The 141,940-nt window shown below is 48.2% G+C and overlaps 2 protein-coding genes, 1 long non-coding RNA gene and 1 other non-coding gene across 6 annotated transcripts; 2 read left to right on the top strand and 2 right to left on the bottom strand.

Moving 5' to 3' along the window:
* Positions 1-12,392: 12,392 nt before the first annotated feature.
* On the bottom strand, positions 12,393-27,042 carry LOC113906965. Its single transcript, XR_003515049.1, has 3 exons — positions 26,930-27,042; positions 16,059-16,290; positions 12,393-14,040 (listed from the first exon to the last, which is right to left on the bottom strand). It is a non-coding gene; the product is annotated as an uncharacterized LOC113906965 (long non-coding RNA).
* A 122-nt stretch (positions 27,043-27,164) lies between these two features.
* Positions 27,165-44,584, top strand: DDX59 (DEAD-box helicase 59). 3 transcript variants are annotated; one of them, XM_027565810.1, is made up of 8 exons: positions 27,165-27,293; positions 28,357-29,174; positions 30,323-30,490; positions 34,338-34,427; positions 38,688-38,939; positions 39,849-40,001; positions 40,537-40,665; positions 44,084-44,584. In XM_027565810.1, the coding sequence occupies exons 2-8, from the start codon at positions 28,368-28,370 to the stop codon at positions 44,345-44,347; spliced, it is 1,863 nt and encodes a 620-aa protein (XP_027421611.1). In that variant the 5' UTR covers positions 27,165-27,293; positions 28,357-28,367; the 3' UTR covers positions 44,348-44,584. The 3 variants fall into 3 exon arrangements, with proteins under 3 accessions (XP_027421611.1, XP_027421612.1, XP_027421613.1); XM_027565811.1 differs by lacking the exon at positions 27,165-27,293 and adding an exon at positions 27,545-27,676; XM_027565812.1 differs by lacking the exon at positions 27,165-27,293 and adding an exon at positions 27,670-27,740.
* A 15,373-nt stretch (positions 44,585-59,957) lies between these two features.
* Positions 59,958-109,609, top strand: KIF14 (kinesin family member 14). The gene is made up of 30 exons (XM_027565809.1): positions 59,958-60,038; positions 66,109-67,294; positions 71,532-71,786; positions 72,311-72,398; positions 74,063-74,161; positions 78,257-78,309; positions 79,389-79,419; positions 79,841-79,948; positions 81,079-81,195; positions 82,044-82,159; positions 83,768-83,940; positions 84,664-84,811; positions 85,062-85,125; positions 86,462-86,646; positions 88,683-88,785; positions 90,349-90,509; positions 90,760-90,907; positions 91,538-91,690; positions 93,037-93,163; positions 94,838-94,931; positions 95,446-95,578; positions 96,734-96,834; positions 98,715-98,809; positions 101,940-102,164; positions 102,335-102,516; positions 104,290-104,448; positions 105,117-105,239; positions 106,152-106,226; positions 107,219-107,357; positions 107,703-109,609. Exons 2-30 carry the CDS (start codon positions 66,219-66,221, stop codon positions 108,092-108,094), a joined length of 4,923 nt encoding a protein of 1,640 aa, XP_027421610.1. The 5' UTR covers positions 59,958-60,038; positions 66,109-66,218; the 3' UTR covers positions 108,095-109,609.
* On the bottom strand, positions 106,916-107,022 carry LOC113907111. The gene has a single exon (XR_003515099.1). It is a non-coding gene; the product is annotated as a U6 spliceosomal RNA (small nuclear RNA).
* Positions 109,610-141,940: the final 32,331 nt, after the last annotated feature.

The raw sequence follows: 141,940 nt of genomic DNA, 5'->3' as shown, positions 1-141,940 counted from the left end.
ATACACAGTCAAATATATACTCGAGGGGCTATCTCTTATCATACTTCCTGCAGCTCCAGATGTTCACAGGACTAGATGCCACTTGAAGACTCCCAGCCCTTGCGTCCCGACCTACTTTTTTAAAAAACATTTTTGATGTGGATCATTTTTAATGGCTTAGTCAGTAAAAGAATCCACCTGCCAATGTAGGAGGCATGGATTTGATCCCTGGGTTGGGAAGATCCCCTGGAGAAGGAAACGGCAACCCACTCCAGCATTCTTGCCTGGGAAATCCTGTGGACAGAGGAGCCTGGCGGGCTACAGTTCATGGGGTCATAAGAGTCGGACACGACTTAGTGACCGTCACCACCACCACACTGAATTTGTTACAACACTGCTTCTGTTTAATGTTTTTTGATTTTTTGGCCGTGATGCATACGGGATCTTAGCTCCCCAACCAGGTATCGAACGCACACCTCCTGCACTGGCAGATGGAGTCTAAACCACGGGACCGCCAAGGACGTCCCCCAACTTACTTTTTTCATTAGACAGTTTATCATAGATTTTTCTGCAAGTTAGTAGATCTATAATAATGTTAATTTCTTCATACATAATTATTTCTCATATGCATTATTTTACATAGAAGAGAAAAAGTTATACCAGAGTATGTTCCATATAGTCTAGAATATGTTCAGTTTGCTCAGTCTTTCCATCTTATTTATTTACATCCTCTCCTCTTCTCCTCCCCTCTTCCCTGATCCTTCTGCCCACCCGTTTCTCCTCCAGGGAATTTGTGCAAATAAGATGATACATATTTTTCTGGGTTTTTCTCCAGATTCATATAACCATACTAAGATAGGTAGATTGAAAATCATTATTTGCTTTACAAAAATGAGATTGTTGTATACTCTGCTCTCACATCTTAGTTTTCTCATGCAATAATGTCTCATCCAAATTCCTTTATGCTGACTAGCAGAATGCAAATTCATTTTTCTTCATGGCTGCATAATATTCCACAGTGTAGATGAATGTAATATATGTAGCCATCACTCTCTCAGTTGACATGCACTTTGTTTCAAATCTTTTTCACTGTAAATGATGCTGCAATGAACATCATTGTACATATGCCCTGGATACTTTTAAAAACTGAAGTACAGTTGACTTACAATGTTGTGTTAGTTTCCAATGTACAGCACAGAGTGTGTAAATATGTATATATATATATATATATATTCTTTTTCAGATTTATGTTGGGGACTTTTGCTTTTAGGAAATAGATTCCCAGAAGGATTGCAGGGTTGAAGATGTGTGTAGTTTCCATTTTAAGAGCTATTACCAGATACCTTTCCAAAAGACTTTACATTTCCACCAGAAATAGTTTTCCCCAGTCCCAACCAGAAATAGGTGTTATTATACCTTTTAACATTTGACAGTCTAATGACTAGAACGTGTTAGTTCTTTTAATCAGTATTTCCCTGACCACTAGAAAGCCTGAGCGTCTTTGCACGCGTTTTTGGCTTCTTGTATTTGCTCTTTGACGAGGGAACATAACCTGCCCGCTGGGGGGTTGTGTGTGTGGTGTGGGGTTTCCTCCACAGCTTGTTACAGCTCTTTTCGTATTACGGACATTGGCCCTTTCCCTGTCAGAAGCACAGTGAGTGTGTTCTCTGCTCCATTGTTTATTTGTAGATTTGTATGTGGCACAGCCTGCCATTCAAATGTTTCCGATCTCTGTACTGCTGGAAATGTCTTTTTGAAAACCAACATCTGGATTTCCTATCTTAGCTGAGAAGGCCTCTCACTCTAAGCCCACATATTGTAACCTAACTATTCTCATGGAATTTTTGTTGTTTTACAACTTTACACGCCATGGCGTAGAGTATGATGGTATTCTTTCCAGATGGAGAACCAGTCCCGCCGGCATCATATGGCAACAAACACTTCTTTCCCTCCAAGTGGAAATGCCAGCTCTGCTCACGTCAAGTGCACCCGTGCCTCGGGCACTGTTCCTGGGCTCAGATGTGTTCTGCTGGCCTGACTGGTCCCAGACCAGAGCCGCAGCGACCGGACTGCAGTGGTCTTCTGGCTGCGTTCTGACGCTGGGGGAGGCAAGCTCTCCATCACTAGCTCTCATCTTTACATGCTTTCCACGTTCTGGAGCTGTATTCTTCCCTGTGAGCTCTAAGATATTTTGATCCTACATCCACCCCCGCTTAAAACAACAACCACAAATCTTGGCGAGAATTCTAACTGGAATTGCACTGAATTTCTGTCTTAATTTTGAGAGATTTGTCGTTTTTAACATGTCTTCCCACTCAAGGGCGTGATAAATTGTTCCGTTTTGTTCAGATGGTGAGCCAAGCCCTTCAATAAGGTTTTACTCTTCTTCATATAGGTCCTTTGCCTTGAAAAATATAGCTCCATGTCGCCAATAACAAATGGCATCTATTTCTCTCATTTTTAGTGGCCTTTGAAATACTGAAAAATATTAGAAGTGATTCTTTTTTATTGAAAATTTAATTGAGATAATGATAGCTTAGCACGCAAATCTTAAAGCGATAATACACAGAGATCCCATAGACTTTTACTCAGTTTCCTCAATGGCTGCTGCTGCTGCTGCTAAGTCGCTTCAGTCATGTCCGACTCTGTGCGACCCCATAGATGGCAGCCCACCAGGCTCCGCTGTCCCTGGGATTTTCCAGGCAAGAACACTGGAGTACGGAAAACTGTAGCACAGTATCAAAAGCAGGGCATTGACATTGTACGACATAGACGTCCCCAGTTGTCCTTGTATTTGTGTTTAGTTCTATACAATGTTATTACATGAGTAAATCCATGTATCCACCATCATGGTCAAGACTGGGGGGGGAGATACTGAGTAATTCATCACCACAAGGAACGTTCATTTTGTTCTTTTGCAACCTTCCCCACCCATCTCTCTCATTCTTAAGCCCTGGCAAGAGCGGAACTACAATTTTGTCATTTCAAAGTGATATATAAATGGAATTATATAGTTTGTAATATTTGGGGATTGATTTTTTTGCCCTCAGCATAATTCCCTGGAGATCAATCCAAGTTGCTTCGCACGTATCAACAGCTGATTCATTTTCGTGGCTGAGCGGTATTCCACAGCACGCACACACCAGTTTGTTCAGTCACTCACCTGTTGAAGGGCATCTGGGCTACTTACAGGTTTTGGCTGTCTGGGATAAGGTTGCTATGGACATTCATACTTAGACTTTTGTGTTTTTGTTTTGCTGCGATCGATGCTCCAGAATGCAATTGCTGGGTTGTATGGTAATTGCATGTTTAATTTTATAAGACACTGCCAGCCTGTTTTCCAAAGTGGCTGTACCTCTTACATTCCCACCAGCAGTGCAGGAGTGGCCCAGCTTCTCTGCATCCCCATCAGCATCTGCTGTCGTCACCGATACTTACTTTCACAGAGACGTTGGGTGTGCAGTGAAATGTCATCACAGCTTTAATCTGCATTTCCCTGAGGACTAATGACATTGAACACCTTTTCATGTGCTTGTTTGATACAAATATATCCTCTTTAGTAAAATGCTTGTTCATGTCTGCTCATTTTCTAATTGGTTTGTTTCATTTTTTTTTTTAACTGTTGAGTTCAAGAGGATCTTTATACACTCTAGCTGCTAGTCCTTTGTTAGATATGTGGTTTTAAAATAGTTTCCCCTGGCCGATAGTTTATCTTTTCATCCTCTTCACATGGGCTTTGGAGAGTAAAAGTCGTTAAATTTTGTTGTAATCCGGTTATTCAGTTTTCCTTTTATGACTTATACCACACTTTAGTTGTAATGGGCTTTGGAGAGTAAAAGTCTTTAAATTTTGTTGCAATCTGGTTATTCAGTTTTCCTTTTATGATTTTACCACATTTTAGTTGTCATACATCCTGCCTAGCCCTAAGTCGCAAGGATTTTTTTTTCTGTTTTCTTCCAAAATGTTTCATAATTTTACACTTTACGTTTATGCCTGATGCCCGCTTATAGTAATTTTTGTGTAAGATGTGAATTTAGGTCCCATTATTTTTTTTATACTTGTCCACTTGTCCTAGCAGCATTCACTGAAAAGACTATTCTTCCTCCGTGGACCTGCCTTTGCATTTTTGTCAAGCCTACGTGGGCATATGTGTATGGGCCTGTTTCTGGGTTCTCCATTCTAACTCACCCAGCTACGTATATTTCCCTCTACAAGTCCCACAGTCTCTTGGTCACTGTTGCTAGATTACAGGCCTTCCCATCAGGCAGGGTAATTCCTCCCCTTTTATTCTTCTTTGTCAATATTGTTTAGCTATCCTAGAACCTGTTCCATATAAATTTTAGAATAAGCTTGTCTATGTCTACCTGACCTGCCTCTTGAGAAATCTGTATGCAGGTCAGGAAGCAACAGTTAGAACTGGACATGGAACAACAGACTGGTTCCAAATAGGAAAAGGAGTACGTCAAGGCTGTATATTGTCACCTTGCTTATTTAACTTCTATGCAGAGTACATCATGAGAAATGCTGGGCTGGAAGAAGCACAAGCTGGAATCAAGATTGCCGGGAGAAATATCAATAACCTCAGATATGCAGATGACACCACCCTTATGGCAGAAAGTGAAGAGGAACTAAAAAGCCTCTTGATGAAAGTGAAAGAGGAGAGTGAAAAAGTTGGCTTAAAGCTCAACATCAGAAAACTAAGATCATGGCAACCAGTCCCATCACTTCATGGGAAATAGATGGGGAGACAGTGGAAACAGTGTCAGACTTTATTTTTGGGGGCTCCAAAATCACTGCAGATGGTGACTGCAGCCATGAAATTAAAAGACGCTTACTCCTTGGAAGGAAAGTTATGCCCAACCTAGATAGCATATTCAAAAGCAGAGACATTACTTTGTCAACAAAGGTCTGGCTAGTCAAGGCTATGGTTTTTCCTGTGGTCATGTATGGATGTGAGAGTTGGACTGTGAAGAAGGCTGAGTGCCGAAGAACTGATGCTTTTGAACTGTGGTGTTGGAGAAGACTCTTGAGAGTCCCTTGGACTGCAAGGAGATCCAACCAGTCCATTCTGAAGGAGATCAGTCCTGGGATTTCTTTGGAAGGAATGATGCTAAAGCTGAAACTCCAGTACTTTGGCCACCTCATGCGAAGAGTTGACTCACTGGAAAAGACTCTGATGCTGGGAGGGATTGGGGGCAAGAGGAGAAGGGGATGACAGAGGATGAGATGGCTGGATGGCATCATTGACTCAATGGGCGTGAGTCTCAGTGAACTCTGGGAGTTGGTGATGGACAGGGAGGCCTGACGTGCTGCGATTCATGAGGTCTCAAAGAGTCGGACACGACTGAGCGACTGAACTGAACTGAACTGAACTGATGTCTGACAAAATTGCTGGATTTTAATAGGAACTGCATTGAAGCTATAGATGAATTGGGGAGAATTGATGTCTTTACTGTTGGATCCTCCAGCCCATGAACACAGGATGTCACACATTTGTTTAGGTCTTTGATTTATTTCATCAACATTTTATAATTTTCAGTGTAGAGATCATGAACACATTTTGTTAAATATATTCCTAGGTATTCCATTTTCCTTGCGGTGATTGTAAATGGTATTTCACTTTGAATTTCTTTTCCACGTGTTTATTGTTAGTATATAAAGATACCCAGGGTTCCATGTGTTGGTCTTGCTTCTTATGACTCTGCTGAAATTAGTTCTAGGGTTTGTTTGTTGTAGTGTCCTTGGGATTTTCTATGTAGACAATCACATTGTTGCAAGTGGTGTGTGTACTCACTCACGTCTGACTCTTTGCGACCCCATGGACTGTAGCCCACCAGGCTCCCTGTCCTTGGGATTCTCCAGGCAAGAATACTGGAGTGGGTGCCATTTTCTCCTCCAGGGGATCTTCCTGATCCAGGGATCAAATCTGAGGCTCCTGCACTGGCAGGCAGATTCCTCACCACTGAGTCACTGGGGAAGCCCTATCTGCAAACAGGGATAATTTTATTTCTTATTTTCTAGATGGTATGCTTTGATTTTATTCTTGCCATAGAGCAGCGATTAGACTTTCCAGCACTACGTTAAATAATGATATAATAATAAGTGGACATCCTTGTCTGGTTCCCAGTCTTGAGGAAAAAGCATTTGGTCTTTGACCATCGGTATCATTGCAGCGGTAGGCGTTTGCAGAGTCTTTGTGAAGTTGAGGTCATTCCTATCTTGATGAGATTTTTTTTTTTTTGTCTTTTTGTTTGTTTCTTTGTTTTTTAATCATGAATGGGTGTTGGATGTTGTCAAATGCCTCTTATTTGTTAATTGATAATTATGATTATATGATTTTTCTTCTCTAGTCTGTTGCTGTGCTGATTACATTGTGGATTTTCAAATGCTGAACCAGTCTTGCAGACCCAGAGTAAATCCCACTTGGTCATGGTGGATCATTTTTTAAAATACTATGCTGCAAGCAATTTGCGGATATTTTGTTGGGATTTTTGTATCCAAGTTCATGAGAGATATTTGCGGTTTTCGCTTGTTTTACTGTCTTTGTCTGACTTCATATTAAAGTAATACTGGCTTCATAACACATGAGTTAGGAAGTATTCCTTCTGCTTCTATCTTCTGGAAAAGACCGTGGTATTAATTCCTTTTAAATGTTTGATGAAACTCCCAGAGAAGCTATCTGAGACTGATGATTTCTTTTAGGGGACTTTTAAATCAGAAATTCATTTTTTAATGGCTATAGAATGATTTAGGGGCTTGCAGGTGGCTCTAGTGGTAAAGAGCCGCCTGCCGGTGCAGGAGGCGTGAAAGAAGTAGGTTCAGTCCCTGGGTCAGGAAGATCCCCTGGAGAAGGAAACAACAGCCGACTCCAGTATTCTTGCCTGGAGAATCCCGAGGACAGAGGAGCCCGGTGGGCTACCGTCTACGGGGTCGCACAGAGTTGAACACAACTGAAGCGACTCAGCACATGCACACGTAGAATGACTTAGGTGGTCTGTTTCATCTTGATTGAATTTTGGTAACTGGAGATTTTAAAGAAATGGATCCATTTCTCTTAAGCTGTCAGCCTTATGACCATAAAGCCGCTCCCCGGCCCGGCCCTGCCCCCAGTGAAGAAGGGCTCACAGAGGCCTTCGGTCCCACCCCTCCTGCCGACTGAGGGGCCCTGGCAGGCGGAGTCAGAATTCATCTGGAGCTGGAAGTGGAGGGAATGTGACAGACACTAAGCTGCCACCTTCCCCTTGCATAAATGTGAAACTGATGGTTTTTTTCACATTCATCCAGATATTCTTTCATGCCAGATGGATAGTGTGCAAATAAGGTCTCCATGAGTCATCCACATATAAAAACATACTTGGAACTCAAACCCCAAGGAACGTGCTATCGACTTCGTAGAGAGGCCCAGCCAACCGGACAACTTGTGTTCAGGCTCCCCGAGGCCGAGGTTTCTACGCAGACAGCGATCATGAGAAACGTCGGACCTGGCACAGAATCGGCACAAGCGGCAGAATGTATGGTTTTTAGAACAGAATGGTTATTTGATCTCTGTGCAAACCTCAGCATATTTCTCTCTCTCTCTCTCTCTTTTTTTATCCTCTAGAAAGCTATAATTTGACTTTAAGAGCAGTAGTTAGGAGCAAAATGCTAATCAAGTCAGAAACTGGTGCATTACAGCCTCTCACGAGTGAAGCATTGTGTGGAGGGAAAACGGCTCCGTCTTGAAGACTCGAAGCACTCTGTCCATCCCAGGCCTCCTCTTGCTGGCCCGGGGGTCTCCCCAGGTGGCTCCCCTTCTTGGCCATGACCAGTCTGCCTCTTCTTCCAGAAATCTTTTTTTTTCTGAGATTACCCTCAAAGGGCCTTACTCCTGCCATTTTTGAAGGCAGACACAAGTCTTTTCATTTTAAAGGTTTCAGTGGTCTGTGTTATTGAGAAACAGGGAACCAAAAGTAAACAAATGTTGGGAAAGTTACAAAACTTTAAGAACTTGCCCAAATTTATCTTAAACATGTGTCCCTAGGCTGCAGTGAGACGCAGCTGAGGCTGGGTGGCCTCTCGCAGCGCCTTTCTCTGGCCGTCATGTAGAACGCCATCAGCACTAGCCTTGGGGGCTCCCCCTTCTGTTTCTGCGCCTTTCTCTGGCTGTCATGTAGAACGTCATCAGCACTAGCCTTGGGGGCTCCCCCTCCTGCTTCTGTCACCCTAGTCCCCCGGCTACAGCTCCGGGAGACTTCCTTTCCTGCCCCCACCCCAAGCCTCTCCTCTTTGCTATCAGGCTCTGATATCCTGATGATCTTATTGGAGCAGAATTTGGGCCCCCCTAGTAATTCACCCAAATGCCCACATGCATTTGAAGCGGGTCATTTATATCCCCAGAGAAGTTCTGTGTCTGTAACCTTCATGCAGGACCCATCACTTTAGCTTATTCCCTAACAAGTATCACAGACGGAGGGAATTAGGAAGTGTCCTTAGTTTTCAGTAACAATCAGGCTCACGTGTGAAGTCACAGCTCCAAATCCAACTGGGGCAGTGTCAGTTGGAGAAGAGGCGCAAAGCAAATTCAGAGGATTACTAAAGGTCTGGAAAATAAGAGTATAATAAAAGAGGCAGCAGAGTTCCTCAACATGGGCACTGGTGACCGTGGGGGTGATTCATTGTAGGGGGCTGTGCATGTGTGTGTGCGTGCACGCACCATCTGTGCGTTGCAACAGCACCCCGGGCCTCTACCCCCTGGATGCCAGTTGCATTTGCCCTCCAGCTGTGACAACCAAAAAAATCTGCAGACTTTGCCCAATGTCCCATCACCCGGTTGAGAATGACTAGATGAGAGGGGTTAAGATAGTCCCCTCGGGGGAAGAGACCAATTAGTCTCTCTGGGATTAACATGTGCATACAGGAGAGATAAACAAGGACCTGGTATATAGCACAAGGAACTATATTCAATACCCTGTGATAATCAATAATGGAGAAGAATCTGAAAAAGACTCGATATATGTGTATATATACAATTGGATATATTGAGTCACTGTGCTGCACACTTGAAGCCAACACAAGCTGTAAATTAACTATATGCTGTGCTCAGTCACTCAGTCGTGCCCAACTCTTTGCGATCTCATGGACTGTAGCCCGCCAGGCTCCTCTGTCCATGGCATTTTCCAGGCAAGACTACTGGAGTAGGTTGCCATGCCCTCCTCCAGAGGATCTTCCCAACCCAGGGATCAAACCCAGGTCTCCTGCATTGCAGGCCAATCCTTTACCATCTGAGTCACATACTTCCATTTAAAAAATGGATTTAGGGCCTTCCCTGGAGGTCCAGTGGTTAAGACATCGCCTTCCAATTAAGGGGCTGCGGGTCTGATCCCTGGTGGGGGAGCTGAGATCCCCTATGCCTTGTGGCCAAAAAAAACCAAAACATTAAACAGAAGCGATATTGTAACAAATTCAATAAAGACTTTAAAAATAGCTCACATCAAAATATATACAAAAATTTTTTTTTAATCATTAAAAAGAGATATGTAGCCCAAAGCAGAGCATTTAATTGTAGGGTCCAAATACATGAAGGACCCTCACACTGATGACTGTCAATAGCTTTCCCTTTCCACTGAGGACAGTGGAATTTCAACCCGAAGGATTTGGATAAAATGTGGTTGATTAATTTCTTGTGAGGCGGGTTATGTACCTCCATGGGTTACTAACGAGGAATGGAGTTCCGCCCCGTCTGTGAGAGGAGGCAAGCCCCGTGTTTCTACAGTAACTCTGTCGTGGTCGTGCATGAGCAGAGAAGCTGGGACAGAGAACTTTCAGCTCCCCTCCGCTGTCGTCCTGGCACCCGGCTCAAGTCAGGCGCCACTCAGGGCTCGTGTGCACCCACCAGTACCACCCCGTCGATCAAACGGGACTTTGCCAGGCAGACACCGTGAAGACTGTTCTGTGTTATTTTGATATCACTTAGAAACAACACAGGAATCCAAAAAATTGCCCTTCAGTGTTCTCTTTTGAAGATCTGTCTTCAAGGACTTGGGAGAGGTTTATCAGTTTGAAGTTCCACTGGGTATTATCTTACTCTGAATTATTTATTCACTCTAAGTGGTAAGAAGAACTATTGTTGGTGCTTTTTAAGAACCACAGGATGAGGACAAGGAGTCTGTGTAAAAGGACTCTGACTTCTTAGAAAAGAAGCTGTTAGAAAGAGGAAGGGATGGCGTGATGCCTTTTAAAACTTATTTATATTCCCACCTCATTCCAGAAAGATTTAAGGCTGAATTCTTGATAATGACCTAATTTTTAAGCTCTCAAATCTGCAGTAATCCAGATCGTCACACAGCAATGTGTGACAAAGAATTCTTCCAGCCTGTGATCAGACCGGGGCTTCAAATTCTGGCAGTACAGTAGAGAACAATGGTGCCTTGTCTGTTCTGCTATATGATAGTAGCTCATTCATTTAATTATATGAACTAGTCAGATATTTTACTTGGCTTTTAATTATCTTATTTAATTATTTAACTGTTTATTGTGTAATTTTCCATTCAGGAGACTCAGGAATAATTTCAAATGTATTGGTTAGGATTTTTTTCTATTGCACATTACAGAAAACCCACTACGAGCCGGTATAAGGAGAAGAACAAGACAGGGATGGGAAAGAGGATTTGCCAGGTTTCTTGGCTAAGAAGCCCCAGTGTACGGCAGACACCAAATGTGGCTGGATCCTGGGCTAAAGAAATAAATTCTTTTATTGTCATGCTCCATGTGCCAAGATGGCAGGACAATGAAAGGAACCTGCTTTCCCAGCACCCGGGATGAGTCAGGCACCAGTCCTGATCCAGGGCCTGCTGTCCAGGGACGACGGGGCTCTGAGAGGCTCCACGGGTCACGAGCCACCCCTGGACTCAAGACCGGAGCCGCCCCGGCCCCCAACCACACAGACAGGAAGACTAGATTCAAAAACAAACAAACAGAACTGACTGCAGGTGCCTCGAAGGGCGTCAGGCCGCAGGAACACGCGTCCTCCACACCCGGGGCGTGCATTTGAGTGTTTCAGTGAAACTTGGGGTTGAGGCCGGTTGCGCTGGGGTGTACACTCCGGTTCCTACACACCTGGTGTGCAGCTCCTTGGATTCAAGCTTTGTTCAGCCGTCATTGTGGAGTCACAGTGACCACCAATGTCAACCACCAGGCTAGTTGTTCTGAAAAGTCCAGTCACGCCTGCGAGGGCCTCTGTGTGCTGAACTAAGAGTATCCCTTCACAGGAGGACTTTGGTTTTTGTTTTGTTTTCATTTTGATTTTTAAATTTTTATTTATTCTTAAAATTTTTATTTTATATTGGATCATATGACATTACAGTGTAAGACAAATATCATATGATATTGCTGATACGTGTGGAATCTAAAAAAAGTGATGCAGAAAAACTGATCTACAAAACAGACTCACAGACTTAAAGAACGAGCTTCAGGACTTGGTTTTGTAACATCATGGAAACCTTCACCGGCACAGAGGAGCTGATGGAGACGTGAGGTCTCGGGGCAGCCCCAGCCCCGCCCCGGGCAGACTCCCCCCGAGTCGGACACCGAGGGCTCACGGCTGGAGGACCCGTGCCCCCGTTGCTGAATGGTCCAGATGCGGCCTGAGGCCCTGTCTGAGCTCACAAACGTCCTGAGACCATCACCTACCAGGGACCCGGCCGGGGCTGAGACGCCTCCTTCTCGGCACAGACGGGGCCCCTTCTGTTCTCGCTGCTCTGACTGAACTGTGCTGGGCGCTCACCATGGGCACTGAACCCTGGAGTCAGGACTGGCTCCGTCCCGTGTGTCTCCAACCCTGTGCCCTTCCTGGGCCGGGCCGCTGGGCCTGGGGACAATACCAGGACACACTGTCGCTGTGCTCTGGGGTCACACAGCTTCCGTTCAGAGCTGTCGCAGCAGAGATGCCCAGGCCCACCCTGCCGCCCCTCATTCCAGAGCAGGGCAGGTTTGACCCCCTGGGTCCCCGGACACTATCTCTCCCAGCCCCCTGCTGGCAGGGGCGGCCACGTGGCAATGTTCCAGCCCATGAGATGTCAGTAGAAGTGATGTGTATAGTTTCACCATATGTGACCGTGGGTTAGATACTCTTCACTAATAATATACATATATTTTTAAACACCTATACTTATTATTTATTATATTTATATGGATAAGCATGTATTATCATTATTTCCTTTACCCTGAGGAAGACAAAACTTGAGAGTGATTTTATTTTTTTTTAAAGCCCTTTTTATTTTGTATTGGGTCATAGCTGATTAACAATGTTGCAATAGCTTCAGCTGAACAGTGAAGGCATTCAGCTGTACGTATACAAGTACCCATTCTCCCCCAGACTCCCCTCCCATCCAGGCTGCCACATAACACTGAGTTCCCTGTGCTGTACACTAGGTCCTTATTGGTTATCCACTTTAAATATGGCAGTGTGTACATGCTCATCCCAAACTCCCTAACTATCCCTTCCCCCCAGCAAGCTTAAGTTCATCCTTAAGAGAGTGGTTTCAGAACCATTTTTAAATATATTAGCATATGCTCTCACTCTCTAACCACTGAAATCACATTTTTGCTCAACAAGGCACCACAGCATCTCGGGAAAAGCCCCAACTACTCGCCTTGCCTGCCCCCAGCTGCTGATATGGTCTGACCGGAGGGCTGTCCCCTCAGCTCCCCCGGACCCCAGGTAGGAGTCAGGTCCTCTGGAGGGTGAGAACACTGTCCTGGGAGACACCACGGGGAAACTTCATACCCACGTGCCCAGCGTGGGATGCGTCAGAGATTTCCAGCTACTGGACGCGCTCCCACAGAGAGGGAGCGGATGGTCACCTACCGGGGATGCTGGCGAAGGGCCTTTCTCCTTCCTTCCCTCTCCACTTAGACTTCAACTTTCACCTTAATTTGAGAAGTGACCCCAGGGCACAAGGCGCTGGCCACCAGGAGGCTGCCTTCAAACGGCTTCGCTGTTTGGTTTGAAATGTTTGGTCTTTTGAATTTGTGTTCATTCCTATTGAGACAAACAGAAAAAAAAAAAAAAAAAAATTCTAAGGACAAAACAAAACCCCAGAACCTCAGCATCTTCACCAGGCCGGCTCCATCCCCCTCCCCTATCGAGTCTTCTGCTATCTGCTCTGAAGAGCCTAGAGGGAGAAGACCAGGGAGCTCAGGACACTCCTGAGATCAGTGATACTTGATTTCTGAGTTTTCTCTCTCCTTTTGTTTTGGTATTATTGCCCCCTTTCCAGGGACTTTTAAAAAATCATCTTCAAGCTTTAAATGCCTCACTGATACCCGCTCTTGGGAAACAAGCTCATAGTCCCAGCCATCTGAGAATCAGTGATTGATGAGGTTTAAAGGGTGTTAACTCTGGGCAAGAAGGTTTAAATAAAAGGTGCAGCTCTTTAATTACATGATTTATGCAAAAAAAAAAAAAGTCAGAGAGAATGGGTGGGGCTTGTGAGCCTGTTTTTGCCTGTAGAAGAGAGTCTTCTTGGCAGTTCTTGAATTTTTTTTAAGACCAGTTTGTTTAAGTCAAGAGTCAAGAAAGGGTCACACTTTACATTTAATTTATTCGCCTCTTCTAGAGCATGGCTTCCTCCTCTGTTTCTGTCGATCTCACTTTCTTTCCCCCGAAATGTATTTGTCATTTTTTCCCTGTAAGTTTTTCCACAGTCTGAATTTTGGTAATTGTACACCACCGGCTGGGGCTGTTTAAAAGCCTCCTCCTCTGTCTCTTATATCTTCTGGAAATGATACATCCAGAGGCTCAGTCCTTTAGGCTCCTTTATCCGGCACGGACACCGTGTCAGTCAGTGGTCTCCTGTACTTCCGCTGGGAAGCACGGAACAGACGACTCTGCGACACTGGGATTGTTCAGTGGCTTCGGGCCCTGCCAGGCTGACTCATGTGTGAGGAAGTGCTGTCCGTGTCTTCACCTGATGCCTTTTGCAGCGACTGATGATCTTCGCTCACATCCACGACTTCACTGGAGGCTGCAGCCCTGTGATGCTCTGAGGCTGCAGGGCCCCTTCACTCTCAGCTGGGCTGTCTCTGCAAAGAGAAACCAGCCCGTCAACGAGTGGTTCCCCTCAGGGACAGTTTGTACAGGAAATACAAAGAGTGTTCAATTCTTTCTTTTTATTTATCATTGACAGAATGATGAGTTGGTTCCTAAAAGGAAAGTATGCCTATTTCTCTCTGCTCACAATACTTCTGAGGCCAGATGTATGGGATTTTCTGTCTTATTATGCAATTCTGACCGTAACCGCCCAGAGTTAGTGCAGACTGGTTAGGGGCTCAGTCCCAGAAGACGGTGCCCAACCTGAGGTGCTAGCTGCAAATCCCAGCTGCCTGTACATCTGAGGAGCCAGCTATAAATTGGGGACCCTACAACCCTTTCCTCAGCTTGATCATTTGCTCTCAGAACTCGGGACCACTTACTATCACCCCTTTATTATGAGGGGCTTCCCAGGCAGTGCAGTGCTAAAGACTTCACCTAACAATGCAGGAGACTCAGGTTTGATCCCTGGATCAGGACAATCCCCTGGAGAAGGAAATGGCAACCCACTGCAATATTCTTGCCTGGAGAATCCTGTGGACAGAGGAGCTTGGAGAGCTACAGTGAATAGGGTCACAGTTGGACACGACTGAGCGCGAGAGTTGTTTGTCATAAAGGACACAACTTGGGAAAAGCCGACAGGAAGAAGGCGCCCAGGCCAGGCATGGGGGCGGGGCTCAGGCGCCCTCAGAAACCTGCTGTGGGGGGCTTTACGGAGGCTTCCTTCCTTGGGCACAACTGATTAAATCACCGCCTGTTGGTGATGAAGTCCAGCTCCAGCCCCTCGCCCCTCCCCTTAGGTCAGTGGCTGGGGCTGAGAGCTCTGACCCTCTCATTCCATCCAAGGCTGGTTTCCCTGACAACCAGCCCATTCAGTCCCACCCTTAGGGTCTTTTCTAAGTCATTGCATTGACATAAACTCAGATGTGGCTGAAAGAGGCTAGTTATAAACAAGCAGAGATACCTTGTTTTACCCTAATACTCCAGAAACTCCAAGTGTTTTAGGAGCTCTGTGCCTAGAAGCTGGGGCAGGGACCAAATACCCATTTCTAACTATGTCATAGCATCCTCCGTGGTTGACCCACGAGTCTTTCTTCTTTTCTTTTTTGTCATCATGAGACCTATCTACATAAAAGATAAACACAAGAGAGGCTAAGTAAGATTATTTATCATACTCAGTTTTCATTTTTTTACATCATAAAAGGGGATTGAGTCTACATCCTAGGTAGGACACATTTCAGCTACTACTGCGTCTTAGCCATCTCTGGGTGCTCTAACAAAATCCACAGACTGTTGTTCTGCAAACAGAAATTCAGATCTCATGGTTCTGGAGGCCGGCAAGCCTAAGACCGTCACAGGGCTGCATTCCGGTGTCTGGGGAGGTCTCGTTCCTGGATCACAGATGGTGCCTCCTCACCGTGTCCTCACAGGCTGGAAGGGGTGAGGCAGTTCTGTGGGCTCTCTTAGATGAGAGCTCTAATCCCACCCACGAGGGCTCCCCTCATGATCCCAGCGCCTCCCCAGAGTCTTACCTCCTAGTATTGTCATGTTGAGTGTTAAGACTTCAACAGATGAATTTGGGGAGGACACAAACATTCAGATGCCAGCATATGGTAACTTTTTTAAAGTAATAGAAAGATAAACTAAATACTGATTTTTCACTAACAAGATGAAAACTGTAATTAAAGAGATTATAGACATACAAACTGATACTTGCCTATTTATAAAAAGCAAGTGAGCTAAGATGCATCGGCCATATTCATACTACAATTTTATTTGACTTAGGAAATGTATTAGTAGCATCTTCACAGTTCTCAAAATTCAATCCTAATCCACAAATATCTGTAATGCTTTTTTTGGGAATAATCCCATAAATCCACATTGATCTAAATCTAGTGCCTTCCAGAGAAACAGGTTGGCCAGACTTGTGGTGCCATCTTTCGTAAGACCCACTTTCGCAAAAAGCACAGACACTGGAGAAGGGAAAGGCAACCTACTCCAGTATTCCTACCTGGGAAATTCCATGGACAGAGGATCCTGGCAGGCTGCAGGCCACCGGGTCGCAAAGAGTCGGACACGACTGAGGGACTGAACAACAGCAACTCTCAGCGCAGGGACAAGAGCGTGAAGGCGGAGGATATCAGGGGCCAGGAGCCCCCCTTGGTGGTTTTCTTCCCCAGAGAGGATCTGCAAACGGCTCCTGTGAGCAGCTCTCTCTACTGAGGCCCGACGACCACCTGCAACTGGAAAACAGATTCCTATGCTTTAGGCAGTACCTTGGTAGATGATTAAACCCTTGCAAATCATTCAAATGTTTTTGGACTGCAAAGGTATTGGTGACATGAAGGGAAAACTCCAGGGTCTTTGCCCTCAAGGAATCTGAGCAGAGCAGGTGAGGCAGATGGGACACAGGCGGGCAATCTTAGCAAAGGGCTCTGATAAATCCTGTGTCATTTGCTCCTCCGATGTAACTATTACCTAGCAGTCCTGAGTGGAAACGTGTGACATGTGTTGGCTCTGATGGCATCTCCCCCATGCCCTGTCCTCTGGTCCTGGCTTAAGCCAAGTCTCCAGGGCCCACACACGGCTACAGTCTGGGCTCTCCACACGTGTCTGGGCTGTCCTGTCGCGAACACTTCTGACCCCGGGTTCGAGCCCAGCCGTGGTCTGCCTGCATCGCCATATAAAGTGAAGTGAAAGTGAAGGTGAAGTCGCTCAGTCGTGTCCGACTCTTTGCGACCCCGTGGACTGTAGCCCACCAGGCTCCTCCGTCCATGGGATTTTCCAGGCAAGAGTACTGGAGTGGGTTGTCATTTCCTTCGCCATATAAGGGCCTTCCCTTCTCCACCTCAGAATTCAGGGCGGGGGTCGCCACTGACCAATTAATACTGCAAAGATGTAGACGTTTACGAAAGTGGCCACTGAAAACCAGCACTGGTTTCTAAGTTTTTTTCCCACTTTTTTTTTAAACTCCTGACCCGGGACTGAAATGAAATTACCCCTTGGTAGAAAATTGAAGGCTGCCACCCACATTCCCCATTTCCAGGAGCCTCTGCAGAACTCCTGCTGTTTTTCACAACATTGACTTCAAGGATACAAATTCAAACATGAGCAAAAACCTTAGACTTGAAGTTTTTTGCAAAATTTCATGCAAATATATCTTTGTGCTTCACATAATAATACTATTTTATAATGCTTTAGTAATTATATTTTATAATGCTTTCAGCTTTTGGAATTGCCTTTCAATGAACTGTATCAGATTTTGTGATGTGTGTCCCCGTGCCACCAGTATTAATGTAGTCATTTCTAATTTCATGGTTTCTAAGAAGAAAATCTGATATTATTACTTCTTCATGGATTTTTCTGTTTAAGCAATGTAACCTTTCGACTAAGTATATCTCTTTTAAGCAAGTATGACTCCACAGTTATTTTCCTTAAGCCCAGTGATACTGACTGATTCACCCACCTGCCAAAAAGAATTAATCAACATATTAACTTATGCTACAATAAAGAGAAAATCTCCAATTCTTCAAAATACTTTTATATAATCTTTCAGACTATTTATAATCTATTTTAACGCAGTCATTTTAATTCCCACAGTATATTATTATACTGTCAAATTTAAATTTAAGATTTTTTTTTTTTTGGCAAAACACATTCACTGTTGCTTGTATTTATCACTGTGAAGGGACTACCCCAAAGGCTAGCTGGTCATGGAGTGAGGGAAGGATTCACCCCAAAGGCTAGCTGGTCATGGAGTGAGGGAAGGATTCACCCCAAAGGCTAGCTGGTCATGGAGTGAGGGAAGGATTCACCCCAAAGGCTAGCTGGTCATGGAGTGAGGGAAGGATTCACCCCAAAGGCTAGCTGGTCATGGAGTGAGGGAAGGATTCACCCCAAATGCTAGCTGGTCATGGAGTGAGGGGAGGATGTGCTGAAGTGGATTAAAGTCTTAAACCCAATTTGTGAAAGCACACTGAATGCATTACCATCCACACTAAGATCTTAAAGCTCGAGGTTCTCGGAGCAGCAAACAATGAAAAGTCAAAAATGGAAAGGCGTTCAGCCGGAATGAATCACCACACAACATGAAAAAAGTAAGAACACCCACCAGGTTTCATTATTTGATGGATAAAAAGAAAAACCATCCTCTCCAGTAGAGGACAATGAGATGCGGGAAATGGTCTGGGAGAAAGGAGCAGTTTCCTCTGCAGTTACTGGTCTTAAACCCATGAACTTCTCTCCTTAATTCTAAGAAGTTACCTCGCAGTGACAAGCCATTTAAACTAATAACTTCCCTTTTTCTGACAACTAGAAACACTTGCTCACTGTAGAAGACACAGATGAGCAAAAAGATAAAAAGCAAAAAAGCTCAGCATCCAGGGAGAGCCGCTAGCTCACTTTAAAAACCCTTCTGGAGATTCACATACCATACGACGCACCCATTTTAAGTGTATAATTAAGTATTTTAAGATATATGCACTCAGCTGTACATCACCATCGCCACAGTCTAATGTTAGAACATTCCATTACCCCAGAAAGAAACCACTAGCAGTCACTTCCCATTTCTTCCCACCACACATCCCCCGCTCCTCGGTCCTGGGCAACCACTGACCAGCTTCCTGTCTCTGAGCATTTGCTTAGTCCAGACCTCTCAGATAAGCGGAGTCATAATCTGGGGACTTCTCTGATTGACGTCTTTCACTTAGCTCAGTGTTTCCCAGGCTCTTCCAAATTGTAGCCCGTATCAGTACTTAGTTTTTTTATTGCTGAATAATATTCCACTGTAAGGATAGGCCACATTTTATTTGTCCATTTATAACGGACACTGGTCTCCGTGTTCTGTTGGAAATACTGCTCCTCTGAATATTTCGGTGCAAGTTTTTGTTTGAACACCTGTTGTGGAGTCTCTTGGTATCCAGGAGTGGGGTTTCTGGGTTACGCGGTAACTCTGTGCTTAACATTTTGAGGAACCGCCAGATTATTTTCCAGAATGGCGTGCACCACTTTACATTCCCACCGGCAATCTGTGAAGGTTCCAGTTTCTCTATAGTGAAAGTGAAGTCGCTCAGTCGTGTCCGACTCTTTGCGACCCCATGGACTGTAGCCTACCAGGCTCCTCCATCCATGGGATTTTCCAGGCAAGAGTACTGGAGTGGGTTGCCATTTCCTTCGCCAGGGGATCTTCCTGACCCAGGGATCGAACCCGGGTCTCCGCTTTACCGTCTGAGCCACCAGGGAAGCCCAATAAATACTGGAGTGGGTAGCCTTTCCCCTCTCCAGGGGATCTTCCCAACCCAGGGATCGAACCCAGGTCTCCCGCATCGAAAGCAGATTCTTTACCACCTGAGCAACAAGAACACTTACTATTTTTTAAATACACTTTTGGCCGCATTGTGTGGCACGTGGGATCTTAGGTCCTCCACCAGGGGTCAAACCTGCGATCCCTGCATTGGGAGTGCGGAGCTTTAGCCACAGGCCCCAGGGTCACGTCGATTTAATTCTCAGACCACCCAGAGGACTCAGAAGGGCAGAGAAAAATTTTCTTTATCCGTGACAACAGCTCAGTATCAGTCTGATTCTTCTAACCATCTAGTGGCATCTTCATAAGTTCAAGTTTTAGGATGAAATTTTAGATTTGCAATACAGACCTAGTTTTAAGTAGACACCTCCTCATTTGGTGTCCCAGAAACTTCACTGCCAAGAATTATGTAGTTCTGTGACTATACTTGTGCCAGGAGTTTGGGCAGAAGAAATAATATAGATCAATGAGACCATCAACTCTATGATGTGTTCAAGATTGGTAGGAAAATGGTTCTAAAATTATTAACAATAAAATATTTATCATGCTGTTGTGCATATTAAATTAATCTCTATAGAAGCTTTAATCTTTCTGCCCTTTTCTGTGGTTAGAATAAAGCAACTTGGGTGTCGACCATGGCTCCTTTCTTCCACCCTCCAAGTCTCATCAACGAAAAAGAGCTAGCAACTCTACTTTCTATGCATTTCTATTTTTTTGGCCATGCCCTGCAGCATGCAGAATCTTAGTTCCCCAGCCAGGAATTGGCCCCTGTGTTGGGAGCTTGGAGTCTTAACCACTGGGCCACCAGGGCAGCCCCTCTATACACCATGATCCCATCCACTGTTCTGTGCCCCCGTGGCCACTGCCTGAGTTCAGGCCACCGTCTTCTCCAGTCTGAATTACTGCCTTGCTTTCTCCCTCAGTTTCATCCCTCCCAATCTTCTCTCCACATTACAGCAGGAGTGGGAAATAAACTGCTGCTGTATGGTTGTCAAGTGCCACGGAGACTTGGGGTCACTTGTTACTGCAGCATAACTTGGCCTAAGTAGATGACACCTAACTTCTTTCAGCTCCTTGGATGTGCCATACTCTGACTTTGGGCCTCTCCCTTCCTTCCCCTGTTTGGGCTGACCCAACTTCTCCTGGCCTTCAGGTCTCAGTTTAGAGGTCATTTTCTCTGCAAGGCCTTCTCTTTCTCCCGACTGGTTTGTGTGTCCATCTTACACACTCCTCGGACAGTCTGTACTTCCCCCATCACAGCACAGAATCGTCCCCCTCGTCTACTTCGAGACAGACACTACAACTTCCTCATTCACCATCAGATGCCCAGGCTGGCTATGTGGTAGATGCCATAAATCCGTGTGAGTGAATCAATCTTTAGAACTTGAAAACTTTGTCACACTACTTCTCAGGGGAAGTCACTGAAGGCAGAAAGTAGTTCAGTCCAAGCTGTGGTCTGACTCATCACGATGACACAAGCAAAGAAAAATATCCATGGCTGCCAAATGCTTCCCTGTCTTCACCTTGATGTAAGTTCTACGGGTTTTCCAAGCCTCCCACATTAAGAGAGTGAGGAGTAGTTATAAACAACAGGAGTGAGACTGAAGCTCCTTGGCAGGAGAGAATGATAGGCACTCTTACTCTGGTACGTGTCTCAACAGTGCACAAGAATGCCGTACGGGTCAGCTCAGAGTCTTGAAGCATTTCCGGTTCTCAGACAAGCTCTGGGCATGGCTGTGCAGGGTGTGCGCATTCCACAACTCCGGTCTAACCGAGTCACCCTGGATATTTTCCTGCCCCTCCCTGCCATAAAGCATAATGCGTAACAGTCCTGCGTGCGTCATGCCCTCTGATTCCCTCGTGAACTACCACAGGTAAGGCTTTCCACAGCCCCACAATTAAAAGACCACCCCAGAGCCATGCTGGTGCCGACTCAGAAAGAGGAGTCTCAGTTTAGGTTGATTAGACTGTGCTCTGGTGACACCAGAGAAGAAATCTGAATCTGAGCTCTATCGAAGAGTGTGCGGTGGGGGAGAGCCACATGTGAGACCTGAGTGGTCCTGAGATGAAGAACTTCATGTTGAAATACTGCACTTCCTCTACCATGCCGACTCACATGCAGAAATGGTTTAACTCACCAGGCTGCACATTAAGAATGAAGCATGTAAAGACTGACTTGTTTTTAGAAAAGAAAAAACAAGACTGACTCCTTTTCCAAAAGTCATGGTAAGGACAGGCATGTCTACGGCAAGGGTCCAAGCTTCTGTGAGGAAACTGATGAGAGTTGGGCAGAGCTACGTAACACATATTAGCTTCAACTACTTCTGAGGTTTCCAAGGGACTACAGTGCTGAGAATGCTTGAAATGATGGTTAGAGCCAGGTCCCATGGTTGGAAGTGAAAGGGGCATGGTTTTAGACTCAATGTAAAGATCAGGTAGTGCAAATGGTAAAGTACCTGCCTGCCAGTGCAAGAGATGCGGGTTCGATTCCTGGGTCGGGAAGATCCCCTGGAGGAGGGCATGACAACCCACTCCAGTGTTCTTACCTGGAGAATCCCATGGAATGAGGAGCCTGGTGGGCTGTAGTCCATGGGGTCGCAAAGAGTCAGACACAACTGAGAGACAAAACAGCAGCTGAGAATTAAACATGATAATGTTTGTAAAGCGCTTTGCATAAGGCTGGCTTTAGAGTCTAATCAAATGGCAAGTATAATCAAGCAGAGATTGCCAACGAAGAACTGGACTTTCTTGTGAGGGAAGGAGTTCACTGCCTCTGAAAGTCCTTTAGAGTCAATTGGCCGTGTGCTGTGGAAGAGTTCCTCCTGCCTGGGCATGGAGAGTGGCAGGGACCAAGACTGGACTCCGGGGAACGCATCCAGATCTAAGACTCTAGGACACAGCAATGCTGAAATTGCTTTGCACATACTGATTCTAAAGTAAAACGGCTCCCAAATACACAAAACTAAAACTGCTGGAACTATAGGGAGAAATGGACAAATTCATCATTGATGAGTGACTGATCTACTTTATTATGTGTTAGTGGATGAGAGGCATACTGATAAGGTAAATCTCAACATGAGGTTAGTAAAAATCTAGAACATCTGAACTACCAAGCTTGATTTGCTTGATATACATCACTGCACCTATCTACCTATTGGTGAGATCAGGACTCTTCTTTGGCTTAGAATAGTTCTAGAAACTGACCATGGACTACCTAATAGAGCACGTCTCAAGGTTCCTTGACTCCATCCATAGTGTAACAAATATATGCATAAAACACATAACTACATTTTCAATTAAAAAGTCTTTAAATAACTGACAGTTTAAAGAAGAAATAATATTGCATACTAAAAAAAACCAGAACTGAGTAAAAACACTGTGTATCAAAACTTGTGGGATGCAGAAAAAGTAGTAATTTGAGGAAAACTTATAACCTTAGATGCTTATATTAGAAAACCAGAAAGATTAAAGATGAATATACTAAACTCATTTAACTGAAAAACAGAATAATCTGAAGACAGTAGTAAGAGAGAGAAATTACATATATCAATGAAACAGAAAACAAATTTGCAACATGTATTAACAAGGTCAAAAGTTGATTCTTGAAAAGCATATAATGAAACAAACTTTCTAGTGAGATCTAGTAGGAAAAAAAATGAAAGATATAGTATCAATAAAAAAGAGACATAATATTATATATAAAACATTTTAAAAAGATAAAATGAAAAACTTTTTAAAAGTAAAAATTAAACAGTTGAAAAGAACATTAAAAAAAATATATTTTTCTGGAGTTGAGCTGTAGGAGTTGCTTGTACATTTTTGAGATTAGTTGTTTGTCAGTTGCTTCATTTGCTATTATTTTCTCCCATTCTGAAGGCTGCCTTTTCACCTTGCTAATAGTTACCCAATCAAAAAATGGGCCAAAGAACTAAATAGACATTTCTCCAAAGAAGACATACAGATGGCTAACAAACACATGAAAAGATGCTCAACACCACTCATTATCAGAGAAATGCAAATCAAAACCACTATGAGGTACCATTTCACGCCAGTCAGAATGGCTGCGATCCAAAAGTCTACAAGCAATAAATGCTGGAGAGGGTGTGGAGAAAAGGGAACTCTCTTACACTGTTGGTGGGAATACAAACTAGTACAGCCACTATGGAGAACAGTGTGGAGATTCCTTAAAAAACTGGAAATAGAACTGCCTTATGATCCAGCAATCCCACTGCTGGGCATACACACTGAGGAAACCAGAAGGGAAAGAGACACGTGTACCCCAATGTTCATCGAAGCACTGTTTATAATAGCCAGGACATGGAAGCAACCTAGATGCCCATCAGCAGATGAATGGATAAGAAAGCAGTGGTACATATACACAATGGAGTATTACTCAGTCATTAAAAAGAATACATTTGAATCCGTTCTAATGAGATGGATGAAACTGGAACCTATTATAAGAGTCAAGTAAGCCAGAAAGAAAAACACCAATACAGTATACTAACGCATATATATGGAATTTAGAAAGATGGTAACAATAACCCTGTGTACGAGACAGCAAAAGAGACACTGATGTATAGAACAGTTATGGACTCTATGGGAGAGGGAGAGGGTGGGGAGATTTGGGAGAATGGCATTGAAACATGTATAATATCATGTATGAAACAAGTCGCCAGTCCAGGTTCGATGCACGATACTGGATGCTTGGGGCTGGTGCACTGGGACGACCCAGAGGGAGGGTATGGGGAGGGAGGAGGGAAGAGGGTTCAGGATGGGGAACACAGGTATACCTGTGGCGGATTCATTTCGATATTTGGCAAAACTAATACAATATTGTAAAGTTTAAAAATAAAATAAAATTTAAAAAAATATATAACAGAAAAACTGACTCAAGAATTCCTAAGAAATGTTGAAAACATCTGTGATTATTAAAAACAATAAACTAAAGGTAAAAATCTTTTACTCATACAAAGAAACTCCACACCAGACAGTTTTATAGGGAGTTTCGCCAAACTTTGCGGAGACAGGTTATCTCAGAACTGTATACATTATTCCAGAGAAAAAAGAAGGGAAAAAAGGAAATATTCCCCAACTTATTCTTTGGTGCCTGTAAAACCAGGGATAGTGTAAGAAAGAAAAATTATAAATCAATCTCACTCATAAACATAAACATCCTAAATAAGATATCAGCTAAAAGATACTATGTGTATTATGGCCAAATTAGGTTTATTACAAAAACCCAAAGGTATTTAACATTGGAAAAACCTATATTCTTAATACTGACAGATAAGGGGGGGCAGTGTTTTTGCTGACTTCAACAGATTAAGAGAGAAAACAAAGCATGTGATAAAATCTAATACTCACTCATGAGTACATTTTTAGCAAATTCAGAATGAAAGAGAACTTTCTTAACTTGGTAAAGGGTATTTGAAAAAGCCTGAAAAATACATGATTCCTAACAGGGCAACATGTAAACTAAGGTATTTTTAAATCAGGAACTAGACAAGAATGTCTGCTATCATCACAAACATTCAACTCTGTACTGGAGACTGTAGCCACCGTGATAAGGTAAGAGAAAGAAAAGCAGATGAAACACAAAGCCGTCGTCACTTAACATGGGACCCTCTACCTCCTGCACAGCACAGGGAGCTCTGCTCAGTGTCATGGGCAGCCTGGACGGGGCGGGGCTTGAGGGAGAATGGGTATGTGCACACACACAGCTGCGTTCCTGCGCCTCTGCCTAAAACCATCAGTGTTAACGTTGTATTGGGCTATACTCCAATACAAAATAAAAGCTTAAAAAAATGTGACCCTCTAAATAGAAAACTCTGTTTAACTTATATGCAGAGTACATCATGTGAAATGCAGGGATGAATCACAAGCTGGAATCAAGATTGTCAGAAGAAACACCAACAACCTCAGATATACAGGTAATACCACTTTAATGGTAGAAAGTGAAGAGGAACTAAAGAGCCTCTTGATGAAGGTGAAAGAGGAGAGTGAAAAAGCTGGCTTAAAACTCAACATTCAGAAAAATAAGATCATGGCATCCGGTCCCATCACTTCATGGCAAATAGACGGGGAAAATGCGGAAAACAGTGTCAGACTGCATTTCCTTGGGCTCCAAAATCAATGTGGATGGTGACTGCAGTCACAAAATTTAAAGACACTTGCTTCTTGGAAGAATAGCTATGACAAACCTAGACAGTATAGTAAAAAGCAGAGACATCAGTTTGCCAACCAAGATCCATCTAGTCAAAGCTATGGTTTTTCCAGTAGTCATGTATGGATGTGAGAATTGGACCATAAGGAAAGCTGAGCACCAAAGAATTGATGCTTTTGAACCGTGGTGTTGGAGAAGACTCTTGAGAGCCCCTTGGACAGTAAGGAGATCAAACCATCTCAGTCCTAAAGGAAATCAACCATGAATGTTCACTGGAAGGACTAATGCTGATGCTGAAGCTGATGCGAAGGGCCAACTCTTTGGGAAAGACCCTGATGCTGGGAAAGACTGAGGGCAGGAAAAGGGGGTGACAGAGGATAAGGTGGTTGGATGGCATCACCAACTCCATGGACATGAGTTGAGCAAACTCTGGGAGATAGTGAAGGGCAGGAAAGCCTAGCATGCTACAGTCCATGGGGTCACAAAGAGTCAGACTTAGCTACTGAACAACATGACCATGGGAACACATTACCAATGCTTCCCTTAGGACTATGGAAGAGACCCATGGGAGTGAGGGGCCCTTACACGCAAATTTCATTAGTTTCATGGTCAGTCTGCCTCCAGTAACAAAATAGTGAAGACAAGTGAAGTGTCCACAGAAAAATGCATAAACAGGACAAACTACTTCACAGGGTCAACATTACAGCAGCGAAAATAAATGATCTGCTTCCTTACACTTAACAACTTGCAAGAATCAGAGAAACGTTCCATGATAAAAGCAAATCCCACAAGACTACGTGTTATCTTTATTAAGCTCAAAAAGAGAAAAATGAAAACAGAGCGTTTGGGAACGCCTCCAACCATGATAAACCGACTAAGAATGGCGGAGACCAAGTTCAGGGCAGTGGTGGTCGAGCGAAGAAGCAGGGGTAGGATTCGGGAGGTACAGGCTTAAGTACTTAGTACGGATAACCTCACGGAGTAACGGACTTCTGTTTCGTTGGTGTGCTTTCAGACTTAGTGTGATTTCACTGCATCGGGTATCAGCTCGCAAGAGCTCAAATCCTGGAGTTCTGCGCCCTCCTCCCTGCCCCCTACCTTTGCCCTTAATTTAATGCCAGCGTCTCGGGGACCAGCTGCAGAGAAGTGCGACCCCCGGGGACCAACCCAGCACCGGACAGCGCGCCTGTCCTCGGTGTCGGGGGCGGAGGCGTGTGTGGAAAGGCCCAGCGTATCCACACGCAGACTAAAGCTGCTCCGTTAATTCCCGTTATTCGCCGGCTGGAATCAGATCGCAGCTCTGGGCCCGCCGGGCGCCGCCCTCCCCGGCACCCTCCCACCCCGCCTCCCAGAGTGCGGGCTCCCCGTCCCCGCCCCACTCCTGGCGCCCGGACTCTTTCCCTCCCGCCCCGCCCACCTGATGACGCTAATTCTTCCACGATGCCCGAGCCTGCCCTTCTCCTCGGAACTTGCCCGTTCCAGAGAGGCTCAGGGACGTACCGCCGGCCGGCAAACTGCCGGCCCCGCCCCTCCCCGGCCGCTCCCAGCCGGGCCCCGCCCCTCCCGGCCGCCTCTCCCAGCTGGGCCCCGCCCCCCGCGTTGGCCCCGCCCCCCCGCGCGCCGCGGCGCCTCCCAAAACCCGGAGACGTAGATCCCGCCCTCCACGCCGTCCCCACGCAGCAGGGTGGCCGCACGCTGCGGGCTCGTCGGCCGGAAGCCCGGCCCAGTGCCTCAAGGGGAACCTCCCCGAGCCGGAGCTGACACGGCCGCAGTCCATGCGGGTGAGCGTGGCCCCGGCCCCGCGGCTTCGGCCTGCCTCCCGTCATACTCCTTTTGTGCGGACCGCGGGCGTCGGGTCGCGGCGGCGGGCTGCGCCTTGCGCGATCCCGTTCCCCCTGCGCCGCCGTCCCTACCCCAACCCCGCGTGCGGCCGGCGCCGTGACGTCACGCGCCTTTGCGTGCGTGGCCGCTGGGGGCCGACGTCGGAGGAGGAGAGCGGCGACGTCGGTGGGGGGGAGGAGAGGGGCGCGGACCTGGGCCGCGGTTTAGCGGCCGCGCACGCGCCGCATCGGTTCCGCCTGCAGGACGGCAGTTCCGAGCTCTCCCCGCTCGCGTGAAGCCGCGCCTTCCTCACCCGCCCCCTCGACCTTTTCGGAGACTTGAGGTTGTGACTAGACCGTCACTTGCTTTTCTGTTGGAATTTTTCCGGAAAAATGGAACCTGGCAATGTATCCTAAGAATTTTTTTTTCTTTTGAAAATTGTTTCTCAGCATATTTAACAGCCCCCAAATTAGGTTAAATGCCTGTTCCCAATTTCTGTCATTTTGTAAAACCCAGTTTCTGTTGTAAATAGGAAAAGCTGTGGTTGGGAGCAGTCCCTCGGCCCCCAAGTGCTGAGTCCCCGCTGAGACCTGAGCTTGTAGCACAGGTCACAACAGAAGGACGTGCGTGTGCCCTTGGGGCGACCCTGGGACCTGGTAACCTCTGGGCACGTGTTACTGTTGATGCTTGCACTTTGTTGTAAAGAGTCCAGTTGCGAAGTAGCCCTCTTCTTGTATTTTCTGTGTGGGCGTGTAACAGAAAGGTCTACCCCAGAATTTCTGTGATGTCTGGTTATGTCAGAGTGCAAGGCAGTCCACAGACAGGTCAGTGGTGCGAATCCGTGTGCAGCGTGCAGCCAGGACTGTCTTCACCAGGGGGACTTGGAGGGTGGGAGGGAAGCCTGAGGTCAGCACTGTCTTTTCTGTTCTTTGGAGGCATAGCCCAGGGACGTGATGACTTTAGGGTACTTTATCCGTGACTTTAATGAGGGTAAAATAAATCAGGGTATAATTTCCTCTGCAGAGTATTGAAGGATGTTCGTTCCAAGATCCCTGAAAATCAAGCGGAACGCTAACGATGACAGTGGAAATTGTGTAGCCAAGAAAGTCAAAGCCGAGGCAGAAGACCGGGGGCTGGATGCAGGTGGGGACAGTCTTGCAGATGCCTCGGGCACCGAAGGGGCTGCCGCAGCGGCCCACCAAGGGGCCCAGCCGCACCCTCTCCCCGGGCCTACTGGCCCGGTGTCTGAAGGGACTCTGCCTGACTCCGAGCCAGGGACACAGGCTGGCGATCTCCCCGAAGAGCCGGTGAAGTCCTTCTCCAAAACCCAGCGGCAGGCCGAGCCCGGGGAGCCCATATGCGTGGTGTGCGGGCGGTACGGCGAGTACGTGTGCGACGAGACGGATGAAGACGTGTGCAGCCTGGAGTGTAAAGCCAAGCACCTGCTGCAGGTGAGGGGCGTGGAGGCAGCGTCCGAGCCGAGCCGCCCCCAGAAAGCGGGCTCCGAGCCGGCAGCGCCGGGCCCTGCCCCCTACGTCTACACCGAGCATGCCTTCGTCTCGCACCTTCGGGAGGACCAGATTGAGAACCTCAGGCGGCAGCTGGGGATCACGGTCCGAGGCCGAGGCGTCCCCAGGCCCATCGTTGACTTTGAGCACTGCGGCTTCCCCGAGGCCCTAAACCGCAACCTCAAGGCCTCCGGTTACGAGGTGCCCACCCCCATCCAGATGCAGATGATTCCGGTGGGCCTTCTGGGCAGAGACGTGCTGGCCAGCGCGGACACCGGCTCTGGAAAAACGGCCGCCTTCCTGCTTCCAGTCATCCTGCGAGCTCTGTCTCAGGTGAGTTAGAGCTCACCTGTGTGAGCTCAAACAGGCGAGGGGTTTATCCAGCGTCAGCCTCAAGCTTGTTAAAAAACTGGAACTGGAACTGAATACCTGGGTCGTTAGTAACTGGGACTCAACTGTATTATGTTGAACCAATGTCTTCACTGAAGGTCTGAAAAAAAAAAAAATCACTTCCAAAATGGTTTCCTCTTAATGAATTTTCTATTTAAGGAGCTTTCATGCTTTCGCTTTGGGGGGAAAGTCCTGCTGACCAGATGGGCTGTGATTTTGGTGTCAGTCTAGAGTCCTTTGAGTTTGTGTCTTGAAATACCTAATACTAAAGTCACAAGTCTATTGTGGAGTTTCAGCATGTATCCTTAAGGGTGATCTCTGTTTCATCTTAAAAATGATAGCACCTTGCCTTTCTTGCTCATTTATAAGCATTCCCACACATAATGAGACTAAAAGACATTCTGAGTGATTATTCACCAAGTACTGGTGAGTTTGTGAGGTTTGAAGTATGGCAAGAGGGAAAGGAGTGAGAAATAACAGGTGAAGGAAGAAGAGAGGGAATTTCAGAAAACTAAACTGTAGTAGAAGATCATGTGAGAAAAAATAAAAGGAAGGACTAGATGGTCAAGATATAGATGAAAATCAACCCAGAACTTTGGGTTGGCCAAAAAGTTTGAGTTTTCCTGTAATCTTATGGAAAAACACAGATGAATTTTTTGGCCAACCCGATAGAATATTTGTACACTATGAGGTTTTTGGACAGAGACAGAAGTGAATCTACAAGGCACTAAGGGGAAACCGGCGGGCGATGCCGGGCCTGACCTGGCTCTTCATGGAGACCAGCGGGCCTCTTCCTTGGAGGAGGATGGCCCGAGATCACACAGTCCTGCTGATGGGAGCCAAGTGTCCAGGTTGCCGCCTTGGTTTTCGCGGGCGCCTCCCGCTGGTCCCCGTTTTGATGTTTCTTTGTGCACCCGTGTTCGTGGGAGATGGGTGTAGTTTCTGAGGGTTTTGGAGGAGCACTCTGCAGGGAGCAGGAGGCGGTTGGGCTGGTGGGATCTGTTTCCGAGGGGAGGTGCTCCTGGGATTGCCTCGCAGACTGGAGTCCGCAGCAGCGGCAGCTCATCGCGGGTGTGTTTCCATCTTTGCAGAGCAAATCGCCGTCGGGGCTGGTCCTCACGCCCACGCGGGAGCTGGCCATCCAGATCGAGCGGCAGGCCAAGGAGCTGATGAGTGGCCTGCCCTGCCTGAGGACCGCGCTCCTGGTGGGAGGCCTGCCCGCGCCCCCCCAGCGGCACCGCCTGCGCCAGCGCATTCAGGTGGGCCCGCTGGACAGGGCGCCTTTGCAGAGGACCGAAACAGTGCAGGAACCAAGGCTTTTCTCCCCAGGAGGAGCTTTAGAGTGTGGCTTTAGGTAGCCTTGAAACTCCTGTTCTGTGAGCCTTAATTTTCAGGTTGGGCTGTGTGTGACAAAGGACAGGAGCACAGTTGACCGCTGTCCGATGGTCTCACATCCGTTTATGTCCTTCAGTCCCTGAACTTGCTCTTGGATGTGGGTGGGCGTATCCCCTCTCTCCCAGCTGCGAAGATGCATCTCTGGAAGGTGGGCTTCGTCTCACGATCGTGGCTGGTGCATATCAGAGAGTGAATCCTACGAACAAGGACATCATGCTTCATAATCACAGTCCGGTGACAGACTCGGGAGATTCCCGCCTCCTGGCTGGAATGCATCGGGCGTGAATGTTGCTGTCAGTGCCTGAACCCCCCCCCCCCCCCCCCCGCCCCAGGTCTCGGTGTCCCACCGGCTTCTTTTCATCAGGTTCAGCCGTGTTGCCCGTAGCTGTCGTGCCTCTCTCAGCACCTTCAGTTTGGAAACTACCATTCTTTTTTTCTTCTGATCTTGACATTTTTAAGGATTACAAGGCTTTTGAAGAACAGCCTTCAACTGCTGAGATTGGTGTTTTGTGTCTTTGATGGGAACATCACGGGAGAGGTGCTGTGTTCTTCTCATTACATCCTTTTACGTGGCACACAGCTTCAGTTTGTCCTTTTCACCCATGCTTTCGTCTGTCAAGTCACAGTAAAGTTTGTACCTTTCATATTGAGTAAGTGCTTTAGGAGGAGTACTTTCAGTTGGTAAATTTTTTAAGCTTCACCAGACTCCCCGGTTATTTATTTTTTTACGTGGACTGATGGTTCCTTTTTATTTATAGGATTATTACTGGGGTGGCTCATGGAGGCACCTTCAGGTCGGTTTCTGTGTCCTTTGATCATATCCCTATCCTTGTTTGAGTCCTTTCTTTCTTTTCTGTCTGAAAAGCGTGGTGTGCACTGAGCTCATCCTTTCTTTGCCTCTGCCCTGAACTCCTCATGGAGCCCTGGCTCCTTTGTGTAGAGAGCGGTGTTCGGAAACTGAGACCTGGGCTCTCCTTGGGCTCCTTGCTCTTGAGCCGTCACTGCTCGGGAACCTCGAGACCATGAGTTCCTGTTAATAGTTACAGTTCTCGTTCGTCACCAGGTTCCTTTTATGCTCTGTGTTTCCATGTTTATCGCTCTCACCATGAGAAACCTGCTGCCCTTATCCATAACGTGTTATCCCTCTGCCTGGCCCCGCTGTGTGTCCCCAGCGCCCCCTCCCCCGAGCAGGGCCTTCCTCCCTGGGCGCTGCACAGCCTCTCCGCCGACTCCATCCGGCCTCCTCCTCCCGCCCACACCGTGTCAGGCCTCGTGGACATGCACCCTCTGGAAGGAAAACTAACAACTGTCTGTCTGCTCAGTAAAGCTCTTTCAAGAGGAAGGACGAGGCGAAGACCTACTCAGATAAACAAAACTGGGAGGGTATTGCCAGGGGACCGTCTGCAGGAACTTGCAGAGGAAGCCATCCTGCAGATAAAGAAGATTCCAGAGAGGAAGGTGGGGGCAGAAGGAAGCTGGTGCAGAGGCGGCAGTGGGCGTGTGGGCAAAGTAAATGGACAGGCTGATGATCAGTGACCAGGAGCAAGTGTGGTGTCTGGAAACCAGGGTGGACACTGTCCAGCAGTAGGTGTAGTGCAGGTGAGATGGGGTCGCGGTCAAAGCATCGCCCTCCACACCTCGAGAACAAGCTGAAAGTGTCCATTAACTTTATGTTAAGACGCTTACTCCTTGGAAGAAAAGTTAAGACCAACCTAGATAGCATATTCAAAAGCAGAGACATTACTTTGCCAACAAAGGTTCGTCCAGTCAAGGCTATGGTTTTTCCAGTAGTCATGTATGGATGTGAGGGTTGGACCATAAAGAAAGCTGAGCGCCGAAGAATTGATGCTTTTGAACTGTGGTGTTGGAGAAGACTCTTGAGAGTCCCTTGGACTGCAAGGAGATCCAACCAGTCCATTCTGAAGGAGATCAGCCCTGGGTGTTCTTTGAAAGGACTGATGCTGAAGCTGAAACTCCAGTACTTTGGCCACCTCATGCGAAGAGTTGACTCATTGGAAAAGACTCTGATGCTGGGAGGGATTGGGGACAGGAGGAGAAGGGGACGACAGAGGATGAGATGGCTGGATGGTATTACCAAGTCAATGGACAAGAGTTTGAGTGAACTCCAGGAGTTGGTGATGGACAGGGAGGCCTGGCGTGCTGCGATTCATGGGTGTCGCAGAGTCGGACACGACTAAGTGACTGAACTGAAATAAACTGAACTGATAGATGTACTGGCATTCCAGGGGCAGCACTCAAAGAGCGAAAAAAAGTTCATAACTTCCAAATCATCAGAGGGGAAGATGGAAGAAAAGGAGTGAAGTCACGTCAACATAATTAAAACCAGCTTGATATTTGTGGGTGTGTGAAGGACACACAAGCCAAGCTAAGCTCTGTGCGCTAGGGTTCCAGGCCTTTTATCACGCACAGCAGGGTTAGCACTGGGCGGTGTGGACCGGAAAAGTGGGTGCAGCTGAGTGTGTGGGCTTATTTGCAAGTCCACCAGGGTCACCCCGGCCCTCCTCGTTTAATCGTTACTGTGGCTGTTCGTGTTTGCGTCTTAGGATGGATGGGAGGACAGACTCAGGCCGTGATTGTGTGCCCGAGCCACCATGCCTGCCCAAGTTTGGCTGAGGAGCCCCTGCTTCCTTTATGTTTATGTGTAGCCTTTGTTTGCGTATTTGGCTGTGCTGGGCATTAGTTGTGACATGCGGCTCTTGAGTCACAGCATGTGGACCCTTAGTTCACCATGTGGGGTCTGGCTTCCTGACGACAGATTGAACTTGGGTTCCCTGCACTTGGGATCATGGAGTCTTAGCCACCAGACCATCAGGGAATTCCAGAAAGCCCCTACGTGGACCACAACTTCAGCTAATATCGTACTACACTGCTAAGAGCCTTGATGGAGAAGGCAATGGCACCCCACTCCAGTACTCTTGCTTGGAAAATCCCATGGACGGAGGAGCCCGGCAGGCTGCAGTCCATCGCTAAGAGTTGGACATGACTGAGCGACTTCCCTTTCACTTTTCACTTTCAGGCATTGGAGAAGGAAATGGCAACCCACTCCAGTGTTCTTGCCTGGAGAATCCCAGGGACGGGGGAGCCTGGTGGGCTTCCGTCTGTGGGGTTGCACAGACTCGGACACGACTGAAGCGACTTAGCAGCAGCAGCAGCAAGAGCGTTGAGCGACCTTGAATTCACTATCCACAGCCTGGTAATTTGGAAGTGAAGTGGCAGGCCCAGAGAGGGCAAGGAGGGTGCCCTTGTTCATGGAGCCAGATCAGGGTCAGCGTGTCTGAGATCGCCCCCAGTCTGGCCCCTGCCACACCTTGGCCTCAGCCACGGGTTCTCCCCTCTGCCGTCACCTCCCTGCCCCCCAGCCTCACCACCACGACGCCCTCCCCTCTCCCTGGTCGTCCCTGCGTGCTCATGCCCGCTACTCCCGTGGGCGTCAGCTTAATGTCTGAGCTGGGGCCGGTACGTCCCTCCGCGTGCAGCCTGTCCTGGTCACGTGAGCACGTGTGTGTGCTGTCTCTCCCTTTGTGTTGCGGCTCTGGTGAGAGCAGGGGCGAAGTCTGACTCACTCATCGTTGAGTTCTGAGGACTCGCACAGGGTCTGGCATGCCTCAGCCACTCTCCAGTGCAGAATGAAGGAGTAAATGAATGAACGGATGTCAGCCGACTCTAATTTGCCTTTTTTCTTTTATTCAGGTTATCATAGCAACTCCTGGGCGACTTCTGGATATAATAAAGCAGAGATCTGTAGAACTCGGCAGTATAAAAATTGTTGTAGTGGATGAAGTAAGTGGTGGTGTTTAAAAACATAATTTTATAGAAGTTATGAAAAGCACATTATAGTTATGTAATTGTATTGTGTATTCAACCAATTTCTCCCCCAAAGGAAAACAATTCAGGGATTTTTTTGTTTTTTTTTAAATTGGCGGTAGTGGTTCTTAAGCTAGTTCTCGTGTCGGTTCGGTTCAGTCACTCGGTCGTGTCTGACTCTCTTTGACCCCGTGGACTGCAGCACGCCAGGCTTCCGTGTCTACCACCAACTCCCGGAGTTCTTGCGTAGACTGCAGCTAAGCTGAAATTAAACCACAGCTGTCTTTTCTTAATTGGGCTTGCTCATAAACTGATGAGATCTACTGTATTCTCAGTGATAAGTTTTTAAAACATGCTGTCTGTCATTTATCTGCAAAAAAAGAATTGGTGCAAGTCACGATTAGCAGGAATTTTGGAAGTAGTTAATGATGTTTAGTAGGAGGAGCTTTTTAAATTTTTTCTACGTGATCAGAAAATGTGGGGTGCTGGGTGCTGACCCATGACAGCAGCCTGCCTGCCTCCGTGGCCCCACTAATTAGCACAGCAGACGTGGGTTTGGAGCCCGTGTCCCCGGTCCGCCCCCAGCTCCTCAGCACTGTGGGGCCCTGCGTCACGCGCCTCAGGTTTTACATCTATAAAACAGGGCCTGCCAGTGCCCGTCTCCCTAGAGTGTCCCCTGAGACACGCGTGGCGTCTAGGGAATGCCCAGCACACAGGGACAGTCGGTCACCCTTGGCAACGAGTTAAGGCTCGCTGAGTGGGTGGGTGAGCGTTTCGCCCGGGCACTCTCAGGAGTGAAGTCAGATTGTCTGGGAGTGAGGGCGTCCATGCAGGTGACGCCAAGGATGGCTCCCAGAAGATGAGGCCAGGTTTGGTCTTGATTCGGGGACGCCACGTCCACCTCTTCCTCGATCTGCGCCCCCCACTTATCTGGACCCGAGTTCTGTCTCCCCCAGGGGCTCTGCCGCGTTTAGAGTAGCCTTGTGTTCATCGTGAGCGGTTCTAATATTCGAAGCACCTTAAATGTAGGTAGTGCTTTTAATTCTAAGAGCTTTTAAAAGTACGTTTTCCCACACTTCGCACTCCGTTAACACCCCTTCAGGGTATGTAGGAAATAGACTCGTAAGTGGAAACTGAGGTGTGGAAAGAATAAGATTTTACCAAGTTCTGGTTGATAATGGTTTCCAAAAAATGCAGTGTAGATGGGAACCGGTCATGAATATCGTGTATGTGTGTGTGTGTGTGTAAATGAAACAGAACTTTCATATAACAATGCTTAGCCTTGCAACATAAGATTTTCCTATTCCTTTATTTTTTATTCTGTTATATTTTAATGGCTTTGAAAAAGTACTATTCATGGTCCATTCTACAGTTTGAAAAGCAACTGTATTCTGTGAGTAATCCATGTGTTAAATGCGTTAAAGACAAGTTGGAAATAGGAAAAACACCCATATTCCCCTTGAGATAACCAAATATAACCATGGAGATTTTATTTCTTTTTCATTTCCTCCTGGCCTTGGGAATTCAGACTTTATTCTGTAGACATGGGGAAACTTTAAAGGATCCTAAGCCTACGTGTATTATAATCAAGCTCATGTTGTCAACGTGCAGAATAGCCTTTAAGCAAGAAGGCTGGTTCCCAGGCGTTGGGGGTTGTTGAGGCCGGGTGGTGGCTGTAGTGGGGGGAGGAGATGGGAGGTAAGGGAGGTGGTGGGGTGTCAGGTCAGGGGTGATGGGTGTTATTTTCTTACACTTTGTTTACCAGATTTTCTGCAGTGCACTTGTTAGTATTTAAAAAATAATAATAATGGTAATAATTGCATCTTACAGAGTCAGATGAAGACTAATGATTGGCTGTAGAATTTGGCACCCGGGGAGTGATTGATGACCCAGAGGAGCTGGTGAGGGGGAGGGAGGTGAGCGCTGGACTGGACAGCGGTGGGAGGGGAGGAGGCAAGGAAAGGTGACGGGGCTGGGCAGCCCCTCCAGGGAGCTTAGGGAGGTGAGCGCTGGACTGGACAGCGGTGGGAGGGGAGGAGGCAGAGGAAAGGTGACGGGGCTGGGCAACCCCTGCAGGGAGCTCAGGGAGGTGAGCGCTGGACTGGACAGCGGTGGGAGGGGAGGAGGCAGAGGAAAGGTGACGGGGCTGGGCAGCCCCTCCAGGGAGCTTAGGGAGGTGAGCGCTGGACTGGACAGCGGTGGGAGGGGAGGAGGCAGAGGAAAGGTGACGGGGCTGGGCAACCCCTCCAGGGAGCTCAGGCCAGAAGAGAAATGGAAGGGATCTATTTCTTGTGGTCGTAATTTTTTCTGCACCAGGAGAAGCAAGGCAGATGCTGAGATGCGTGGGGCTCCGCGGGGTCGCTGAGGAGCGGGGGGATGTTTACACACGCCCTGCGGGTGCGTTTTCTCCTCTCACAGTTAATAGAACCGAGAAGGACCATGCTGGTGCTTTACACGGGCTTCCCAGGAGGCGCAGGTAAAGAGTCTGCCTGCCAGTGCAGGAGACGCAAGAGACCTGAGTTCGATCCGTGGGTCGGGAAGATCCCCTGCAGTAGGAAATGGCAGCCCACTCCATATTCTTGCCTGGGAGATCCCATGGACAGAGGAGTCTGCCGGGCTGCAGTCCGTAGGGTCACAAAAGAGTCGGACATGACTGAGTGCACACACACACGCTATATACTTTAACTCATTGATTCTCATCACATTTCTTGGAGGTCGTTACTGCTATAATTTCACCTGTAAGAGGAAAAACTGAAGCTTAAAGCTGTTAATTAACTTGCTTGAGGTCATGCAGAGCCAGGATCAAACCCAGACCATCATGATTACTTAAGATTTTTTAAATGTTACAGAGTGAGAGAGATTAAAACAGGTCATCAAACTTCAGTCTAACTGACAGCACATTAGTGGACACCAAAATGATTAAATATCTTATTTTCCAAAATTATAGACACCAAGGTTATATTTGAAAATCAAGGTAGCTTTAATCTTTTGTTATTTTAAAATTAAAAACCTAAACATTTTTTTTCTATTTTTTCAGCAGTACATTCATTGTTATTGAAAAACCAGCAGCAAAAAAAAAAGAAAAACCAGCAATGCAAAGGTTTATACAGAAGTGAAAGCCTCCAAATTACATGTTTTAATTTATTTAAAATCATGCTTTATTATAAATACATGTTCGTGGTAAAAAAAAAAAAAGTCAAACTTTGCAAAAAAAAAAAAAAAAGCCATAAAATGAATTAAATTGTATCTCTAACCCCTGCTTAGGCTTCCCTGATAGCTCAGTTGGTAAAGAATCTACCTGCAATGCAGGAGACCCTGGTTTGATTCTTGGGTCAGGAAGATCCGCTGGAGAAGGGATAGGCTACCCACTCCAGTATTCTTGGGCTTTCCTTGTGGCTCAGCTGGTAAAGAATTTGCCTGCAATGTGGGAGACCTGGGTTCAATCTCCAAGTTGGGAAGATGCCCTGGAGAAGGGAAAGGCCACCCACTGCAGTATTCAGGCCTGGAGAATTCCATAGACTGTATTCCATGGGGTCACAAAGAGTCGGACACAACTGAGTGACTTTCACTTTCACACCCCAGCTCATAAATCTTCTCCCCAGAGTTAGCAGTTAAGTGTCCCGAGTATATATACAAATGGGCTCATGGTATACAGTGTTCTGTCTGTATTTCCCTTCTTTCCTTCTAGCAGTGACTCATTACCATTTAATAAAGAGCTCCCGGTCATTTTTCATGGTAGCATAGCATTGTATTGTGTGGATTTACCATAATTTATTTAACAAATCCTCTACCGATGTACATCTAAAGTCTGTGCCTTTTTTGGCCACTGTTAATGACACCATGATAAAATCTTGCTGGGATTTCTCTGGGAGTCGAGTGGTTGGGAGTCTGCCTCCCACTGTGGGGTCGCAGCTCCCATCCCAGGTCAGGGAGATAAGATCCCACCCGCTGAGGGAGCTGAGCCCGCGTGTCTCAACTAGAGAACCCAAGGGTCACAATTAAAACGTGACGCAGCCAAAAATAAGCAAATTTTGGAAATCTTTGTATATCACTGTAAACAGTTATACAAGCTTGAAATAAACGTGTGTTTTCCCCAGTTAATCCCATGTCTTTTGACGTCGTGGTGTATTTTTCCGTGTAGAGAGCATTTAACGTTTTAGGTTCTTAACTGTGTCCGTTTTCCTCCAGGGTGCTCTGGGTTCCGTGTAAGACTGACTTGCAGTGGTCTCATTCCAGGCTGACACCATGTTGAAGATGGGCTTTCAGCAGCAAGTGCTTGACGTTCTGGAGCAGCTGCCTCACGACTGTCAGACCGTCCTGGCGTCGGCCACGATCCCGGCCAGTGTAGAGCAGCTCGCCTGCCAGCTCCTGCGAGACCCCGTGGCGATCACCGCCGGAGAGAGGAACCTGCCCTGCCCCAGCGTGCGCCAGATCGTCCTGTGGGTGGAAGAGCCAGCCAAAAAGAAAAAACTGTTTGAAATCTTGAACGTGAGTGGGAGAGCGGTCAGCCCCGCGTTGTGCGCGGTGTTGGCACCCTCCACGGCTCTGGAGACGGTGCTGTTTGGACGTGGCTCTGGGGGAACCTGCTCTGGGAATTTCATCATAAACTGCTTTGCTTCCTTCAGAATTCTGTGGGGTTCAGATACATTTTTGTGAAAACATGCAGTGTAGACACAAGGTTGGTTTTCTTTTCTGTTTTATAGAACAGTATTTAAAGATCAAGGTCATTGCAGTGCTTCCCTGGCAGTCCAGGGCTTAGGACTCGTCACTCCCAATGCGGGGGACCTGAGTTCAGGCCCTGCCTGGGGACGTAGGATCCACGTGCCACACTGAGTGGCTAAAAAAAAACTAAGACAAGTGCTTTTTTGGCTGTTCTTGTTCTGTCTTTGAGAAATAGAAATTTTTGACAGTAACTAGCTTAAGGGAGAAGGAAATGGCAGCCCGCTCCAGTGTTCTTGCCTGGAGAATCCCAGGGACAGGGGAACCTGGTGGGCTGCCGTCTGTGGGGTCGCACAGAGTCGGACACGACTGAAGCGACTTAGCAGCAGCAGCAGCAGCTTAAGGGAGTGGTGTGTACTAGCCTAGTTACCTAAAGATACAGTGTTAAATATGGTTTGTACTGACTTCTGAACAGTATTGGAAACTTTAAATTGCACTTTAAGTTGTAAAACTATTTTCGTAGTATTAATGCGGTGATGGAGAAATCTGAAGGACATACACTGTTCGGCTTCTGTTTGTGCATATTTTAAAGAAAGCAGTCATTTGAACAGAATGTCCTTTTCCCTCCCTGACAGTGTTGATAAACCAGTGGATAACCAGCTCACACGAGTGCTTTCAGAAAAGCATCCCGTTGTAAATTATAGGAATAACCTTCAATATGTGCTGTTACTATTTTAGGATAAGAAACTCTTTAAGCCTCCAGTGTTAGTTTTTGTGGACTGCAAGCTGGGAGCAGATCTGTTGAGCGAGGCCGTGCAGAAAATCACGGGTCTGAAGAGCACCTCTGTACACTCGGATAAGACTCAGATGGAAAGGAAGAACATACTGAAGGTGACACCCAGCATTCTGCTTTGTTCTCTTGCCCCTAAATCTGCTTTGCCTCATTTTCAAGAGGTACCATAGTATCAGCTGTTTTTTTATTTTTATTTACTTACTAAAATTTTTTTCCAGCTGTTTTTAAAGCTGATCCTTTTTTTTAATGACTCTGAGAATTTCAGGCAAGCAGTGGTGTGATGTTAGTTGTCCCTCTTGCTAAGGCTTCTGTGTTTTGGGAGCAGTAAACCTGTTCGCTTGGAATTGTCCCCTAAACAGATTAATCATTCAGAATCGGCCGTCTGTGAAATCAGGTCACTTTGGACTGGGGCAGAGAGTGGTTCACTTTTGGAAAAGGTTTGCCTGAATCAATTAATAGAAAAGGTTTGGGGTCGGAAGGGACGGAGGCTGCCTGTATCACCTATGTGTTCCAAGAGCTTTACACCCTGCAGAGGTGGTGCAGCCACAGTACTGAAGAAGGTGTTGCGGAGAGAACGGGCCTGAATGACAGAAAACCACTCACGATAATGAGTTTTGTTGCTGTTTTGGAAAGGGGCTGCTCGAAGGAGACTATGATGTTGTGGTGAGCACAGGGGTCCTGGGAAGAGGCCTGGACTTGGTCGGCGTCAAGCTGGTCGTCAATTTCGACATGCCCTCCAGCATGGACGAGTACGTGCATCAGGTAAAAGGTTTACTCAGCACCACCGTTTTGCTCATGAATTTTGTTTTTTTAAAAAAGAAGTTTATTTTTGGCTGTGCTGGGTCTTCGTTGCTGTTCGGGCTTCTTGCATATTGTGGGGAGCGGGGACCTCTCCCTAGCTGTGGTGAGTTGGGGCTCCTCTCTAGTAGTGGGGAGCGGGGACCTCTCCCTAGCTGTGGTGAGCGGGGGCTCCTCTCTAGTCGTGGGGAGTGGGGACTGCTCCCTAGTTGCAGCATGCAGCCTCCTCGTTGCAGTGGCTTGTCTCGTTGCGGAGCCCAGGCTCAGAGCACAGGCTCAGTAGTTGGGGTGCAGGGGCTTAGCTGCTCCGTGGTGCATAGAATCTTCTCGGAGCAGGGATCGAACCCGTGTCTCCTGCAGTGGCAGCAGATTCTTTACCACCAAATCACCAGGGAAGACCCTACTCGTGCATTTTCTTATGCAAGGTATTGTCGATATAGTCGTGAGTTTTTTTTTAAGCAGAACATAAAACTGCATATATTTTTGCTTCTAAAATATATGTATTTAAGGACTTCCCTGGTGGTCTAGTAGTTAAGACTCCATGCTTCCACTGCAGGGGACTCCGGTCTGATCCCTGCCTGGTGTGGGGAACCAAGATCCCACCTGCTTTACCGTGCGGCCAAAGGGTAAAACGATAAATGTATATAAACTAAGTATGTTTTTTCAGAAGAACTATGTGGATGCCTGGAATGCATTAAAATTTAGCTGGGGGCTCCCCTGGTGGCTCAGTGGTTAAGAACCTGCCTGCCAGTGCAGGAGACATGGGCTTGGTCCCTGGTGTGGGGAGGTCCCACCCACCTCGGAGCAGCCAAGCCCATGCACCACAGCTATTGAGCCTGTGCCCTGGAGCCCGGGAGCTGCAGCTGCTGAGCCCTGGTGCCCTAGAGGGGCACCAACAGGAGAAACCAGTGCAGCTAGAGTAGCCCCTGCTCGCCACAACTAGAGAAAAGCCGGTGCAGCAGTGAAATAAATAAATAAAAATTTAAAAAAATTAGCTGGAAAAAACAGCCCGCGATGTTTGTTAGAAAAATTTAAGTGGTTGGCTTTTGGTTTAGTTTTTTCTTTGTGTTTTTTGTTTTCTTCAGTGAGCGTGTTAAATGGCCTTTATAAGGAGAAAAAGAGGGCTTTATTTAAAAGGTTGTTTTAAGTTGCTACATCTGGCCAAAACAAAGTTGATCTGTTGGAGTGTCTGTGTTTCAGGAATCGTGTCTTCCGTCGCCTCTCCATGTCCCTGTTTGCTCTAGACCTTCCCCTCTCGGGGTCTGTCCCCTCCCTTTGCTCTAGAGATAAGCGCCTCTCCTCTTTCCGGCAGGAACAGAGCCTCTCTCAGCGCTGTGTTATCTCCCTGGCCGCTGCCTCCTTCCTTCCCAGCGTCACTTGCAGCCTCTTGGAGTGAAGTCTTTCGCTGCTGTTCTTAGAACCACCTCTGAGTGTCGCATTTGCGGGGCTCACCCACTGAAACGCCCGTAGCGCCTTTACTGCGCCGCTGCTTTATTCCCCCAAGACTTGATCATCTGGCCATCTGCCCGCCCTCCCTCCCTGTTTTGTCCACACCGCCTCATTTCCCTGTGCCTCAGAGACTTGGTTATTCCACAGGGCTGACTGTTCAAGTGCCTGAAGCTCATGTTCTTCCAGACTTTCAGTTTGATAATTTTGTGGATGGAAATCTGTCTGGAATGTTAAAATACTCAAGAAGCCTCTTAAACAAGTGTGCTGGTTGTAACTACGTACTCATCTCTCCCTCGTCCAGGTCAGCCCCATGGCTGGCAGTTACTGTGGGCACCGCTGTGATGCTGTGTGTGTGTGTGTGTGTGCGTGCGTGCGCGTTTTCAGGCTCTTCTCCCTCGTAGGTTATCACACGATGTTGAGTAGCGGTCCCTGTGCTGTGCTGTGCGTCCTTGTTTTCCTGTTTTATGGGCATTAGTGTGTATCTGTTAATCCCAATCTGCTAATTTATCCCTCATCCCACTCCCCTTCCCCTTTAGTAACCACACGCTCGTTTTCTGTTAGTCTCTTTCTGTTTTGGACTTAAATTCATTTGTATCTTTTTTTTAGGTTCCACACATGAGTGACATCACACGGTGTTTGTCTTCCTCTGACTCTCCTCACTTAGTGTGATCATTTCTAGTTGGGTCCATGTTGTTACAGATGGCATTGTTTGATTCTCTTTTGTGGCTGAGGAGTATTCCATGGGGCTTCCCTGGTGGCTCAGTGGTAAAGAATCCAGCTGCCAATGCAAGAGATGTGGGTTCAATCCCTGGATCGGGAAGATCCCCTGGAGGAGGGCATGGCAACCCACTCCAGTATTCTTGCCTGGAGAATCCCGTGGACAGAGGTGCCTGGCAGGCTGCAGTCCACGGGGCTGCAAAGAGTCAGACACGACTTGAGCGGCTGAACAGCAACATGTGCGTGAGCCACGTCTGCGCCAGGCCTCCTCCCTTTGTTAGTGAATGAATCTCTGACGTCTTGCCTTCTCACGGCTCACCCAAGGTGCCTTCACCAAGTGTTAGTATGTACTGAGTGCTTAGCCGAGGGCAGGCACTGTTCTGAGCACTTTAAAGGCTTTTCTTGTTGAATCTGGCTCGTTCTGTTTTTGTGGTTGCGTGGGAGTGTATTACATGGATGTCCTGTCATTTGTTTAACAAATCCCTCGCTGCTGGATGACCAGATGTTTCCAGCGCGGTGGTGGTAAACACCCAGGCACTCAGCTGCCGGGGCCTCTCCTGCAAATACATCTGTAAGAGAAATTCCTAGTGGGAGGAACAATCGATTCATTTAAATAATCTGAATATACTTCATTTTCAATTAAGGAGCAGAAATTGACCAGGATTGTGTCTTTCTCTCCCTTTTGAAGAGTTTCTCAGTATATTTGGAGACATGTCAGTTTTCTTCCTTATCATAGGTCTCCACAAATTTGTGTGTGTTTAGTTCTGTCAGAAAGAGAAATAACTTCACGCAAAAGTGGATTTGCTTCAACCTCAGACCTCAAGGCATCTAAGTGCCCTGAAGAAGGTAGTCCTTTCACCCCTAATTGTAGTAGCTTTCGAAAAGTTTTTACCATAACTCATTCGCAGTAAGAAGCATCTTTGTGTCCTTACTCCTGCATGTACATACAAACACACACACACACACACACGCGCGTGACCGAAACACAGGTTTCACAGACAGTACTCTTACTGGTTTTGTTTTCTCTTTGGACTGTGCTAATGGCAGCCCCCTAAATTGATGTCACAGGTATATTGGGAGGACCAACTCAGCAGATGCCATCTGGACAAATACTCATCGTAGTGAAGCCTCTTTAAATACTACTGTTCAATTTCTTTCAAGAGACGTGAGGATTTCGTGTGAGCATTTTGAAAATGTCCTTTGCATTTCATTTCAGATTGGAAGAGTGGGGCGGTTAGGTCAACATGGAACAGCGATCACTTTCATCAATAACAACTCGAAAAGACTCTTCTGGGACATTGCAAAACGTGTGAAACCCACAGGGTCCCTTCTCCCCCCACAACTGTTAAATTCCCCTTACCTTCACGACCAGAAGAGAAAGGAACAGCAAAAAGACAGACAGACACAGGACAATCTGGTTACGGGGGCCAATCTTATGGACATTATTAGAAAGCACGATAGAAGTAATGCTCAGAAGTGACTTGTTATGCCACCTTGAATCATTTTTATTGTGTATCGTCAGTGAAACTTCTGTACACTGTTACTGTGTGGGTTGATAAATGTGACATGGACATGAAACAAAAAATTAACACGATGTAAAAAGTTTTAATAATTAAGTTTATACAGTCATATTGTATTTATTTACCTTTTTAATTTTCCTAAATTAAAAACATCAGAAAGTGAATTGCTAAATAAAATTTTTTTCTCTCTGGGAAAAGTCCTTTTTTTTTTTCCAATCAATATTGCTCCTAGCTATCGTCAGAAGCAGAAACCTGCATGGCCTGACTCAGATGGTGATTCTTCTGTTTCGTATCCCTTGTGTGCATGCGTGTTGGCACCTGGATTATTGTTGAATCAGTGAATGTTAGGGAAAAGTAGATGACAAAACAATGGAAAAACTGGTCCGCACTCCTTAAAAGAAACGTAAGATATCTGTTTTCTCTCTCCGTTTTCCTTTCGGCTGGGTAAACAAACTCTCCTTTAACGTGGGCTGCTTAGCAAATGGGCTTCCCGGGTGGTGCTAGTGGTAAAGAACCCGCCTGCCGGTGCAGGAGACAGAGGAGACGTGGGTTTGATCCCTGGGTTGGAAAGATCCCCTGGAGAAGGAAACGGCAACCCACTCCAGTATTCTTGGCTGGAGAATCCGTGGATAGAGGTCTGCAGTCCACGGCGTCACAAGTAGGACACGACCGAAGGGACTTGGAAGGCGTGCGTGCTGATTGAAATAACGAGTTACGTGAATGCTACTTTGCAACGTTTAGTTTTATGTTGATACTGTTTTCCTAGTTTAGTTGGCTTATTTAAAAATTTAAAAATGTATCCGTGTACTCCACACACACTCCCTGAGCTCACACTCTGTTCTGGATGCGTGTTCAGTGCTCAGGACACAGTGGCATTGTCCCTGCCCTCCGTGTGCAGGCTGCATCATAAACCAGCCTTAGAGTCTGGGTAATTGAGGGAAGCCAGGGCGTGGCGGCCCTCCTCCGGGGTTGAGCTCTTCCACCTCTTGGTGGCACCCTCTTAAACATGAGGCCTCCAGGGTTGGCCCGTCTAGGGCCAGGCGTTCAAATCCCTCAGCTGATGATTTTAAACTCCAGGAGGAAGGATGGAGTTTTGCTCTGATCCATCAGCACTTCGTTGCTTTGAGAACCGTTATATCTGCATAGTTGGGTCAGTTACACGGTGTGTTACGAAAAGGCTGGCGTTTAGGCTTTGTATCCTCTGCATCCTCTTGGGCGTGAGAGTGATGAGTAGAAAGCCTAGTGTCTGTCGTCTCCACCCAAGGCGAGCAGTGGGGTCACAGTCTCCCCAGAGTGTGCCAGCCCTCAGGACACCCCCTCGCCCCGGCCCTCTGTGTCTGCCCACCTAAGGAAGCAGGCACGGCCCGTCTCCAGGCTCCGTGCAGAGGGGCAGTGAACACGAGTGCACTCCTAGGAGGCCACGTACGCGCTTCATTGATGATCGCAAAAGGAAGGGCAGCTTTTCACGAGGCTCAGACTTGTTGGCAGATGGAAGCAGTGTGGTCAGAAAAGCAAGGCAGCTTTGCAAACCTTGTCTGCAGGAGGCCCGCTGGGCCACACCACCACCTCACTCGGCAGCCTAGCGTGTGGGTGCGTGGCTTCTGCCCCCACCGCGGGTCCCCCGACCTTGTGTCTCTGTCAACGCCTCTGTTAAGCTTCGTGCATCCACTCGCCCTGTCCACTCTCTCAGGTTCAGCTTCCATATCGCGTGGGGCACGTGGAACTCCTTTTTTGAAGGCGGCAGGTGGAGGATACAGCGGAGAGGAGGAGCCCTGACTCACAGGCTGGCCTGTGCAGAGCTGGGGGTAGGGGGCTGAGGAGGGGGCGGAGGGAGGCCCTGGCCGCCTCCCGCCCCCCCCGCCCCCCCCCGGCACCACCTCTGATCCTCCTTCAGTTCCTCCCGATTCCCTGAATCTCAGCCTCTCACTCCTTGAGATATCACCTTACCCCCTCCTCGCACCTTCCTCCCTCCTGTTGGGGGCAGGCGGCTGCGAGGCAGTCCTTCCAGACCATTGTTTTCAATGGTCCCAGGGGTGCTTGTAATTTTTCCTAATTTAAGATGTTATTTTTCTTAAAAGGCTACCATCTCTCATTTCATGGAAGAAAGAAGATGAACTATAGAAGAAGGAAGGGCATACACTCTGAATGAGAGCCAGCGCCCCCAAGAAGGGGCGGATGGCAACCTTATACCGCAGAGCCGTGTGATCAAACTTTAAGTCATAGATGTTTGTGACAAATTATTGTACAGCTTGAAATGTTAATGAGCTGGGATAACTGGTCATATGTGGTCTCAGATGTTTGTTTTGCCCTTCTGCTAATTGTGATCTGTGACCGGGATACCAAATTCACTTCTCAATTGCTTTGTTGCCATATGGGAAGCAAACACCTCTTGTGTTTAGACACCTTAATGAAATCTAAGTGTCTTTTAGACTCTGCAGTATGCGGTGCTGTTTTTCATAAGACACTTTCAATGCCATTCTATTCATATTTCTAATACCAAGAATATTTTTAAATCAAAACTTTTTTCTAGTAATAGACCACATTTTTAAAATCAGAATTTCTTTCCCCCAAAAACCCAAGCTTGTATGTGTGTGTGTGGTTTTCATAACATCTTTATGAAGAACATCACCACATACTTGAACTATGACTCACACTGATGAATTTCATAAATCTAACTGGGCTCCATGAACTGTCGTATTTTCCAATCACACAGTACAGTTCTCTGTCGGCAGGCTGAATATTATCCAGGCTGTGCCCTTCTGTGTAATTAATACCAACAGTCCTTATTGCCTTGCTGTATTTTCTGCTCCCCACGAACAGCACAAAAGTGGCTCCATAATCTGGGTAGGTGTGAAACCGGAGGCAGCCGGACATTCGAGGTGACTGCTGGCGGCTGCAGGTAAGCTGACTCCGCAGAGACGGGCCTCTTCTCTTCTCTCCCAGAGTGACCCCAGAGGCTCTGGGGGCCCCGCCAGCGACAGTCGCGGAAGCACAGTCTCTCGTTCTGCTGTGGGTGTGGGGACCTGTTTTATAACAGCACATGTGCTGTTTGTTATTGGACAGAATTACTAATAGTCAGGATCAGGCGGATGTTTACGTCTTGAGTGTTGACAGTCGTTTATAAAATGTTCGCAAACAATGATTTTAAGCGGAATGTAGCTTTCTGAAAAATTTGCATATCCTTCTTTTTCATACTTCGTCTTAGAAAGATGAAAACTTGGCAAAGCCTTTTGCAAATATTTTTTCCATTAGAGAAAATGAATTACTAACTCTGATCTTGAGCTTTACTCAGCTGTGAGATGAGAAGTTTTGCTTTAAATTTCCCTGAGGTCTTACCAAACCTATGTGTTCTGTGTTTCCTGCTTTTATATCGCCCCTTGCCTGGAATATACTTCAGAATCCTATAGGGCGGGGGAGTCTGGAGGAAACTCGGTTGGCCAGGAGTCGATCATTACTGAAGCCTGGTGCTGGGGACATGAAGTCCACTGTGGTTTGGTGTGTATTTCATGAGTTTGAAATGCTGTATTCTACAGTAAAACTATGTGAATGCATAAACCCTCCAGTCCTGCCCTTGGATTTCTGCGGTAGCTGCCTTTGTTGTTCAGTCGCCAGTTGTGTCCGACTCTTGGGGACAGATGTGTGTCGTAGTTATAGATCTGTGGTTCTCCACTGAGTCTTGGCTCACATTTGACTTGTCTAGAGCCAAACTGGGGCTTCCCAGGTGGTGCTCATGGTAAAGAACCCACCTGCCAACGCAAAGATTCGGGTTTGATCCCTGGGTGGGAAGATCCCCTGGAGGAGGAAGTAGCAGTGCACTCCGCATGTTTGCCTAGAGAATCCCATGGACAGAGGAGCCTATGGGCTACAGGCCGTGGGGTCACACAGAGTCGGACACAACTGAAGCAGTTTAGCACACACAGGGCCAAACTGACAACCTTTCTTATGAAATCCTCTTTCCAATTTGCCTGTCGCCTGTGGTGTGGCTGCTTCCTGTGCTCCAGGTCCAGGGAGAGTCATCCAGACAGAACAGACCTGTGGCTGCCTAGGGGAGTTTGGGATTAGCTGCTGCAAACTAACCTATATATAGAGAGAGTGGATAAACAAGGTCCTCCTGCACAGCACAGGGAACTATATTCAACGCCCAGTGATAAAGCATAATGGAAAAAAGTGCATACGTGTGTATTGTGTACATGTGCAAAAGACTGTACACGTGCATAATTGAGGCACTTTGCAGCACAGCAGTAATTAATACGTCATTGTAAATCAACTATACTTCAATTTTTAAAAAGTCAGGGAGTCGCCATCAGCTCCTTTCTCTCTCTAGTCTCTGAATCAGCTCGGTCACCAAGTCCTTCTATTTTTTCATTCGAAATGTCTACATTCACGTGCTGCCTGGAAGCCAGGGGAAGCCATCACCTCAAGTCTAATTCTCCTAGCTGCTTCTGAACCGGATGAGCTCATTCTAGGAACCCTGTCTCTCTGGAGCTGTGCAGTCGGGAGCAGGAGGAGGTTTTCAGAGGATAACTGCATGACTTCCCTGACACTTCCTTGTACAGGAACTCACAGCTCTCTGCTGACGGCAGACCTGAGGCTTGTCTGGCATCCCTTCTCCAACTGAGTCCATGGGACAGCGGTCACCGCACTGCCCCCAGCCCCGACCAGGACCGCACTGCCCACCGCTGCTATGAGAGGAGACGTGCCTTGTTGCATCCAGGGACACGGCTCAGCCCCCCAAACGGCAGCCAGCCGTCAGGAACGCGTGTGTCGTGGGTGGTGCTCTCACCGCCCGGCACAGCTAGAGGAGAGCCAAGAATCTGCTAACGGAAGGACAGTTTGACATTTTGTTTGTTTTCTGTTTTAATGCCTGGTGATATTTACTTTGGGATCATAGAGGATGGTAAATGGTTGGAATTGGGAAATAACGACAAAGTGATTCTGAAACCAGGCAGCATCTTAGAGTTGACAAAGCTGCTGCCACGTGAGTTAGGCAACGGGGTACATTTAATTAAATGTGGTGCTTTGGGAAGGAAATTACGATGTCAGGGTTTTTAAGACGTTTCCCACAGAGTAGTTTATGACTTTTACAAATGAAAAAATATAAAAGATGCAGAAAATTCCTAACTGAAAATAACGTTTTACATATATGCATGACAGAGGATGAGACGGCTGGATGGCAAAACCGACTCAGACATGAGTTTGGGTAAACTCCGTGAGCTGGTGATGGAAAGGGAGGCCTGGCGTGCTGCGATTCATGGGGTCGCAAAGAGTCGGACAGGACTGAGCGACTGAACTGAACTGAACTGATGTTTAAAAAAAGAGGAAGTATGTTTGGAAGAATAGTAATAAGGCAAACATGCAGCCTATAAGGAGAGAGCTGCAAGATTTCAACTGCACGCCCTTTTAAAACTGCACAACACGGGAGCGGAATCCGACAAGCGCATGTACACGTGTAACTGATGGGCTTTGCTGCGTGGCGGAAAGTGACAGCACTGTGATCAACTACACTCCCCAAATAAAACATTTGAAAAAGAAAAACAAACTACTAGATACAAAATAAAAAGTTTGTTAATACAAGGAAGTAATGTTATAGCATATGGAATATAGCCAATATTTTATAATAGCTTTACATAGAGCATAATCTGTAAAATACTGAATCGCTATGTTGTACACTTGAAACTAACATAATGCTGTAGATTATATCGAATTAAAAAAATAGTGTTCAAAAAATAAAATAATACAGACTTCATATTTATTTATGGATAAATGATGACTAAATTTCCTTGTAATTCTGTTAGATTTGGGGGTGGAGGGGGAGTGTGGAGTAAGTGTGTTTGTAAGGTTGGGGGGCGCCAGGAGCCCGTAAGGCGGAGCCCAGGACACAGGCATCAGCCCAGGGCCCCAGACCCGCAGGGATCAAAGCTGCACTGACGGATGGCCGGTGGTGGGGGTGAGGGAGGCCCTTCCGGAGAGCAGGGGTGGGGATCAGAGAAAGGGAAGCCCCCTCACTGCCTGTCTTATTTCTCAGGGAAGACCTCTCCCCTCCTAGAAGGGGAAGCAGAAAGGAGACTTTCGCAGGGCAGAGGGCTACAGCAGGAATGGAAGCCTGGCGTTGAGAGAACGCTGGTCTGTCCGTGTGGACTCCACCTCCCCTCCCTGCACCTCCAGGGAGCAGGGTGGGGGGCAGGCAGGAGCACCGCCCTCAGCTGCTCCCACCACCCTGCGGGCAGACCCTTGCCATCCTGACGACCCCACCCTGGCACACAGACAGTGCTCTGAGCCCATTGTGCCCTCGGGGAGGAAGGTGAGGAAGGAATATCAGGTGCCATGTTCCAGGAGAGGGCCAGATTACTAAAGACGCCGCCAGCTCAGGGAAACGACAGAAACCAGGCTAATGAAATTCAGTCTCAACGCTGGAAGGTCAGGTGTTGGGGCAGAATCCTTAATACGTTTAAATGGAGCTTTAACAGGGAGACCGCTGAGCTTGGTGAGGAAGGAACCCGGGGGCAAGATCATAACGTCATCCAGAGTCTAGCTGCCCACAGGGCTTCCCTCCAGGCCAGAGGGGTCCTGGGTCCTCGAGTACAGTCGCCTCTCACGTCTCATTGAGAATCCGGGGTACAATGCTGGGCTTGCAGCTACTCAGAAACGGAGTCTTATGTCACAGAGCAACAGAAGAGATAAGCGGGGCGGTTGGCCCGCAGCTCTGAACCTGGTGTAGTGTTTCTCAAAGGCATTCCACCCTCTTCCCCAGCTGGGCACAGAGAGAATCTGTCCCCTTTGGCTCATGTGTCGCGAGTTTCGAAGACGGGTCCCCGCGATTGCTCCCACTGGTTCCCTCCCTCTTTTGCTGACTCGGTTCTTCTTTTGCAACAGAGTTCCTAAATTAATTGCAGGGAGAAAGCCAGGGATTTGAACCGAGAAAAAGCATATGGAATGAATTTTGAAATTAGTATTGACTGAGCAGAGTCAGGTACATATGAGCTGCGAGCAGGCTACAACTTCGTGAAATCAGAAACAGCCTCAAACTACAGACCTGTCATCAGCAGGACCAATTAAAGCCCAGACACACGAGACGAGAGGCCACGGAGTGTGTGGCCAGAGATCGGAGCTGCAGGACTGTGCCCCCTTCGTCCAGCTAGAATGCCGTTATCCCACGACTGATTCTGAAGCCACGTCATAAGGTCCTGCTCTCTTATCTCTACGTGCAGTGAGAGGGAGGCTGCCTCTACCCTGTCCAATACGGTGGCTCTCGGGCACTGAGGATGCGGCCGGCCCTGTAAGTGCAGGATACACACTGGGATGTCTGAGAGCCCAGAATCTCTCACTAATCATTTTGATATTGTCTGTCAGTGGATCAATGGGTAAAGAAGCCCACCGCGTATACATGTACATACACAATGGAATACTACTCAGCCAGGAGAAGAACCAAGTTCCGCCACGTGCAGCACAGACGGACTTGTAAGGCGCTGAGTTAGGAAAAGACAAATGCCGCGTGGGGTCACGTGCACGGAGAGTCTGAACAGTACAACCGACTAGCGCATGTAACAAAAAGAGACAGACCCACAGATACAGGGAACAAACCAATGGTTAGCCGTAGAGGGGGGGAGGGGGCGGGACATCGTAGGGGCCCTAGAGGGAGGGAGGGGGCGGGACATAATAGGGGTGGGGGGTAAGAGGTCAGACTACTCTGCATAAAATAAATAAGCTCCGAGGCTGTGTTACACACAGGGGGTGTAACCAATGTTTTATAGGAGTTATAAATGGAGTGTGGTCTTTCAAAAGTGTGATCACTGTGGCACACTGTATGTGCAATTACGTTGTTCACAATTATATAACATTGTAACTCGGCGATACCTCAATTAAAAATTTTAGGTTAATTATGTATTGAAATGGCATTTCTGATATGTTGGGTTAAATAAAATATATTATTAAAAAGAATTACCCTTTTCTTTTCCTTTTCTTCCTATGGCTGCTCTGAGATTTAAATTTCTTTGGGCCATGCCCTGTCGCATGGGGAGTCTTAGTGCCCCGACCAGGGGTCGAAGGCAGGACCTCTGTATTAGCAGCAGAGAGTCTTAGCCTTTGGACAGCAGGCCCGTCTCTGCTTTACGGTTCGCAGTTCTCATTATACTGCACAGGCTGCTTTCAGCATTCACACAGGGGGACAGATTTCTAGGCCCGCAGACTTCATTCCCCTTGTTAAACTCAGGAGACGGAGCAAACCGATCAGTCAGAAGTCTGTTTTCGCTTTCTTTTCTCAGGAAGATAAAGTCAGACTGCTCAGGCCTGATATTGTTGTCCTCTGGAGTGGACATTTGGGGCCAGTGAATGGTGGTGATTTAATTAATAATATTGGAGACACGCAGCTGGGAGAAATAAAGGACAGTGGAGAAGACTAGTTCTTTGGGCATTGTTTCATATCATTTCATATGAATTAAACCCATAAAGTGCACACAAACCCATCACGGCGTGGGCAAACACTGTCATCACAGAGAACAGAGAACTCCACCCTTATTCATCCCCGAGTCGCCAGAACTGAGAAACATTAATCCAAATGGAACACTACACTCTCTGTTGCATCCAGACCGTTGGATCTGAAAAAGAAACGCACAACTCTTTCTGATGCCGGATTTCTTTTTTTCCTGCCCTGAGTGACTCAGAGAACAGACTGTGGTCTAAGAGAAAAAAAAAAATTAAGCCTTCTGCAAACAAGCAAAGGCCTCTGGACGGGTGTGGAATCATTCATGAAGCTGCACGGCTGGTGAGCACGCCCTTCTCCCACTGCAAGGCTGTGATGGATAATTCTTGCTGTCCAGGTGGCCTCTTATTTGGCAGCTGCCCTCTGAAAGCCACAAGTGAGGCAAGCAGTCACTTGGCACAATCTTTTTTATGCTGTTTTTTAAGTGAGAAGACTGATTAATGTGAACAGACTAACTTTGTATCAGTTAAGACAGTTCTGTATCCTCAATTTACCAGTGAATGCTGGTAAATTACAATTTACCAGTAAATGCTATGTAAATATAAACTACTTGGGGCTTAAGATGGAGAGCTGAATATTTATACAATTCAACATTCTTACCGAGACCATGTTTTTAAACTTGTTGAAAGTTAAGTGACACCCAACTCATTCCCCACTTTAGAAAAACAGCTCCACTTCTCCTTGGAAGCGTCAGCAGCGTTTTTAACAAGATGTCAGAAGTGACCTTGGGCCGTGTTGGCAAACCACCGTGGGGAGAAGACACCTGAGTGAAGGTCAAGCTCAGTCTTTTTTAAAAAAAACAGAAGCGTTCTTCGTGAGTCCTTCCCAGAGCTCCCTTTATGTAGAAATAGGTTACCCGGTAGGCTTTGGGTTGCCGAGGGATCTAAATCTTACTAATCTTCTCTGGAATGAAACCAGCAAACCATTCAAAGAGAAAAGAGTGTCTGGAACATTGACTAATCCCTGAGTCCTTTTCTTTTTCTATTAAAAAAAGGATTACTTGCTTAATGTAATTGTTTCTTTTTAAAATTCCTGGCAGTGTTGCTAAACGTATTTCGCTGATGTCGCTGAGTTATAATAAAGATTTCATCAGCCACATACAAACGCAAGCCTGTGATGTGCCTGCTTCTAAGACTCTCGGTCTAACGTGTATCAGAATTTAGAGAGAAAATACAAAATACTACAGATTTAAAACCACCCTTGAAAGTGAAATCGTTCAGTCGTGTGCGACTCTTCGCGACCCCGTGGACTGTAACCTGCCAGGCTCCTCCATCCATGGGATTCAAACCACCCTTACGTTTAACTCCTGTGCTTATCACAGTGTCACAGAAATGTGAGACCCAGAAAGAATCTTTGTAAAAACAGCAGTTCAGGGCAGCCCTGCAGGGCACCAGGGAGGAAGCCCCATTCTCTGAGTTCTGAACTTGGCTCTGTGACTTAAACAGGCCAATACTACCAGGCAGATGATCTGACTGCCTGGAAACTCAGTCTTCTCATATGCAAAACAGCAGTAATATGATCATCACACCACCCGTATAGGGTTGTGGAGATTAAATGAGATAACGGGCACACCTTAAATAAAGAAGGGATTTAGGAATTGCTGGCTTATTGGATAATTTAGAGACTTCCCTGGTGGCTCAGATGGTAAAGAATCTCTCTGCAACACAGGAGACCTGGGTTCAATCCCTGGGTTGGGAAGGTTCCCTGGAGAAGGGGACGGCTACCCACTCCAGTACTCTTGCCTGGAGAATTCCATGGACAGAGGAACCTGGAGGGCCACAGTCCATGGGGTCGCAGAGAGTCTGACATGACTGAGCAACTTTCAATCTCACTGGATAACTTAATCCAGAAATTGGTTTCAGAGGTGAGGGAACTATACAGGGAGACCGGCCTCGGGTCCCTCCACGGGGCGGTGATGGAGCTCAGCTCTGATCACTTTTCCTCCACGGCTATTCTGGGCTTTAAAACTAATTCCCATAGTCCTGTTGCACTTTTTCCTTTTTTTTTTTTATCACGGAGACTAAAATGCAACCAAATACAAACATCTGTAGATGTTGTTTTTTTCTCTTTTTTGTACAGCCAGATAACATACCCTTATTTTAATAATTTAAAAATCATGAATTTGGATAAATTGCAATAGATTTGTGTGCTATGACCATAAGAGGAGAGTGAAAAAGTTAATCAGTTTTCTTTATCTTAACATGATAGAAGTCTTGGAATGTGCTCGCTTTACTTCTGAACACTTTCTACATGTTTTCTTTTGCTTTGTCTCCCTCTGGTGGATTAAAGAAGTTCAGTTCAGTCTCTCAGCCACGTCCGACTGCGACCCCATGGACTGCAGCACGCCAGGCCTCCCTGTCCATCACCAACTCCAGGAGTTCACTCAGACTCACATCCATCGAGTCAGTGATGCCATCCAACCATCTCATCCTCTGTCGTCCCCTTCTCCTCCTGCCCCCAATCCCTCTCAGCATCAGGGTCTTTTCCAATGAGTCGGTTCTTCACATCTGGCCAAAGTACTAGAGTTTCAGCTTCAGCATCAGTCCTTCCAATGAATATTCAGGACTAATCTCCTTTAGGATGGATTAGTTGGATTTTCTTGCAGTCCAGGGGACTCTCAAGAGTCTTCTCCAACACCACAGTTCAAAAGCATCAATTCTTTGGCGCTCAGCTTTCTTTATAGTCCTTCTCTCACATCCACACATGACTACTGGAAAAACCATAGCTTTAACTATGACCTTTGTTGGCAAAGTAATGTCTCTGATTTTTAATATGCTATCTAGGTTGGTTGTAGCTTTTCTTCCAAGGAGTAAGCGTCTTTTAATTTCATGGCTGCAGTCACAATCTGCAGTGATTTTGGAGCCCAAGAAAGTAAAGTCAGCCACTCTTTCCACTGTTTCCCCATCTATTTGGCATGAAGTGATGGGACCAGATGCTATGATCTTAGTTTTCTGAATGTCAAGTTTTAAGCCAACTTTTTCACTCTCCTCTTTCACTTTCATCAAGAGACTCTTTAGTTCTTCGCTTTCTGCCATAAGGGTGGTGTCATGTACATATCTGAGGTTATTGATATTTCTCCCAGCAATCTTGATTCCAGCCTGTGCTTCTTCCAGCCCAGCGTTTCTCATAATGTTCTCTGCATATAAGTTAAATAAGTAGGGTGACAATATACAGCCTTGACATACTCCTTTCCTATTTGGAACCAGTTTGTTGTTACATGTCCAGTTCTAACTGTTGCTTCTTGACCTGCATACAGATTTCTCAGGAGGCAGATCAAATCATCTGGTACTGCCATCTTTTTAAGAATTTTTTAAGAATTTTCCAGTCTGTTGTGATCCACGCTATCAAAGGCTTTGGCGTCGTCAATAAAGCAAAACGCATCAATTAAGATTTACAGTCATGTGCCGTCTGTTTCTAATAATTTCTCTTACATTGTCTGGTTTGGGTTTTCCAGTTATTATTGACATCTCTTCCTTTTACAGGCTAAGAAGCCAAGGGATAGAGAGGTAAAGTGATCCGAGTGGCAAGCAGATTGTATGACTTTAGATTCCTGGAGGAGCTATTATTTTAATGAGTCAAATCTGAAGACAGGTTTGAACTACAGGGCGTTTTAACCAGCAGCTGTGTCATAGTGAGGAAATATTCCGTCTGCCTGAACCGGGGGGAGGGGCAGTGCTCTGAGACCACATGTATGGATGTTGGAGGAGATGACGTGTCCCCAGAGTCTAGGCTAGAGGCCCCAGGGCTTGAGATGAAGTGCAGTGCCTGAGGGCTGCTCACCCTTGAACCTGTTGTGGTCACATCTGCATTTTCTAGACTCCTTTTTATTTTTAGTTCAATATTATTTTTTTTAAATGAAGTATAGTTGATTTACAATACCATGTTAGTTTCAGGCGTATAGATTCCTTTTCTTGTCTTCCATCAAAAAGCATAGAAGATCTGAAGTTCTAAAAAATGTTAATCATATCAGAGCAGAATGGAGATTAGTTCTGCTTCCCCTTGAAGATGGTTTTTCATTGCTCTCTCCTGATTTTTAATAGGGTCCAGAGAGTCCAGCACAAAAGAACGAGCTATTTCATCTTGCGGTTATTTCTAGGGATTAAGTCATAATCCTTAACCTTCGTAAAGTAAAATGTGTCATCATTGTAGCAGACGGCCTGTGCATGCATGATTGCAGCTCGTCAGCACTGGCCAGGGCTTTGCAGCATTTTGGAGAATGTTTTTAGGTGATGCAATTTAGTAGCTTACATTTGTAGAGCATAATCCTGTACCCAGCTCCGCACTAAGCACTTTGCATGCATAATCTAATTTAATCCTCACATGACTCTCTAAGGTAGGTGGCATTTGCATCTGCAATTCCCAGATGCAGAAGCGGAGGTCCCCCAAAGTGACTTTCCCTGCTGGTGAGCTGTGGGCAGGATCTGAAGAGAGGAGCACCTTCTCAGTGTAATAACTAAAAGACCGAAATCCCTCTTGCGTAACCTGGAGCCGGCTCACAGGGGGCCCTTAATTCTGTTGAGGATTGTTCCCATAGTTGGAATTAAATCAGGAGCTTCATGCAGAGCAAGAAGGAGAAGAGGGAAGTGTGTCCAGGAAGCGTGTCCTGTGAAGGGGCTCTGTGCCAGGCACGGGGGCCCAGGGCGACACAGACAAAGTCCTGCTCCATCCTGTGCTCACAGTCTGGGGCGGAAGCAGGTCCTTAGGCCATGCACTGTCTGCTAGTAATTTGTAATTGTAATTGTAATGACTTTAATTGTTGTAATAGAATTTATTATCTTTCCGCCTTATTTTTAACCATTTGATGCATGCTCTCATGGTAACCCATGGAGAGTTTTTCTGTTTGGGGCCCACAAACTATTTGGTTTCTACTGAAACATTTTCTAAGAATAAATTTTTGTAGTTCAGTAACTAGGGAAAAGAATATGAATCTCTTTATGTTTCCTTCTATAAATGATCATATTGCTTTCTAGAGGGGTCTGGTATTTACTCAGCAAGTATTTATTAAGCTTCTTTTACATGTCAGACCTTACACTAAGCAGTAGGGATAGAAGTGAGTGGGTGTACACACAAAGATAATTCAGATAAAAATAAACTGTAAAACCCAGCCATTAAATGCAACTGTAAAAAAAAAAGTTTAGGTATAAGTGTAAAAAAAAAAGTTTTAAAATTTCAGTACCAGTGATTTTTGCATCAGAATTAAAAGTGCACATTTCTAGCAACAGAAATTGGTAAGCTGCTTGAGAGGAGGGTCCACAACCACTCACTTCTACCCTTACTGCTTAGTCTAAGGTCTGACTGTAAAAGAAGCTTAATAAATACTTGTTGAGTAAATAGTGAAAGAGGAGAGTGAAAAAGTTGGCTTAAAGCTCAACATTCAGAAAACTAAGATCATGGGATCAGATCTGGTCACTTCATGGCAAATAGATGCGGAAACAGTGGAAACAGTGGCTGACTTTATTTTTCGGGGCTCCAAAATCACTGCAGCTGGCGATTGCAGCCATGAAATTAAAAGACGCTTACTCCTTGGAAGGAAAGTTGTGACCAACCTAGACAGCATATTCAAAAGCAGAGACATTACATAGTCAACAAAGGTCCGTCTAGTCAAGGCTATGGTTTTTCCTGTGGTCATGTATGGATGTGAGAGTTGGACTGTGAAGAAAGCTGAGTGCCGAAGAATTGATGCTTTTGAACTGTGGTGTTGGAGAAGACTCTTGAGAGTCCCTTGGACTGCAAGGAGATCCAACCAGTCCATCCTAAAGGAAATCAGTCCTGGGTGTTCATTGGAAGGACTGATGCTGAAGCTGAAACTCCAATACTTTGGCCACCTGATGTGAAGGGCTAATTCACTGGAAAAGACCCTGATGCTGGGAAAGTTTGAGGGCAGGAGGAGAAGGGGATGACAGAGGATGAGATGGTTGGATGGCATCACCAACTCAATGGACATGAGTTTGAGAAAGCTCCAGGAGTTGGAGATGGACAGGGAGGCCTGGCATGTTGTGGTTCATGGGTCATAAAGAGTCAGACATGACTGAGCGACTGAACTGAACTATTTCTACTTATAAACTTCTCTTACTTGTAATATTGAAAGGTATCTTTATATCTTGTCATATTTAATGTGTTTTTCTAGCTTACTACATTTTATTTTCATTGTTTTGAACTATATATGAGTTTAGAATTTTTATGTATGTGTTTGTCAGTCTTCTCCTTTGCTGTATCTTCCTTTGCTCTCTAAACTTGATTACTTTCCCATTGACCTGATAAATACTACATTCTTTTTTTCTGATGGTTGCTCTATAACTTAATGTCAATAAATTTTAGAATGATTTTTAGAGAGAGTTTTAGAATGAGCATTTTATTATACATTCAGTTTTTCTATACATTCAGAGTCCATTCTAATTTCTCTTTCTATCCCACTTAATCTAATTTCTTTATCTGCACTTTTCGTTATTTAAAAAAGTTACTTAAAAATATCTTTTCGACTAGAGTTCGTCTCGTTCACCTGGTTAGTTTTCAGCAAGTATACTTATTTTTTCCTGCTTCAAAACCTTATTAGGATATTTCTAGAAACTGAGTTATATTTCACGAGGTGGGCTTGTAATTCTAGTTGCACCGCCAGCTAGTTGTCTAATTTTTCACAAGTTTAACTGTAAACCTCAGCCCATCCTTGGTAAACTGGGGGATCATGTTAATATTCACCTGGTAAGGGATTCAGGATTAAATGAAAAACTTCCATCTAAGACATTCAGCGCACTTCCCATCACTAGGCTTTGCACAGGAAATCCTAGAAAACCGTGAGTGGCTCTGGCTACCGTGGGGGCAAGCAGTTATTTCTGCACAGAGAAGTCCTGGGGAGACGCGGACGGACGGTGCTCATTTTGCTCCGGGGCTGGACAAGCGCGTCAACGTCCGGGTCCTCCGCCAAGCCCCTCGAGCGCACCTCCGCTCCCTCTCGAGCGCGCCCCCGCCGCCCGCGTCCCTGCTCCAGGACCGCAGCGCCCCGCGCGGCGCGCGCAGCCCGGGGCGGGCGGGGCCGTTGCCTAGGAGATGCGCGCGCGTTTCCTGGAAGACGTGCGTGCGCGGCGCCCGGCAGCCAATCGGAGGGCGGGGCGCGCATTCAAACCCGGAGCGGCTGCGAAGGCGTGAGCCGCGCGAGGAGGCCGGGAGCCTGCGAGGTGGGGACTGCGGTCTGGGGGCGGCGCGTCGGTGCGGGCGAGGGTGGGGTGGGTGGACAGCTCGGGAGTCCGGGAGGGCCGAGGGTCCCCGGGGACGGGTGCGAGGGTCCCCAAGTGGGGCGGGCCGGGGTTCTCCCGGGAGGGCCGGGGGCGGGATCGGGCCGCGCCCTCCCCGCCGCGGACTCCTCGGAGGGCGTCTTCGGGGCGCCGGGCCGCCGGGAGGCGGGGTGGCCTCTCAGAACCCACTCCGGGGTCTGGGCACCCCTTCCCTCCAGTGTCCCGGGGCACACCCCCGCCCCTCCTCAGACCCAGAGCTGTCCTGCTCCTTGTAATACCAGCCGGTTTTCAGCTGCGGGTCAAGTCCTCAGTCTCTTCTTGCTTCTGTATTTACTTCCGCATCAGGAAATCATTAACTAAAAGATTGCCTGCTTTTAGTTAGAAGGTGATGGGAGATGCTTCGATCCTGGCATGATTGTTAATGATTTAGAACTTGCACAGGTTACTTAAAAATGAACCTCTGTTGTTTTGTACCTCCAGAGTCATGATCTCTGGGGTTGAATTTAAAAATACGATGGTTAGTTGCTGTATTAGCAGGAAGAGTCTATGTGGGACCAGCAGAGAGCTGCAGCTCCGGGCGAGCTTCAGGTGGGGACCAGCCCAGGAGAGGGGCAGCTGGTCCCGCCTCCCAGATTGTGTGGGCTCAGGGAGACCACGCAGCCAGTCTCCTGAATGTTTTGTTTCATTGAAGAGTTATACCTGTGCTATATTGTAGCCTGTTATGTGTGCAATAGTATTATGTCTAAAGAACAATGTATATACCTTCATTTAGAATACTTGGTTGGTAAAAATGGTAACCATCATCAGAACGTTCAGGGAGTCCTCCTACTAACATCAAAGACCTCTGGCCACAGATCACCTTGACCAGTAGCATCTAATGGAAACGTTTAAAGTGTTGTGAGAATTTCCAGAGTGCGACACAGACCTGAAGTGAGCAGATGCTCGCTTGGGAAAATGGCACTGACTTGTTGACACACGGTTGCTACAGACATCCACTTTGTAAAAAAAAATGCAGAAGGGGCAACAAAGTGAAGCCCCTAAGCCAGATGAGTCCTGCCTGTGGAGAGGAGAGAATTCAATGACAGTCCATCGGAGGAGAGGGACAGCCTGGGTGGTGATGACCTCCTAGTGGCTGAACTGCTAGTTTTTCATTGACTGGGCTGTTGCTAGGTGAGGACGAAACCTTTCTTCCTCTTTGCCGTGGGATGTGAAGTAGCTTCTTCCTGTAGAGTCTGTGAATATAGCAAGGGATAAAACATGAGAGCTCCTGTTCAGATACCCTCCACCCCTGCCCCTCGCTCTGTTTTAAATGAGGGTTCCTTTATTTGCCTTCACAATGGAATAGTTTCATCATATGTCATTTTGCAAGTTAGAATCAGACATGCAAATTTAAAGACTTATTTACATCAGTATAACCAGTTGGTTGCAGCGTTGACGGGAAGCCAGACCTCTTCGCTGTCTCTGTTGTTCTCTTTTCTTCTCAACATGACTGTTGCTGCTGCTGCTGCTAAGTCGCTTCAGTCGTGTCCGACTCTTGTGCGACCCCGTAGACGGCAGCCCACCAGGCTCCGCTGTCCCTGGGATTCTCCAGGCAAGAACACTGGAGTGGGTTGCCATTTCCTTCTCCAATGGATGTAAGTGAAAAATGAAAGTGAAGTTGTTCAGTTGTGTCCGACTCTTAGAGACCCCATGGACTGCAGCCCACCAGGCTTCTCCGTCCATGGGATTTTCCAGGCAAGAGTACTGGAGTGGGGTTGCCATTGTCTTCTCCTTAACTACTGGATAGATATTGTTGACATATATTTGCTTACATACCTGTCAACTGTGTTGTCTAACTGCTAGAGGGCAGGCTGAATACTTAACTGATCTTGCACAAGTTTTCTCAGCACAAGCAATTACTTTACAGTGCTTGTGTTTCTTGGCTCTGGTACTTACTTGGGTATGCTCTGCCTTGTGACACTCTCAAACTCATTGCCCTGAGGCATTCTTGCATGTCATGTGCGTTCAGCACATGCAGAAATGCTTCACTCCAGTCTTTAACTTTGGTGCTGGGGTGTCTGTTAGTCCCCCTCGCTGCTCCCCAAACTGGGGGGCACTTAAAAAAAATCCCTGCTGACATGTTCTCTTTTCTAGCATTTATCATTTTAACCATTTTAAATGTACATCCTTAAATATATGGTCATCACTGCCATCCACCCCATAACTCTTGTTATCTGGTTTATCTGAAATTCTACATCTATTAAATAATAACTCTCCATTCTCCCTTCCCTAGCCACCACCATTATACTTTCTGCTGATGATTTTAAGTACTATAAGTACTTGATATAAGTGGTATCATATATTATTTGTCTTTTTGGGACTGGCTTATTTCACTTAATATAATGTCCTCAAGGTTCACCAATATTGTAGCACATTGCAGAATTTGTTTCCTTTTTAAGGCTGAATAATTTTCCATTGTATGAATATACCACGTTTTGGTAAGCCATTCATTTGTCAGTGGATATTCGAGTTGCTTCCCCATTTTCTCTATTATGAATAATGCTGCTGTGAACATGGGTATGCCAGTATCTCTTCATTTGAGGCCCTGCTCTCAGTCCTTTTTGGTGTATACCCAGAAGTGGAATTGCTAGATCATATGCTAATTTGGTGGCACTAGTAAAGAACCTGCCTGCCAGTGCAGGAGACATAAGACAGGTGGGCTCGATCCTTGGGTTGGGAAGATCCCCTGGAAGATGGCGTGGCAACCCAGTCTAGTATTCTTGCCTGGACAATTCCACAGACAGCGGAGTCTGGTGGACTACAGTCCCTGGGGTCGCAAAGAGTCGGACACAACTGAAGTGACTTAGTATATGCTAATTTTAATTTTTTGAGGCCATCCATACTGTTTTTCACAGTAATCCAAGTCTATGCCCCAACCAGTAATGCTGAAGAAGCTTAAGTTGAACGGTTCTATGAAGACCTCCAAGACTTTTTAGAACTAACACCCAAAAAAGATGTCCTTTTCATTATAGGGGAATGGAATGCAAAAGTAGGAAGTCAAGAAACACCTGGAGTAACAGGCAAATTTGGCCTGTGAATACGGAATGAAGCAGGGCAAAGACTAGTAGAGTTTTGCCAAGAAAATGCACTGGTCATAACAAACACCCTCTTCCAACAACACAAGAGAAGACTCTATACATGGACATCACCAGATGGTCAACACCGAAATCAGATTGATTATATTCTTTGCAGCCAAAGATGGAGAAGCTCTATACAGTCAGCAAAAACAAGACCAGGAGCTGACTGTGGCTCAGACCATGAACTCCTTATTGCCAAATTCAGACTGAAATTGAAGAAAGTAGGGAAAACCACTAGACCATTCAGGTATGACCTAAATCAAATCCCTTATGATTATACAGTGGAAGTGAGAAATAGATTTAAGGGCCTAGATCTGATAGATAGAGTGCCTGATGAACTATGGAATGAGGTTCATGACATTGTACAGGAGACAAGGATCAAGACCATCCCCATGGAAAAGAAATGCAAAAAAGCAAAATGGCTGTCTGGGGAGGCCTTACAAATAGCTGTGAAAAGAAGAGAAGCGAAAAGCAAAGGAGAAAAGGAAAGATATAAGCATCTGAATGCAGAGTTCCAAAGAATAGCAAGAAGAGATAAGAAAGCCTTCTTCAGCGATCAATGCAAAGAAATAGAGGAAAACAACAGAATGGGAAAGACTAGAGATCTCTTCAAGAAAATTAGAGATACCAAGGGAACATTTCATGCAAAAATGGGCTCGATAAAGGACAGAAATGGTATGGACCTAACAGAAGCAGAAGATATTAAGAAGAGATGGCAAGAATACACAGAAGAACTGTACAAAAAAGATCTTCACGACCCAGATAATCACGATGATGTGATCACCCACCTAGAGCCAGACATCCTGGAATGTGAAGTCAAGCGGGCCTTAGAAAGCATCACTACGAACAAAGCTAGTGGAGGTGATGGAATTCCAGTTGAGCTATTTCAAATCTTGAAAGATGATGCTGTGAAAGTGCTGCACTCAATATGCCAGCAAATTTGGAAAACTCAGCAGTGGCCACAGGACTGGAAAATGTCAGTTTTCATTCCCATCCCAAAGAAAGGCAATACCAAAGAATGCTCAAACTACCACACAATTGCACTCATCTCACACGCTAGTAAAGTAATGCTCAAAATTCTCCAAGCCAGGCTTCAACAGTACATGAACCGTGAACTTCCTGATGTTCAAGCTGGTTTTAGAAAAGGCAGAGGAACCAGAGACCAAATTGCCAACATCCGCTGGATCATAGAAAAAGCAAGAGAGTTCCAGAAAAACATCTATTTCTGCTTTATTGACTATACCAAAGCCTTTGTGTGGATCACAATAAACTGTGGAAAATTCTGAAAGAGATGGGAATACCAGACCACCTGACCTGCCTCTTGAGAAATCTGTATGCAGGTCAGGAAGCAACAGTTAGAACTGGACATGAAACAACAGACTGGTTCCAAATAGGAAAAGGAGTACGTCAAGGCTGTATATTGTCACCCTGTTTATTTAACTTCTATGCAGAGTACATCATGAGAAATGCTGGGCTGGAAGATGCACAAGCTGGAATCAAGGTTGCTGGGAGAAATATCAATAACCTCAGATATGCAGATGACACCACCCTTATGGCAGAAAGTGAAGAGGAACTAAAAAGCTTCTTGATGAAGGTGAAAGGGGAGAGTGGAAAAGTTGGCTTAAAACTCAGCATTCAGAAAACAAAGATCATGGCATCCGGTCCCATCACTTCATGGGAAATAGATGGGGAAACAGTGGAAACAGTGTCAGACTTTATTTTTCTGGGCTCCAAAATCACTACAGATGGTGATTGCAGCCATGAAATTAAAAGACGCTTACTCCTTGGAAGAGAAGTTATGACCAACCTAGATAGCATATTCAAAAGCAGAGACATTACTTTGCCAACAAAGGTTCGTCTAGTCAAGGCTATGGTTTTTCCTGTGGTCGTGTATGGATGTGAGAGTTGGACTGTGAAGAAAGCTGAGTGCCAAAGAATTGATGCCTTTGAACTGTGGTGTTGGAGAAGACTCTTGAGAGTCCCTTGGACTGCAAGGAGATCCAACCAGTCCATTCTGAAGGAGATCAGCCCAGGGATTTCTTTGGAAGGAATGATGCTAAAGCTGAAACTCCAGTACTTTGGCCACCTCATGGGAAGAGTTGACTCATTGGAAAAGACTGATGCTGGGAGGGATTGTGGGCAGGAGGAGAAGGGGACGACAGAGGATGAGATGGCTGGATGGCATCACTGACTCGATGGACGTGAGTCTGAGTGAACTCCGGGAGTTGGTGATGGACAGGGAGGCCTGGCGTGCTGCGATTCATGGGGTCGCAAAGAGTCGGACACGACTGAGCGACTGAACTGAACTGATACTCTTTTTCATAGCGGTTGTACCATTTTACATTCCCAGCAACAGTTAACAAGCCTACCGATTTCTTCACGTCCTTGTGCATACTTGTTGTCTGCTTTCTTTTTTTTGGATAGTTTCCATCCTAATGGGTATGATGTGGTATCTCATTATAGTTTTGACTTGCTTTTCCCTAATGACCCATGATGTTGAGCATCATCTTATGTGCTTAACTACTCTTATATCTTCTTTGACATGTGCTTTTTACATCTTTTTAAGTCACCTCGCACATTTGACCTGATACAGTCTTTATCTGTACATTTCTTTCTAGACGAAGGAAATGAAAATAGAGTTTTGTCTTTGAAATTCATAGTATCCACCAGAGGGCCTGACACCTCATGGGATCTTGGCACGTATTTGTTGAGCAATGACTGTACAATCTTTGAGGTCAGAGATTTGTCTGAAGCTGCTTGGGAACCATATCTCAGTGGAGATCATGACCTAATGTATGCCCCTGAGAAGTCACTTTCCCATGGAAGGTCCTCGTGTTTTTAAAGCCTGTTTGTAATCTGTGCAGTCTAAATTTTATTTATTTATTTTATTTTACCAGATAATTTTGGAAACTGTTGCATAAGAAATGGCCGGAAGTCAAATGAATGTCTAAAGAAGAGCTTAACATTTCTTCAGCAACATTCTTTTTAAAAATAACTTTCTGCCACCATGTCAGCCTCCACTGCACACAGCAGAAATGACAGCGATCTCCTTGGCGTTCCTTCCTCCACGAAGACGTCATCCCTGAGTGTCATCCCCCAGGGCAGCAAGCTGAAGCTGCATCCGAGGTCGGACTCGTCAGAGTGTGAAAATGACGATCCGTTACTGAGATCTACAAGTAAAGTCAGAGACATCAACAGCACTTACGTTATTTCTGCCTGTAAGAAAACAGGAGACACACCCCTCCTTCCTAACCCTGTGGGCAGGCTGACACTTCAGAGGAGAGCGACCAGGAGCAAGGAACCCTCTTTGCTTGGTTGTGAGTCGGGAGACGCTGGTGCGAGAACGGCAGGAACATGCCTTGCGTTACAGCGTCGGACTAAGACAGGTTGCGTGGAAAAGTGGAAAGGAACGCAGAATGTGGGCGGCAGAACAGAAAACAGTCAGCCTTCACCAGAAACTGGTATAAATGTACAAACTGTAAACAGTGATAAAAACTTGCCTTCAGTACCTTTAACTCCAGACCCAAAAGACCTTGAAATGAAGGCTGATGGAAAATGCGCAGTGACGCGTTCTGCCCTCAGTGGGGCAGGTGAGAACGTTGCCCTTGAGTCCCTGCGTGAGCGAACGCCCGCCAGTTCCCAGAGTCAGACTGAAGCGGTTCGCGTAGGGTGCGTGGCAGTTAGGCCCACTGAGAGCAGGTTAGAGATCAAAGTGTCAGGAGCAAGGGCCTCGCATCCCAGGGGTGCTGAGAAGGAAGCCGTGAAACTTCCACATAGATTTGAAAGCTTAGAGAAAAGGACACCCTCCAAGTGTATTTCAGAGCCCAGGTCGACACCCAGGCGTGGCGTCCTGCAGCCTCGGAGCCCCGCTGCCTTCGTTCTGAGAAGCAGGAGGCCCACCCTGCAAGTTAAACAGACTCCCCAGAGCTCTCTTCTCGCAAGTCAAAGGGAAAGGTCGTGTGAAAATACATTCCTTCTCAAGGAAGAAACTGCACTTCAGAAAACCTCTGCAGAAACAGAGCCCCTGAAGGTGGAGAGCAGCCAAGTGACCGTGGCGGTCAGGGTCAGGCCTTTCAGCAACCGGTAGGTGACCCAAGTTTTATCCGAGGCCAACCTGCTGAGCTTGTTGGTACGTCTTCATGCCGGCTGGCACTGCCTTTTTATAGACGGAACTTCCCGGTTCAGTGGTAGTATGTGGTTATTTTCGATGATTGGCTATAAAACAAAAAAATCGGAACCACCATATTTTGCAAATGTAAGTTTCTCCAGATATATCTGTGTTTTAAAAGTCTGACTAACTTCTATCTCTAAGGCAGTCTGCTTTCAAATCTGTCATATATAGTGGTGTCTTCTACCTTTCCCTTAAAAAGAGCAACAGCTGGTCACTCATTCCCCAAACAGGTCCTTCCAAAACCCTTTCCAGGGTGGTGGCCATTGCCTTATTGTCTGTGACACGTCACGGTTGTACACACACTGATCTGTGAGGTTTGACTTTGATGGCAAAAAAATCTCTCCCCATGAGTGCCTGTGGGAGAGAAAAAGACGGGCTCTCCTGGTGTGACTGTAGCATCTGATTATCTTTAAATGCTTTGAGGACAACTGTGAAGACTTCACAGAGTCGGTAGTTTTTTTTTAACTCTGTTGTGGACCTAAGTGTGTTGGAGGAGGGTGTGCTGACCCTGCGGCTTCCCAGGTGGCTCAGCAGTAAAGAATCCACCTGCCAACGCAGGACACACAGAAGCAGCAGTTTCGACCCTAGATCAGCAAGGGCCCCCTGGAGGGGGGCAAGGCAACCCACTCCAGTATTCTTGCCTGAAGAATCCCATGGATGGAGGGGCCTGGCAGGCTGCAGCGAAGAGTCCAGTGTGACTGAGCCGACGCTTCACACATGCGTGGTGACTGCAGTGTGGGCAGTCAACTGAATGGCCTGCGGTTAAGGCAGGTTCCATAGGGCTGGGAGCCTTTTAGTGAGAATGTGGGGTAGTGATAAGGGACGAGAACTCAGGGAGAGCCTCAGGACTGCTCAGGGCAGAGAAGCAGCGGGACAGCCCGCATGGCTGGCGGCCCTAGAGGGACAGAGCGTGGACCCCAGAGCAGCCTGCAGCAGGGCCACTGGGAGGGCGAGAAGGGTGGATTCCACAGTGAATTCTCATCTAAGCAGCTGCTGCTGCTGCTGCTAAGTTGCTTCAGATCAGATCAGATCAGTCGCTCAGTCGTGTCCGACTCTTTGCGACCCCATGAATCACAGCACGCCAGGCCTCCCTGTCCTTCACCAACTCTCAGAGTTCACTCAGACTCACATCCATCGAGTCAGTGACGCCATCCAGCCATCTCATCCTCTGTCGTCCCCTTCTCCTCCTGCCCCTAATCCCTCCCAGCATCAGAGTCTTTTCCAATGAGTCAACTCTTCACATGAGGTGGCCAAAGTACTGGAGTTTCAGCTTTAGCATCAGTCCTTCCAAAGAAATCCCAGGACTGATCTCCTTCAGAATGGACTGGTTGGATCTCCTTGCAGTCCAAGGGACTCTCAAGAGTCTTCTCCAACACCACAGTTCAAAAGCATCAGTTCTTCAGCGCTCAGCCTTCTTCACAGTCCAACTCTCACATCCATACATGACCACTGGAAAAACCATAGGCTTGACTAGATGGACCTTTGTTGGCAAAGTAATGTCTCTGCTTTAGAATATGCTATCTAGGTTGGTCATAACTTTCCTTCCAAGGAGTAAGCGTCTTTTAATTTCATGGCTGCAGTCACCATCTGTAGTGATTTTGGAGCCCAGAAAAATAAAGTCTGACACTGTTTCCACTGTTTCCCCATCTATTTCCCATGAAGTGGTGGGACCGGATGCCATGATCTTTGTTTTCTGAATGTTGATCTTTAAGCCAACTTTTTCACTCTCCACTTTCACTTTCATCAAGAGGCTCTTGAGTTCCTCTTCACTTTCTGCCATAAGGGTGGTGTCATCTGCATATCTGAGGTTATTGATATTTCTCCCAGCAATCTTGATTCCAGTTTGTGTTTCTTCCAGTCCAGCGTTTCTCATGATGTACTCTGCATATAAGTTAAATAAACAGGGTGACAATATACAGCCTTGACGTACTCCTTTTCCTATTTGGAACCAGTCTATTGTTCCATGTCCAGTTCTAACTGTTGCTTCCTGACCTGCATACAGATTTCTCAAGAGGCAGATCAGGTGGTCTGGTATTCCCATCTCTTTCAGAATTTTCCACAGTTTATTGTGATCCACACTGTCAAAGGCTTTGGTGTAGTCAATAAAGCAGAAACAGATGTTTTTCTGGCACTCTCTTGCTTTTTCCATGATCCACCGGATGTTGGCAATTTGGTCTCTGGTTCCTCTGCCTTTTCTAAAACCAGCTTGAACATCAGGAAGTTCACGGTTCATGTACTGCTGAAGCCTGGCTTGGAGGATTTTGAGCATTACTTTACTGGCGTGTGAGATGAGTGCAATTGTGTGGTAGTTTGAGCATTCTTTGGCATTGCCTTTCTTTGGGATGGGAATGAAAACTGACCTTTTCCAGTCCTGTGGCCACTGCTGAGTTTTCCAAATTTGCTGGCATATTGAGTGCAGCACTTTCACAGCATCATCTTTCAGGATTTGGAATAGTTCAACTGGAATTCCATCACCTCCACTAGCTTTGTTCGTAGTGATGCTTTCTAAGGCCCGCTTGACTTCACATTCCAGGATGTCTGGCTCTAGATGAGTGAACACACCATCATGATTATCTGGGTCATGAAGATCTTTTTTGTACAGTTCTTCTGTGTATTCTTGCCATCTCTTCTTAATATCTTCTGCTTCTGTTAGGTCCATACCATTTCTGTCCTTTATTGAGCCCATCTTTGCATGAAATATTCCCTTGGTATCTCTAATTTTCTTGAAGAGATCTCTAGTCTTTCCCATTCTGTTGTTTTCCTCTATTTCTTTGCATTGATCGCTGAAGAAGGCTTTCTTATCTCTTCTTGCTATTCTTTGGAACTCTGCATTCAGATGTTTATATCTTTCCTTTTCTCCTTTGCTTTTCGCTTCTCTTCTTTTCACAGCTATTTGTAAGGCCTCCCCAGACAGCCATTTTGCTTTTTTGCATTTCTTTTCCATGGGGATGGTCTTGATCCTTGTCTCCTGTACAATGTCAAGAACCTCATTCCATAGTTCATCAGGCACTCTATCTATCAGATCTAGGCCCTTAAATCTATTTCTCACTTCCACTGTATAATCATAAGGGATTTGATTTAGGTCATACCTGAATGGTCTAGTGGTTTTCCCTACTTTCTTCAATTTCAGTCTGAATTTGGCAATAAGGAGTTCATGGTCTGAGCCACAGTCAGCTCCTGGTCTTGTTTTTGCTGACTGTATAGAGCTTCTCCATCTTTGGCTGCAAAGAATATAATCAATCTGATTTCAGTTGTGTCCAACTCTGTGCGACCCCATAGACGGCAGCCCACCAGGCTCCCCTGTCCCTGGGATTCTCCAGGCAAGAACACTGGAGTGGGTTGCCATTTCCTTCTCCAGTGCATGAAAGTGAAAAGTGAAAGTGAAGTCGCTCAGTTGTGCCCGACTCTTCGAGACCCCATGGACTGTAGCCCACCAGGCTCCTCCGTCTGTGGGATTTTCCAGGCAAGAGTATTGGAGTGGGTTGCCATTGCCTTCTCCGCATCTAAGCAGAGTTGGGGGCAAAAAGAATTGTGTGGCCAGACAAGAACTTGTGTTTTTCTGCAGCGGTAGGTCAAAAAAATTTCCTCCTGAGTCTGAGATAGAAGTGGGGTGGATGCGAAGCGTCAGAGTTTTAAGGGAGATGATTTAAAGCAGGAAGGACCTTTGGAGTCACAGAAATGTACCTTGTGCTTCCATTCAGACTTGTATCTGACGGAGTCTGTGGAAACTGTGCTTTTGTTTCTTGGCAGCTTTGTATAGATTCGTACCTCCAGAAATTCTTTATAATGTTTTCGAATACATTTCCAGTTAGAACTATAGGTACAGGTAGATTTCAGCGGACAGGATGAGAAAAGGGAAAACTTAAGAGGAAAAGGAAGATGATGGAAAATCCTATACAAGTAGGGGAATTTTCCAGACAAGAAACCTGGAATTCCGTTTTTCCTTTGAGCAGTGGCATTGGAGCTGCCGAAATAGGTTTTGGAAACCCGCTATTATGATGTGTGCGCTCTGCACGTTCCACATAAAACTAAAGAGCCGTCTTGCCCTGGAGGAACCTTCTGCTGTAGTCTGAAGTCCTTATTATTCTCTGGAAATAATACTCAGAATGATTGCAAGGACGATATTTGTCTCTGTGCTTCTTTTGAAAGGGAGAAGAGAGAAGGAGCACATCAGGCGGTCTTCCTGGACGGGGAGGAAATCGCTGTGGAGCACCCTGGCACGCGACAGGTGTACAGCTTTGCCTACGATCTTTCCTTTTGGTCCGTGGACGAGCGCCACCCGCGCTTCGCGAGCCAGATGGCCGTGTACCAGGCGCTGGCGGCCCCGCTGCTGGGCCAGGCCTTCCAAGGCTTCAACACCTGTCTGTTCGCGTACGGTCAGACTGGCTCTGGAAAGTCATACACGTAAGTTGTGTTGTGAATCTGACCATCCTGAAGCATTTATGTCTTTTGTGAGAAGAGCACAGTTTGATAGAATATCTTTTTCAAACTGTACCGCTCTGGGCTCAAGTCTCATCCATTTTACACTCCAGTTCTGCAAGTTGCTTTGTCTCTGGGCTTCTGTTTATGCGTGAGATGCTGTTTACCTTGTCAGTACCATTGGCCCCGTTTTACTGTAAATTCTATCTCTTGTGTAGACTGAAGCTCAGAGAGGTTATTTTGGAAGCCGTGTTGTGAGAATCACAAGCAAGTCGTCTCATCAGTGGTCTGGCTGTACTGCCCGTCCGGGAGGAAATACTTGAGTTTTAATAGTAGCTAACATTTATCAAGTTCCTACTCTATTCCAGGCCCTGTGCTAGAAGGCTCTGAATTAGATAGTTCTTACTTACCCCACTTTATAAAAGAGGAAATTTAGGTTTACTTTCCCCTCAAAGAATTTTAAAACCTAATTCGTTTTACTCCCCCCAACTCATAAATGTATTTTCTAGGATGATGGGCTTTAGTGAAGAACCAGGAATAATTCCAAGATTTTGTGAAGATCTTTTTGCTGAAATAGCCAAAAAACAAACCCAAGAGGTATGTTCTGATGGTCTCTGTAAGCCTTCGTATCTGAGTAGAGAACAGGCAGACCGAGTTAAAGTCGGAGCCGTGGCCACCGAGGCCGACTCCGCAGACGGCGCGCGCTCTGGCCCCTGGGCCCTGGGACGGGGGTGGGGAGCGGGTTCAGACGCGGTGCGGTTCCTCCCGGTGGGCAGAGACGGAGGGGCCCCTCGGGCTTCTCCGCTTCCTTGGCTCTACCACCTGTGCGGGTAGCCCCGCCCGGTCGTGCGTGTCTGCAGTCGGGGGCCACGGCCCTCCCTGAGGACAGCAGGGTCAGTGTTATGCCAGCAGCAGCAGGAGGCTGGGGAGCGGCCTGCACACTCAGCCCAGGGTTGTGGCCCCAGCTGCTCGCGCCCGCCCTGTCCAGGCACCGGGGGCCCACGCCCTCACCCAGTCCCGCCTGCCGTCAGCTGTCTGCAGGCAGCCTGCAGGACCAGTCTTTCCCATGTTTGCTTGATGACAAGAGCCCCCTGGAATGTGTCAGGAGGCGGTCGTGTGCATGTGTGCACGTGTGTGTGTGTTTACTTGCTGAAAAGCTGCTGGAGATCCTGATTCGGTTGGTTGGGAGGGTAGTCTGGGAGTTTGTAATTTTCCTATAGTTCTGGACATTTCCTGTAAATGGAGTATCTGCAGCCTGAGGTTCATGAGGGTACAGCAGGTACTGACTCTTCGTTCCTCCTTGTGGCTCAGTAGTATTCCATTGTATGTATACACCGCGTGCTCTTTATCCATTCATCTGTTGATGGACACTTCATCTGTTGGACACTTAGCTGTTGGACACTTATCTGATGGACACTTAGCTGTCTTTATCTTTTGGTTATTGGGTTGGCCAAAAAGTTGATTTATACCATCTGATGGAAAACCCAAAGGAACTTCTTGGCCAACCCACTATCTAGTGCTGCTATGAATATTGGTGAACAATTTTTCTTGACTAATTTTTATTTGAATTTATTTGTAATTATTTTGGGTAGATGTGAAATTGCTGGGTTATATATAGTAAGTCTATGCTGAACCTTTTGACGAACTGCCAGCTGTTTTCTGCGACACCTGGACCATTTTACATTCCCACCCGCAGCCCCAGAGGTTCCGATTCCAACTCTGAGCAGCTTCTCTATTTTCCGTTTCCTTGATCGCAGCCGTCCTCGTGGGTGTGAGTGGTTTTTTGCCGTGGCTCTGACCTGCTTTCCCTGCTGACCTGCAGTGTTGGGCACCTTTTCTTGTGCCTGTTGACTCTGCATCTGCTTTGGAGACATGCCTGTTTTTTAATTGATTGTTTGTCTTCTGTTTTTGAATTGTAAGAGTTCTTTATATGGAGAGGTGTGCATGTGTGCTGCCTGCTAAGTCGCTCAGTTGTGTCCGACTCTTTGCGACCCCATGGACTGTAGCCTACCAGGTTCCTCTGTCCGAGGGATTCTCCAGGCAAGAATACTGGAGTGGGGTTGCCGTTTCCTCCTCCAGGGGATCTTCCCCACCCAGGGATCAAACCCGGGTCTCTTGTCTCCTGCCTGGGCAGGCGGGTTCTTTACCCTGAGCCACCTGGGAAGGCCTTGTATGGGGATCCTACAGCCTTAAGAGATCTGAGGTGTAAGAAGCGCAAGGACTTTCAGGTAAACTGCTTGCTTTGTTTCCGTCTCTGCTAGGTCAGCTACCACCTTGAGATGAGCTTCTTTGAAGTCTACAATGAGAGGATTCATGACCTTCTTGTTTGTAAAGGTGAAAATGGGCAGAGAAAGCAAACGGTAAGATTTAAAAACTTAAGTGTTTTTAATTTGTTTTTATTGATGCATAGAATGATATTAGTTCTCAAGATGGTACATGGCTTAATTACTGCAGTGCTCTTACATGATAGCAAATGCTTCCATGTGCGGTCTAACTGTGTTGCCACTTACTGAATAAGCCCAACATTATTGTTCAGATCAGATCAGTCGCTCAGTCGTGTCCGACTCTTTGCGACCCCATGAATCTCAGCATGCCGGGCCTCCCTGTCTAACACCAACTCCCGGAGTTCACTGAGACTCACGTCCATCGAGTCAGGGATGCCATCCAGCCATCTCATCCTCTGTCGTCCCTTTCTCCTCCTGCCCCCAATCCCTCCCAGCATCAGAGTCTTTTCCAGTGAGTCAACTCTTCGCATGAGGTGGCCAAAGTACTGGAGTTTCAGCTTTAGCATCATTCCTTCCAAAGAAATCCCAGGGCTGATCTCCTTCAGAATGGACTGGTTGGATCTCCTTGCAGTCCAAGGGACTCTCAAGAGTCTTCTCCAACACCACAGTTCAAAAGCATCAGTTCTTCAGCGCTCAGCCTTCTTCACAGTCCAACTCTCACATCCATACATGACCACTGGAAAAACCATAGCCTTGACTAGACGGACCTTTGTTGGCAAAGTAATGTCTCTGCTTTTGAATATGCTATCTAGGTTGGTCATAACTTTCCTTCCAAGGAGTAAGCGTCTTTTAATTTCATGGCTGCAGTCACCATCTGTAGTGATTTTGGAGCCCAGAAAAATAAAGTCTGATACTGTTTCCACTGTTTCCCCATCTATTTCCCATGAAGTGATGGGACCGGATGCCATGATCTTAGTTTTCTGAATGTTGAGCTTTAAGCCAACTTTTTCACTCTCCGCTTTCACTTTCATCAAGAGGCTTTTGAGTTCCTCTTCACTTTCTGCCATAAGGGTGGTGTCATCTGCATATCTGAGGTTATTGATATTTCTCCCAGCAATCTTGATTCCAGCTTGTGTTTCTTCCAGTCCAGCGTTTCTCATGATGTACTCTGCATATAAGTTAAATAAACAGGGTGACAATATACAGCCTTGACGTACTCCTTTTCCTATTTGGAACTAGTCTGTTGTTCCATGTCCAGTTCTAACTGTTGCTTCCTGACCTGCATACAGATTTCTCAAGAGGCAGATCAGGTGGTGTGGTATTCCCATCTCTTTCAGGATTTTCCCCAGTTTATTGTGATCCACACAGTCAAAGGCTTTGGCATAGTCAATAAAGCAGAAATAGATGTTTTTCTGGAACTCTCTTGCTTTTTCCATGATCCAGCGGATGTTGGCAATTTGATCTCTGGTTCCTCTGCCTTTTCTAAAACCAGCTTGAACATCAGGAAGTTCACAGTTCACATATTGCTGAAGCCTGGCTTGGAGAATTTTGAGCATTACTTTACTAGTGTGTAAGTGTGTAAATACTTTACTACTTTACTTTACTGGAAAAGGTCAGTTTTCATTCCCATCCCAAAGAAAGGCAATACCAAAGAATGCTCAAACTACTGCACAATTGCACTCATCTCACACGCTAGTAAAGTAATGCTCAAAATTCTCCAAGCCAGGCTTCAGCAATATGTGAACCGTGAACTTCCTGATGTTCAAGCTGGTTTTAGAAAAGGCAGAGGAGCCAGAGATCAAATTGCTAACATCCGCTGGATCATGGAAAAAGCAAGAGAGTTCCAGAAAAACATCTATTTCTGCTTTATTGACTATGCCAAAGCCTTTGACTGTGTGGATCACAATAAACTGGAAAATCCTGAAAGAGATGGGAATACCAGACCACCTGATCTGCCCGTGAGAAATCTGTATGCAGGTCAGGAAGCAACTGTTAGAACTGGACAGGGAACAACAGATTGGTTCCAAATAGGAAAAGGAGTTCGTCAAGGCTGTATATTGTCACCCTGTTTATTTAACTTATATGCAGAGTACATCATGAGAAACGCTGGACTGGAAGAAACACAAGCTGGAATCAAGATTGCTGGGAGAAATATCAATAACCTCAGATATGCAGATGACACCACCCTTATGGCAGAAAGTGAAGAGGAACTCAAAAGCCTCTTGATGAAAGTGAAAGTGGAAAGTGAAAAAGTTGGCTTAAAGCTCAACATTCAGAAAACTAAGATCATGGCATCCGGTCCCATCACTTCATGGGAAATAGATGGGGAAACAGTGGAAACAGTGTCAGACTTTATTTTTGGGGGCTCCAAAATCACTACAGATGGTGACTGCAGCCATGAAATTAAAAGACGCTTACTCCTTGGAAGGAAAGTTATGACCAACCTAGATAGCATATTCTAAAGCAGAGACATTACTTTGCCAACAAAGGTCCGTCTAGTCAAGGCTATGGTTTTTCCTGTGGTCATGTATGGATGTGAGAGTTGGACTGTGAAGAAGGCTGAGTGCCGAAGAACTGATGTTTTTGAACTGTGGTGTTGGAGAGGACTCTTGAGAGTCCCTTGGACTGCAAGGAGATCCAACCAGTCCATTCTGAAGGAGATCAGTCCTGGGATTTCTTTGGAAGGACTGATGCTAAAGCTGAAACTCCAGTACTTTGGCCACCTCATGCGAAGAGTTGACTCACTGGAAAAGACTCTGATGCTGGGAGGGATTGGGGGCAGGAGGAGAAGGGGACAACAGAGGATGAGATGGCTGGATGGCATCCCTGACTCGATGCACGTGAGTCTCAGTGAACTCCAGGAGTTGGTGATCGACAGGGAGGCCTGGCATGCTGTGATTCATGGGGTCGAAAAGAGTCGGACATGAGTGAGGGACTGATCTGATCTGATCTTACTAGCGTGTGAGATGAGTGCAATTGTGCGGTAATTTGAGCATTCTTTGGCATTGCCTTTCTTTGGGATTGGAATGAAAACGGACCTTTTCCAGTCCTGTGGCCACTGCTGAGTTTTCCAAATTTGCTGGCATATTGAGTGCAGCACTTTCACAGCATCATCTTTCAGGATTTGGAATAGCTCAACTGGAATTCCATCACCTCCACTAGCTTTGTTCATAGTGATGCTTTCTAAGGCCTACTTGACTTCACATTCCAGGATGTCTGGCTCTAGGTCAGTGATCACACCATCGTGATAATCTGATGAACATTATTCTTAGTGGACATTAAATGAGTTATTAACTGTAACCTCATTTTATTTAAGTATTGTGTCAATATTAAACATCATATATTCCAAGATTTAGTTGGATCGCACATGTCAAATATCAAATGCCTAAAAGTCTGTGAAGCCAAAAAAGTAGAAGTTTAAGAAAACTTTTTTTTTTAAGAATATGTATTTCACTGGATTATTTAGCAAGCTGATGTCTTATAGATAATATTTTCTATGCAATAGAAAGTTTCACAAGGCATAAACTTTTTAAATACCTATTATAATGAAAAAATTTTTAGTTGTGAAAAGAACTGTGGAGATTGAGAAACTATAATCTGAAGAGGTCGCTTGCTCTAAGTCACTCCGTCTGCCTTTGGCAGCATCTAGAGACTTAAGTGGGAGAAGGCAATGGCACCCCATCCCAGTACTGTTGCCCAGAAAATCACAGGGATGGAGGAGGCTGGTAGGCTGCAGTTCATGGGGTTGCACAGAGTCGGACACGACTGAAGCGACTTAGCACCAGCAGCAGCAGCAGCAGAGACTTAAGCAAAACTTGGCATTTCCTTCTAAGACTTCTATGTGTTTTAAAATTTCTGCTCATAAAGTGTAAAATGTATAATGTAAAACTAAAGAAGATGTTAACTGAAATTAATTGTTTTGTTGAAAGCCATTTACAAGCACATGAGCAGTAGCCGTGGCAGGACTTGAGAGTAACAAACCTGTAAGGTATTTGGTGTCATAGTAAATCTACTGTCGGACGCGGCGAATGCGACTGGTTTGTGATCCTGAGGCAGTTTCCTGGTGCCTTGCAGCTTAGCTGTGTTTCTGTGAGAACCTTTTGTTCATTTCTGGGCAAAGTGGAGACAAGTCTTTTTACTGTAGACTCAAAATATAGAAAAAAAGATGATTGGAAGTCCATTTTATATAGAATATTTGTATTGTGCTAACGCAGCTTGTGTTTCCCACAGCTGCGAGTGCGGGAGCACCCGGCCTCGGGTCCCTACGTCGAGGGCCTGTCCACGTGAGTGCGGCATGCGGGCCGGTGTGGTGGGTGGGCAGGGCCTGTCCACGTGAGCCTGGGTGGCTGGTGGGTGGGGCCTGTCCATGAGAGCATGGGTGGTGGGTGGGCGGGTCCTGTCCACGTGAGCCTGGGTGGCGGGCGGGTGGGGCCTGTCCACATGAGTGGGGGCGGTGGGCGGGCAGGGCCTGTGCACGTGTGCACGGGCGGTGGGCGGGCGGGGCCTGTCAACGTGCGTGCGGCTGGTGGGCACGGCCTGTTGTGTTCCTGAGTGTCCCCCCCAGCCGGGAGGCGCTGCCTCCCAGTTGTCTTGTGGCCTCAGTGCTCTCCAGTTAGACATCCTTCCTCTTTCTAAATGGAGAGTTAGCTGCTTCTCGTGTTTCTCTCTCAGGGCGCCTGTGAAGCGCTCTCATAGAGGACTGATCACACCGAGTGGAAGTCACCTTCTCTGACTTCTCTCTCTCTCCCCCGCTTACCCACTGAGTTCAGCCTGCCTCTCAAGCCTCTTGATTTATGTGTCTCTGGAAGCCGCGGAGGGGAGGAGGTGCCGAGTTCAGTGCTTAGAGTTGGAACTATGCTGACAGTCATGTGTTTGGCTTTCAACTCCAAATGCTTTTTTAAGGGAACAGAAAAGTGGTGAGAGAAGATTTAACTCCATTTAGTAAATCTGGAATTGTGCTGAGACCCACGACACCCGCAAACCCACACCCATGCGTGCCTGTACTTGTACATACACCTTTGCCGAACCACACCCTATGTGTGTATACGGGTACCTGTGCCAACATGGGGGTTAAAGTTTATGTTTTGGTCTCATGACTTGGATATTCCAATGTTCAAATGCTAAGGTTCTTCATTATATTAAGAAAAACCATATTTTTAAAAATTTGATAGAATTAAAGCATTATATTTTATTTCCTACCTTATAGAATGGAAAAAATGACTGTCAAATCAATATAATAATATCTATTCCATTGTGATATCCATGGAATAATTATATAATTGAAAGGTGGTTCTTTTATAAGAGCAGGAGTGTGATTGATCATCAGTAAAATGGATTTTGTCTTTTTGCTTTTTTAAAATAGGAATGTTGTCAGTTCTCATTCTGATATCCAGGTAAGGTTGATTGTATTTTGTCTTCTCTCCACTAGATAGAAAGATCAGAGTCATAAATACTTATGAGAATATTTCCCCTTACTTGCTGTTCTCATAAATAAAAGGTTAATCTTGTTAATTTCTAATCAGTTGATTTTGTTTGTGTAAACTTTAATAAAAAGAATTACTTTTCTAAACTAAAAACAAATTGATAATCATGTCAGTTTAGAGTTGTAGAAATAACCTTTTCACGGTATTAACTTCTGATTTAAGTTTCTGAGACAGAGAAAATGAACAGCTAGAAAATGGTAATACAAATGAGTAAATAAATATGTATTGATAATTTTATTTTGCAAAGTGATTATTGGTGTGTGTATATGTGCTTGCTTCACACTTGGCCCTGGTTGGCACCATCTGAGCTCTGGCCCGCCTTCCTCGCCAGGTCTGGCTGCAGCTGGGGAACAAGCAGAAGGCCACGGCGGCCACCGGCATGAACGACAAGAGCTCACGCTCTCACTCCGTGCTCACGCTGGTGATGACGCAGGCCAAGGTACCACGTCGCTGAGGGCTTTCTTAGGAAAGATGCCTGCTATATTCAAGTTGTATGTTGTCCCTATTTCCTCCTTTAAATCAAAGGTAAAAGCATAGTCACATAAGTATGTAACATAATTGGGTTTTAGCGCATACACACGATGACTCCCGTCATATCAGTGGATGGTAATATATTATCAATAGTACATAATACTTGTGTTTGAAAAGACATCTCAGAAAGTAAAGGATTTTAGATAATGTAGGGACTCCCTTGGTGTTCCAATGGATAAGACTCTGCGTTCCCAATGCAGGGGACCGGGTTTGATTCCATATATTGCAGCTAAGACCCAGCACACCAAAACTACTGAGCTGTCTCACTCTAGAGCCTGCATGCTGCAACTTGAGAAGCCCATGAGCCACGGTGAAGACCCAGCAGGGCCAAAATAAATTTAGCCATAGGTTCCACTACTCAGATAAACCCCCTCAACAGTTTGGTATATAATCTTTCAATTGTTTTACAATCACACATCACAAATTTACAAAATCTGTAACAATTTCATGCCTTTAAAATTATTTGCAAAATATTGTTTTTCATAGCTACATAGTATTCCTTTGACTATCAAAAGTCCTCAGGTTTTTCTCTGATGTTGGACATTTATGTTGCTTTTAAACATTTTGCTACTTCAGTGCTGGGATAAACAACGCTTTTATAAATTACACTTCTTCTCTATTTATTGTTGTTTCCTTCATGTAACTGAGTAGTTACAGGGTTTAGCCCTTTAAAGTCATCTCTCTTATTCTGCTTCATGTAACTGAGTAGTTACAGGTTTAGCCCTTTAAAGTCGTCTCTCTTATTCTGCTTCATGTAAGTGAGTAGTTACAGGCTTTAGCCCTTTAAAGTCGTCTCTCTTATTCTGCTTCATGTAACTGAGTAGTTACGGGTTTAGCCCTTTAAAGTCGTCTCTCTTATTCTGGCATAGTCTAAGCACTGCTCGGTGTGTTCTGATAAACTGTCATGGAGTCAAGGAAGCACAGTGTCTTTATCCCTTGTGTTTGCAATCTTGTGTAACTTCCTGTTTTGCAGACTTATGGTGATGGCAAGTCATGATAGAACTTATGATGTATTATTTTAATGCCCTCTTGCTCCAGACAGAATTTGTGGAGGGGGAGGAGCTGGACCACAGAATTCGGAGCCGCATAAACCTCGTGGACCTGGCTGGCAGCGAGCGGTGCTCAGCGACCGGGACCAGCGGGGAGCGGCTGAAGGTAAAGTGCCGCCTCCTGTTGGGAAGCTCAGTCCTGTGCCTTGTTTTTAGGAGATTACAAGCTCAGCATACTTAACCAAAAAAACCCCTCTCTGAACCTGCACTTCATAGACTGCAGTCTGAGGCTCAAAAAGGAACCCATAGTTCTTGGTTATGATTGCTTTCAGAAACAGTAGACTTTGAATCCAAAGGAAATTTGTAGATTCTGAAAGAAAGTATTTATTCAGTGATTATCAGTTCAGTTCAGTAGCTCAGTCAGGTCCGACTCTTTGTGACCCCATGGACTGCAGCATTCCAGGCTTTCCTGTCTTTCACCAACTCCCGGAGCTTACTGAAACTCATGTCCATCAAGTTGGTGGTGCCATCCAACTATCTCATCCTCTGTCCTCCCCTTCTCCTCCTGCCTTCAATCCTTCCCAGCAATAGGGTCTTTTCCAATTAGTCAGCTCTTCACATCAGGTGGCCAAAGTCCTGGAGCTTCAGTTTCAGCATCAGTCTTTCCAATGAATATTCAGGACTGATTTCCTTTAGGATGGATTGGTTGGATCTCCTTGCAGTCCAAGAAGACTCTCAAGAGTCTTCTCCAACACCACAGTTCAAAAGCATCAATTCTTCTGTGCTCAGCTTTCTTTATAGTCCTTCTCTCACATGCATACATGACTACTAGAAAAACCACAGCTTTGACTAGATGGACCTTTGTCGGCAAAGTAATGTCTCTGCTTTTTAATATGATGTCTAGGTGGGTCATAGCTTTTCTTCCAAGGAGCAATTAGGGAAGAAATATATTTTGTGAAACAAATTTATTCTGGAGCAGTTACGTTTGATTAAAATGTTTGATCTTGTCCCCAGGAAGGTGTGAGCATTAACAAGTCGCTGCTGACCCTGGGCAAGGTCATCTCTGCACTGTCCGAGCAGGCTGGCGGGCGGAGCGTGTTCATTCCTTACCGCGAGTCTGTCCTCACATGGCAAGTAGCTCTTGAAGAGTAAAGAATGTACAAGATACAGAGAGTAGTGTGGGAAAGGGGCATAGACCGGCTCATGTAACTCTCGTATGGATTCAAGAGCCAGGCTACCTGGACTTGACCTTGCTAGTCCCCCACCTGTCTCCTCGCCTGTAATAAGGGGATATCCAGACCTGTCTTTTAGGGTTGTGTGTGTGTGTGCTCAGTCGCTCAGTCATACCTGACTGCAGTCTGCTGGTGGACTGTAGCCCACCAGGCTCCTCTGTCCATGGGACTCTCAGGCAAGAACACTGGAGTGGGTTGCCATTTCCTCCTCCAGGGTATCTCCCTGACCCGGGGACTGAACCCTAGTCTCCTGCGTTGGCCGGCAGATGCTTCAGCACTGAGCCCCTGGGATGGTGAGGGTCGATGGTGGGTGTAAAGCTCTGGGAGGCTGCCCAGGCAGTGCAGTGGCAAAGAGCCCCCCTGCCCGTCAGGAGACAGGAGACACACAGGTTCGATCCCTGGACTGAGAAGGTCCCCTAGATAAGGAAATGGCAACCCATTCCAGTATTCTTGCCGGAAAATCCCATGGACTGAGGAACCGGGGCTGCAGTCCCTTCATGGGGTTGCAGAGTCGGGCATGGCTGTGTAACTGAGCTTGCACACACAGAAGCTCTTGATGCGCGGTGTGTGCTGCGTCATGTCGGCCTCTGTTCTGTGTTTGCTGTTATTCGTGCCTGATGTTTGAGCACATGTGGTGTCACCAGACACACGACTGTGTGTGTAAAGTGAAGCTCAGCACACACTGGCTGGTTCAAAAAGTATTCATGAGTGAGTGTGTATGTAACTTCAGATATGTTCCATTTAGATTACATCTGTGTAGATTTAATATTCAGTGTTGAGAAGGACGTCTCTCTCCTTGACAGCAGCGTATCTTTATATACTTTATTATATTGTAATCGCCACCTCAAAACCTGTCAGAGAACAGTCTGATTTTCTTTAATGCCTCTTGAAAATTAAGAATAACTTTTGAAAGTTGAGACTGATTCATTCTGTATTCGTAAAGATAGGCTTTTTAGTCTCATGCTTGTTTTTCCCCTCTCAAATAAGGGTTTTGCGTATGTTAGTAACAGAGAACAAAATTTGTGTTTATAATGTTCATCCATCATTTTCTGCACTTCCAAGCAGGTGCTTTGAACCCTCATGGTGGCTCCAGAAACCCAAAGACCACCAGCACGGTCCCTCCCTGAAGCAGTTCCCAGTCTAGTGCGCGGAGAGGAATTTCACTAAGGATAGGATAGTTACCCACATTTTAAAATCTCTGCACAGACTGTTGTTTCACAAAACAATATAGAAAGCGTGGGAGGAAATCAAGTGCTCAGAGACCTACGCAGAGCTGCGAGTCCAGAAGCCTTGCCCGCGGCCTTTGCGTGAGGGGGCGCCGGGCCCGCTGTCCCGCGGTGGGCGCTGCGCCTGCCCCGCGCCCGGTGTCGCGGGGTCACCGCTGGGCGCTGCGCCCGCCCCGCGCCCGGTGTCGCGAGGTCACCGCTGGGCGCTGCGCCCGCCCCGCGCCCGGTGTCGTGAGGTCACCGCGGACGCCAAGTCTGACGGGGGCTGTTCTCCGCGCAGGCTGCTGAAGGAGAGTCTGAGCGGAAACTCGAAAACCGCCATGGTCGCCACGGTCAGCCCGGCGGGCAGCAGCGTGGAGGAGACGCTGAGCACGCTGAGGTACGCGGCGCAGGCCCGCAGCATCGTCACCGCCGCCAGGGTCAACGAGGACCTGAGCGCCGGCCTCATCCGGGGTGAGCGGCTCGGACGTGAAGGGCGCTGGGCGGGAGTTTCGTCTCACTCACTCACCTCAGTCGTGAAAATAAGCGGTTTTAGAGCCGAGGCTTTTCCTCTCAGGCTGGCTGCAGCAGCGCCTCGTCACCTTCCCGGAAGGCCGGCGCCGAGCGCGCAGGGAGCAGGCAGGCGGGGCCGGGGATGGGGCGGGCCGGGGGGCTCTGGGAGCAGCGGCCGCCCCGCCCTCAGCGCCCGCAGCCCGCGCTTCCCCAGCCCTGCGTCCCTCCCGCCGCGGCTCGATGGTGCATGGCGCCCTCGGGTGCGGGCTGGCTCCCGCTCAGTCTTTCCCCCTTTGCATCTGCTCTCTTCTACCAGTGGGGCCATTTCCATTAAACGTAGGTCTTCTGAATTCCAGCTGGGAAAACCTTTGATCTCTGTCCCCAGTCCTTATGGGTACGGTGTGCCGGGGCAGGGCTGGTTCGCACCTGCCGTCCCAGATGGGTGCCCGGTCCCCCTCAGGTGCCCTGTGTTGGAGAATACATTTCGTGGCCATCCTGCTAAGAGGGAGGGATTCATTAACAGGGGAGCGGTTTTTCAGGTTAAGGCTAGGTAGGGATTTGTAAGTAATTAAAGTAAAATTTCACTTAGTGGTTCTTAAGATTTCAAATGGAAGAGCAGATGTTCATGTCTAGTGGACTGTATATCAAATGTTATTAATCAGGCCCTTTTTTACAAATGTTTAGAACTGAAAGCGGAAATTGAAAAGTTAAGAGCTGCCCAAAGAAACAGTCAGAACATTGACCCTGAACGGTACAGGCTCTGCCGGCAAGAAATAGCATCCTTGAGAATGAAGCTGCATCAGCAGGAGAGAGACATGGCAAACATGCAGAGGTGGGCTCTGGGCCCCAGGCAGTCAGACCCTGTGCTGCCCGGGCTCCCTGGGCTGGTGGGGGTGGGCGGGGGGCCGGCGGGGAGGCACCCCTCCCTCCCATACGAGTGGAGCAGCTCATCCCCAGACCATGATGTTTGAATACTCCTGAGTGGTTTTCTAAGTTTTGTTGATTATCTCTTGATTCTTAATCATTTATATATCTAGATATTTTTTTAACCCTTTTAAACTCTTTTGTTTTTCTTTGAAAAGAATGTGGAAAGAAAAACTTGAACAAGCTGAAAAAAGAAAACTTCAAGTAACAAAGGAGTTACAGGTATCATTTCAGCTCTCTAAACTGAAGATTTGCAAAGAGATATGCCAGTAAATATGCAGATGTAACTTCTCAAATGCTCATTGTATACCAACTGTATGGAGCAAAATCTTAGAGGGAATCTTGTGAGGAGCTTTAAGATCAGGATTGTGATGGCTTAGAGCCTGTGAGCTGGTTGGAAAGTTAAAATACAAACAATCTAGTTCTCTTCACGTTGGTTCAATCGGTTCAACAGATGTCACATGTTGCTGCTGTGCCAGGCCTGGGGAGGCCGAGGTGAATCCAGAGAACGTGTGACCCAGAGGGAGGTTTACTGAAGTGTCGTGTGATTGGAGGGTGAAACCACGCATGTGCCATCTATTAGGTACACAGTGGTGGGCACTGGTGGGCACTCACACTGTGCCGTATGAGTCACCCTAATGCAGTGGCCGAGGAGCAGCAGTAATTCCCCATGATGAGGGCGGTCACTGGGAGGACTTCAAACAGAAGGGACAACTAAGCAAAATCTTGTACAGTGAGCAGGAGCTTGTTGGTTTCCAAAGTCTAAACGTCTAAGCAAAGATGCAGCCTGATGCCCTGAGAGTTAGGAACAGATGCGTGGCTGCTGGGATGGGTCAGACTGGAGAGGGGGGCACAGCTGGGCCACAATGCAGTGAGGACCAGTGGGCGGGCCATGGTGGCTTTTAGGTGGAAGGACAGGGACAATCCTCCTGGGTCTGGACAGGTTCTCCTGGTGAGGGTGTGAGAGAGGGTTCAAGGGAGGGAAGAGGAAGGCCGGGAAAGGGACCCATCTCGGAGCTATGGCTGGGGTTACGGGAGGAGGTGACGAGAGCTTGGGGCAGGCAGTGGGTGGGCTGGCTGGTGGGGGTGCTGGGTGCAGGGGCTGGAAAGGAGAGAAGCTGACAGGCTCAAGAGGGTTTTCCTGAGGTGTGTGTAGACAGGGAAGTGGGGAATGGTGCCTGAAAGGTGCATCCTGCATCGTGCGATCAGGAGGTTATTGTCACGGTACGGGGACCTGGTGGTGGCCGCAGAGACGCGGTCTCAGGACCCGACCCGCTGTGGACGGTTGCGGGTGAGGACAGGTGCATGGAGACACCAGGCTGAGCCCCGAGTGGGCTGAGGGTGGTGAGGGACACAGGGTCAGCGTCACCCTGCGAGGCTTCTAAGAGGTATGCCAGCCACACTTACGGGGCCGTCGGGAGGAGAGGGTCTAAGAGACCGTTAATTACCAAGTCACATGTCCTGTGACTTTCACGTTTAACACAGACCTTTCATTTTAGGTGGGTTTAACAGTTTCATGCTCCTGATCAAGGTTAACTATTTTTCTGACTTGTACTAGAAAGCAGGAATTACCTTTCAAATGGACAACCATTTGCCAAACCTGGTCAACCTCAACGAAGACCCTCAGCTGTCGGAGATCCTGTTATACATGATAAAAGAGGGGACAACCACGGTCGGAAAGTACAGACCAAGCTCCAGCCACGACATTCAGTTGTCGGGCGTGCTGATTGCCGACGACCACTGGTGCGTCCCTCAGATCTGCCCCCTGCAGCTCCCTTCCCACACGTCTCCATTCACGCTGAGGCGCTGGTGTGTAACTCTGAGAGGGCCTCTGCTGGCCAGGAAAGCCGACGGTGGGGGCGTTCCGTGAGGACGGCAGGTCCTCTGCTCTCCTATGAGGAGTGACGTCGGGGTGGTGTTGCTGCGTTTCTGTTTTGTGCGTGTGATGTGGCCACGGGGTCATTTCCTGGAGTTACAGTCTCAGGCATGACACTTCTATCCATCATTAAGGCCGGAGTTTTGGTTGGATGATGAATTTAAACTTCTGCTCCTGTGAGTGGAGCGATGCTGCGTGTGTTGCTGGGGTGACGGTTCGTGTGAACTGTGTTAGCTCCATAGTGTGTTTTCATGACTTGTCTCTGTTGACACACCTGCGTTTTCCCGGCTGCAGAGTGTCACGTTGGTGTGCAGTTACCGGTCTATTTTGTCGGTAGACGTTCGGTGGTTTCTCACATTCCACCCCCACAGCACTGCTGTGAGAGCGTGGACACGTCTCCTGGTACAAACGGGTAGCGCGTCCCTGGAGTGTCAACATGCGAGACGGCCCTTGGGGCAGCCTGGCGCCTGGGCCCTTCTGTTTGCCCCGCGTGCTGTATGAGCGTGGCGACTTTGCAGTTACCGTGTCACGATAATTCCCAAGTTTGGGAAGCAGCCCTAAGCGTGTGTCTAGGAGGGGAGAGAGCAGCCTGCAGGATATGTGCGTATTCACCTTTATGAGGTGATTTCAGATTGCTTTCCAGAATGATCGTCAGTTCTGCCACAGTTGGCACTCAGACTTCCTGTTACCCTCAGATCCTTGCCAACACTTAGCACTGCTGGGTGGATGCAAACTGGCGACTCGGTGGGCATTTGTTTGCATTTCTTTGACTAGTAATCCTCACATATTTTGGCCAATTTTGCTTGCTCTTTTGTAACTTGTTTGTAACTTGGTCATGTCTTTTGTCCATTTTTCAATTGTATTGTATTGTTTTTTCCTTCATAATTTGTAGCAGACCTTTCTGTGTCTTGGTTGGCAGGTTTTTGTGAGTTTCATGCGTTGTAAATAGCTTTTCCAGCGTGTGGCTCATCTCTCTCTCTTATGGTACCTTTCAATGGATCAAAGTTCCTAGTATATCACACAAGCGAATCTTTTCCTTTATGGTTGTCAGTTTCTGTGTCTTGTTAAAAAAAACCCTTTCTGTATTGAGGTTATAGAGACAGTCTCCCAAATTTTCTTTTAAATGTTTTGAAATTTTGCTTTCACATTTAAATCCTTAAGTAGTCTGGAATTTTTTGTTTGCTGTGAAGTAGAGATCTAAATTCATTTATTTTCCTTGTGAATAACCAATTCTACCAGTACCATATCTTAAATAAGATGTGGATTTTTTTTTTTAATGTGGTGTTCACATTAAAAAAGTTTCTAAAGATACAGAGTGCGTGTTCTAATATCGCGTGGTCTTGGTCATCTGAGCTCCACGATGTCTTTGTACCTGGTGTGGTTTGGCTCCTTGATCTTTAGTTCCTCTTGGTCTTCTCTTAACTGTTTTCTGTACCACATAAGTCCAGAATTATTTACACTTGTGGCAAAGATACAGAACATGCCCCCAAAGAGTGAAGAGTCCAGAAGGGGGCCAGGAAGTCCCCGACTCGCCTGGCCCTTGGTTAGAGTACATGGGTCAGTGCTTGTAAGTATTTTAATGTATTTTCCCTTAATGTTTGTGTATTCTTTTTTCATTTTGGGAGGAGAGGGATTAGTGTTTTTTTAAGTAGTTTTAATCATAATACATACAATGAAAAATTTTCCTATCACTGCTGGATAGAATTGTTAGAGAAGCCAGGCTTTTTTCAGCAAAGGTAAAATCTAATGGAAGGAAAATAAGGGGATTCTTGTACGTTACTATTGTCATAAATTGACAGGAACCTTCTCACTGAAGGAGCACCCCAGGGAGCATTACGTGTCCTGCTTTTCCTTCCTCGTCAGTCTGTCCATCACCGTAACCACGGGCTCCCTGTCTTCACAGCACCATCACCAATTCCAGTGGGACAGTGAGTATCGTCCCGGCCGGGGAAGCAAAGACATACGTAAATGGAAAACTGATTTCGGAGCCGACTGTGTTGCACCATGTAAGTTGGCCGCTGCTGAAACGCAAGAAGCTGTTGCGCTTTGAGCACGGGATTCAGTTTTGCTGAGCCTGGTTCTCTCCTCTGTGAGATCAGCAGAGAGCGAGGGGGAGGACTCTCTGGCTCTCACACTCTCTCTTCTGGTGTTTCACAAATCGCCTGCCTTTGTGCAGAGACCAGCCCCTGGGAGCTGCCCAGGCAGCACCGTTACATGTCCGGGGCAGAGCTGGGCTTGGGTCAAAGCCTCAGCCCTGCCAGCTGCTCTTTGACCTTTGAGACGTTATTCAGCCCAGGTGACTGTGTGTTACCCTCCCCAGGACTTTAACGACGACATTAGGGGAACAGGCACAAACGCTGTTGCTGGCGAGGCGAGGCCTGTGGCCACATGGTGTCTGTCTTTCTGTCTCCCAGGGAGGGTGGAGATGGGGCTGCTGGAAGCATTAGCTTGTGCGCGGTTCTTAGAGCAGTGTCTGCAGACTGAGCTCAGCCGGTGCTTAGCGCCGTGACTGTCGGCCTCTGTGCTCTATTAGCGTCCTCATTCCTAGAGTCGGGTTAATAATAGGCACGTAGGCAGCGTGTCTGCCCCAGTTCTTGGCTTATGGACTGTGCGGTAGCTTACGGTGAATGATGTCGGATTCATGATCTCCGAAGAAGATTGAGCTTCAGGACCAGGGACCAGGCTTGATCACTCAAGAGCTTTTGTGAAGCAGAGTTTTATTAAAGTGAAAAAGGGACAGAGGAAGCTTCTCACACAGACTCAGAAGGGGGGCGGAGAGCGCCCCTTTCCAGTGTTAGCAAGGGAGTTATATACTTTTTTAACTGGTTATTACAGTAAATTAAAAGAGTGTCTCAAGGTTGTAAACATCTTACTAGACCCGCTCCCATAGTTTACATTTTAAGATAACAGGATTAGCCAGAAGGTTTTCAGGAAGGAGAAACTGTCCTCAGCAGGATACATTGTTGTTATATAATCCTCAGTATAGAGTTTAAACTGAGTTGTTTGTTGTGTAATCATCAGTTCTGTATCATCCTGTGTGTTCAGTCTCCTCCGACTCTTTGTAGCCTCTTGGACTGTAGCCTCTGTCCATAGGATTTTCCAGGCAAGAATACTGGAGTGAGTTGCTGTTTCCTCCTCCAGGGGTCTTCCCGACCCAGGGACTGAACCCAGGTCTCTGGTGTCTCCTGCACTGGCAGGCGGCTTCTTTACCAGTAGTGCCACCTGGGGAGCCCAGTTCTGGGCTTAAAGAAAAAACATTTTATGTGACTAAGAGTAAGGAATGTAGAGGAAAAACAGATGTTTGTCCTTTCCTCCTCCTTGGGAATTCCAGACCCCTATCTCCTCTTCGAGACCCCCAGACCCCTTTCTCCTCCTCGGGGACCCTGGGCTTCTTATCAGCCTGCCTAGGAATTGACTCTCTCAGGTATTGCATAAACGTTAGCTGCTGTGATTCTTGTGTTCATCGTTAGTGATACTAGACTGCATTGAATTGTTGAGCACGGCGATTTGTCCCATGGTGATTTTTGGTTTGGACTCACCTCCAGTGGTCAATTTTTTGTGTGCCTTAGGGTGATCGGGTGATTCTTGGTGGCGATCATTATTTTAGATTTAATCACCCAATGGAAGTCCAGAAAGGGGAGCAGCCACCCAGCAGAGAGAATCCTGTGAGCAAGCGCCCAGAAGACTTTGAGTCGGCCAAAAACGACTTGCTGACGGCCCAGAGGTTACAGTGAGTACTCGTGTGTGTAGAGCGGAGTGGCCTAGAAATAAGCGAATTTTCATCCTTTTATATTTTCTCTTTTATATTTTGTGTAAACAGTTCTCGAGCTAATAAACATTTAAGAATGCTTTTGAGAGAAAGTCCGAAATTTAAGTTCTGAGGTTTGAACTTTGGTTTAACTGAAAACATCTTAATCAGTTGAGAGCTCCTCTGGTGTGAAGGCTGACGGCACACGCTGTGACTGTTCGCTGCCTTGCAGGCTTGAGGCAGAAATAAAGGAGGCGCAGGTGAGAGCCAAGGAAGAAATGATGCAAGGAATCCAGATCGTGAAAGAGATGGCCCAGCAAGAGCTCTCCTCTCAAAAAGCTGCGTACGAGAGCAAGATCAAAGTGCTGGAGGCGGAGCTGGTAGGAGGCCGAGCTGTCTTCCTTCCCTGTCAGGGTGTCCCGAGTGAACTTAGGATTCTAGGTGCGCCTGGGGCGTCCCGGGGGAAACGCGGCTTTCGGGGAAGGGGAGGTACCAAGGGGCTCCATCCCCTCCTCGGGCCTCGGCTCTCCTGTCTGCTGGACATCAGCTTCCCCGAACCGTCCAGGGGCCAGCGGTCGGGAGGGTGGGCGAGTGGTGTGGTTCTTTCCAGTCGGTCAGTCAACCTAGACGAGGTGGAGACGCTCCAGGGCCCCTTTTCCATCCCTGGGTCAATTTCTTGTGCATTGATTTTAAAAATGGAACTTTTGTACTTTTTTGATGTTTTTCAAGAATTGTTCTACATTTTTGCCCTATTTGTGTGTTAGTTGCTCAGTCGTGTCCGACTCTTTGCGACCCCATGGGCTTTAGTCCACCAGGCTTCTCTGTCCGTGGAATTCTCCAGGCAAGAATACTGGAGTGGGTTTCCATTTCCTTCTCCAGGGGCTCTTCCTGACCTGGGGATTGAACCCTGGTCTCCTGCATTGCAGGCAGACTCTTTACTGACTGATCTTGTTTTTGAAGAATTGCTCTGTATTTTTGCCCTATTTACTTCTTACTATTGTTGCTTAAAGAAAGAAGAATCTCAAAGGAAGAAGATCCAGGAAATAAATAACCAAAAGGCGAATCACAAAATTGAGGAACTGGAAAAAGCGAAGCAGCGCTTTGAGCAGGAAATTCATGTCAACAGAAAGCGGCTGGAAATGGAGGCCCTGGCGACAAAGCAGGTGACTTCATCATGCAGCTAGTGTGACTGTCTGGAGGGAAAGCTGGATTTTTAAAAAAGTATTTATTTGTCCATTTGTTTATTTTTGGCTGTGCTGCATCTCCACTGCAGCGAGAGGGGCTAATCTCTGGGTGAGGAGTGCGGGCTCCTCATTGCAGGGGCTTCTCGTTGCAGAGCGTGGAATCTAGGGGCGCGGGCTCAGTAGTGGTGGCGTCGGGCCCAGCTGCCCCGCAGCACGTAGGGTCTTCCCAGACCAGGGATGGAACCCGTGTCCCCTGCACTGGCTGGTGGATTGCTAACCCGTGGACCGCCAGGGAAGTCCCTGGATTTTGTTTTAAAGAACTTAGGCTCTGTTGAGGGCTATGGCCAGCTCCAGGTCTGAGGGTGACCGGGGTCTCCCTTGAAGTGTCCCTTTTCCCCCAGCATCACACCATCACACAGATGCCGAGGGACGCTACGGCACAGGGCAGAAGGCGCGGCTCACTCCTGTACTGGTTGCGTCCCGGCACCAGGACAGGAGGAGCAGCGGGCAGCCCTGGGGCACCAGCGTCCCTTGTCTCTCTGAGGGCGGAGGCATCTTCCGGGTGGTGCCCTCCAGGTGCTGGACCAGGGGCCCAGCGTCGCCTGGGGGACGTGAGATTCCGGTGCCTCCAGCACTGCTGGGTCAGGGCTCCGAGGGGGGCCCTGAATCCCTCGTGAGCGGCCCCGGAGCAGGCACCGCTGATCCTGGAGGGAGAGCCCCTGCTCTCATCTCCGCTTCGACTTCTTGTGCCTTCAAGTTTGATTCTCAAGCAGCAGCTTTATTTGTTTTCTTTCTGAGTTTATAGTGGAGGTGGGGGTAGAGAGGGATACCGTCAGTAACCTAAAAATACCCCTACCAGAGCTTGGTGAGAACATGTGTATTAGCAGATCTAGAACTGGAGTGGCCACTGAACCACCGCAGAGAGTTTTAAGAACAGTTTACATCTTGAAAACAATTACCAGTAGACTATTAGATAGCTTATTGGTGTCAAACGAGGTTTTTAGGTGTTGTTTTCATTTAACTGTTTAATTTAGTCAACAGTTGTTCTTGAGTGTGGGCTTTTTGAGTAGTTTTTTCCCTGAAGATTTTTATACTATCAATGGGAAGAAAAAGGTTATGTCATCAGAAATTCCTCCTGATTTTGTGGAGGAAAAAAATTGTTTTCTAAAGATACTGTATAAGTTGTTTTTTAAAGCCTTTCCTGCTTAATAAAATGCGTCCTGTGGAACAAGAATTATGTCGTGTGCTGGCGTTACCAATCTGGTTCACAGTTCCTCTCTTTGCATGCTCTCGTGTGTGGCTCCACGTGAATGAATGTCACCCAGGCTTTAGAAGACCACAGGATTCGCCACGCAAAAATTCTGGAAGCTCTAGAAACAGAGAAGCAGAGGATTGCTCAGGAAGTGCAGAGTCTACAGCAGAGTCAGAGCCACAGGGGCAAAGCCTTCACAGGTGAGTGGAGACCTTAGCAGGCACTCTAAACGTGCACTGTTTGATACAGCTACTAAGACGTTAGCTATCCTTGCATATTCAAATGTTTTATTCTACGTGTTAATGGACTTCTCTGGGTCTAGATAAATTTGTATGAGCTATTATTTTTAGAATATTTACTTATAGGATCAAATAGTAAACAGAATTCTAAGTATTATTTTCATGTGTATCATGTTTTATAAAATGTCTTAATCTAATTCTGAATTCTTATTTTATAAGAATTATCTAAGTTGTGTGTAATCATCGTACACATCACTTTCTTTCTTACTTGGAAGTATTTTTTTGTACATTTCTACATTCCTCTGTAGAACACAGCATGTTTTCAATGTAAGTTGATTTTTTTTAATTACAGAAAATCTCAAATAAACTGTGAAAGCCCAGAAATTGCTTCAGTGAACCCTTACATACTTTTCGCCATCCTCAGCAGTTCCCCACGCAAGTGCAGTTTTGTTCCAGCCCCTGCTCAGTCTGCTGCCTCCGTGGAGCGTTCTGAAGCAAAAACCCAAACAGCCTATCACTTGATCTGCAAATACGTTCCCATGTGTCTCCAAGTGAGAGAAGGCCTCTTTCCTCTGTCACTCTCTGAAGCTTAACTCTGACGTTGTTCTCACGACTAAAACATTAGTATTAGTTTCTTATACTCACTAGAGATCTAGTCCATATTCAACTTTCCTGGATTATTTCGTAATTTTTAAGATACATCTGTTTGCGTCGTTTGGATCCGCGTACAAACGTGGTCCGTGCCTTGCCCGCTCGCTCCGCCCCTTGTGACTTGTGGCCGGGAGCGTCCAGGGGGTGTTCCTGGAGGGCCTTGCTTCCAGGCCTGTGGCGGCCCCCAGGCTGCCGCGCAGCGGGTTCCCGCAGGGCGTCGGCCAGGCTCTGTCTTTCAGGAGGCAGACCTGGTAGTGGTGCCAGGCTCTCCCCACAGCGTTTATGTCAAATTACTTTGCAGGGATGCTCCTTATGTTTCTTGCAAGAGATAAGAACATTTTGTTAATTCATCTTTTTCTTGCTCTTAGGTCCTAAAATAGTGCCTTGCCACGAATACTTGATTTTTTTTTTAATTCACCTGAATAATGAACTTTATTCTTTGAAAAAAATGCTTCTAATGGAATACTGGTTATAAGTTTGACTGAACAACATAGAGAGTGTCTGTGATAAAATCGTAAATCTGAATTAGGAACATGGAATTGTGGACTAAAATTGTTTTTGTTTCCTGATGTATTTCTATCTCTGTCTATATCTATCTATATACTTTTAAAATTTCAGGCAAAATATAAAAGGATTGTGGTTCTATGTAAGTTAAAGCTGTAGTATCCTTCATCTAATGCTTTAACGTAGTCATTAGGAAAAAGAGAAGATCTGTAGAAATGATGGAGGAAAAGCAGCATCTGTGGCATTTCCTGTCTGTAAACTCTACTTTTCTTCCCTGCGTCCACGGGTGAGAGACCTCGTTTTGGGTGAAGAGTGTTTTTTCTCGCCGTGAGGGTTGTAGAAAAGTCCCCGAGTTAGCGCCCTGCCCGTCTCTGATGCACAGTTGACGCCGTTCGTGCGAAGCCGGGTTTCAGGAGCTGTGCCCGGGGGTGTGTTGGTGCTCATACCCTGTTCTCAACCTCCTCTCTTGCCTCCTGCCAGTGCAGCCCAGTTGGAGCTCCATGAAGCTGTCCGTCATGATTCAGGAAGCCAATGCCATCAGCAGCAGGTTAAACAGGAATTATGTTTTTGGCAGGTGAGCAGTTATCTTGTTAGTAAACTCATTCTTCGTTTTGAACTAGTTGCCCTCTGTGTGATTTTGTTGTTGTTGTTGAGTTTCTTTAGTGCTCTACGTGCCCGGCTAGCAGTGAGCAGGTGTCAGGATCCCCAGGGGGCACTTCAGACTCCCCTTTCAGAGGTCATTCTGGAGTGAATAAGGCTTTTAAAAATATTTTATAAACAGATTAATTTTAGCTGGTTTAGGAATTTACTAATTTTCTTTTGAGTTGAGAATTTATTAGTATTCCACATTTTAAAAGAAATGTGCAATATTGAATTTTTAATTTAAAAAGTTATTATGTAAGAAGTTATTTTAGTATGTAGTATATCCTAGACCTGATTATAACTAGAACAGAAGTACTTAACTCTGGAGAGACTTAATTGGTGGACTGAGTTTTATGGGAGTTGTTCTATTTCCAGAATCTCTTGGTTATGTGTATTTGTTATGTGTATTTTAGGAGAAGCATTTTTTCCTTTGGTTTCTCTTTCAGACATGTGGTGTCAGATAAAGGAAGCAGTTCTGATACTTGTATTCGGGTCCGTAATCTGCAGCTTGGGGTCTCAACTGTCTGGAGTCTGGAAAAGTTTGAGTCTAAGCTTGCGGCAATGAAGGAACTGTATGAGGTTTGCAGTATCATCAAAATCTCTATAAACTTTCGAAATGAAAAATACAAAACTGACATGTTCTCATTAAGGAAAATTTGACAAATATTAATAGAAGGCTATCCACATTAGCCAAACCAACCAGTATTAACAATGTGTATGTTTACTTTTGCCTGTAGAAGGGATTTGGGGGGTTTTAATATATTTATAGCTGTGTGAGGCGCGCTTCCCTGGTGGCTAAGACGATGAAGAACCTGCCTACAATTCAGGAGACCTGGGTTTGACCCCTGGGTTGGGAAGATCCCCTGGAGAAGGAAACGGCAACCCTCTCCAGTATTCTTGGCTGAAAAGTCCCATGGACAGAGGAGCCTGGTGGGCTGCAGTCCATGGGGTCTCAAAAAGAATCAGACAGGACGTAGTGACTAACACTTTCACTTTCATAGCTGTGTGGAGAAGTTTAGTACTAAATCTGTTCAGGTATAGCAGCGTGATCTTTAAATTTTACGCGTGAGTCGAAGGGGAGGAGGGTGTGACGGACGTGGCGCAGGGCAGCGCTGGGCCCTCTTGGCGCTGGTGACGCCTGTGTTCCCAGCTGACTGCTGTGCCCTCGGGGGCTTCGGCGGTTTGCTGCTGGAAAACTCACAGCTCTGCACGTTGGTTTCTAATGTCTTATTTCCTTGTCTTCCATTTTCTGACACTGTACCAAAAAATACAAACTTTTTATTCTGTTTTTCTCACCGACAAATTGCCCGCCAGGAATATTGCCATTTACCAGTGTCCCTGGTTTAACTTACATTTTCATAACTAGTGACTGAGGATTTGTTTGCTTATTTGTAAAGGGTGTGTTCGTGTCCTCTGAATTTTTTGGCAAGTGAAGTGTGAGTACTGAGCTAACATCTGTAAGCTTTCTTGACATATTTTGATAATAAACCTTGATTTAAAAAAAAATAACCTTTATTTTATATTTATCATATACATTTCCCCCCGGCTATGTTGACATCTCCAGGGTTTCATTTTGTTGTGCAGGCATTTTTAATTTGGCTCATTTGAACCTATTAATCTGCAGATCTTATTGAAAAAGCATCCACTTCTCTGCATTTTTGCTTTGATAAATGCAGCGAAGTATTTAAACCTTTTCCCCCTTTGTAACTGGAAATTCTGTATTTATTTCCTTAGAGCCATGGGAGTAGCCAGGGTGAAGATGTCTTTTGTGACCCTGAAGATGAGTGGGAACCCGACATCACCGATGTTCCTGTTTCTTCCTTTTCCAGGAGGAGGTGAGGGTGCGGGCGCTGCTGGCTCTCTTGTCCTGGGTGTAGACGTGCGTCACTCCCTGTCCACAAGAACTGTCTGCTGTCACCGCGGTATCTGTGGAGGGAAGCCCGTGTGTTAGTGATCAGATTACAGCCGTTAGGGCATTAGATTGCTTATGTTCAGTTAGTATATGAAGGAAAAGTCCTCAGTATTTCACCATAGAAGTTTTAAGAGCAACTTGGACTAGCATAAATCCAATTTCCTATAAAAGCGAGCAGTGTTTATTACTTTAAGTCAGCCTTTCTCAGAAGCCTGGTGTACTCTGTGATATTTTATCGTCGTTTGTGGAGTGTGAGATGCAGTCAGGTTAGTGTGAGCGCCTCTGCACTCAGTCGTGGTGACCGAGGACCTCCGTGCATGACAAGTGCCGCTTATTAACTGAGGCAGACAAGACGCACGGCTGCCCCTCTTTCCCCGACCCTTGGGCTACAGAGGCGAACGTGCCCTGGAGGGGGCCTTCGCCCCGGGGCCCAGCCCCCAGCGTGGTTGGAACCAGGACTGCGGCTGCTGGGTCTGGGGGTGCCAGAGAAAGGCCCAGCGCTCCCTGTCGTCCAGGGCCGGCGGGAGGAGAGCAGGGGCAGGGCCGGTGACAAGGGCCCAGCCTGGACCTGAGGGAGGGCAGGCTTCACACACATCCTAGAGGCCGGACCCCGGGCCTGGGCATGGGTGACGAGGATGCGGCCAGGGGACGGGCAGGGGAGCAGGGTGCCCTGAGGTGGGGCTGGTGTGGACGCGGTGAGGCTGAGGTTCCCGGATGGGGGGCTCCTGCGGTTTAAGGCTTCAAGGAGGAGATGGGGAGCTTTCAGGATGTGGAGGTCACAGCGGTTCATCCACCGGAAGCATGGTCACCGGGGAGCGTGTGTCGAATGTCTGCTGAGCAGCAAAGGCCCTCCTTAGCCCCAGTTCACAGATGAAGTCACCGAGGATTTAAAGAGATGAGAACCTTATCCAAAGCCCCTCAGCTGCTAAGGGAAGGGCTGGTCCTCAAGCCCAGGTCTGAGCGACGCCCGAGCCCCCGACTGCGACTGTATCACAGCCTCTCTGTCGCAGAGAGCAGTGTCCTTCTGGGTAACATTCTTTTTAACTTCGTTGCCTTCAGCCGCAGCTCAGAATCCATCTGGGCCCAGCCTCCTCGCGAGCCTCCCTCTCTCCCTGCAACCTGCCTGCCTCCCCGTGTGGCTGACCCCCGCTCTGGGGGTGGGGGGCCTCTGGGCTCTGGGGCTGCGTCCTTCCCCAGAGTCTCCGTAGGCTGCCCCCCACCCCCCAGTACTTTCACAGCTGAGTGTAGTTACTTGCCTAACTTCTCGCTCTTCCTATGGCCCTTAAGCTCAGTGAGCCCAGAAGCTCACCAACGTGCTCTTCCTATGGCCCTTAAGCTCAGTGAGCTCAGAAGCTCACCGATGTGCTTCAACCACAGTGTCCAGAGCCCGAGACTAACGGGACGTTTGACCTTGAAGGACACGGGTTTCCAATAGGAAACCCTACAGGCCTGGCGTTGGTTGGGCCCACAGATGTGGAGGAACCTCACACACCAGGGCTGACTGTGAGGTACACGTGGGCTTTTGACCGTGCCCAGGGGGTGTGACCCCTGTCTTATTCAAGGGTCAGCTGCATTCTATAGATGTTTATTCTGCTCAGTGAAGTGGGGGTTAGAATGCTACCTAGAGATAGTCAAATTCTTATTCAGTGGACCAAATTCACTTAGCCCTTGATGAAAATGTCTCCACGGGAAGCACACTCATGGATATCCATTTTCTTTAGGATATTTGACAGCAAGCATTCTAGCGTTATTGCACGTGGCGTATGAATGTAGCTGCTAACCTGCTGGGGTCTGTTGTTGCAGGAGCAGGAGTCTGATGAACAACAGGAGGGTTTCCGGCTGTCTACACGACATCGAGGCCCACGCGGGCCAGGACCTGCGTTCTTCAGGCTCCGCAGGTCCTTTTTCCATCGGGTTCTATCATTTACCAAGAGCAGCTCCAGGGCTTGTCTCTGCCACCGTCCCTCTTCCTGTGCTTGTGCGAATCCTCTCGTCTCCTGGGAGCTCCCGCTGCCTCTGTAAACAGGAGGGCTCGCCAGAGGCCCTCCCGCTTCTGAAGCTCTGCGCTCTGTGGTGTATTTCCAAGTGTTAACTGAGTGACTGGATCAGATGGGGAAGACGTGTGTGTGTTCACAAACGTACGAGGATACTGTTTTCTTCCAAGTGGAAAGAGGCCAAGTGTGGAAGATGGTGTGTTACAGGATGTCACTTGTGTGAGGAGGAGGAGTGCTGCACACACGTGCTTGCTCGTGAACAAGGTCTCCGGGAGAGCTGCCCTCGGCCAGAAAGCACCGCTCGTCCGGCGTGACGCAGGACAGGGCCAGGGCATCCTCGGCACAACACTCCCTCGTGTCCTTCGGGATTTCGCGTAACACACACATATCATCTGTCACAAAATTACTTCCAGTTTTAATGGTTTAAAAGAAAAAGTTATAGAACTTTTTCTCCTGAATAATTATTTTATGCCAATATTGACTATAATATTAGTTTTCATAAGAGGGGGGATATACTTTATATGTGTAAGTACCTCTAATAATTAAAGTCACTACTTGGTAGCAACAAACTACTACGTGGAGACAGAAAAGAACCCCACCCGGGTGAGCCCGAAAGTGCCACGTGAGGTGTGGGCGCGAAAGTCGCTCGGTCGTGTGCAGGCCGCAGTACTGGAGTGGGTAGCCTTTCCCTTCTCCGGGGGAATCTTCCCAACCCAGGGGTCCCAGCCAGGTCTCCCGTGTTGCAGGCAGATTCTTCACCAGCTGAGCCATGCTCCATGTGAAGTATCAGAAACTATATAATAAAGAGTACATCCCATATGATTCTGTTTATGGGAAGTTCAAAGATAGGGGAAATTGAGCTGCAGTGACAAGACAGAGGAGTGGGCCACAAGGGCGCCTGTCAGAGGGGCGACGCGCTGGCGGTGTGCGCCCCCCAGTGGCAGTCAGGGGAGTGATGGGCTGGCGGTGTGCGCCCCCCAGTGGCAGTCAGAGGAGCAACGGGCTGGCGGTGTGCGCCCCCCAGTGGCAGTCAGGGGAGTGATGGGCTGGCGGTGTGCGCCCCCCAGTGGCAGTCAGAGGAGCGATGCGCTGGCGGTGTGCGCCTCCCAATGGCAGTCAGGGGAGTGATGGGCTGGCAGTCAGGGGAGTGATGGGCTGGCAGTGTGCGCCCCCCAGTGGCAGTCAGAGGGGCGACGCGCTGGCGGTGTGCGCCCCCCAGTGGCAGTCAGAGGGGCGACGCGCTGGCGGTGTGCACCCCCCAGTGGCAGTCAGAGGAGCGATGCGCTGGCGGTGTGCGCCCCCCAGTGGCAGTCAGAGGGGCGACGCGCTGGCGGTGTGCGCCCCCCAGTGGCAGTCAGAGGGGCGACGGGCTGGCGGTGTGCGCCCCCCAGTGGCAGTTACGTGGTGTGCACGTGTGTAAAAACGCTGTACACTCAAGATGCGAACACTACAGAGTGTTACCTGTACCCTAGTAAACTGAGTTTAAAAATTGCTACGTAATGTAATAATCTATAACGATATCAGTGGGATATGATTAGCCATGAAAGAAATTATCTCATCTTGACTATAAAAGACACTAGAGGTATTTTTTTAATCATAAACTTATCTTTTAGGAAGGCATTTATTATCCTACTGCTTGTTTAATGTAAGTCAAAGCAAAATAGGCCATAGACTTTTTGTTTACCAGCAAAATAAAAGGCTGTGTATCTGTGGTAGCAACTTATTTATCCAGTACTACTTAAGAGTAAGATGTTTTGTAAGCGTACCTTTTCCAGATAACTGAACGTATCTCCTCTTGGGTCTTTTTTTTAAATTGAAGAATAGTTGATTTACAGTGTTGCGTTAGTTTCAGCCACTCAAGAGTCATTTTTAAGTGCCCTTTAAAAAAATTAAGGTGTAAGGGGAAGTCAGACGTAAGAGGTCTTTGCCTATTTGCAGTTTTCCCAGAGGGAGATAGAAGCCCACCTGTGTGTTTAGTGTGACCCCGCCTGGGTGGTTGCGCGGTGGGAGCAGGACCAGGCCTGCCGGGGGCTAGTGGGGGCGGCACGTGTCTGAACTTCTCACCTGAGGGGCTGTGTTCTGAAACTAGACTTGCACAGATGTTTGTGACAGGCTGCAGCTGGACTTGATGCATTCAGACTGGCGTCTCATGAAGCAGGTGGTGGGAGGTCACTGTCGTCGCGAAGTTGATTGTCGTCACCTGCAGTGACAGCTTCAGGCACGGCCGTGCTTCTGTTTTCTCCGCCCACATCGAGCTCTTGTTTTGCCTCTCCACTCAGTAGTCCCCGCCCAGGGCTTGCATGTACTTTCTTTTGTAGTTTGCTGTTTCTAGTCGCCTGTGGATTGGACCAGAAGACCAACTGTGTACGTTAAATGAGAGCCCTGCTCAGGGGCTGGTGTTCTGGGTGCAGTTATTTCCAGAGGTGCCGATGGGCTCTTTCACACTTTCTGTCTGCCTCTGGCTTGGACGGTGCTTAGAAAGTTGTTCTGAGAGGCTGTCTCCCTAGAACGTGACACACTGACTGTGGACAGTTGTTGGGCTTTCTCCTCTTCCGGGTGTAGGACAGCTGAAGCAGGAGGTGTTAGAGGAGGAGCTACCGGGACCCTCCTTCCGTTGTTTGCTCTACTACTGCCTGCTTTTCCAGCGTGTGGTTTATTCCTTATGTTTATTGTGTTCATGTTATTTTGCCTTATGCAGCTACCATTGTTTTCACCAATTCACACTTCTTTAGGTGTTGCCAATAAGTAAATTAAGAAGGAGATGCAATCAGTGGTTACGTGGGATCTCTGGTTTCCCTGTTATCTGGTTCCGTAGCTGCTGGGCTGTGGGTGGGTGGATGCTGTTGAGAAGCTGGTGGAGTCCCTCTGCGGGGCTGTCTTCCCCTTGCGTAGAGGAAGGAGGGTGTCTTGAAATGGGAGCGGCCTGCTTGGAATGTGTGCCTGGCGTTGTGCAGTGGCTGCACTGATGCTGTGTGTGTTTGCAAGCGTTGTCCCTGGAAACGAGCCTTATGATGGCTGTTTTCTGTCGACACAGGCTTAGTGGGGAAATCCAGCCCTGTTTACCTGGAGTCAGCGGAACCCTTCCTTCCTGGCATTTGCAAAGAGTTGATCAGCTCGTCGTTAGAGCTTCTTGGACAGAGTGATGATGAAGAAGGCACCGTGGCAGACAGCCTGATGAGTAATTTCCTCAGAATCCACGACGGGGTACTGGCCGTGTCCAGAGCCCACGAAGAGCAGGACGAGGACAGTCAGTGTAACCGTAAGCGTCCGCACCGACCCGCCTGCGGGGACCGCTGTGTCCTGCGCATCCTCGGTGGCATGGTCACCTCTGCCGTGTATTGTCTGACGCTCGTGTTTGCGTGGCGAGCGTCTGTGAGCTCTTTTACTGGGAGGTCGTTTCTGCTCATCACTTTTCTTCTTCTTTCCAAGTGTTCGCTGACCGAGCAAACCAGTCGCTCACAGTCCAGGTGGCAAGCGCGTTCCAGCAGCTCACGGTGCTGACGGCACCCTGGGTGAGCGGTGTCCCCCTGGAGGCTGGCCGGGCGGCCCTGCTGGCCGAGCTGCGGCGGGAAGTGAGGACGCTGGGGGGCCGCTTGCAGCTGTTTCTGCAGGTAACGGGGCCGTGGGTCCCCCTTAGGACTCCTCTGCTCAGCAGGTGTTTGTTGACTTCCTCCTGTTTGTGCTTCGCCCAGACCCAGACCTCTAGGGTTTTCAGAAGCGCTTTCTGTGTGAGATCACGAGACTGGGTGTTTAATAATGGACTTAATGAACCAGGACTTCCAGGGGTTTCTGTGGGCCAGGCTGTGGCAGTGCTGTGTGGTTTATGAATATTAACTCCTCTAGTTTTCGCTGCAGCCCCAGACGTGCGCACTGGTTTGTCTCCTCTATAAGGAAGGGAAGGCCAGGGAGGATGTGTCCACTGTTCACCACTGGTAGGCCATAGCCTTGAGTGCAGAGTGCTCCTGACCCCCAGGCTGCAGCGGGGCTGGGAAAGGGGGCGGGGCCTCGCTCTGGGACTGGGGAGGGGCGGGGCCTCGCTCTGGCGCTGGGGGAGGGGGCGGGGCTCACTCTGGTCAAAGGTGGTGAGTTGGTCACAAGCCTGCTGACCTGATCCAGGGCAAAGAGTATTTCTCTTGCCTCTTCCCTTAGATGAGGTTTGGCTGTAGGAAGATGTAAGATAGAAGCTTCTTTTCTCTCATAACATCTGGAGGTGGGCTTGGCTGCCCCACTTCCTTCAGTGCAGCCTGTGGCTGGCCTGAGCTCCATGTCCACCCTGTGGCAGGGCCCCGGGCTCTGTGTCCACCCCATGGCAGGGCCCCAGGGGAGGTCAGTGCATGGGATGGGAGACGGAACAAAGAAGGTCGGGGCCTTGGGGGTCTTCATTCAAGGAGGTTTCTGGAAATGGTCATGTGACATTTCTTTTCACACATCTTTGGCCAGAGCGTCATCACATGTAGGGCCGGGGTCCCTGGGACCTGCGTTTTTATTCCAGCAGCCACGTTCCCAGTGAGGATGGAGGAGGGCAAGTGGGAGCAGAGGCCCTGAGTCTGCCGATGCCCAGACCTCTGCCGAGAGAGGCCCGCACATCCCAGGGGCCAAAGCGGAAACCTGGAGAGACAGTGAAGCTTCTGGATGTTGGCCAGACCCTCTGGTGCCTCCCAGGCCTCCCCAGTCCTCTCATCTAGTGGACACTTTGTCATGTCAGGTGCCTCCTGCGAGGGACTCTACCGCACTGACTGTAGGGTATGGAGTTAGAGACGGCAAGATTCAGAAAAAGAACGAGACCCGCACTTTACAGGAACAGATCACCTTTAATGAAGCGAGAAGGGGCAGCAGTCAGATTAGTGAGCTGTTGCACTAACCCAAGGAGAGTAGGTATATATAGGCGTATATGTGGAAAGCTACTGTCTTAAGGAGGCTTGTTCCTCTCCAAGGTTGTTTGGAGTAGTTACCTCTTAAACAGCTGGGGCAAGGAATTTTGGAGATCGGCCAGAGGCTGGACCAGCTGGGAGCTGGGCGTAATCAACCTTAATGTCCATTTTTTTTCCTTCGGGTGACAGAGTTCTTTGTTTTCCATAGAATGGTGGGGAGGACCTGGAGGGGAGTTCTAACTCCAGGCTGTTTTGAGCCATGTAACTTTCCTTCACTGATCTGGAATCCGCACACCTCGCTGCGGCCTTCTCGTCTGTTGGTGTCCTCCTGTGTCCCTGTGTCCTCCTCATGCCCTCACTATCAGAGGCTGCTGGGCTGTACGCTGTCTGGCTCTGATCAGACTCTTGTGAAGCACGGCTGTTGTAGGAGTAGGCGCAGAACCACATCTTCTTGTTCTTCCCTCCCCTGGTCATCTCAGGTACCTGACACCTTGGGCCATTTTTGTCTTACAGGGATGCTCTTCAGATATTTCACCGATGGTCAAAGAGGCTCAAAAGCAAGTGATCCAAACCGTACACCGAGCCGTTGCGTGCGTGGGGCGGTCAGTGGCTCTTGGCGGGGACCGGCTGCACTTCCTGGAGAGCAGTGCTCACGGGGCCGCCGGCCTGCAGGTAATGGGCCGTGCTCGCTCATGCTGACAGCCTTCATCTCAGGGAGCAGCAGCGTTTCCTGTCAAGGGGCCATGAAGCAGGAGAAATGTTTACTTTTCAGAGCTGCTCGTACCTTACTAGTTTAGCAGAAGATGAAAGCTGTTACAGTCTGAGTGGATAAATGTACCCGTTGATTTGGGATCCTGCCCGTACCTTCTGGGTCTTTGGCTTGATGGTACCCGTCTGCTCTGAACGGTGGCTGCTCAGCCAGCCAACACGGAGAGTGTATTCATAACTACATTGGCGTGTGATTCTAGAAAATGTGTGTTTGCTTTAATTATTCATGCTACTGAAAACACAGTGTTATATTAAGATGTTTGTTCTAGCCACATGGTATCCTATTTAAGATGACAAACACCCTCTGCAGTATATGTAGAATACAAAAGTGTTTTTTTTTTCTTTACATACTGTTAGGTCTTATTCTAGCTTTAGTTGGATTAATAAACTAGGAATGTGTTCAGTTCAGTCGCTCAGTCATGTCCAACTCTTTGCAACCCCATGGATTGCAGCACGCCAGGCCTCCCTGTCTACAGTCCTACAATAAGCAGAATATTTAACTTAATTATTTGGTGACTTAAAACATATGTAGAAATTGAATTTGCCAGTTAATGCTTAAAAACTTTTTCTAGGATGATTTTGTGGGTGCCGTTTGTGATGGTGTGGACTTGGGAATAAAGAGTCTTCTCAATTCTGGGATAGAAAAAGCAAAAGAGCTCGAGCATGAACTCCTAAGACAGAGTCCCCAAGCTGAGGTAAGACAAAAAGAGGAGCGTCCTGGATAGTACCAGAGAGTAGGTCAAGTTGGTTTCTAAAAATAGTTTAACTCAGTGAATGAGGTCTTTATAAATTTATGTATTTTAGTTGGGTTATTTTTTATTGAAAAGGCTGTTGGCATCATTTCTCCTGGTGATTTTCTCAATTTTACACCTGAGTCATGGCAGCCCCTCTCGAGGGTAACATTGTGGGTCCTGCCCGGGCCGGTGGTTGCCAGAGAGATTCAGCCTGCAGATGAATCCGAGAGGACGGAGTGTGTCAGTGACCCCTAGTGGCCACTTGCCGCCTCTCTTTTTCCTCCTTCAATTAGGGCTCTGCTTTTCCACTTGAGAATGGGAACTACTGTTTATTTAGTTTTGTTCTTATAATTTCTTTTTTTTTATATAGTTTTATTTATTTTTGGGTCTTTGTTGCTGCGTGGGCTTTCTCTAGTTGCAAAGAATGGGGGCTACTCTTCGTTGCCGCGCGTGGCTTCTGGTTGCAGAGCACAGGGTCTGGGTGAGTGGGCTTCAGCAGCTGCGGCTCCCAGGTGCTGGAGCCGGGGCTCAGCAGCTGCAGCACACGAGCCTAGTTGCTCCGCAGCATATGGGATCCTCCCGGACCAGGGATCGAACCGGTGTCCCCTGCGTTGCAAGGTGGACGCTTAACCACTGGACCAGGAAGACTCAGGTATCCACATTTAATGTGGGACCAGTGTGCAACTTATTTAGAAAGAAAATCCACTTCTGTGACTTGGACACTGGCTACTTACTTGTAGTCTCAGTAACTGAGCCCCAAGCTCGTGACTACTGGACAAAAACTCTTCTCCCTGGCAGATCCCATAGAATGCCAGGATTTTTATACTTCTAAACAGTTATTTGTATAATAAAATATTTTACCATTCTCTGTAGGTTACCAAACAGATGAAAGCTAATGCCCTGGGACTGATCGAATCCCTCGGAAACCTCTTCGCTGAATGGAAAACAGTAAGAGAAGCTCTTGTCTTGGTGTTTGGTTTTGTGGAGTGTATTTTTCATCTCACTGGGCTCTGGCGCGGATGTGCTTTGGTTTCTGTCGCTCGCCGGTGACTCCTCTCTGCCTGTTTACTGGAAGCAGGGGCAGGAGCTCTCAGGCATCTTCCTCTTGGTGTCTAACTTGTTAGGCTTAGTGATGGATGAAATCGTGTGCAGAAACTGAGCGTATTAATGTGTCGTGCCTGTTTCTTTCTGTTGCTGTCAGCTTTTGCTTGAATAATCACCATAGGCTAAAAAATTATGTTTAATAATCAGTATGCACAAAGATTTTAAGACAGGCAAATTAGACAAATTATTTTACTCATGTCACAGGTAAATAGAAAAATATGAACTAAGTATGGAATCAAAATTTCTATAGCTTGAAAATGTCTGTTAAAATAAGCAGGAGATATAAAGTTGAGCTCTTAAAAATTAAACAAATTTATCTTTTATGATATTGGGTAGTAAACGGAAGGTACTGTTGTTTTATTTCATTTTCATAAAATAGGAAATTGGACTTTATTTTTATTTTTTTATTTTTATTTATTTATTTTATTATTTTTTGTGTGTGTAATTTTAATTTTATTTTATTTTTAAACTTTACATAATCGTATTAGTTTTGCCAAATATCAAAATGAATCCATCACAGGTATACACGTGCTAAAAATATGGAACGCTTCACGAATTTGCGTGTCATCCTTGCGCAGGGGCCATGCTAATCTTCTCTGTATCGTTCCAATTTTAGTATATGTGCTGCCAAAGCGAGCACTGGACTTTATTTTTAAATTATTTAAAACTTTTTGTTTCTTTTGAATATAGTAATTGTTCATATCATATTTTGGTCTCGAAATTTAAACTCACTGTCATTTTGAAGGTAAAATTCTGGCAACTAAAATTATTTTGACTGAGTCTTTCCTCCATGTAACCTATTATATATTTTTTAAACTATGAACTTTTTTACGCAGAAAAGCTTCAGAACTCAAGTACAAGAAGAAAATTCTGAATATGAAGATTTGAAGAAGATGATCAATCTTGCCCAAGAATTCTTCAAGTTAAAATGTGGCTTAGAGCAAACTATTCAAATTATTATTTCTGCACTGAGAGGTATGTAGTACAAATGGAATATGCAGTTAATTAGGACTTGACAGTTTGAGGAATCTCAGGCATCTTCTCATTTCTGGTTTGATTCACTCACTGAGGCCTCATCAGTGCCCCTTGTTGGCATTAATGACCTGTAGGAACTAGTATGATTGAATTCCTACTTACCATCTGTGAGTTCCTCTGCCTTAACTACTAGATCCTGAAGAACAAGCTGCTTATCTGACAGATGCACTGAATGCCCTTACGTTGTCTGGAGTGTCCCAAGGGGTCACTTTGGCGTAGATGTCTCGGGTCACACCCCCTGGGGAGGGATGGCGAGGTGACCATCTCTCCCCTCTCCTTGCACAGGGCACCGTGGGGACGTGGCCCTCCTCCAGGACTGTGTGCAGCGTCTCTGCAGCTCTGCCCGGGGTCTCCATGGCGACTGGGGCGGGTGCCCTGAGGACAGCAGAGCCCAAGCCGGCCACCGGGAGCTGGAGTCCTGCGCTACCTCACTGCTCTTGGGTTTTGAATTTGAAGAAGGACCTGGTTTGTGGGGGCCCTGGGAAACTTGCGATCAGGGTCCCAGAGCAGCAGGACAAGAGCAGCCCGGGTCGGACAGGCCCGGCCCCCAGAGGACCCGAGGAGTGCCCAAGCGGGTGTACGAGCTCCCGGGCCTGGCCCTGGGGGGCTCAGAGCAGGATGTGTTGCCCACCTGTGAGGGCGCCGGGGAGGGATCTCCTCCCGCCAGAGAGCAGTAAGCCTGCTCCAGAGCCGTCCAGTCTGTGGGCGGCCTCCTGTTGGGTGAGGACGCTGATTTCAGATGCCTGAGTGTGCAGCCGCAATTCCCTGCAGACGATGTAAGACAGGTACTGACCATGTCAGAGTTTCGTGGCAATCGGATAGAATTGGAATTCAAAACCAAGTGAGTGGTCCTTGTCCGTTGCCTGGAAATGTCAATGTTCATCTTTAACAGGAGTGTGCGGCCTCGGGCTGGCTCAATAGTCTATGTGTAATGGTTCTTATGGGGACTGTGGTGACAGAGAAGTTATTTCCTGGAAGTGGACACCTTCATGCCTGTATCTTCACTCCCTTGCAAATAGATAACTACCATGAGTTTCATGGTGAAGCTGCCATAGCAAGTCTAACCAGGGCAGCTTAACCTGCCTTGTTGAATCGACAGCCCTTTTCTTGGAAGATCAACTGGTTGCCATTTTGAATGGTGTGTTCAGGACACAGTTTCCTGTTTCTTTGCAAATTATGAGCAGCTTCCTAATATAGTATAATTTATATTAATAACCTGGTTTGCTGGCATGCCAGCTCACTTCTATCTGCCAGGGGTTTCGTGTTAGGGGCTGTGTGAATGTAACTTCAAACCCACTGAATATTAATTCAACTATTGGATGGGGTTGGGGAATCAGAGGCCAGGTCTTCCCTTGATAACTCTTGTCTGATGAAGGCATAGGGAGTTTGTACATGATTCGATGAAGATTTAAGACCTTTATTATATCTCTGAACTTAAACCCTTTATTTACAATCAGGAAATAGAGGTAATATTGCACTTTGGGGCTCGTCCCTCAAGGAGATCGTTTGACATTTTCGGCTGCAGAAATGTGTGTAAATTGAAGAGATACCCAGTGACCTGGCGGGAGTGAGGTCGAGCAGGTCTTGGGCAAGAATTATTTTGAGTAACCAGATTCCGCCTTGTCCCCTGCGTGTGCAGATGCGCTGTGTGCCCTGCATGGCTGTGGGAGTTGGTGCCAGGGGCAGACATACTCTCACAGTGACTGGTTCTTATTTATGATGCCAATGAACCATGTGTTTTCAGGTGCTTTAAAACGGTGCAGTGTAAAAAGTGTGCTTTTGTTTTCTTTTTTCTTTTCTTTCTGGCATCTGAGCTTGTTTTCGCTCTGAGGGTCCATATGCATTTGTCATAGTGCTCTGCCAAGTGGCTCTTTGCTGTCAGGTTTTAGGAAGAGCAGGTGTACAGGCAAGGACCTCTCCTGAAGGTTGTTCCTCTTGGAGGAACATCCTACAGTATTAGTGTGGTAGTTTTTAATCTTGATGTTCAGTATTTAATCCTTACTTTCTGTTTTCTAAACTCAGGACTTCATTGGTCAGAAACCTTTTAGTGTCTTCGTAAAATTTTGTATGTACATATATTTATACTCTGGATTGTTACACAATATTTAAACCAACTTTGGTAAGTATATTTTCTGTTGGAATCATGTACGCTGATGAGATGTGTTATAATGATTGGATGCCTGTGAAAAGTCGCTTCTGGGTCTGTGGTCTCGGTCCTGTCCGTAATGTCGGTGTCCAACTTTCCCGTTGCCAGTCATGAGACCCCGTCCTGTGCCCACCAGGTTGCCCTCGGGAAGGCCCCGCCTCGTGTGGACAGTCACTGTCAAGTGTCAGAGCCAGCCCCGCTCCACCGCCCTGCTCATCCTGGCCCACGAGCCAGACACTAGCCCTGCCGCCCGTCCTCCACAGAGACCCCACCTGCCCCTCCGCTGCGCTCCCTCGGGGCCCCCCGTCACTCCCCATCACTCCCCGGCCCTCATCACTCCCGGGTCCCCGTCACTCCCAGGTCCGTGTCACTCCTGAGTCCCCGTCACTCCCAGGCTCCTGCCCGCTCTGCCCCGCACCAGCCTCCAAGAGACTCTCCTAATCTCTGAGCTTATCTCCTGGCTCCTCCACTGAAGAACTGCCTCCAGAATGACGCCCAGTCACACGTGGCTCACTCCTGCCGTCAGCCTCACAGAGCTCAGTCTGCGCAGGCCGCACGGGGCCCGTGCGCCTGGCCTCGGGTTGGTGACAGGAACCTCCCTCCTCCTCTGCAGCTTGTCCGGTCCTGCCCGGCCCTCAGATCTGGAAGTCTCTCCATCTTGTTCCCTGAGCACTGGTGATGGGCGGGCCGGGCCTCGAGACGCCGGGAGACAGCGGCCTTGGGCCTTCGGGAGGGGACAGTGGGTCACTGCAGCGGTGAGGTGCAGTGGCCGGTGCCCGGACGGGCTGGGCCGCAGGCCCCCCCACCCACAGGTTGAGACGTGTGAGGTCTGACCTGGGACACGGCGGGCTGTTGGCCCGGTCTGGGCGGAGCGAAAGCTGCTGCAGGAACTGCGTGAGCTTGACTGCAGAAGGCGGGGCCTGGGGGCGTGGCCAGGCAGGCCGGGGGCGTGGCCAGGCAGGCCGGGGGCGGGGCCTGGGGCTGGCGGCTCACGGGCCATCAGGACATCAGGAGAGACCTGGCTCCACAGCCTGGCCCTTGCGCGGTTAAGCCGGGAAAGGCTCTCAAACGTGGGCTCTAGGAGCATCCCTCCATGTGGGGGACAGGGCGTGGGGTGGGATGGCCGAGGGGTGGTCGGCAGAACGCCTGGGCCAGGGTCACTCACTGTCCAGCTGGACAGTGAGTGAGTCCTAGAAATGTTCAGGGGGGCAAATGGACCAGATGTGGTGACCTCGTGAAGGGAGGAGTAGGGAACGGAGGGAGAAGACGAGTCCAGGTGTTGGGCCCAGGCGGCAGGTGGGGTGGGTACTGCTTCCTGGAGTAGGAGACAGTGAAGGGAGGTGGGCTTGCTCGTCCTGGCTGCCGTGACAGGTTCCCCACACCTCACGGCTGAAACAGAGGGCAGTTAGCGTCTCCCGGTCTCAGGCCACTCTGGGTACCGTCAGGAGAGCATCAGCTGTAAGGCACTCAGGGTTTAAATGTCTTCTCATTTTCTACCTGTACTTGGTGAGACATACTCCCTGGCAAGCTCAGTTTTCTTCAAATGGACTTTTTAATTGAAGCATGACAAATACATAAAATGCCCAAGTCATGTGTCCTGCAAGGATTTTCACCTTGTGAAGACATCAGTGTAGCCATGACCTAGATAAACAGAATACCAGAGACCTCCTGTCATTGCCCCCAAGAGGTGAGCACCACCCGACTTGTGACACTGCCCTTCATTGCGATGGTTTGACCTCACGCGGATGGAGCTGCACCTGTGAGCTCTTTAGGGTTTGGCTTCTGCTCGCTGTTACGTTTGTGACCGGCAGCTGGTCACTTCTTTTCACTGCTGTATAGTGCTCCACCCTGTGCCCGTATCACAGCTTCTACGTGTGTGGGTGAAGTGACCGCTCCCACCCTGGGTCCCATACCCTTGGGCCTGTAGCCTTTCAGTGCCTTCCCCCTGAGGCCGGGTGAATTCCCTACCACAGCTGTGGTCGTCTGGCCGACTTTGGCCGAGAGGACAATAGCAGAAGTGATATACAGCCTTGGAAAAGTGCTGTGAAGGTGGGCTGGTTAGCTCTTGTACCACCACTGTCGCCCGGGGACCCGCACGTACAGGCTGCTTGTAGGAGGAGGATGAGAGGGGCTTGAGAGAGGCTCTGACCCCGCCAGTCCAGACCACCTGGCGGAACATTACCAATTCATGACCTAAAACAAGTGCCCGCTGCTGCAGAGCCTGAGCACAGCTGGCTCCGTGTCCCACCGCGCCCCACAGCCCGTCCCCGGGGCAGGCGGCTTCTCCCCAGCTTTGGTTACTATCATAACGACGACACGGACTTTCCTGAACCTGTCTGCTGGTGCACATATCTACAGCTCCCCAAATGGCCCAACATTTTAACGTTGAATAGAAGAAAGAGAATGCAATTTCCTTTAATAATTTTATTATAAAAATATACTGTATTCTCTAAAAGTTAGGCCTTTGGTTTCATCCAAACCTCCAGGAAGATGCATGTTAATCGCAGACAGCCCGCCCTAAGGGCAGAGGTCGCTGGTTAAGCACTCTGTGCAGCTGCCCACTTGCCCGCAGACAGGAGGGGCTGGTGGGAGTGGATCCCTGGTGGGATCCCAGGGATCCGCGTGGGGCTTCTCTCTGCCCCTACAGGCTGCACCAAGCCCACCTGGACTGGTGCTCCCAGTGGGTGTGCTTGTGGGGACCATCTGCCACCTGTGCATCCCCCAGCGGCCCCCAGCTCCCTGTCACCCTGGGAGCAGGGCCTCCCTGAAGCATGGCCCCTACAGATCTGCAGAGTGAGCTGCGGCCCCGTCACCTCTTCATGTGAGACGCCACTGGGGTGAGAACACGGGAGGGTCATGCTGGTCCCTGTGTGAGCCGTGGGGTCCAGGAGCTTGGGTCAAGAGAGAAAGGTGGGCTCAGGTTGGACTGATGTGGCTGTGAGTGGTATTTGATGATACAAAGTTTACCTCTGATTTAGAAAGGAATTTCATGTGGGCGACAGCTCGGGTTCAGGCTGAGAGAGGTGGACAGGGTAGACGTCCATAACTCTCGGAAGATGTGTTACTGTTCTTGATACCTCCATTTCATTTCCCAGTATGCCATTGGGGGCTCTACAAAACTGGCCTCCAAGCAGAGTGTTGCACATGAGCAGAATGGGCTGGTTCTGCTGCCACCAGGGAGATCAAGAGAGCTGAGCGCTGGCTCTGCCCCCTCTGTTTCGGTGGCTGGAGCTGTGTCCTCCGACGGCCTTGCTCTTGACCTCATGTTTAGATAATAGAGTGGCAGTCACGATGCATAAAGTGTTAACAGCTTCCACAAGACTTTGGACCTAAGGAGACCCATCGTGTTTGGGCAGAGGAGGAACAGGGATGTCCAATGACCCAGAGCCAAGAGGTGGCTGGAATAAATCAGGACCCAAGTTGGGGGGCATGTATTTTTGTTGTTCAGGAGAGAAGATGCTTTGTTCTCTGGCATGGATGTCCCCGAGCAGCTCCCACTAGATGTGGACACGATGTTCTGCTGACTCGAGAGTTGTGCCCGACTTCATAAATGGAAAAGCGATGCTCAGCGCTTACTCCTCATCCATTATCTCACTGAATCCTCACAACAGCCTTGCAAGTTAGCTATTGTCATCTCTCTCTCAAAGTTGGGAAAAGTGAAGCACGGAAAGGTTGAGTGACTTGCCCAAAGTCACAGAGCTGGTAAATGATGAACACAGGTGGTGTGGATCCAGACATTCTGCTCCGGACCACTGAGGGGGCTGAAACATGGCAGCACCACCCAGGGAGATTTTAGAAACTATTAACTCCTGAGCCCTGATGCCCAGAGGCACGGAGTGGGAATGTCCATTGTCGTTTCTCGGTCACTCAGTCATGTCCGACTCTCTGCGACCCCGTGAACTGCAGCACACCAGGCTTCCCTGTCCATCACCAACTCCCAGAGCTTACTCAAACTCATGTCCATCAAGTCAGTGATGCCATCCAACCATCTCATCCTCTGTCGTCCCCTTCTCCCGCCTTCAGTCTTTCCCAGCATCAGGGTCTCTTCCAGCAAGTTGGCCGGGACCTCCCTCTGGTCCCCGCCCAGGGACTCTCGATGCCACCCCAGCTTGGCTCTCCCTGGCTGAGGGCGCAAATCCACACGCAGGCCAAATGCAGGATGGCACCCGGTCAGCACATGCAGGCCAAATGCGGGGTGGCACCTGATCAGCTCCTTCACATGTCCACTCGGCGTTCACAGAATCAGGAAGCAGCCTTTCCTTTGTGGGTTTTCTATTTCACTAGCACAGAACAAGAGTATAAATCAGCACACCAGCGGTGCACATCCTTTTGAGTATATTAATGTTTCTAATGTAGTTGAAGCACCAGAAACCATCTGAAACTGACCATTCCATTCTCAGTGCTAATATAGATCATAGATCATAGATCATTCTGAATAACACTTGATTTTAGCCCAAAGCTTTTGACCCTACTGCTACTGCTGCTAAGTCACTTCAGACGTGTCTGACTCTGTGCGACCCCATAGACGGCAGCCCACCAGGCTCCCCATCCCTGGGATTCTCCAGGCAAGAACACTGGAGTAGGTTGCCATTTCCTTCTCCAGTGCATGAAAGTGAAAAGTCAAAGTGAAGTTGCTCAGTCATGTCCGACTCTTAGCGACCCCATGGACTGCAGCCCACCAGGCTCCTCCGTCCATGGGATTTTCCAGGCAAGAGTACTGGAGTGGGGTGCCATTGCTTTCTCTACTTTTGACCCTATTAACATTTAAGAACTGAATGGGATTATAAAATACATATGTGTAATTTCAGAAGCTGAAACTGATAAGCTTTTTAAAATATGATTGAATACATGTAAAATGTATGTGAGCTCTTAACTTCGTCCCAGGCAGCTGTTTTGTATAAAGGGTTGTACATTTAATGTCACAGACCTGTATGTGTTGTGTCAGATAATGACAGTGCTGGGGAGAAATCAAGTCGACTGACGAGGGTGGAAGGTGCCGGGGTGGTGAGGGTGGGGTTGTGTTCCATGCCGGGTGGGTAAGGGAGGCCTTGCTTGGGGGGAGCTGTGAGCAGAGAGCCCAGGAGGTGCTGAGGCTGAGCAAGTCCCGGGGCAGCGAGGGGCCTGGGGACTCGGGGTGGGGGTGAGCCCAGGGTGGGTGGGAGAGGAAAGTGTGGTCAGTAAGAGGAAGGGCAATCTGCAGAGGAAGGAGGGGCGTGGGGTTGGGGAGAGACCCCCACCATGCAGCCCTGGGGGGTGCAGAAGCCCTCGGGTCTGCTTGCAAGGAGGCGCAGGGATGAGGGGAGGCCTGGGGCCCAGGCCGTCAGACTGGGAGATGTGTCTTACCACCGCATCCTGCGCATGCACACATGCAGGCACACACACGAGCGCACACGCACACGTGCACACACGAGCACACACACACACTCACACACAGACGCAGATTTCACTGCAGGTGCCAGGCTTCAGCCCCCACCGCGTTGCTACTTTCCAGGTGGGTTCCCACCGAGGGCCGTGGGCCGTGGGGAATCAGCATTGCCCGGCCTCACCCCCAGATTCCCACCTCCGTGGCTCCTAGAGCAGCCTGTCTCATGGGTGCATGGAGGGAGGAGTGGGATTTATGTCTGTAAACATGGGCTGTAGAAGGCCTGCCCTGTGAGTCTCTCGACCCAGCCTGTGGGGCCGTGGACGGTTCTGAATCCAGTTCCAGACCAGACCCGGGGGCCGTGACCGCCCCAGGCCTGGCTTCAGGAACTCAAGGTCAGAGCAGGGGTGCTGGGGCCCAGCGCTGTGGGGGCGCAGGCCTCCCGAGTGGCACTCCCAGGCTGATTCACATGAGCACGGCTTCCACTAGCTCCTGGCAGGTGACTGAGTGGCCAGCACTCAGCTGGTGGGGACAAGCCGAGCTCCCTGCTCTGGGTGGCCAGGGGGAGCCTCCATCGCCCTGTGTGTTGCAGGAGTCGCCCTGAACCCCCACCCCACTGTCTGCTGAGGTGCGAACGTGTCCCCGGCCCTTTTTCCTTGTCCTGTGACCCAGCGCTAGGAGCAATGCTATCCCACACAGTTGCTTTAGATCATCGTAAGGGCGTTTTCAGGTTTTAGCAATTACTCCCACCTGGTCTAAAAGCTTGGTCACATGGCCCTTGCAAACACATTGCTCCTTTGGCATGAAGAGTGGTCGAGGAGTCACATATTTATATACCAAGACTCAGAAAATACTGCGGGAAAATACATACAAAATGTCAAGTCTAATTAAAGTTCACGTGACATTTCCAAGAAACACTGTCAGGGAGCGAAGTTACCATGCGTCTGGAGACACCTGGATACACTCGGACCTTGTGGGTCGCGTGATCGGCCAGAAACACATGAGCCCTTCCGAAGGTTCACGCCTATTGTACACATGCTTAGCGTTTTCTGGGTTAGTCTCGTTGCCTGCAAAGTACACAGGCAATTATCCGAAAGTTCACTGGTTTCTGTACCAGAAACGACGAGTCTTTCCGTCCCCTTTGTTTTGTTTTGCTTTGCGTCTCATCACAGACGGCTGGAGACTAAGCACAGTAATGCTCCTGCAGTTGGCTCAGCAGGTAGGAGCCTGCCGTCACAGCGGCTGGTTTCCTTGCCTTTCTCTTGAGCGGAACGTGAAGTATTGGGGCTGACACCCTTTAATCTGCCGGCCCCCAAGCATAATCCCGGTAATAGCCGTCGGAACATGCTCACGCTGTGACGCAATGGATGCTTGACTCCCGGGGTATTTTCTAAATCCTCCAGCAGGAATGGTCTCCTTTAGAGCTGCAGTGGTTTATGCAAAGAGACTTGGCGCTTGGATTGAGCCCTGAGCGCACAGCATCACAGAAGCGTGTGGGGAAGAGGCCTTTGCAGGGACGGCCTTCCGTGAAAGCGTGCACCAGGGAACCCGAGAACTCCGGGGTTTGCCTTCGCCTCTTGGTCTATAGAGCTGACTTCAGAACAGATTTGTGTAGAGAAAAGGCAGGGCCCCAGGTCATGAGGCAGCTTTTGGGGCACCAGCGCCGGTCCTGGTGGGCCTGGGGTGCCCGCCAGACCCTTCCTGGCTCTGACGCTGTTCTGCAAGAGGTGCCCCCTCCAGCTTCCCAGGGTCAGAAATGGCAGCCTCTCAGCTGTCGCTGGCTGCCGCTGCTCTTTTTTTTTTTATATTGATTAATTTGGCCGCTCAATCAATAATTTGATTGATTAATTTGAGTCTTAGTTGCGGCACGAGGGATCGCCAGTCTTGGTTGGGGCCTGCAGGATCCAGTTCCGTGACCAGGGATTGAATCCGAACTGCCTCGGGAGAATGGGGTCTTAGCCACTGGGCACCAGGGAAGTCCCCGCTGCTGGCTTCTGTGTCCCCAGGCAGTGTGATCACAGCGGGGCGCACCCCCAAAATCAGAAACTGGGCGAAGCACTAGAGTGAAAAGACAGCCAGCACCGGGCTTCATTTTGTTCCAGCTTATTTGATAGAATCCAGGTGTTTCTAAATTGTCGATTTTTTTTTTAATTAAAAAAAAAAACTTTAATTTTTACTATACACAGTTTTCTATGGATTAGTCCTTCAAGTCTCAACAATTTTGTTTTCTACTTGTAAGTTCATGAACATATACCCAACAATAGAACAACAATAATTATAATTGTCAAGTTTTGTACAGAATCAAAGGGTAAATTCTCCCGCTTTCCGCTTTCTTTATAGTCCAAGAATTGATGCTTTATAGCCAAAGAATTGATGCTTTTGAACTGTGGTGTTGGAGAAGACTCCTGAGAGTCCCTTGGACTACAAGGACATCCAACCAGTCCATCCTAAAGGAAATCAGTCCTGAATATTCACTGGAAGGACTGATGCTGAAGCAGAAACTCCAATCCTTTGGCCACCTGATGCGAATAACTGACTCATTGGAAAAGACCCTGATGCTGGGAAAGATTGAGGGCGGGAGGAGAAGGGGACGACAGAGGATGAAGGGTAAATAAGCAGAGGCCAATGTCCAGAGAAAAGGCTAAGCTTTTCAAACTTTTGTCCCAACCTGCCTCTTCCCTCCCCACACTTCCTGCTTCTTCTTGGCGGCCTCCTCGCACTCCACCCTCCACAGGGCCTAGACAGGGCCTCCCCCCAGCTGCCAGCTTGCAAGTTCCTCCCACACTGGGGTCTGTGGTGGTTGCTCCAGGGGTGGGACGTCCAGGAGCCACTGGGGCTCGGGGCTGCCCAGCTTTGCTGAGAGTCCCGGGAACCAGCAGAGGCCCCTCGGCCCCAGTGCTGGGATCTGCAGAGGAGAGGAAGAGGAGGACAAAAAAGCAGGTTGGGACAGTGGTCAGCAAAGACAGGATAAGAGGCTCTGTCGACGTGCCGTTCACCGCGCTTCAGGGTTGTCCTCTTACAGGCCCCCTGGCGGGTCTTGGTCAGTCCAGAGGGCCAGGCCGGCCACCCACCTGCCTCCAGGGGACAGGGTGTGGGGGAGCCGCTGACCACAGCTGCCCAGGAGCCCTGCCTCGGACCGAGTCCTCATGAGAATGCTGACAGAGCAGGGACCCTCACCTGCAGGGGAGCAGGGCTCTAGCAAGTGGAGTATTTTGGATTTAGCCTCCTGGAGGTACTGAACTTCTTGCTAAACTTTATGGCCCCCACATCTCGCCTACATTTTTCTAAGGATCGAGTTTTTTCTGGTCTGATCATGAAAATATAAGGTCTTTTGTAAAAATGTAAGATAAATCGGGGCAGTAAAGAAAATAAATATCACCTGTCGCCCTTACTGCACAGAAATAACAACTGCTCTGAAACGTGGTGAATAATAACGCGGGTCTTTTTACACACACGAGGTTTTGGCAGCATGCTGCTTTTCTCATTTACTATTTTATATTTCACGAATCCTTTCCTGTTAAGTACTTTTTAAAGACACCACCGAAGTGTCTTCGTTCGGAGCACACAGAGGTCTTTCGGCAGGCCCTGGCGGCGCCGCCGGAAAGCCCGTCTTCTCCGGGGATGTGAGGGGCGCGGGCCGAGGCTGACGTGGCGGGAGAGCCCCAGCGCGCGGCCGCGTGCACTGTAAACAGTTAATAGCCCATCTCTCGCTCTGAGGAGCTCCTCCCCGCGATGATGCAGGGTGGAATAAAAACCCTGATTAGTTTAGATCTTCCCCGAGCCCCGGGAGGCGCCCGGGACGCCCTCGCGCGCGCAGGCTCTCGCGGCTGCGGGGCCTCCAGCTCTGGCGCCGCAGATCCGGCGTCTCGACGGGAAGCCGCGTCTCCTCTCACTCCCGCGGAGACGAACCCGCTTCCTGCTCGCACGCACACCCGTGGGCTGCTTTCCTTTAGGAGGACGAAGCGGAACAGGTCGGGTTGTCACGGGAAGAAAATGGATCTGGACTAATTCATGGCACGTGGACACCCACGCGTCCAGAGGGACCGCAGGTCAGAGGTCAGAGGTCAGCATTCCGGGCCCGGAGGCCACGTGACCTGCCCTGAGCCTCCTCTTGGTGGTGGGGGGCTCTTGGGACCCCTCCTGTCACTAAGAGTTGATTCTGTCTCAGGCTCCTGGTGGGTGGGGGCCGTGTCTGTGCAATCGCTGTGTTCAGTCCCTGGACAAAACCTCTTACGCTGTCACCAATGAAGGTGTTAGATCTAATTTATTTTCTGATGAAGCAACTCACTCACCAGGTTCCAAGTCCAAAAGGCGCCAAGTAACATCTGATTAAAAAGCCCTCTTCCCACCCTGTGCCCCAGTCACCCAGATCCTCAGTTTCTTACGGGTCCTCCTGTAGATGTTATGCATTTACAAGCAAGTCCATGCATGTTTTAATTTTTCTCTCTTTTAAGTCAATTGGCGCATTCTGTTGACACTCAACTTTGTTCATGTAACAGGATCCTGGAAATCATCTCAAAATCAGTTCGCAAAGAGCTTTCTGATTCCATTTTATGGCTGCATAGAAGTCCTCTGTTTGAGCCAAAATTGAGCTAACAAATTCCTCATAAATTGACATTTGGGTTGTTTCCATCTTTTGCTATCACAAACGAAGCGTCAGGATAATGGTGGAACAAGTCATTTTGTACGTCTGATAGAATCATGTACGCTTTTGAATCTAAGTGGACTGGTGATCTGACGTGAATAGCTGACTCACTGGAAAAGTCCCTGATGCTGGGAAAGATTGAGGGCAGAAGAAGAAGAGGGTGTTAGAGGATGAGATGACTTGATGGCATTACTGATGCAATGAGCGTGAACTGAGACAAACTTTGAGAGATGGTGAAGGACAGGGAGGCCTGGCGTGCTGCAGCCCATGGGGTTGAAAACAATCAGACACAACTGGGCGACTCAACAGCAAAGTGGGCTGGAAATGGAAAGGAATTAGCTGAGGGAAGGCGAATGTAGTTTCCCGATAAGGTGAGCAGGAAGCCAGCAGGTTCAGACCTTCTTCCACGGGCAAACACAGGGAGCTGCCCAGGAAGGGGTCTGGCATGTGCGGTAGTGGGGAGGCTGAATTCAGGAGCAGCCGGCTGTAGGTGCTGCATCTCCAAAGCTCCTCTTTCACATTCCCTTTAACAGCCCATCTTCGTGTATACCTGTTTTACTTACTTATTTCTTTGGCCGTTCCTCCTGGCCTGTGGGCTCTTAGTTCCCCACCAGGGATGGAACCCAGGCCCCAGCAGTGAAAGCACCGAATCCTAGACCACCAGCAAAGTCCCTGTCCTGTTTTTAAAGAACCAGGAAAAAGCATCAGACATCGCAGACGTGGAGTCCACAGTCTATCAGTGCTCTGTCTTCAGTGGCGAAAAAGAGAAGCAAAGAACCGGAAACAAAAGTAGAGCGTCCTGTTGGTTTTAATCAAGCAGATCCGCCTTCACGTTTCTTTTCGCACAAAATTGCCAAACCATCCTCAGCTGTCTGTTTTCTCAGATAGCTGTTAGGATAGTCTTGTCAAATGTCAAACGGCGGAATTGCATTTGAATTTCAGAAGCCCGTGCATTAATGGACATAGTCTTTCTCCACGAGGTTTCTCCTCTCAGCTGCATTTTGACTCTAATCCAAGACGAGGGCCCCTGTAGGCAGATGACCCGAGATTAGAGGCGGGTAACCCGCATTGAGCAGGAGCTGCTTCCTTATCAGAACAATTAGAAAGGGGAAGACGTATCAGTAGAAGCCTTGAAACCTTCCAGGGAGGTGAGTGGGCAAGCGCACGCCCCGCTGTGCAGGCGTGTTCCGGAGTGGCTTTGGTGTAAGCGCAGCGCCCTGTCCCGTGGGTGCCTGCGTTTCCAAGGTGACCTAGAGGGCCCCCACTGCAGGTGTGTTTATGGGCTTCCGTCAGTGTGAGCACAGCCACCCAGCCTTGGGCTTTGGCCCCTCACCCCCCATCCTGTGGGTTGACATGTCATCAGAGAAGTCAAGCGTGGCTCACGCAGCTGAGTCAGAGTCGGAGGCCTGGGTCTGCAGGTGGACTCGGATGGTGAGTTCATGCAACACACCGAGCTCTTGGGCGCCCTTAAGTGTGGATGGAAGCTTCAGCCGTTCATGCCACCTCGGAGAACACGCTTTCTCCTTTGGGTTCATTCAGTGAAAACCTCAGAAGAAGAAAGAGAGAATCAACTCCCTTTAAGTTTCTCTGATTTAATAAAGACTCTCCCATGAGGGTGTGAATTAATTATAAGCATAAAGCTTGAGTTCTTTATTCAGTCATGGGAGGTTTAACTTAAAATGACAGCAACGTAGGATGTCTTTCTTGTACAGAAAAGGCAGGGTTTATGACTTCAAAAGGACTGCCGTGGAGTCTCATTGGTCTGGGTGGACTCAGTGCTAACAGACAGCCCTCGGGTTGTGTGGCCCACACTACAGGCCCCATGATTTCTCACCCTCTTGCGGTCTAGTGGGGGGCAGGACTCTGCTTCACGCAGCCACTCAGGGGTCCCACCCCACCCTCCTTTAGGTTCTCAGAGCCCCCTCCTTTCAGCCTGCAGAGGGGAGAGAAAAGGAGGGGAGGTTTTCGTTGGCCAGGCCCGGACACAGTGCTTCCACTGGCCAGAATTTGGTTGCTGGTCGCATTCACTGCAAAGGAGACCAAGATGCCATCTCGATGCGTGACCCGGGAGGAAGGGTCACACAGACACTGGTGAGCCGGGCGTCTTCTGCTAGACGGCTCGCTCACCCACTCGTTCTGCCGTTCCCGGACGTGTGTTGTGTAGCTGTGACGTGACGGCACTCTCTGCAGCTGAGACCCGGCAGCCCACGGGATGCAGGGGTGTCTGCCTCTAGGGGGATGGACCCCTAGTTCTGAGTCCTCACCTTGTGGGCATGTGACCGCAGCCACGTGAGCCGCTGGGAGGGCGGAGCAGAGCTGGCGGGCCTGCTGTGGGAACCAGGTGAAGAGCTCCCGTCGGGCTGTCCAGGCGCCGAGCCAGTCATCTGTGCCCTGTTGATCACACAGATAGATGCATCTTCAGGATTTGCGTGGCTCTTCCTGCAAAGTCACAGAACTCACAGAGCGTGCCTGCCTCTCAGATCTCAGAAGAGCGGATCTGTGCTTCTATGTTCAGTTTTTATCGAGTAAAACCTGGGTTTTCTGGGACTTCCCTGCTGGTCCAGCGGTTCAATGCAGGGCTCATTGGTTCAGTAGCTGGTCCGGGAACATGGACCCCATGTGCCGTGACTGGGTGCTCAGTCACCTCGGTTGTGTCCGACTCCTTGTGACCCGTGGACCGTGGCCCACCAGACTCCTCTGACCATGAGATTTTCCCGGCAAGAATACTGGAATGGGTTGCCATGCTCTCCTCCAGGGGATCTTCCCACTCCAGGGATCGAACCCATATTTCCTGCGTCTCCTGCATTGCAGGTGGTCTCTTTACCACTATTTGCCACTGGGATAGCCATATGCCGTGAAAAAGAAAGAAAGGAAGAAAAAAAGAAAAAGCCATATGCTATGAGGTGGGGCAAGTAAATAAATAAATAAAGGCTGGATTTTCTTTCTGCTCAAACATGCATCCAAAACAAACACGCTAGAAAAGCCCTTCACCCTTCACCCTTCACCCTCAACCTAAACAGTCTCAGAGTTTTATTATGGCTCCTTTGTCCTATCCCTACCAAGGAAACTGAAGATTCACTCGAGGCCCGAGGAGTCCATACAGTTAGTGGCAGTACTGGTGAAGCGCAGGTCACAGGTTTGCCAAATAACCTAGAACGTGATGGCTGTGAGAGTTGGGCTGTAAAGAAAGCTGAGCGCTGAAGAGTTGATGCTTTTGCACCGTGGTGTCGGAGAAGACTCTTGAGAGGCCCTTGGACAGCAAGGAGACCAAAGCAGACCATACTAAAGGAAATCAGTCCTGAATATTATTGGAATATTAATTGGAAGGACTGATGCTGAAGCTGAAACTCCAGTACGTTGGCCACCTGACGAAAGGAACTGATTCTTGGAAAAGACCCTGGTGCTGGGAAAGACTGAAGGCGGGAGGAGGGGACGACAGAGAATGAGATGGGTGGGGAGGAGAAGGGGACGACAGAGGGTGAGATGGGTGGATGGCATCACCGACTCAACGGACATGAGTTTGAGTAAGCTGGAGTCGGTGATGGACAGGGAAGCCTGGCGTGCTGCGATCCATGGGGTCGCAAAAAGTCGGACACGACTGAGCAACTGAACTGAACTGAACCGATGGACAAAAGGGCAGTCGCCTCCCTCTGTAGTGCTCACAGCGGCCACTAGATGGCAGCATCTCACAGGCCTAGGTGAACCTGCCCGCCTGGCTCCTTGGTCTTGGACTTGAAGCTCTGACTTCAAAATAACTAAAGATGAAAGGAGCAGTAAAAAACGTCAACATCTTTTTGTTCTTAATATTGTAAAAAGAAATATCTCCAAACACTCTCAAAAAGTTCTCCTGTGGCATTTTATATCCATTCTTTATACCTCGAGGCCAGCAGAAATGACTCAGGTGCTGTATTTCATGGACGTCGTGTGTGTGCACACACGCCCCGTGGGGGGTTCTGGCTCCCTTTCCGAGGGCCCTTTGAGTCTGATTGCTGTGCACACGTGGGAGCTGGTCTCCACCGAGGATGCTGATAGAGCCTCATCTTTTTCCTGGTGAAATAAAGTAGAAGGAGACAGTTGGAAAGAGACATCCAGAGATGTTAAAACCAGTGGGGGAATTCCAGGAAGTTTTTATCCTTGAGTCTGTTCAGCTGGAATGGAAGCCAGGGAATGTTTTCCTGCTGTTTAGCATCTGCATGGGTTTTCCAGGGAACTGAGTAAATAAGTGGGAATGCAGAGACGCAGATGGGGATGAAGTCGGAGAAGAAAATGTCCCGGATGATGCTGCAGCCCCAGGAGCTCTTGTTTATTGAGACATCACCATGCCCTGCCACTGCACATCACTTGTTTGGACGGCAAGGAGAGCCAACCAGTCCCTCCTAAAGGAGATCGACCCTGAATATTCATTGGAAGGACTGGTGCTGAAGCTGGAGCTCCAATCCTTTGGCCACCTGATGCGAAGAGCCAACTCACTGAAAAGACCCTGATGCTGGGAAAGACTGAAGGCAGGAGGAGAAGGGGACGACAGAGGATGAGATGGGTGGATGGCATCACCGACTCGATGGACGTGCTGGGAGATAGTGAAGGACAGGGAGGCCGGGCGTGCTGCAGTCCATGGGGTCGCAGAGAGTCTGACATGACTCAGCAAATGAGCAACACCAGCTGGGCAACAGTCAGGCGCTGTCGGCGGGGCTTCGAGTGCACGGTCTCATTTCACCCTCACACACAGAAGATACTGTTACTGTGAATTCATAGGTGAGGAGACAGGCAAAGAAAGTGTGAGTAACTCGCTCCAGGCTGCCCACCAAGTGGTAGAAACAGGACTTGAACGTGGATCTGTCTGTCTTCAAAGTCAATTAAAAACAACTTGAGCTCTTGTTTTTCTTGCGCCTCACATCCGACCCCCCAGTTAAACTCCGGGCTTCGTGTGGACGTCGGCACTCCACTCAACCGTCCTCATAACTCACTGTTAACCTTCTGCCCCCGCCCCCAAACAAAACTTGATTTCTGTATTCACCCAAGAATCTGGCTAATGTTTGAAAAATTTTGATCCAGAGAATTCCCTGGTGGTCCAGTGGTTAGGACTTGGTGCTTTCACTGCTGAGGGCCTGGGTTCGATCCCTGGTTGGGGAACTAAGATCCCACAAGCTGCAGGGTGGGGCCAAAGTAATAATAATAACAATACTGCTACTACTACTAATACAACTGGATTCTCAGACTGAAGAAAGAAAAGCAATGGAATTGGGGCCATCTTCCCCTGAAACAAGGAGTGGAGACCCTGACCTGGGATCAGACTCACCCTGGAGGCTCAGATGGTGAAGAATCTGCCTGCAATTAGGAGACCTGGGTTCGATCCCTGGATTGGGAAGATCCCTCGGAGGAGGGCATGGCAACCTGTCCCCCGCTGCGGTATTTTTGCCTGGAGAATCCCCACGGACAGAGGAGCCTGGTGGGCTACAGTCCATGGGGTTGCAAAGAGTCAGCTGAGGCTGAGTGACTAACACTTTCACTTTCTTTCATGAAATGCTAAAAATATTCAGTCACCTTTTTGACTACTCTTGAGAAATCAACGCCATCGAGGACATTTGAATCACTGTGATCGGGACAGTGGGGAAGCCGGGCTTTGGACCAGGTCAGCAAAGGGGGCTTCAGCAGACAGCTCTGCCTTTTCTCACGTAGAATTATTACTACGGAGCTTTCAGCATCTACCTTCTCCCCTAAGTTCTCCAGTTAAACGTTCCCACTAAGGCTCTGCTTTAATGAGAAGCAGCTTTTGGTGTTCCAGCAAGTGTTCTGGGGCCTCTCTTCAGTGCTGTTGGGTCTGCGGGTTTCATTTTTGTGTGTGTAATTGGAAAACTCTCCCATGAGCCTGGGAAAAGCATCAGTGTTGCTACAGAAACGGACTCCAGGCCCTGCCTACCAATCCGTGAGCTTTCGTATGTGAAGCCCATCAGCGAGGTGAGGGTCAGGCCGGTTGTCTCGCTGTTGCGGCCGTTGGACACTGGTCTTTGTTCTGGGGAAGGCGAGGCTGCAGCCAGCAGCGTGGCTCATAAAACATGTTTACGATGGCCACGCGGCAGAGCCTGCTGGGGCCTGGGGTTGCAGGGAGCAGAAGCCGCTGGGCTGTACCCCAGGGGCCGCCCCTGCAGGCCCCGAGGGACCCTCCGTGCAAAGGCCGCCTCCTGGGTTTTTCTCCTTCACGCTCCTTACCCCGCCCTCCTCTGTCTCCTTGATCTTCTTTTCTTCCCCAAAGACAGGAAGAATCCATGTCCAAGTGGATTCTCTCTCCCTCTTTTTCCTTTTTAAGGAAAATGCTTCTTACCATTATTTCTTAGAGCTTTCTCTCACAGTGCAGTGCAACTGAGTAACAGCGGCGTGTGGATTTCAGGCGTCACACACGTACGTACACCTGTTTTTTTTCAAGTTCTTTCCCCGTTTACGTTATTACAGAATATCGAGTAGAGCTCCCTGTGCTGCACAGCAGGTCCCTGTGGCTCATCTCTTTTATATATACTTGTTGCTAAGTCGCTTCAGTCGTGTCCGACCCTGTGCAACCCCAGAGACGGCAGCCCACCAGGCTCCCCCGTCCCTGGGACTGTCCAGGCAAGAACACTGGCGTGGGCTGCCATTTCCTTCTCCATTATGAATAGTTGTGTGTATCTATTAACCCCAGCGCCTAACTTGCCCTTCCCCACACCTTCCCCTTTGGTAAGCATAAGTTTGTTTTCTGTGTTTCTCTCTGTCTCTGTTGTAAATAAGTTCGTTTGTGTGATTCCAAGATTCCACATAAGAGTGTTATCTCACAATGTTGGCCTTCCTCTGTCTGACTCACTTCACTTGGTAGGATAATTTCTGGGTCCATCCATGCAGCTGTGGTTCTCTGTTTTGTCCACGATTAACACCTCTCTCTTCTCCACAATCCTATTTTTTTTTTGAAAATTCTCCAAAGGGAATTATTTCGCACTTCACTGTTTCTCTTGCCCAGGGCTCTGTGTTATGCATGAAGCCTGGCCCCTCGCACCGATGAATAAGTGTGAGCGATTTGCTTCCGAAGCCAGGTGAGCACACAGTTTCTGCCCGCAGCCTCCCCTCCCAGCCTCCGTGGCCAGCGTCCCTCCGGGCGTCCCCCTGGGGGGAGGGCCCCCCAGAGTGGGACTCACTTCATCTGCCTCCAGTTTTCATGCTTGGAGCTCCCCAAATCTTTGGGGCTCGTATTTAATAGGCCTGTTTTTGTGTAAATCAACTATAAACTGTTCCCGTGGGGACCTGGAGCTGGTATTTTTATGACCCAAGGACAGTAAAACCCGCCTCCAGGTAGAGCAGCTGTGGGCTCTGGGACTGAGTTATTGAAGCTCCAGTTTGAGCCACCCCATCCTGAGGGCCCGCCTCTCCTGCAGCCTGAAATTTCCCCAGTAAGAAAAGGACTAAAAGCAAGCCCACCCAAGATACCCCAGCGTCTCACAGCTGCCTACAGTTTGGGAAGGAGTGTAGCTGGGGTGTCCAGGAGGGCGGGGATGGAGGCAGGGATGGGTGCAGCCTGTTCCCCATTGTCTTCTGCGGGATGATCCACTGATCTACAGCTTCGATACTTCCCATGTTCGTTTCTGACTATGTTCTTCTACAGCAGGGGATTCTGAACGGCGGCCAGGTGAGGCCTCCCTGCATGTTCTTGTCTGACCTCCTTGCTGAGGATGGGTTTGCATTTTTAAATGGTTGGAAAAAATCAAGATAGTATTCTGTGTTGTGAGAGTTGCATGGAATTCACGTTTTAATGTCCATGGATAGTGTTCTACTGGGACATGCCGCACTTTCCTGTCCACACGGTCTGGGCAGATTTGGGGCTGTCCTGGGGTGGGTATGTCATTGCTGAGAAGCTGAAAACAGTCCCTCTCGGGCCCTAAAACGTCTGCAGATTCCTGCTCTAGAAAATCAAAAGGATGCTTCGCAGAGAGCTAAAGAAGATGGTGGAGGAGTAAGACGGGGAGATCGCTTGCCTTCTCACAAACACATCAAAAACTCATCAAAACATGAAACAGCTCCTACAGAGCAGCTTCTACACAACAGCAGAAGACCCCGGGCTTCTAAAAAGGCAAGCTAGTCTCCCTGGAGCGAGACATCGAGCCAATGTTGCAAAGTGGTTATCCTCCAAATAAAAATGAAAAGAGTAAAACAGAAGGGTTCCTGAGCTCACAAGCCCCTTAGGTCTGGGGGTTCCTTCGTGTTGAGGAGAGCTGCTTGCATGATCCCTTCTGAGCTGGTTTGGTCTATTTTCTTCCCAGGGGCCTGCAGATTGGGTGATTCTGGAAGAATTCTGTTCAGTGCATAGTTTTGCCCAAATATTACCTTTCGATGGGTGTACAGTCTTCGTTAGAGGAGCTGTCATTCAGTGCTTCTCCTCCCTGTTTGTCCTCTGAATCCCTGGGAGATTTTATAAATCCCAGGGGCCGAGTGGCACCCCAGGCCCATGAAATCAGTATCTGTGAGCGTGAGGCCCAGGTGACTCTAGTGTGAAAGTTCAGTTTTCTAAGGGAGACTCTCCCTGTGCTACTTTGAAATTAAGGTTTTCATTGTGATGAGCAGTTCGACCAGGAACAACATTCCTTTCCACACATATTTGTTGAATGCCCACAAAATGCTGATTGCTCTGAAAGTTGTATGTCAGAAAGGGATGAGGAATTCTCCAGTGGCCCAGGGGTTAAGGTCTCATGCTTCCAATGCAGGGGGTGAGGGTTCGATCCTTGGTCAGGGAGCTAAGATCCCACATGCCACACAATGAGGCCAAAAAAAGAGAAAAAAAAGAGTCCAGCACAATATGATTAAAAAAAAAAAAAAAAAGGAATGAAACAGCTCTCTGCTTCCTGTGAGTTAGCAAAGAAGATCAACTCTGGACTCTGTGTGTGTGTGTGTGTTTGAGTCACTCAATCGTATCCAACTCTTTAGCAACCCCATGGACTGGAGCCCATCAGGCTCCTCTGTCCACGGGAGTCACCAGGCAAGAATACTGGAGTGAGGTGTCATTTCTTTCTCCAGGGGATCTTCCTGACCCAGGGATTGAACCCGGGTCTCCCGCATCGCAGGCAGACTCTTCACCGTCTGAGCCACCAGGGAAGCTCTCAACACTGGACTGAGTGGCCCCCTTTTCCCCAGTAGACTAGTGTCTAAATCGTCACTTCTGGGAGCTAGTTAAATACGCAGGGTTGGGTATGTAGATACGTGGAAATCAAAAAGTTCTTAACAAGTAAATCCTAGCTTTAGAGCCATCTCATAGCCCCTTTGGAAATGGCTGCATTTACTACTAATTAGCATTTGGGCTGTGGTGGGTGTTGGGGGGGGTTGGGAGCTTCAGTTTCGTTTCTCTTTAGAAGCAGCAGCATGTGGGACTCTCAGGCCCTCCCCGGTACCAGCTACACGAACGACCGGGTTCCTGAATCGACTCTGGATGAGTTTTCCTCTTCTGCGAACTGGAGATGATAGTAACACGTCCATCATAGGGTTGTTGGAGAGATCAGATGAGATAATTTACAAAGGAGCTCTTTTACAGTCATGGGGTTCTATTCTGATCCAAGCATCTTCGATGGGGCTCACGCGGCCGTGAGACAGACAGAAGCAAGCAAGGAAGCGGGAATAGACGCCCAGATGGGAAGTGCCGTGGGGAAAACTGGGAACAGACGCCCAGATGGGAAGTGCCGTGGAGGAAAACTGGGAACAGACGCCCAGATGGGAAGCGCCGTGGAGAAAACTGGGTAGGGGGGTGGTGCTCAAGAGGGGCGAAGATGCTTCAGATGGGGGCTCAGAGACCCAGTGACTGTTAGTTATCATGACGGCACTGATAGGGAGTCACGACCGCCTGATGTGACCGCTGGGCAGGTCCGAGAGAAGAAACTGACCCACGTACCCAGACTTTTTGTCTGTTTCCATCCTCGACTCCAAGACTGCCGGCAGCCTCGTGCACAGGCTGGGACTTCAGAACACCTGCGAGGTGACTTCTGTCCGAATGAGAGAAGCCGAGGTGGGTACAATGACTCCCCACTTTTCCGGAGCTGCGTGCTGTGCCTGGGTCGCCTTAAGCACGGGCAGTGCCTTCACGGTGACACAGAGAGGCTCGCTGCCTCTGCACCAGCTTGCCGTCGAGAGGACTGGCAGCCCCTTAAAACTCCTAGAAGGACCTGCCTGGTGGTCCAGCGCTTAACGATTCGCCTTCCGACAGGGAACTCTGCTCAGTGGCACGTGGCAGCCCGGATGGGAGGGGAATTTGGGGAGAATGGATCCATGTGTATGTATGAATCCCTTCACTGTTCACCTGAAACTATCATAAGATTGTTAATCGGCTACTTTCCAATACAAAATAAAAAGTTTTTTTGTTTTTTAAAGAATCTGCCTTTCGATACAGGGGACAAGGGTTCAACTGCTAGTTGGGGGGTTAAGATCCCACATGCTGTGGGGCAGCTAAGCCTTCATGACGCAAGGAAGACGCAGCGGGGCCAAAATTTAAAAAAGTAAATAAAATAAAATTTAGAAATAGATAAATGTAAAATTTAAACTAAAACTAAATTAATTTTAAAATAAATAAATAGAAGTAAATTTTTTAAAAAGCTTCTAGAAAATGGGTCAAGGACTTGAAAATTCATAGAAGTGAATCATTAGCATGAAGGGAAAAAAATCTCATTTCCACTAGTGACCACAGAAAGACAGATTAGGTAATTTTTTTTTTAACCTATCAGATAAGGAAACTGCTGGTGGGAGTAGGAACTGATGTCTCCTTTTTGTGGGGGCAATTTGTCAGTACCTCTCAAAGTTCAGAAGGCATGCACATTTAAAGCTGGAAGTTCCATTTTGGAGAATCTAGTCTCTAGAAATAATCACACACAGTATACAAGACTACACATATCAAGGTAAGGATTCATCATAATAGCAAATCATCACAGACAACCTAGATACACATCACAGTACTTGATGCACATTTGTTGAATGAGTAAGTGAGCCTGTGGATGAGCAGAATAGGATAAGGCATTGCTCGTGTCCACAGCGGGAGAGGCGGCTCTCCGAGAGTGCGAAGGGCACTGGGAGCCTGTGAATACGGAGAGACAAGCCCACCTGCCCTGTGCTGAAGAGGCCTGGAAGCCTGCCCACTGGACCGCAGGAGTCTATTGTGCTGACCACACCGTGGGACATCGGATGAGAAATGATGCATAAATAATAATGGATTTTCTTCCTACGCTGCAGAGTCGGGGACTGTGGGGGTGGTGAGGGAAGGTTTTCACCTTCCATCTTATACATTTCAAGATGGGCAGAAATGCTTCCAATTTTCACAGACCACTTAGGTAAGTCTTTAAAATAATTCAATATTCCAGGTTCGATGCACAATACTGGATGCTTGGGGCTGGTGCAATGGGACGACCCAGAGGGATGGTATGGGGAGGGAGGACGGAGGAGGGTTCAGGATGGGGAACACATGTATACCTGTGGCGGATTCATTTCGATATTTGGCAAAACCAATACAATATTGTAAAGTTTAAAAATAAAATAAAATTTAAAAAATAATAAAATAATTCAATATTTGTAAAAGCCCTTTAGAAACATAAGCATTTTAAAGTGGACAAAGCATTGTATTCTTCATTAGCTAACCAGGATTCATTTCTTTTTTTTTTTTTTTTTTAGTTTTATTTTTTGGCCACACGGTGGAAACTTGGTTGCCCCAGCAGGGATAGAACCTGCATACCCCCTGCAATGGAAGTGCAGACTCCTAACCTCTGGGCCGCCAGGGAAGTCCCCATCTAGGTCTCTTATTATCTAGCTCTTGTTTCTTAACTATTGTGAGTCTTGGGAGCTGGAAGGCACCCAGGCAGTGTCAGGCTATGTCATTTAACCTTGCCGGATGGGGACATGGACGCTTCTAGAAGTTGAGGAGCTTTGCTGCATGTCGTGAGACTCGTCTGGTTTCAAAGATGAGCCCTCTTGTTCCTGTGCAGGGCTGTGGACCAGGTCCGAGCCCTGAGGACGCCGCCCACCAGACAGAAGGGGACCCTCAGCTGCCACAAGCTTTCCCTTCCCCGCATTTTGCCTCGGGTCAGTCTAAGCGCGGAGAAGGCAATGGCACCCACTCCAGTACTCTTGCCTGGAAAATCCCATGGACGGAGGAGCCTGGTGGGCTGCAGTCCCTGGGGTCGCTAAGAGTTGGACAAGACTGAAGCGACTTAGCAGCAGTAGCAGCAGCAGTCTAAGCACAGCTAAAAATTAAGATGTCGCTCTAGAAAATTTTGAATCGACTTGAATCACTATAAGGTTCAAGTTCAGACCTCACGGAATCTCATTTCAGCCATGAGGCCACAGGGAGCAGGCAGCCCTGTGACAGCCAGTGCTCATTTGCTCTAACACTGTTTTCCAGAAAACCGATCCTCACTTCTACTGTTTTCTAGAAAACTGGGCTTCCCTGGTGGCTCAGCTGGTAAAGAATCCACCTGCAATGTGGGAGACTCTGGTTCAATCCCTGGGTTGGGAAGATCCCCTGGAGAAGGGAATGGCTACCCACTCCAGTATTCTGACCTGGAGAATCCCATGGACTGTCCATGGGGTCGCAGAGAGTCAGACACGACTGACACTTTGACTTTCACTTATCTTTCTCAAGATCCTGAGTTTAAGATTCTGGGCATGAACTCCGCTGGCGATCCAGTGATTAAGACTCTGCGCTCCCAATGCAGGGGCACAGCTTCAATTCCCAGTCAGGGAAGATGCCGCATACATCATGGCTCAGCCAAAAAAATGAAAATAACTAAGTTAAATGCAATGAAATAAAACACGGATTATAAGGAAGTATTTGTAGAATCAAGTGCTGGGACCCGGGTAGTCACCCATAAACCCACACTTCCTCCAGGTAACTTTCAGATAACTGGCGCCTGCCCGCCTAGGGGCCCTCTGGTCAGACAGCAGAGCCAGGACTCCCAGAGGGCATGTGCCAGCCCCCCAGGGAGCAGGTCTCGTGCCCCTACATGTTCTCCTTCCAGATTTTCCAGTTCCTCTTCTATTAGGTCTCCCTGTCTCTCATCCATGGAATCCAAGCCAAAGCTCTGTGGGGTTTCTACGTCATAGCCCGGCTCCAACCAGCGTCCCAGCCCCTGGCGCCACCATGAGACTGACGGTTCGTCATTGACTCTGCCCACCACCTGCTTCCTGCAACCGCACTCTAGGGTCTGCCCGGCTCCCTGCTCCCTCCCACCCTCTGCCCAGGCCCAGTCCCCCAGAGACTCTCCTGACCTCTCCCCTCCTTGCAATGCTGCTCACCCTGCCCTGGGGCCCCTTCGGGGCATTCCCCTTTCTTGTGGTCTACACTGATCGAAAGAGCAAGCACTTTGACACGGCTGTGAAGCAGAAGGTGAGAAGTCCTGAGGGTCTGAATGGAAGGACGAGGAAGTCGGAGGACAGACAGGTTCACAAGGCAAGGATGGCCAGTCAGGTGAGCACACGGGCGATAATTTCACTTCAGACAGAGACAGAGGCCTGACCGTGTTTTGCATGATGAGTTTAGAGGTGTCACATTTCATAGGTTCTAAGATGTACAGGTCTTAACATTTTCACATCTGTGGGGTCAGATGTCTAAGACAGTTGGAAGCACGACCCAATTTAACCACCAGATTTTGTTCTTTCTCAGTGGATCACAGAATTGTGAGGCATCTTACTGCGACATCTTGGACGTGTTGAAATACAGTGTTTGTAAGGTTTTAATGACAAATTACTAGCTAGTAATCTCTCTGCTCAGGACCATCAGCATGCACTAAAGGCTGGCCTGAAGGTGAAACATTACAAGTGTTTTTGAGACATCATTGAGCTGATTTTTCAATCCTTTTCTCAAAAGGGTTAGTTCCCATTGTCCTGTTAGTATGTGGAGGAGACACACCAAGACTTCTCCCAGGTTTTTTCTTTCCTCTTATAACTGATCGATACAACACAGGTTTGTGTGATCACTTAGCTTTTCGCCTGCTACCAGCAGAAATGACTTATATACCAAATGTAAGTAGGTCATCATGCTTCTGAAATACAAAATACAGCTCCCTGGTCAGCGTGGGTTCAGGGTTACAGCCTGTCATGCAGACAGGTTCATTATGAGAAAGTGAGTTGAAACTTTGAAGTCAGAAATGAATGAGATGATTTCATGTTTGTTATGATCACATCTTATTGCTGTTCAGTTGCTAAATCGTGTCTGACTCACTGGGACTCTGTGGACTGCAGAATGCCAGGCTTCCCTGTCCTTCACTGTCTCCCAGAGTTTTCGCAAACTCATGTCCATTGAGTCAGTGATTCCATCCAACCACCTTATCCTCTCTTGCCTCCTTCTCCTCCTGCCTTCAATCTTTCTCAGGATCTTTCCCAATGAGTCAGCTCTGCATCAGTTGGCCAAAGTATTGGAACTTCAGCATCGGTCCTTCCAATGAACATTCAGGGTTGATTTCCTTTAGGATTGACTGGTTGGATCTCCTTGCAGTCCGAGGGACTCTCAAGAGTCCTCTCCAACACTACGGTTCAAAAGCATCAATTCTTCGGTCCCAGCCTTCTTTATGGTCCAGCTCTCACATCCATACATGACCACTGGAAAAACTATATTGCATAGGAACCTGGAATGTTAGGTCCATGATAGCATCTAAATGTGTCTTAATAAGAAATCTCCGAGTGATGGAAACAGTACTCAGATCATTTAGAGACATGTGGAGCTTCAGTCCTTCTAGAGCAGTTGCAGAACATGGGCAAAACCAAGAAATCAAAACCCTTTGGAAGAAATTCTTGCCAGCTGAGTTTTGTGCTATTGAAGTAGGACATTTCTGAAGGCACCTCAAGCCTCCACATGGCCCTGAGGCTCTTCCGCACAGAACCAGAGGGTGCTTTTTTCCTAAGAGACGTTGAGAGACCTGTAAACCCACTCCCTCATTAAAACGGGATCACAGAAATGTGTTTTCCTTAGGAAAAAATTCATTTTTAAATAGACCGTTTCTGACTTCTAAATATAGACCAAGAGGCTTGTCTTTGTTTTTAAACGTAAAAATGCAGGCTCCTGAGAGCAACGTGACTGGGGACCTTTGGTGTCACGCGTGTGCTGTTTGTTTATTTTGCCATCATCTGGCGTGTCAGCCAGGCCTCATAACACCCCATGTCACAGAAAAGCAAACAGTCCCGGTATACTCACGAGCGCGCTGAAATCAGACCGCTGACTGGCTACAATTCGATGCCCCCTTTGCTATAAAAAACATGACCCTAAATCCTAACCAGCTTTAGAGTAAAAGGCCCCACAATTATGATATAGTAACAAAGTTCATGCTGTATACAATGTGATTGTTTCAATACTTCGTCCATCCCTTTTCATTTTACCTGCTATTTATATGAGGCAGTGAAAAAGTCCAGCGGAAAATCCACTCTGTGGTGTGTTAGGGGTAATATTCATTTACCTGGCATGTTTGCAGGATAAAACTAAATGTAGTGGAACCTTCTTTTATAATCCTGGTGTTTGAAGTTAGAGCTACAGCCGCCTGGCGGTGTGATTGTAACCACAGACCTTTTCCATATGTATCCACATTTCCCAAAGGCTGGAGTCATGCTTTATCTCTGAATACCTGGTCAGTCCTCCCCAAGGCCCCCTGAGTTTTATCCGGATGGGTCTTTACCAGATAATAGATATTCAACAAGTACTAACCATTTGGAGCAGAAATAAGCCTTCTGTTTGGGCTGTTTCTTCTCCAAACGGTCCAGTAGAGACTTGTAGTAAAACCAGGGCAACGAGTCCAAAGTCTCAGGCAAGACAGTCCTGGTGAGAGTGGGTCTGCGTGGCTTCTCCACCCTGTTGATGGCGAGCAGCACAGAGGTTGATGCGCGCTTCTGTCCTTCCTGAGAGGCCTGCGGGGCTGGTGTTTGGAGGCCAGATGGAGAAACATCTACCGTGGTATCATTTCCATCAGAGCCGGCAGCTTTTATTCTTTAATCTGTTTCTTGTCTTGCACACATGTGTCCGCAAGATTGGTGGCAAAAAAAACCCTGTGTGTCTGACGGGCCTCGATGTAATCTTCGTGGCAGGACGAGACTGTTAACACTGAACAGGTCTGTTTGGAATTGTTATTCTTTGTAATTACCTTCATTAACTGAAAGCATGTGTCAATCAACTTTGAACTTTAAACAAACCAGGAATTTGCAAGCAAAATGCATTTCTATTTCCTAGGGGCCCCTGTGTGTTTGGAGGTGAGTGTGTGTGAGAGAGGTATACAGACGCTGTACTAGAAATGGGTTTCTGCAGTTTTCCGAATATGTCATTCCACCCTGGTTTGCATTTGCTAACTTTAAATAGAAATAAAGTGCGTGACGGCTCCAGAGAAATGTGTCAACCGCTAGTTCACACCCTCGTGTGAGTGGATCATTTTTAATTTAAGAACACTGCTCCCTGAATTTCTGCAATAAAAGAAATACATTTACATTCATTTAACAGCCAGTGGTCACGATGGACACATGAACTCTGCTGTTCTATGTGTTGGAAGCCGACCCTACGCTGTAACTTTCTGGATTTGATTGGACCTCCCCGGGTCAGAACCCTGCAGCCAAAGTAGAGAACGTGCTATGACAATACCCTCGACCTAAACAGGCTGGCGGCTGATGGCGCCCCCGCACCTGCTCAGCGGGATGAGTAAGGTGCCCAGAGACGGTCCAGGAGGAAAGAGCGGGGAGCTCGTCTGCGCAGGCGCCCACTCTGGCCATCTGCTGGGTGAGGAGCCAGTTCCCTCCACCAGGGGGTGGTCAGGGACAGAGAGAGGACACGTGTGTGAATGGGGAGGGGAGGTCAAGTCCTCTGGGGGACCCTCCCCCTAGAGGCTGCGTGCAGACCCCGGGGACCCCCCTCCCATCCCACCCCCCCCATCCCACCCACCACTCCTCAGCCTGCCCTCTCCAGACTCCCGCGCCCCAGGCCCGGCTCCCAACCGCTCCTGCTCCATCCCCACCTCTGCACCCACTGGGCCCTTGCCCTGATGTTGCCCCTCCAGTCTTTCTCAAGGGCGCCTTCCTGTGCTTCCAGAAGCTGCGGCCCCAGCCACCCCCCACCCAGGACCCCTTGCTTCCCAGGGGCGCGTGGGACCCTGGGTGCTGCATCCAGGGTCAGCTCACCCAGCGGGTGGGGGCTGTCCCACCACACCTCATGCACAGCCCGGGGCCTGGAGTGAACACTGTCAGAGTAAATTAGCATTTCCAGACCCCCAGACTGAGCATGAGGAGGTCAGGCTTGTCAAAGGGTCTCACTGAGGCACCGTCGCTTGTCAGGGACCAAGGAGGGGCCACGAATACACGAGAGCAAGGCGGCCGGCCTGGCCAGGGGTCATGATGGGCCCTAGAGTATAAGGCCAAACCCATCATCCCTGGGCTGAGACCAGCGATGATCTTGAGGGCAGGGGGTGAACATCTGAGCGGCCCCCTCTTCAGGGGCATGATGTGAAGTCCTGAGAAGGGGCGCTGGCTCCCTCAAAACTCTCAGAAGGGCCGTAGCGGGGGCCTGAGTGTTCATTGGAAGGACTGATGCTGAAGCTGAAACTCCAATACTTCGGCCACCTGATGCGAAGAGTTGACTCATTTGAAAAGGCCCTGATGCTGGGAAAGATTGAAGCAGGAGAAGGGGATGACAGAGGATGAGATGGTGGGATGGCATCACTGACTCAATGGTCATGAGTTTTAGTAAACTCCGGGAGTTGCTTTTGGACGGGGAGGCCTGGCGTGCTGCGGTCCATGGGGTCACAAAGAGTCAGACATGACTGAGACATGACTGAACTGAACTGAGGAGGGGCCTGGTGGTCAAGAACCTGTGAAGATACTGTGGGACGTCCAGAAACCCTTGGCTCCAGGAGGGCTTGGAGAGGAGGCACTGATGGAGACCAGGAAGCTGTTGGAGCAATTTGGGAAAACTTGCCTGTGGGCGTGGACTTGAAAAGTGCCTGCAGGGGTGGAGGGGTGAGTGACATTTAGAGGGAGGGACCCTGCAAAGCGGCGGGGTTTCATCTGGGACAGAGGGGACTCACCCAGTTCTGGGTGCCTCTTGGGTGGGGCAGGTGGTGACTGGGCTGTCAGTGGACTGGAGTTGACTCTGGACCCTGGAGGAGGGCCTTTAAAACCCAAAGCCCTGATCTTCTCCACAGAAAGGACTAGAACTCCTGCCAGTGCCTGGGTGTGGGGGCACGGAAATGAGCCAGCCGAGGATAGAAACACTCTCATGCTGAGAAGGAAGAGGCGCCGTCAGACTAAACGGGGAAAGGGGAGGAATTCGTAAGGTGCCCATCCAAGGGCATGCTGTGGTTCCGACCCCCCTGCAAGCAAGAAAGACGTGCTTGGAGGGGCGGGTCCTGTCTCTCTGTAACATAGGGCTGCCCTGACTGCAGTCTTCCAGGTAACACTTTCTTAGGGCCCTCACGACCTTTAAAATATATGTTCTGTTCAGTCTTTGTAGGTTTGTGTTGTTGAAGCACACATCTTATTTCTAACAGCTTTATTGAGATAAAATTCACACACCATGCGGTTCACTGGTCTAAACCATACGATTCAGTAGTTTTGAGTGTATCTGCTGAGCTGGGCGACCAATCACCGTGGTCAATTGTAGAACATACGTTTATGTTTTGATGTTATATTTTAGAACGATCAGTCAGTTTTAGAACACACTTCCCCCCAAAGAACTGTACCCGCGGGGAGTCACCCTCTGCCCCTCCCTACCCCCAACCCCAGGACAGTCTCTCCCCTCCTTTCTGTCTGCATTTTCCTGTTCTGTGCATTTCATGTAAACGGGGTCCTACAGCACAGTGGGCTTCTGTGACCGACTTCCTGCACTTTGCAGATGTCTTCAAGGCTCATCCAAGGTGTCGCTGGATCAGAATTCCACTCTTCTTAGGGATGAAGCCTATTACACTCCATTTTGTTTATCCACGCATCAGTTGATGGACATCAGGATTATGAATAATGCTGCTATTGGTGTCCAAGTTTCTGTGTGAATATATGTTTTTCTCTCTCTTGGGTATGTATCTAGGAGTGGAATCCCTGGACCATAGCTTCAGGGTGTCCCTGGTGGCTCAGACAGTAAAGAATCCGCCTGCGATGTGGGAGACATGGCTTCCATTGTTCGGTTGGGAAGATCCCCTGGAGGAGGGCAGGGCAACCCACTTCCTTATTCTTGCCTGGAGAACCCCCATGGAGAGAGGAGCCTGGTGGGCCACAGTCCGTGGGGTCGCAAGAGTCGGACATGGTTGAGCGATTAAGCACAGCACGGTAGCCTCACGTTGAACCTTTACGGAACGGCTAGACGGCTTCTCAGGGCAGTGAAGTGCGTACGTTTGCAGCGAGCAAGATGTGGTGCCAGGCCGCAGCCTTTCAGCAGGTCCTACCTTTATCCAGACCTTCCCCCGGAGCTGATCTCTGCAGCCGAAGCCTCCAGGGTGGCTGGCTGCCCAGGTGTCCCAGTGCCTGGGGTGAGTGTCCAGGAGGCCCATGGAGGACAGTGGGCGCAGGGTGGTGATCAGGGCCAGGAGGCAAGTACGGGAGGAGGAAGAGAGAAAGAAGACGGGGCGTTCAGGCAGGGGGAGAGAGACCAGGGCTGCCTTCTGGAAGCTGCCCACTCCCGAAGCCCGACACTGATCAGTATGTTTGTATGGTAAGGTTTCTGAGTAATTCTCCTGCGTGCTTGATTAAGAGGGGCGTGTGTCTGTGCTCCGTGTGGAAGACTGGGCATCCTGTGCTGAGCTGCCTCCTGTTCACAGGATGACTCACGTTTGTGGGGGGTGGCGGGGAGCAGCGTGACTCTGCTCACTTCTGGCCGCCCTCTCCACCTGGACTCACACAAGAGTCACTGGGAAGCTTTTAAATACGATGCCGGTGCCTCAAGCCAGGATACCCCCATCTGGGCTGGGGCCTGCGTGCAAGCGTACTTTAAAGGCTCCCCAGAGGAGGAAATGGCAACCTGCTCCAGCATTCTTGCCTGGAGAATCCTAAGGACAGAGGGTCTTGAAGGGTTACAGTCCATGGGGTCACACAGTGTCGGACACTGAAGCGACTTGGCAGGCACCCTTTGCAATGTCTCATGAGGACCAGGGCCTGTTGCTCTGAGCTCTGCATCTCAGTCTCCCTAGCCTCCGTAACCTACCTGGGACCACCTTGACTTAGGCCTCTTAGTGAGAGGGATCACTAAAAAAATAAATAAGAAATGAAAAAAATTGTTTTTGATTAAAAAAGTCAGATGCCATCATTCCCTCTCTGACAGCTTCCAAATGGCTTCTCATCAGACTCAGAATTGAATTTCAGCCTCTCCAGCCCTCCATGGCTCACCTGGACCCCCCAGCCCCGAGCTCCGGGCTCCCCTCTTCCTCTGAGCTCTGGACCTGCTGTTCCCTCTGCCAGACCGGCCTTCCCCCAGACCATGGGTGGGAGCCTCTCTGTGCGGCCCCCCAAGACATGACACGCCCCCGGGGAGCCTGTGCTGGCCATCATTGCGTCCCCGCGGCCCCCAGGGAGGCCTGCTTCGTGGATGGGGTCCTGGGTAACACACTGGAGGCTGGTAAGGGACACAGATTTCAAGCCGGTGGCGTGCTGGGAGGTTTGTGCCCGAAGTTGTCTGGAGCAGATAACTCGAAAGGGCCAGATCAGCACCTCTGAGTCTGCGCTGGCCGCCTCACTGTCCAGGGAGCGCTGGGGATTTTACGCTTGTGCAAGCAGGTCCTCCCGGAGAAGTAATTTTCTCCGCAGGACACAGGCTCAGCAGTAAATTCCCAGGCTTTTACAAGAAGATGAAAAGTGAGGAGCGTCTGGGAAGTTCTAATCGCACGCGAGCAGTTCCAATCTCTGTCGGTTAATGGTGTGGGGCCACAATTCGACCATAACTTCTGTCTGTCTGTCTGTCTCTTCCCTTTCAACTCTGGAACATGCCTCGTGGTAGGTCTACAGGGTGTGAAGTAAACCGGTGGTCATGCAGACAGACACGTTTTGACGTATTACAGCCTTTGTTTCCCATTTTTATATCTTTATTATACCTTCGTATATTTTCAAAGAGATTTATATCGAACTCTAGATAATTTGGAAATAGATGGACTAAAGAAAAAGTCACCCGTAGTTCTACTACTCAGAGAAGAGTCAGGGTTTTTTAATCTTCCTGAGTGGGAATACTTGGAAATTTTTAAACTTGTGCTTACGGTTATGAAAGCCAGACATCTTCATCACAGAAACTTTGGGAAAGGCAGAGAACCATAAAGAAGCAGAGAGGAAGTAGGTCATAATATAGAAAGATTTGTTGATGAAGAGTATTTCACCACGACATACATGGAAACAAAAACGTCAGAGCGGTTGAGAAACTCTAAAGAAAAAAACACAAGATAGAAATGTCTCTCTAGGGGAGTTCCCTGGAGGCCTGGCGGCTGGGATTCTGGGCGACATTACAGCTCTCAGGAACCACTGCTGGGGACGCTGAGGAGGTGACGGCAAGGGGCTGAGAGTCACCTCCAGAGGCAGGGAGAAGGGTGAACGGCAGCAGTGCGTGTGGGTGCGTGGCGTGCGTGCGTGTGTGCGCGCGTGCATGCGTGCGTGTGTGCACGTGTGCGCATGTGTGTGCCTGTGTGCATGCATGCGTGTGTGTGCGCGTGTGTGCGTGCGTGCGTGCGCGTGTGTGCACGTGTGTGCATGTGTGTGCATGTGTATGCATGTGTGTGCGCATGTGTGCGCGTGTGTGCCTGTGTGTGCCTGTGTGCATATGTGTGTGTGTGTGCATACTCGTGGAGGAGATGGGGAAGGAGAAGGGCTTGCCTGCACACGCACTCAGGGTGGGGAAGGCCGAGGGGCGGGGAAAGGTGGGCGGTGGAGGCTACAGAGGTGGCCCTCGGGTCTTGGGGACGTCCGTCGGACACGGAGGTCCTAGTCCGCCCCAGACCCCCTCAGAAGCAGGTGGCCTTCTCTGGTGGGATTGTCTTGGTCACAGGTCACAGCTCCTGTGCTCCAGCTGGGGCACCATCTAGCCGGGGAGACTCAGCCAGGGTAACTGGAGGGGCCCGTGGAAGGCCAGGCCTCCCGGACTTGGCTCCCGTGGGAGGCACACTCTAGAGGCTCACGACCGCCCCAGTGGCCAGCCTGTTCTGTTCATGCTGCTTTTTGTTTTATTTTCAAGAGAAATCAATGCCTGCCTTGCTTACCTCTCTGGAGAATTACAAGAATAAAATGCAGCGGTGAACAGGAGAGACAATCACTGTTACTAACTGTGATATTCTGCGGCCGCTCCCCCTTGGATCTGTTAGGGTAGCACCCCCTCCAGAAGCCGCTGGGACCCCCAGTCGGGGTGAGGTGACTCCAGTGGCAGCTGATGAGCGGTCAATTGGCATCTCTGGCTGAGCCGGTGA

This window comes from Bos indicus x Bos taurus, chromosome 16 (genome assembly GCF_003369695.1).
Source record: "Bos indicus x Bos taurus breed Angus x Brahman F1 hybrid chromosome 16, Bos_hybrid_MaternalHap_v2.0, whole genome shotgun sequence".
Classification (NCBI taxonomy): domain Eukaryota; kingdom Metazoa; phylum Chordata; class Mammalia; order Artiodactyla; family Bovidae; genus Bos; species Bos indicus x Bos taurus.
The sequence above is the reverse complement of the archived record's forward strand: the minus strand, read 5'-3'. Positions and strand labels throughout refer to the sequence as shown.

Coding starts and splice junctions, on each gene's coding strand:
- DDX59 (XM_027565810.1), top strand. CDS start 28,368: ATGTTCGTTCCAAGATCCCTGAAAATCAAGCGGAACGCTAACGATGAC. Junction 29,175..30,322: donor TCCTGCGAGCTCTGTCTCAG/GTGAGTTAGAGC, acceptor CCATCTTTGCAG/AGCAAATCGCCGTCGGGGCT. Junction 34,428..38,687: donor AAATTGTTGTAGTGGATGAA/GTAAGTGGTGGT, acceptor GTCTCATTCCAG/GCTGACACCATGTTGAAGAT.
- KIF14 (XM_027565809.1), top strand. CDS start 66,219: ATGTCAGCCTCCACTGCACACAGCAGAAATGACAGCGATCTCCTTGGC. Junction 79,949..81,078: donor TGGTGATGACGCAGGCCAAG/GTACCACGTCGC, acceptor CTCTTGCTCCAG/ACAGAATTTGTGGAGGGGGA. Junction 107,358..107,702: donor TATTATTTCTGCACTGAGAG/GTATGTAGTACA, acceptor CTCCTTGCACAG/GGCACCGTGGGGACGTGGCC.